General features: G+C 43.3%; 1 protein-coding gene across 4 annotated transcripts; it reads right to left on the minus strand.

Annotated features, from left to right (window-relative positions):
* Window positions 1-541: 541 nt before the first annotated feature.
* Window positions 542-114242, minus strand: AKT1 (AKT serine/threonine kinase 1). 4 transcript variants are annotated; one of them, XM_066608152.1, is made up of 15 exons: window positions 113683-114242; window positions 110078-110186; window positions 92365-92488; window positions 40785-40913; window positions 35750-35861; window positions 31592-31739; window positions 29546-29677; window positions 28641-28706; window positions 25598-25666; window positions 22351-22476; window positions 20463-20591; window positions 9165-9379; window positions 8628-8715; window positions 6249-6351; window positions 542-1063 (listed from the first exon to the last, which is right to left on the minus strand). In XM_066608152.1, exons 3-15 carry the CDS (start codon window positions 92408-92410, stop codon window positions 984-986), a joined length of 1443 nt encoding a protein of 480 aa, XP_066464249.1. In that variant the 5' UTR covers window positions 92411-92488; window positions 110078-110186; window positions 113683-114242; the 3' UTR covers window positions 542-983. The 4 variants fall into 4 exon arrangements, with proteins under 4 accessions (XP_066464249.1, XP_066464250.1, XP_066464248.1 ...); XM_066608153.1 differs by lacking the exon at window positions 110078-110186 and having other exon boundaries at window positions 114004-114242; XM_066608151.1 differs by lacking the exon at window positions 110078-110186 and having other exon boundaries at window positions 113683-114241.
* Between the last annotated feature and the right edge of the window lie 29937 nt (window positions 114243-144179).

Genomic DNA, 144179 nt, shown 5'->3' on the forward strand with positions numbered 1-144179 from the left:
TACATCTCTATTTAATCACGGTGTCAGTGGTTCAGGTTTTTATACGAAAAGGAACTATAGTTTTTGTTTTTCGCCTTTGCTTGGAAATACTGGCTAGAGTGTGTGTGCCATTCACAATTACATCTGCTAGATCTAAAAGCAGTTTTGCAAGCAAACCCCTTTTTTTGTTTTTTTTTACTCAAGCATGCTACAATAATAAAAACTATAGAAGTTACATTTTTCACATATTCAACTTTACTAAAACCAATTAATCCGATATGTATTGTCATTCTACAGCAAGATAAGAACTCTTGTTTGATGATTGACCTCACTGAGGCTATAATGCTGGTCCGGTTATTGGTCTCTTATTTAAACTGACCCTTCACGCTTTTAATTAAAAAAAAAAAATAAAAAAAAAAAAATGAATCAAAACACGTTCACTTTTTGTATTATTGCACTATTCGCTATACCTTCTATGACTTACTAACTACATCCAAATCGCCCACGCTTTTTCAATACTTAAGACCTATGAAATAAATAAAACATTGTTGATGGTACAGTGTGACCAGGGAAGTGAGAAGAGTAACTTTATTTTTTTTTTTTTTCTTATTTATGATATGCTCATTCTTCCTTTGTTCCTTTTTGAGCGCATTCTCAAAACGTCGGCTGTGTGGCATTGTCCAACATAATGTATATGAATGTATGTATATAAAAATAATACATACATAGAAAAAATAATGGATGGATTGGATTCTGTTTTTTTTTTTTTGTTGTTTTTGTGTTTTTTTTCTTTGCAAATGTGAAATGAGAACTGGTTTTTACATACAGACTTTTTTTTTTCCCCAGACATTCGTCAAACTTCTTTTGTGGTCATACAAACATAGTTTGTAATTCATAGGCTATATAAAGTCCTGTACAAAGTCTGATGAACATAGTGCCCAAAAATGAAGTCTGTGTGTTTGTAATGAAGGAAAACAAAAAAAAAAAAAAGTAAAAGTGAGACATTAAGCGTTTCCACTTGCAGAATACGAAAATTGGGGAAAGTGCGGCCTTCTTTCATTGTCGACAAATTCCAGATTTTCATCTACGGAAGACATAAGAAGCGGTGTTTAATGCACATACTAGCATCTCTATAAGACATAGCTGGCGATTACGGATTTTTACATTATAGTAACCAAAAATAGGCAGTGGGCAACTCGCTAATAGTAAAATGCTGTAAAGAAAGAATGACCAAATAAACTATTAACAAAATACAAAAGTGAATGAAGAAAAGAATTCTAAAATCAAATCAATATTTGGTGTGACCGCCCTTTGCCTTTAATTCGGCTAGGTACATTTGCACAACTTCAGATTTTGGAATATTATAGTCAGGTGTATGTTTCAACCTACGGTTTACACGCCGAGCCGATATACAGTGTCCTAATCTGCCTGGGTGGAAGAGCCACGAGCAGGAACTGAGCTCCCGCCCCCTCTCTGCCTCCTCTCCACTCCCTCTCCGTCCCTCTGCGCTATTTGCAATGAAAGGAGGCGGGGCTAAGTTTTGAGGATTAGCCCCATCCCACCTCTCCTCCTTGCAAATAGTGCAAAGGGGCGGAGAGGGGGTGGGAGCTCAGAGCACTGCTCCTGGCTCTTCCAGCCTCCCACCCTGCAGAGAGAGACGACATATATCGGCTGGGCGTGAAAACCCAGCCGATATACGTTTGTCTGAATCCAGCCTAAAAATGATGAACATTTTCACTTATTTTGTTAAATTGGTTAATCAGTCATTAACTGAAACAGAAACAGCTGTGTAGGAGGCTTAAAACTGGGTGAGGAACAGCTAAACTCTACTAAATTGGTGAGGTTTTGAAAGACAGTTCCATGTCATACACCAGAGCAAGACTGAGCACAGCAACAAGATACAAGGTAGGTATACTGCATCAGCAAGGTCTCTCCCAGGCAAAAATTTCAAAGCAGACTGGGGATTCAAGGTTGGGTGTTCAAGTTTTTGCAGAAGTACAAATCAGAAGATATCCAGCAGCACCATAAGCTGAGAACTGGTGGATCCCAGGTACTTCCACCTACTGTTTGTAGAAGTCTAGCCAGAATAGTCTTCAAGGAAGAATTTTAGCTAAAAAGCCATACTTTTGACGTAAAAACAAGGCTAAATGACTCAACTATGCATAAAAATATAGGAGCTGGGGTGCAGGAAGAATGGCAGCAGGTGCTGTGGATTGACAAGTCAAAATATGAAATCTTTAGCTGTAACAGAAGGCAATTTGTTCACAGAAGGGCTGGAGAGCAATACAATAATGAGTGTCTGAAGGTAAGCATGGTGGGGGTTCCTTCAAAGTTTTGGGCTGCATTTCAGCAAATGGAATTGGGGATTTGGTCAGGATTAATGGTGTCCTCAATGCTGAGAAGTACAGGAAGATACTTATCCACACTATACAATACCATCAGGGAGGCATCCAATTGGCTCCAGATTTATTCTGTAGCAGGGCAACAACCACAAACAAAGCCAATGTCATTAACAACTATCTACAGTGTAAAGAACAAGGAGTCCTGGAAGTGATGATATGGCCCCACAGAGCCCTGATCTCAGCATCATTCAGTCTGTCTGGGATTACATGACAAGATAGACGGATTTCAACAAGCCTACATCCACAGAAGTTCTGCGATTAGTTCTTCAAGATCTTTGGAACAACCTCAAAAACTGTGTGCAAGTGTGCCTTCACCTAGAAGAAATTTTTTTTTTGAAGAGTGGTCACACCAGATATTTTTCATTTCTCTTGTCTTTCACTTTGCATGTTGTTGACATGGTTAACATTTCTATCTTGGAAAGCTTTCTTACTTTGCAGCATTTTTTCCACGCCTGCCTAAAACTTTTGCACAGTACTATACTGAGATCCATATATCAGGACTTCTAAAAAAAAAGTTTTCAATTACTGAAAGTTGAAAGGGAGAAACGGGAGTAAAAAGCATTAGCGAAACAGCAGCAGCACAATGTTTCAGTAGCAAATTAAAATTAGCTTCGCTTAACATAAAAATTTAGATTTGTCCTCATTCTCCACACTAGAATTGTCAGCCTTCAAGATGTTGTAGGGTTACAGGAGGGAAAAGCGCTAAACACATGTTCTGACAGGCGGCATTCTGTTCTTCAGGGTGGGTGGCATCCATAGTCTCTACATCTAACAAGTTTATCCTGTGAAACATAATGCCACTTCTTGAAGTCTCGCATCTGGCATTTGGGTCTTAATAACTTTTGATCAAGGGCTGAATTTCCTGAATGACTTGAGTATGTCAGAAGGAGAGAGACATGGGTGTGAGTTGGCAACATTTTCAAATATAGGGCACTTGCGACCTACTCAGACAGCGCTACAAAAGATGGAACCAACTGCTGCAGGACCCCTGCCGTCGCCCACTTCTAGCCTTATACAGGCACTTGGTTCTGTATGGTAATGGAGCATACATGAAAGTCTGAGTGCCCTTCAATCACATAAGTAAGCCATGACATTTCCACTTGTCCCATGCACATGGGCTAATGGGATTGTCACCCTCCGTAAACCATGTAATGGAAATTTAGCCAACTGTGGACCTAATCAGCATAGTTTGAAGCAGTGAAAAAAAAAAAAAGTTTCTAGTGGTCAGTCTCTAAGGCCAACCAGTTTTATAGCTTTCATTCACTTTAATAGAGCCTCTCGGATGAGCATTTTAGCGTGTACTAAACCGAACACCACGCGTTTTATTTACCAGCGTTGTAGCGCGTTTTGCTCTCACCGCAGCTACAATTGAAGGGGTGAAGTTTGCTACAAGCCTGCATCAAAATCCACACCAAATATTGCAGATTTTGACAACAGGGTTTGGTGTAGATTACAATGTACCCTGAAGCACATTTCACATTTCCTATAAAACTTGTAGTCATGACTTTTTTACCATAGACTGCTATGTTTGAAACCATCTCTAAAGGGGTTTGTACAGGGGTACGAAAAGGGATATGCCAATTTTCCAGAAACAGTACCACCATTGTCCATAGGCTGTGTCTACAATTACCGGTTGCACCCCGTGGACAGACATGGTGCTGTTTCAGCAAACACAACTGGCTCCTTACTCTAGGTCACAGTTTATAGAATTTTTTTAAAAGGGGTTGAGGAAGCGCAAAAAAATGGAAGTCTTCCTTTGTACCCCATCAAAGATCTCCATCACTTCCAGAGTCTCCCACAACCTCTGTGACTCTTCTCCAAAAGCCACCATGATTATATGCTTTTTGTATATAGGGACATAAGATACGTGGCATTTTCTGGAAGACAACAGCCAAGTAATATGACCGAGGCCAGCAGATTGTAAATGAGGTATATGGAGGTACAGCAGAGGCTCATTGACCCGTGTTGCAGGCCCATTACAGCTGTGTACACAATAATACAGATGTGGGCATGACCCCTAATGATAATTATATGTCCAAAATGTGTCAAGTCGGGGCAAGATGAAGTCTTCTTCTGCTTCTTAGCACTATATATTTTACGTATATGAGCAATCTGCATGAAACCTCTTTGAAAAGTAACACTGTGGGCCAGCGTGACTTTAGTCTATGGAAATAGAAGTCTAATTCCACTCATCAATAGAGGGAAAAAAATATTTAAAAAGTTGCCTTGAATCACAAAATTTGCATGCGGCTTCTCTAGTAAAATGGGAGTGGCACAGCAAATGTTGCCTTGTTACAATCTTGTGCTGGTTAAAGGGAAACTCCATAAATACATATACGGTCCTCCAGTTAAGTTATGGGTTTCTGCAATTTTTGTTCTGCAGGTGAACAACCAGTAACATTTCAGTTTCTCTCTTGAAATAGTTAAGTTTTTCTTCAGTTGTCCAGCTTATGTAGTAAGTACTCAAGGCCTGCTGGTGGCACTGCTGTAATACTTGTTGAGGGTATGAAGAGGTTTCATGAAAGGCAGGTCATTTAGGCCGCCTGCACACGGGCTGATTTGCATTGTGGAATCCGGAGCGGGTGTCTGCCTCCGGATTCCGCAGCAAATACCAGCCATAGCATGCAATATAAAGGTGCTTTTTCCTGCCCACGAATGGAAATCAATTAGGATTTTCCACTCGCGGGGGAAAAAAATAAAAATCGCAGCATGTTCTATTTGAAGGCAGATTCCACACGGACAATGAAAGCCGTGACCCTTCTGCAATCATCATGGCGGAAAGGTCACGGGATCCGCGTCACCGCCTAGCGACGGCACGGTGTAATCTGTACTGCCCATGTGCGCCGGCCGACACATCCACAGCACAGATTATGAAGTCTGCGGACAGGTACACGGGGGTCATAGGCCGGGCACAGGGTTAAATTTCACTGCAGGATCCCACATGCGGAATCCGACCCGGCCGAGTGCAGGCAGCCTAAATGACTCTTAAAGGGGTTTTCCACTTCTGACAAATGAAAAAAAAAGAAGATGTGCAGCAGATTTCACCCCTTTAATCTGAATTCAATTGAAGAGGAGGTGAAATCTGTTGTAGATCCGCAGCATAATCTGTGCCAAATCAGCTACATGTGAATACACCCTTATAAACCAACCAGAAGAAGGGTTTGTCAGACCAACATAACCCCATCATAAATGTACCCAGTCTAGCACTGTGGGGTCTGGCATTCATACTGATGGGCAAACAGCTGACTTGAGAGGAATTTGTGGCCAACCATACATTTCACCTGCAGACTACAGTGTTACAAAACAGCACATGAAGAATAACAGACCATGTATTATATAACTGGGCCACATCCACTCAACTGATAGATGGGGAGTTCCAAGCAAAGGACCACCATCTGATGTTCCCTAATCTGGCATATGGAAGAGTTTTCCCAAGAAAACCCCTTACAACCAAACATCTACTTCAAAGGAATTTTCTGGGATTATAATATTGATAGCCTAGCCTTAACATAGGCCATCTATATCAGATCGCTCGGTGTTAGACTCTTGGCACTGCTTATTCTATGAATAATTGTATAAGCCAAGTAGGCCTACAACACTTAAAAGGGATTAAAATATTGAAGGGGCTGTGACCATCAAACAGCAGATTGTCGGGGTGTCCCAAGAGCCCAACCTCCACTGAATAATGTCAATGGTCCACCCACAGTATAGGCCATAAGTATTAGAATTCTGGAAAACCCCTTTAAGCATTATGGGCCCATTTGCCTTATAAATAATTTACAGATGCAGACTTAAGCTGTAATATAGAAGTATATACTGCATAATATGCTATAGATAATGCAACCTTAGGTAAATAAAGACACATACCTTGGTCAGGGGGGGTTATAGTGATCATCTGCGCTGTAAATTCTTCATCAAAATACCTTGTGTCTGTTTCAGACGTTACTTGTGGCTTAAAAGGTGGAACAAGCTGAAAACAAAAAACAGCAAGTGTGAATGAGCACTAATGGCGGACTTTAAATCCAGAGCTCTGTGGACACATGTGAGGACATCATAGAGCCCCCTCATACCCTACAGTTTTGACCCATGGTCTATCAAGTGAGCCAAGACTGATGATGACCTAGAACAGTTGACAAGCAATATCTAAAGACAATGGTCACATCAAACTTACTACTCACCACAATGGAGTCCTAGGTAATCGGCAAGGTTAAAGAATAATAATTATCTAGCCCATTTTTTTTTTTATCATAACATGTTCTTTGTGTAATTTTTAGATAAAAAAAATATATATATATATAAAAAAACATACATGTGGATCATTGCCTGTGCGAGATAATGTTGTGCCCAACTACATTCATGGCAATCATACAAAAGGCAGGGATGTCTCACTAATAGTGTTGCTCATCGTGATCGGCTCGATTTTCGCAAAATTGAATCAGATTTTTTGTCGGAAAGTGCAGGGGGGAAAAAAAGTCAAATTTCCCATAATGCCTGCTGCTCATCATGTAGCCAAAGCACCTAGCTGATATCACCAGATATGTCCTCCATATGGGCAATTAGTTTTAGCTTAAAGGGGTTTTCCAACTACTTTAAATTGTTCCACAGCCACTCTGTACTTCCTGGTTACTGCTGATCAGGACATGTGACTACTGCAGCCAAAATTTATATTTTTTCCATCAGTAGTTAAGTTGTCAGGATAGGGCATCAACAGTTGATCGACAGGGGCCGGCACTTGGGATCCCCACCGATCAACTGATCATTCAGTCGGTTGTCAGCGCAGCAGGCAGGACGTCATTATAGGTAGTCAGGGGAGGAAGTGTAATACTCAGTTTCAGTCCTATTGAAATCAATGGAGCACTGCCTCCTATTACACTTATATCTCATTGCAGTCAGGGTCAGACATCCGGTCCCGACAACGAGGAGCCGGAAGTCCAATAGGAGTCAGTGCTCCCTTTGATTTCAATGGTAGCGATACCAGCTCTAACACTTCCAGCGCTATCTACGGTTGGCCCATGGCACTGACAGAGGACTGAATGATGGGCCCCCATCAATCAACTATTGATGATCTGTCCTGTGAATAGGTCAACAATAATTAAAGTCCGATAATAACCCTTTAAGGGATTTTCCACTTTGGACAAACCCTAGTTGTTAGAAGGGTCCTTTGCAACAGGAGGACGTTCTATGATTGGCTTATTAACAATTTCCCCCAGGGATGCGCTGTAATGGGTTGGGAAACCTGCTAGTAAAAACCCTTTTACATGGCACCAATTATCTGGTCCGAAAGTTCGTTCAACTGAATGAGAAATTAAGCACTATACCGTGCCAATTCAGACTAACGGCAGCCTGTGTGATGTGGAACAGGACTGGTCCTCCGTAGCAAGACGATCCATGTAACTGCTCATACAGAAAGGAAATAGTGAACAGGAGACCCCTCCACACCTTCCCTTAAAGGGATTTCACTAATAGGGTGTATGAGAATCCATTTACTAATCCCCTTGAGCAAGTATTTAGTGTAGAAGTCATACTTTTAGGGTTATTTAAATTTGTAAATAGGACCATAAAACCAGTTAATTCGCCTCCAGATCTGACCTGCGGTCCACCATTCATACGTCAAGGTTTCAATATTGTAGCAAATTATTCAAAAACTAAAATAACAACGTAAAATCCTTTTAATTTCAGAGGCCGTTTATTCAGTGCTGAACCACAAACCTGATGTGAACAGCTCAGTTCTTTAGAAAGCAGTTATTTATAGAAGCGACAGCTTGCCACGCACTCCAGCGTGTGCCCCCCCCCCCCGCGCTCGCCGTCCTCCGTGCTGACTGGCAGGACTATGGTTTGCATTGTATCAGAAATTTGGGACATTCTGCACCATCTTGGTTTCTGGAATCCAGTGTGCACAAGCTGCACGTCTCCACAGACTGTGCCAGGACGCTCCGCCCCCTTGCCAAGCATGTGTGTGCCAGCACAGCTGCCATTAGCAGCAACAGCTGTGCTATTCTTCACTCTGGAGTGGGGGAGCTGTTTACAATAAAAGGGGGGGGGGGGTATTACAGTGCAGATGAGGTATGAACTATTCTGCTCAGAAGGATATTTTCAATACATCATTTTTTATGTATTTTGTTGTTTTTACATTTTCCTGTAAATCAGGTTAGCTGTTTTAGGCACAAAGAATGAGAATACATGGCATTTCTGGACTCTATCAAAGACAGGGATAAAGTGTAGAGTGTAAAAAACTGAAATACTTACTTTTTTCTCATATACATCTTGCCATACAATTCCAGAAAAAAATTTGTGTTGCATGATTTCTTTAGCATCGTCTGGTCCGCCTCCCAACCTGTACACATGAGAAGGGGCAGACCGTAAAGACGGAGGAAACTGAGCTCTTAAAAGAGAATTCATATGAAACATTTATGGCATATTCACAAGAGGATGTAAATGCTTGATTCAACCTTTGGGACCCTTACTAATGAGGAGAATAGGGGTCCCGTGAGGCTTGTTCGCCAATTCAATATGCCATGTCTATGGAGACATCCAAATGTCAAAGCAAACCGTGTCACAGGACCCCCATTCTCCTGATCAGGGAACAGATAAAGGGAGTAGATCTTTTTAGAATTATGGATAACCGCGGGTGTATCCTGCGACAGCCGTGGGCATGAGCCCTTGGAATTCTGAATTTACCATTTAGGCTAGATTTTTTTTAGGGGGGCAGAAAAAGCACATTGTGGTCTAATAGAGACATCAAAGCATATAAGAACCAGAAAACAGAGGGGTCCACTTTCTTACCTTTGTTTTGGGTCTTTCTTCAGTAACCCTGAGAGCAGCGACTTTGCTTCAGGTAATAAAGTGCGAGGGAATCTAATTTCCTCCATAAGGATGAGTTCAAAGAGTTTCTCGTGGTCCTGGTTATAAAAGGGGAGTCGGCCGCACATCATTTCGTACATGACTACTCCCAAACCCCACCAGTCTACTGCTCTGCCATAGTCATTATCTTCTAGTACCTATAAAAAGAATATATCCTATGTTAATACATTACCCATGTGCTACATTCTCCTGTAGGGAGACTTGGGCCATTATTAAATCACAATTCTAAGATAGACAGATGTAAAGATTTCATGATCAGCTCAATCATCTTATATTTGTACACTGTATTAGTTTTGATACTTCTCCCTCTATTGTCTTATAGAACAAACGTTTTTGCATAAAGTACAAGTGAAGCAGTTGCTATGAGTAGCCATCTTGAAAAAGAAAACGATCTGATTGATTGTTATGAAGAATACATTTCCATTATCAACTCAAGTTATTCCCACTGCTCCAAACAGCTCATTTTCCATTGGGTCAACAGACAAGAAAATGATTGTTCTGAATTCTAAAACCAGTTTGGTCAGTATCTTCATGCACTGGTGTAACTATATGCAGGGGATGCAGTTGCACCCGGGCCCAGGAGCCTTAGGGGGCCCATAAGGCCTCTCTTCTCCATATAGAGAGCCCAGTACTATGAATAAAGCATTATAGTTGGGGGCCCTGTTACAGGTTTTGCATTGGGGCCCAGGAGCTTCAAGTTCCATATCTGCATTAAGGGGTTAAGAGAAGTTGGGGGGGGGGGGGGGCGCAAGATAAACTTTTACACCTGGGCCCATGAGCCTTTAGCTACATCCCGGTCTTCATGTCTAGATCTCAAGAAATCTCTATTAATATAAACTAACCCTTTCATTTTAGATGCTCTCAGGGTACGTTTACATGCACCAACAGTCGCCCAAGTATTCACTCAAAAGACAGATTACGGGCAGCCTTTGTCCCATGTAAAGACGAGACCCAACAGGGAAAGTAAATGAGACTTGCTCACCTGTCAGAGTCGCATGGTTTTCATCTCACTAAAAAAACAAGCGACTGCCAACCCATATAAAACAGGCAGTCGTTCATCTATGAATGACTGCCTGTTTACTCTGAATGGAGGGGTGTGGTGGCTGAAAGATCTCCTTCGCACCCTGACCCATTTAGTGAGCGATCATTGCTGCTGTGTAAAAGCACAGGAGTGATAATCGTTGGGATGGTCGTCAGGCACTTGAATGCCCAACAGCTGTCCCATGTCCAAGTACCCTTAGAAATAGAAGCTACATCTGCACCCATTAACCCCCTCCCCTTTCCCACTACCATACTAATTATGCAACTATACAAAAACTTCATAGATCCAGCTCTCCATCAGGCAATGTATAGGTTTCTGGCCAGCTACTATAGTTGCAGGTAGATTTCCTTTTCCATTCTATGTGCTGATCTTAATTCTTCTGGTCACAAACTCTAAAACGAAAACTTTTGAATATAGTTACTATATACAGATTCCCACCCCACCAGATTCCCACCAGGGGTCAATCACCACCTGACCTGTAGTCAATTGTTACATTGGGAGCGGAGCACTGATGACGTTATTACACCAGACTAAACAAAGGACCTATAGTGAGGTTGTAGGGTGGAGGGCTGGCCATAAATAAAGGAGTCCACTTTCTACTAATAGGAGTAGAATTAGGATGTAGGTCATTTACACAGGGCTGTCTCACCAAGACTATCTGGAGATCCCAAAGGTGGTCCCCTTGACGGTCCTGGCACACTTGAGCCATCCATGTATTATATTTCCACTGCGGCAAAAATGCCTGGCTCCCCATGGATTGGCCTAGCAGAGCCAACTATTTGTTGGTAGGCTCATAGAATAATAGAGAGAGGGATATTGTGGCAATGTCCTGTTCAAGAAATGATTGCCAAGTATTACTGAAACTTCAGGAATGAAATGCTGACTAATGTAAAAAAAAGGATTTTCTTGGCAAGCCAAATCCTTTGTTTTAGGGGATACACAATTTAACAATTGGATCAATTTTTCACTGTATGCCAATATCATCCGTGTTCATCGCTACACCACCAGTCCGTAATAACCCCACAATTCTATATGACCGATAAAGCTGTCACAACGAAGTTTTGACCAATGTTTTTGTAACCTAGTGTGCAGAAGGCAACGTTTTATACGAATTGTATCAATTACTGTCGGTACATGCAATACATCATCGTCTTAAAGACCTCACCCATCTCTAAGGATATACGATTAAAAACACGGCTTTTTTTAAAATCATCACAGCGAAATCTCTCTGGTTCATGTGAACATTTTCTATATTGTATTTGGCCCTTTGCATCTCCCCACATGTTCATAGTGCTTGTGTGCCAGTCTCTACTGATAAGAGCTTAAGGAAAGAAGGGAAAAAAAAAAAAGAAGGATTATGGCCCATTAATTGTATTACAAGATTGTTAATGGCTTCTAAATTCACATTACTGTAGTAAACACCGCTAATGATCACCCGTTCTGTGGAGATTGCACTTCCCGCTCACTAATACATCTCTTCAATGGATCCCTTGATGGAGTTAAACAGCGAAGAAGAAAAAAAAAATCTGGCTAAATTAAGAAAAATGATGAATGGGAAGAAAATAGCAAAATCTTATTTAATATACAGGATCCCTTTAATGCTGGTTTTGTCTAGAGGGCACATTGAACTTTACACTGAGGTGGGGGTTAGGAGTACGGTAGTGATCTGAGGTCCCGCAGTAAGGATGCAAAAGCCAAAAGCTGGCAGGTATTAGGTTACTCCACTAAGGTCTATTTACAGCAGCTATTACCGTATGATTCACAGCAAACGACAGCTGGCGCTGCAGCTGCCCCATATATGTACAAGGCTAGCACAGCTGCCGGTCTGCCAGGAGCCAGCCTCATCCTTTACCAGAAAACTCAGGAGTTCATGATCTCTCCCGGAGACCGTGTCGGTTATAGTAGCAGTTCTTTGGGCCCAAACAGGTAAAAATTACAATGCAGCGGACTGATTGAAATAGAAGAAAGTCCTTGAATTTGCTACAGACCCGCAGCAGATTTCACCTCTTTAATTGAAGTCTGTTGCAGTCCTGCACCAGTGGTGCAAATTTTCTGTAACTTTTTTTCCAGTGCAGAAAATCCAGTGCTAATTTGCCACATGTGAAACAACCCCAGGCTTACATTGGGTGCTTAGAAATAGATTTCCTTATGTTCCTGGGAAAGTTGGGTAGCAGCCAATAGGACCACCATTAGACGTTCCACGGGGGTTGTCATCCAATGTCAAACTTGCCTTGTCAGACATTGATGCATCCCCCACTCCAAAACTAGGCAGATTCGCCATTCAGGAGTCTTGGAAAGTCAACCTGTAAGACCAGTGGGGCCCATAGTGTGCAACTCCCTATTCTCAATATAAAAGCAAGCGGTTAAATAGAATTTCTTGTTTTTAGGATGCGTTCACACGTAGCCAATTTGCTGCAGACTTTGGTGCGGATCTGAAGCAGATTTCACACTAATCGAAGGGGTGAAATCTGGGGTAGATCTGCAACATCATCATCCACGGCAAATCAACTACATGTGAATGCACCCTCATAGCGGCTTCACATGAGCTTATTGCGCAAAAGCGCTCACTGCAGCATGTCTGCGCATAGTACTGTACTTTTTGCGCATACTGGACCAGTTCACACGTGTGCGCGTCACACCGTTTCCGTGGTAAAAAAGGCTAATTAGCCTAATAAGGTCCAAATGTGTTCTTTACACTGCCTTTTGTGCAGTGTTTCACACTTCTTCTTTCGTATTTGCGCACCTCTCTCAGATTTCTATGGGGCCTTTGATGCGCAAAACGCAGGAAAATAGAGCAAGTCCTACTTTTTTCCGTGCATGCAAAATGTGCTCATGAGAGTGAACCCATGAAATCAATGGGTTATATTCAGTTTACTGTGCGTATATTTTACATATGCAAATATGCCCGTGTGAAGAAGCCCTTAGGGTGAAATTTTAGAGTGCTTCCTATTAGGGCCTCAGCATATAGATTCCAGTTGACCCAGGCAGCAAGCTATAGAAGCAGGACATGCTGCCAATCAAGGGCGCTTGTATGTTATGCAAGAACAACATAGCTTGAAAATAATCGAAACCCACAAAGCAAACTTCCTTGTTTGCACCAGGAGCCGTACAGAAAAGACAAGTATGGAGATCCAGGTGCAGCTCTAGAGAAGCTCCGGTGGCTTCAGATGATGGGCGGCCAACAGGAGCATGCCAAGTTGTCACGATACATAGAAAGGATGACCCATACTGGGAAAGATGATGTTGGGGGCTTTTCCCCTCGATCACATCTGTGTCAGTAAGGGGGATTTTTATTTTGAACCTCAATGTTCATGGAAAACCAAAACTTCTCCGAATTTTTGGCACGGTTCTAAGGTGGTCACTTCTGATCTGGTTTGCAAAGACTGTTGCGCCTAGAAAAGTTTCCTTTTTTTGTGCTACTAGCCATAAGCAAAAATAGATTTTCTCAGAACCAGAGATACAAACCCATTTTTCACACGAAATATACATCGATACCCACATGGAGGTATAACTACGGAGTTTGTTTTCCACACTGTGAATGCTTTTGCCTTCTGTTATCAACCATTTCCATCAACCAACACCATTCCATTGTATCCTTTAAAACAGTAACACAATGAACCAGACTCAACAGATGTGTGACCACAGGTTCAGTCGGCTATACACAAACGCTAGATGGGACAGGTCAAGTGGAAGCACAATATACTCTGCAGTTGGGTATTCCCACACATATACAGATGGTTACTTCAGTTCAGAGACCAAAAAGTCACCTCACATATGCCCACTTTAATCTACTGAAAGCAGGCAAATTTAATATCTGGGTTTAGCAAATTTAGCCTAGTATTAGTTGTTAATTTAAGTTATACATGTGTGATTGGTGAAGGTCTGGCCATTAGCACCTCCACTGATGGTACGACTGAGGTGCTTGGTGTCCTCAGCCCATTGTGGATGCAGTCAGTCACTCTCCATACAGGTCTATTGGAAATATGTTGAAAAAGCCAAGTAAGCATGCTGACTCAAAGTGGAAGAATAGGGATACCACACATATACAATGGATCTAAGAATGGATCAGTGCCATCAAGTATATTAAATACTTATTCTGCATAGGTTATCTGTTGGAATAACCTCCAAGATTTAAAGGGGTACTCCCATTTTACTCATTGCTCGATAAGTGCGGATCCTATATCAGAAAGCCATCATGTAACTCATTGTCCAACGCAAAGCCATTAAATAACTTCATGACTTTCTCTGCCCTCTGTGCCAGTATGGACACTTGTCCATTCTCAAAGTACAATTTTCTCTCTCTTACTGCTACATTCATTAGATTTTTGTAAAAAATTTAAAGGGAACCTGTCAGAAGAAATTTTGTAATGTAATACAAGAGCAGCGCTGCAATATGCACATTGCCTTGCTCTACATAGTCTTACTCAAGTATGCCTTTATTACCAGAGCAAGCAATTTGTGTTTAAGGTTCTGCCATGCGGTAGGCAAATGGTACAGCATGGTCCGGTGGGAGGTCCGGACAGTCACTCCAGACGGCTCGTCACCTAATTCTGCCCTCTCGCCCTCCCAACAAGTAGCACAGCGTAGTCTTGAACATGCACTGTGTGTTCGTCAGCCGCAGAAGAACTATAGCATCTCTGCACAGCTTCGTGCATGCACCAGCTGATGAATGCTCCTCTTCTATGCATGTGCCAGCTGATGAATGCTTCTCTTCTACGCGTGTGCCAGCTGACGAATTCTCCTCTTCTATGCATGCGCCAGCTGACGAACGCACAGCATATGTGTGAGACTTCACTGCAGCATGCGTTCAAGAGGCTGAGAGGGGCAGAATTAGGAGAGAAGAAGTCTGTAAGCAGAGATGGTCCAAGCTGCCCACCGGACTCGCTCTACATCATTGGCATACCGTGCGAGAGAACTTTAGAAACAAAATTACTCAGGTAGTCCTTTTGCTTGCTCTGGTAATAAAGCATATGTAGAACAGAGCAATGTCCAAATTGCAGAGCTGCACTTGGATTATATTCCAAAATTCTGCTGAGAGGTTTCCTTTAAGTGTAGAACCTTTTTAATTTAACCCTTCCAATCCAAAGAGAACTTTCAGCTCAATACTAATATTGTAGCTGACTACTATCAGCTATTTACATATGACGTACGCCATAAATAACCACACACAATGCACAGAGGCCCCGGGATGTGACTTTTGCCCTCTACCATTATTCTAATAAAACCGTAATCAAAAAAGAAGAAATATCACACATTTCATTCTTTCCCACACAGGAGAAGCAAGTGTGCACGTTTTATGACCTTCTGGTGGAGAGAAGGAGAGACAAAGAAGGTCACTTATGTTGTGTACGCTAGTCTGTTCCATTAGTGGCATCACATAGTCTTCGTTTTTTGATATCACCCTAGTCTATGTAGGTTATTCCAGGAAGCTATATGCCACCAATTCACACATAACAGCAATTTTTCAAATACTCTATAAGGGCAAGAACTACACCTTTACACATCCTGCTCTGCCTTGTTCATAAAGAGAATGCCAGAAATTCCAAAAATGTGAAAGAAGCTGGTGGATAGGCATGACTCTCCAAATAAGGCATTAGGATGATGGGATGGAATATTAAACTTCTTTTACTAACTAGATTAAAAACCAGCATAAGATACACATTTCGGGGTGAACCCCTTCATCAGTCAAGCTTGGTAGAACATCACTCTTGGGACTGGATAAATATGGATTCCAAAACTTCTGGTGATAGCAGTGGCAGTAGAATCCGAGGCTGGGGACACCAGGAGAAGTGGTCCAGTCCCAAGAGTGATGTTCTATCCAGCGTGGCTGATGAAGAGGATCACCCCGAAACACGTATATTATGCTGATTTTCAATCCAATAAAAAAATTGGATGTTACGTCCTACAGTCCCAACACCTTTTTTGGAGAGTCGCACCTATCCTCCAGTTTCTTTCCTTTTGTTCCTCACATATGCCCACCACTTGGTGGGTTCTTCTGGTTTGTAGCACCTCCACTAACTAATTTTCGCAACCCTCTCTGGGGCTTTTTGGCTTTGAGATATCCACCTGGGACCCAAACCTCTAGGACCATTGACTGTCACTTTAGTAGGCAGTATAAACTGAAGAGAAAACAGATGGGGAAGAATTTAAAGGGGTTGTCCAACTACCAGGCAACATTGTTGCAATAGCCAAAACGGTCTTAAAATAGAAAGTTAGTACTTTTCCATCTTCCTCTGCGGGAAGCCAGCGATATTGCCTTACCGTTCTTCCAGTGATTGCTGTGGAAGACTACTCCAGTGAAAGTCAACTGACCACCGCATCCAAGCAGAGGCTGCAGCATCGCCATATGTTCTCCTGGCATCAGCCCTCACATCCTGGGTGTGACAATGCCAGGAATCCAGAATGGTGACGCTGCAGCCTAAAAATAGGCTGCAGTAGTAAGGAGAGTTCTGCCGATTTTAGATCTTCCACAACAATCACAGTGAGAACAGCGGGGCAGCATCGCTAGATTCCTGCGGCAGAGGACGACAAGTATGGCTTATTGTTATTTTAAGACAATTGGAGTTACCCAATGTTGTCCGATAACCAGATAATCCCTTTAACTTTGCATAACAGAGACCTATATACCATTCAGTGACTATGGAAAGGTAAGTTACCAGTGTAGAGCCAGATATAGTATCCGCACAGCTCTGTGTATATACAATATTAAGACTCTTGCACAGATTAATAGAAGTGGACACCAACCTAAGGTGCTGCAGCAGAACTCTAGTTCCCAGCATTCTCCAAGCTGTAGCTTTTAAGTAGCTGGAGAGCCACAGGATAGTGACCAGTGTATAAGGTACTTCTATGTACTATTATGTCCTTTACCATTCTAGACATTCAAATGCTCTAGTGTCCGTGCCAGTACCATTAATTAAGAACTGGTGAACCATTCATTCCCCAACTCCTTTAAAGCCCTCGGTGAACCCCATTACATATACTGACCCTGTGCCAATTGTGACAACCCGCCTCTATCAACAGCAGACAGTTTAATGCACCAGAGTCTTATGCTAAACACGGCTGACCATCAATCCACAAGGAGCAGCTCCTGACAGCTGTACCACGGAATTTACAAGAGACAGCACAACAGCTGTACCCACTATAATCACGGATACATCAAAGAGGACAGAACCCGAGCACTTCTGCTCATGCAACAGATTCCAGGCACGACCAACACAATGAAAAAAAATAGCCAAAAACCAGGCAACAACTGCACAAACATGAGAGCTGGATCCACAATGCAAAAAGCATGTAAAAAATGTCATATCCATCTGCAGCAAAGCATTGGCATAACAACCTGCTCATATCTTGGACCTATATAACAGCTACAGGTTTTCACACCTCCAAAACCACTGCATAAATGGTTAATTTTTCCAGTAAGACACACCCAAGTTTTTGGAGGTCTTTTTTTCAGTTACTGCATAATACTTTGCTTAGAGAACATTCACACTGTTATTGTACATGCATGACTCCACTCAGGGGTGCTGATGAAAATAGCGCCGTGACGGAATCACCGAACGGAAACAAACGGGGCCATTCACAGCTATTGTGAAACGGACACGTATTTGATGTCTGTTGTATTTGGAGTATAGAATAATGTAGTGGACTACCTTTTTAGTGTCCGTTTCCCAATAGAAGTGAATGGTTCTTTTTGTTTCCGTTCGGGGATTCCGTCAGAGCGCTGTTTTTATCAGCTGTCAGGGAACGCCCGAGCGGAGGAGTCATTAGCTGTGTAAGCGCTCTCTTACTGGCATGTCCAAATTAACAGCGGTCACACCTAAAATGCCACACTTGGTAAGTACAATGAGACTTTGAAGGAGGAGTCACATAATAACCCTGTTCATATGACCTCTTAGGGTATACAGATGTCCGAGAATAAGGGGACTGCCTTGTATAAGCCAGAGAGGAAAGAGTAGACCCAGCCAGTCTTTGAATTATATGGTTGACCATTCCTTTGAGTAGTTGGCATGCAAATACTTCTTGCAGTGGCCACTTGGCAAGATGCAGCTTTGCTTGGCAATAAATCTGATCGCCATGGGTTAGAGAAGCCGATCCAGTGACAACTATTTTTTTTTTTTCATTTACATTTTTCATCTCCAACTTCCAAAATACACTATTTTTTTTGTTTTTCAGTTGACAATCATACGAGGGCATGCTTTTTGAGCAACTAAATGGTACCATTTGGGGAAAAAAAACAATTGCAATTTTTTGTGTGGTTTGTTTTTATAGCATTCATGCTAAAAGCACATGTTCACTTTATTCTATGGATCAGTATGATTATGGCAATACCAAATGTATACCGTTTCAGGTTTTACAACTTCCATTTTTTTTCTAAATAACTGTTGCTATTTACCAAGACTCATAACATTTTATTTTTTGTAGATGGATCTGTATGGGAGTTTTTTTCAGGCCAAGCAGTAACTTTTACTTGTACTATTTTGGGGAACACATGACTTTTTGATCTCTTTTTATTCAATTTTTTGAGGAGTTGAGGTGAACAAGAAACCCAGCAATTCTGACCCTTTTTTTTTAACCCTGTTCACCATGTAGGACAAGTAATAAAATATTTTAACCCCTTAATGACACGGCCTATTTTGAGCTAAAGGACGCAACGATTTTTGGCGGATTTTCTTTTCCATTTTTCAAAAGCCATAACTTTTTTTTATTTTTTCGTCGATGCGACCGTATAAGGGCTTGTTTTTTGCGTGGCAAACTTTTTTTTTTTTTTTTTTTTAATCAGTGCGACTTTTGGGTACATAGACTATAATGTAAAACTTTTTTTTATTTTTTTATGATAGCAGGGAGAGAAAACGCATCAATTCTGCCATAGATTTTTAATTGTTTTTACAGTGTTAATCAAGCAGCATAAATGACACAATCCATTTTTTCTGCGGGTCGGTATGGTTACAACGATACCAAAATTCTTACATTTTTTTTTTTAGGTTTTTCCCCTTTTCTGCAATAAAAACCCTTTTTTTGGCAATCTTTTTTTTTCTAAATCGCTGTATTCAAAGTGGGGTACATATGGCTTTTTGATAACTTTTATTGCGTTTTTAGTAAGGCAAAATGCTAAAAATTTGCATTTTGCCTTAGTTTTTTTAGCGTTTTTTTAAACTTTTTTCTGCGCACAGTCAAGAGCATGTGCAACTTATTGTACACGTCGTTATAGACGTGACAATACCACATATGTGGAGTTTTAATTTTTTTTACCTTTTTTATGCTAATAGGAGAAAAAGCATGAAAAAAAGTTTTATTTTACATTTTTTTTTACATTTTTCTTTTTTATTATCTTACACACAATTTGTGCCCCTTTGGGCCACTTGTACAGCGATCACAGGCTATGGCAATACAGGACAGCAGTGTCTTGCGTCCTGTTGCCATGGCAACAGGCCGGGCTCTCTGCAATTATATCGCGAGAGCCCGGCAACTTCACAGAGGGAGCACGCTCTCTCCGTGAACCCCTCCCATGCCGCGATCTACATAGATCGCGGCAGGGAAGGGGTTAACTGCGGAGGGAGCGGCTATGACAGACAGCTGGCTCCTGTTGCAGGATAGCGCAAGATCATAAGTGATCTCGCGCTATCCCCAGGACGTAAGTTTACGCCCTGTTGCAGGAAGTACCCCGCTGCCAGGATGTAAACTTACGCCCTGGAGTGGGAAGGGGTTAAATATGAAATTTTAGAAACGTGGCAATACAAATACGGAAAAAAAGTAAATAAAAAGTTTATTAACATTCTTAGAAGTAAAAAAAAATTAAAAATTTTTCATAACTCCCACTAGCAGACTTCAGCATTGGATAATTTGACGTCAGCCCATTCAATGCCGCTGTCAGTCTTGACCACAACATCTAAGTAAAACTTCCACGACCAGGCCTGGTGGCAAATGCGGCTCTTGTGGGTCAGTGTCCGCTGTTTCAATAGTCAGCACCAGCCAAGTATGAAGCAAGTTTGGTTTCATACACCCCCTCCCCTTTTCCCACAACCGCATGGGGGATACATGTAGGTCATGCAGTTGTTACGGAGTAAAGACAGTCTTTGTAGGACAACCTTTTTCTGAAAGCACTATTGGCAGAGGTGGTAATAGAAGAATAATTAATAGTTAGTATTCTGTTTGAATGTGATAAGTTAACGATGACATACTTCAGGAGCGAGGTATTCTGGGGTACCACAGAACGTCTTCATCGTGGCTCCATCCTTAATACCTTCTTTGCACAGGCCAAAATCTGTGATTTTTATGTGTCCATCTTTGTCCAGCATAAGATTTTCCAACTGGAAAAAAAAAATGATAGATAAAATTAAATCGAAATCCTGAGGTTAACTTTCCGTCCTGCACATAATCTAGTAATGACATAAATACTACTAATACTGCAGGCAGATGTTCTGTTCCCCTCACATCTGTCTAGTGCGTCACCTCAAATAACCCAGGCACCGAGTGCAGAGGTTTCCAACACAAACACCACTTCTCGTCTCATTGTCTGGTCGCAGAGAGCAGAGGGGTGCATGCATAGCATCCGGCAGGTAAGTGGAGCCGCTCCACCAGGATTTTCATTACAGATAAATTTTTACCTTATTCTGTTTTGTAAACACTCGGAAAGCACCAATACAAAATATTGGCTTGTAACCCTCCGAAGGAAGCCAACACAGCAACAACGGAAAGGTCAGACTTTAGGATCCAACTTTCCTAGAATCTTCGGTTGACATGCCAGTCTCTAAACAGCATTCACAGAATTCACTTTTTCCCTTCCTCATTTTACAAGAGCAGTAAAACCAGCTCTACACATATAATCTATTGTTCCCTGTTGGCAGCTGTTTAGGGCTGAAGGGAAGCTGACCAAGTGCACTTCTATAGGATCAACAGGAAATCCGGAAAATACCTGCCACTAAAGGTCACAACTTTGTAAGAGTTTCTGGAAGTTCTTGGAACTGGAGATAAATTGTACATGTTGTCAATAAAGATCAGTAGCTTGTCTTCTAAGCAGTGCCTTTACATGATAGTTGCCCAAGCAATGGCTCAAACGAGTGATTATGGGTGACGGTCGGCCCGTGTCCACACAAGCCTCAACAAGTCACTGAAACAAAATGACTGCTGAGTGCTTCTCGCTTAGTGTAAACAGGAGTCGCTCGATCTTTGAGCGACTGCCTGTTTGCAGTGAACACAGACGAGTGGCCAGAAGAAAACTCCAGGCCGCTCCACCTCCATTCTCTGACAGACTATCACACAGGAGCCACAGTGAATAGGAAAGCTGTCAGATGTTTATGTACCCAACAGGCAGCCCCGTATAAAAGGTACCTTTACACCCTTAGTGTCTCATTTAAGGTTTTGTGTGCCTTAAAAATTTACATTACTTAACCCCCTCGTGACAGCTCACTATAAGATTTACATCGCTGCTGCCTGGGCTCTGTGCAGAAGTAACATAAATTTATGTTTGGCACCCCGCTGGCAATCACAGCCTTTCCGAGCAGGTAGAACATGAAAAACAGGACGTTACGAACAGTCTGTTTGCATGTAGACATCAGGACCCGATGACATCATCAGTGACAACACAGAGTTGGCTGGGAAAGTTTGTGTACTATAGACTTTCTTGGCCTGTCAGCACTGTAACAGCATCTCCCCCACTCCTCTCCAGTCTCTTGTCAATGTGAGATCAAAGGAGAGTATAGTATATAAAAAATACACATTAAGCCCTTGGGTTAAAGGAGTTTTAATAACTCTTCAATATCAGACCAGTTAAGCTGCTGGAAGTCAGACCAGCACCAATCAGTTGACTTAGGTGGTTGCAGCGAGCACTGTATACCCAATCATAATATACCAGACAGTGCCATACATTTGATAGTGGCTATGCTTGGTATTGCAACTCAACCCTATTTTCTTTACAATGGAACAGAGCTGCAATACTAGGCAAAACCAGTTAAATTGTGTGGCACTATTTCTGCAATGGTTTTTCTAATCCTAAGCTCCTCCTTTAAATGTAATCAACAAAGACAACTCCTTTAAAAATCATTCTTGATGTCTACATGACTGAAATACCTTTAAATCTCTGTAAACTACATTTTTCTCAGAGTGAAGGTAATCTAATGCGGAGACGATCTCTGCTCCATAAAACCGCGCTCTGTCTTCAGAAAATATACGTTCTCTCGATAGATGGAAGAATAGCTGAAGATATAAGAAACATACAATTAGAGTTAGGGCTGTCAGGGGGAACTGAGAATTCTGGTAACTACTTCTACACCCACTTTGTTATTAGAATGCTCCTACTACCAACATGGGCAAATTTAGGGTCCTTTTACATGAACGATTATCCTTGAATTGTGTGATGGGGAAAATTAGCTTCGACCTCATTGGTGTTTTTTTGGTTCCTCTGGATCAACATTGGGGGGGGAGGGGGGCTAGTAATAGGCTGCACTGGATGGAGATATGTCTTACATACTATGATACTATGTATAATCATTCAGTGTAAATACAGGCAACGATTGAGTGATTAACAATAACTCGCTCACTTATCATTAGTCATTCGTTTTAAGCAGGCATAAAAATCAGCATTTGTTGTTTGCCAGTCATTGTGTGTAAAAGGCAACCGTTCAGTCATTCAAAAACCTCTCCAAGGCATTTCTAGTCTTCCCTGACAGATCAAAGAAGGACTGAACAAACTGAACAAAAAAAAAAAACTATGGAGAAATGTAGATGATCATCTGTACATGTGAATGGATGTAACTGGAACGCGTGAATGAATTGTTTACGATTAAGTTGCTCCATGTAAAAAAGACCCTTAATATGGTCTCCTATTGAGTCATGTGAGCACACCCGTCCCCTATTCTAGTACAGCTGATTTAAATGGCTACTGTCCTTTGGTCAAAAAGGTTCCTCAATGGGAAGCTGATCACAAGATATCCCACTGCTTAAGACCATGATAATTAGGTGTAATCTGTGGCAACCAAGCAGTAAAGGCCCATTTACATGGAGCGATGATCGTTTAAAGATCGCTCAAACGACAGTTTGACTGACAGCTTTGAGCGATCATTTAGCATAAATTTTTAAGTAGCTACTCAGCTACTTAGTAGCAATTAAGTCTGCAAAGGAAGCCCTAGCTAAATGCAGTTAACAGCCTGAGGGCTCTTATCTGCATTCAGCTCCTTTGTTCTCTGACGTGAAACAATGGTATCAGCGCTACCCAGGGAGAACTGCTGATAAGGCTGATTTTTAGGTTGGACTGAATTCAACGATCAGCTAGCAGTGCACGAAAAGTGCACGATGGGCACGCATTTAGACGCAACGATTATCGCTCAAATGATCGCTTTTTAGTGATTTTTGAGTGATCATTGCTCCGTGTAAATGGGCTTTAAGTGTTCAAGTCTCAAGTCTTTTGCAGAGCCACCTAAGCAGATGTTGAAGGGAACCTGTCACCTACCAAACAGAACCATAAACTAACAGCCAATATATATATTTTTTTATTTTATTTTTTTTTTAAAATAAATACTCACCCAGTGAAGTCTACAGATGACACAAAAATCTGACTCTTCAAACTGCTGTAAACACGCTCTTCCATAGACTTCTATGGGAGTGTATGTGCATGGCAATGTGAAGAGTCAGCTTTTCGTGCTGTGTGTAGACTTCAGTGGGAGACAGTGCAGGATTGATGGAGTATAGAGAAACAAAAAAAAAAAAAAGCAAAAAAGCATCACCCGGCTCCCCAAAACCTCACCAAACCTCACCATAAGTTAGTTTATAGTGCTGTTGGGAGGTGACAGGTTCCCTTTAAGTATTACACAGTATCCAATGATATCAATGGGTTGTCCATACAATGCCTGGACGTACTGTGTCCATCGCAGCCACTCTCTGCTCTTCCCAACATAAGGGGTTTCTACACAATTCTCATTATCTTCGAATTTCCTAATTTGGTATTTAAAAATACTAAACCAGAAAAATCCTTTAAACTTCCTGGAAGCCATGCTCTGCTTCTAATGGAAGCTGACCAACCTGAACTGGGGCCCAGTTCTATATAGAGTCCTTAAAGGGGTTTGGTCATTAGAAAAAAAAAAATTCAATACTTACCTATTCCTTTCCCCGTCAATCTTTTTACCGCATCTTCTCACTGCCGATCTTCTCCTGGCTCCTGCATTCCCCCGGGTCACGTCATCACCAGCCAGCCGATGATTCTTCTTCCTGTGACTCAGCGTACATTGCCGGCATTCTCTTTCCTACAGGGCAATGTACCCAGTCACTAGAGACGTAGCAGTCACAGCCTAGCAGGTAGTGCCAAGCTATGGCCAAGATTACGCATGCGCGCTGGCTCTCTGCAATAGCATATGCACAATTGCAGCGAGACAGTGCGCATGTCTCAGCAATAGCTGGGCATTCCCTGCCAGGCACTGAATGTTACGTCACCAGTGATGTAACCCACACTGACCTGCAGGAAGAAGAATGCAGAGAAAGGATGCTCCATAATAATAAGAGGAGGATTCGGCCAGCTGGAGATGAGGTGACCCGGGAGACTGGAGAAGATCAGCGAGGAAAAGATGCAGTAAGAAGACCGCCTGGGGAGGAATAGGCCTCCTGCACACGGGCGTATTTGCATTGCAGAGTCCACAGCGGGCGCCCACCTCCAGACTCCGCACCAAATACTGCATATAGCATTCAATGGCAAAACGCCATTTCATCTCCATGAGCAGAAATCAATTGTGATTTTTTGCTCACGGAGAAGAAATTGCAGCATGCTGTGATTTTGTGTGGGTTGCACACGGCCGGCTTCCATTGAAGTCAATGGAAGCAGTTGGTCCCTCCCAGCACCAGCGGCTACTGCGCATGCATGACGGAGTGCCAGTGGGCACATCCCCAGCGCTCACAGAAGACACCGGACAGGTAAACAGGGGGTCACCGGGTATTACGCTACGGGAATCCCCCATGCGGCGTCCGACCTGCCCGTATGCAGGAGGCCATAGGTAGGTATGGATTTTTTTTCTAATGTCAAAACCCTTTTAATTGCAGGATCTGCCCCTATAGTACCTATAAGTTGCCAGTCTCATAAGTGTAAAGTCACCAATTTAAATGCCCACTCCTGACTGGCTGGGCTGTGTGTAGAAAACCCACATTCACTGCAGTTGCATGTATACTGCATTTATGTGCACCACAATTTAGTCTTACAGCAGCTATGCAACAAAAATCTAGCATCTTACTGAAGTTTTTTTTTTTTACATTGCATCAGTTTCCATGAAGCCGCATTGCACTCAGCCTATACATTCTTAAAAGCTACTTCCCAAATGAAGACCCCAGTATTTACCTCTCCTCCGTTTGCATATTCCATAACAAAACATAAGCGATCGTGAGTCTGAAAGGAATATTTTAATGCCTGAAAAAAGAAAAACACCACATTATGTAAATTTATGGGTTATCTAAGAGGAATTATATTTAGAATCATGTATTGCGACTTCATGCATCTTTGATGTATTTAGTCTTGTTTTTACTATTCTTTTTTGTTCATTGCAATTTCAAAACAGGAAAATCTAATGTGACAAATCCCACTACGGTTACATGTGTCTTCATGTCCCATGAGAGACGGTCAACACTACAGTGGCCATTTCTCTGTCAATTTTGCAGGACCCTGCTCCGTTTTGATTGGTTCTTTAACTCAGCTATATGACAACCACCAAACTCTGCAACTGCTGAAAGTTCCATTGCTCAGAGGATCACCACAACCAAGAAGACAATTTACACTGGAAGAGGTACTAGCTATAGGGCTTCTCATCCCAGACGTATGACCACTACCAGAGATTTAAATGCATCTCTTCCCCAAGCCACTCATATGACTTTAAATTCTTGCTTTCAAATCAAATGCAGTATCCGCACATGCCACAGGTTTGTGGGGGATTTATTCTTATGGTCTGCCAACAGTCACTTAAATTAGGGTTTCTCAATGTTCTTAAGTGACTCCAACCCCCTTACCCCACATCCCACCCCAAAAAAATGACATCAAAAGTGTCCCCAGAGCTATGATAATGCACTGTGTGCTGCACCTGGTTTAGGCACAATATAAGGGCAGTGCGACTACCCTTTCATCCTTTAGGCATGACATCTATGTATAAACACAATCAAATGAGTTAGATTTGACTTGAGTTAAAGTTGCATTAAGACAACTTTCTGTGCCGCAGTTTGTTTACCCTTTCAATAGCTTTACAATGAATTTTGTTGTGTTATCACAATAGATTTCCAATGGTTTGATAACTTTGTGACAAGTTGTCTTATATTTGTCAGGGTCAACTTGGCGGTACAACAGGTTGAGAACCTAGAATCTAGACACCCGATCTTAATACATACAGCGGCATGTTACATGTGGCCAATGTAATACCCCCTTGCAAAAATGCAAGATTTCAAGAGAAAGGATTACTGGAAAAAGTATCATCAGCAGGAAGGGCGCGGTTTACAGTAGATGCTTATAGTGAAAGTGTCAAGCTGAACCTATGTTATCTTTGGTGAGCATGTTGTAGAGCAGAAGGATGTCTGGAGCAGATCGATATATGGTTTTCTGTTACATGTTTCTACACCACTTGTTATCTACTCTGAAGCATATTTTGAAGCTCCTGGACCTCAATGCAAAGTCTGTAAAACGTCCCCCCATCTACAAAGTGCCATTTAGAATACTGAAGTCATCTTACCATTATTTTGGCCTCACCCAGAACCAGGGCAGAGATGGAGCCGCCACCCACCAGGGCACAGATGGAGCCGCCACCCACCAGGGCACAGATGGAGCCGCCACCCACCAGGGCACAGATGGAGCCGCCACCCACCAGGGCACAGATGGAGCCGCCACCCACCAGGGCACAGATGGAGCCGCCACCCACCAGGGCACAGATGGAGCCATGCCTCTGTATTTATTGGTTTAGATTCTTAACTCAGGACTTATGAGAATGGGGAATGGTCCTACTCAATGAATAGACAGGCTTCCCTGTTTGTTTGTGAGTAGATATTCCATTCATTGAGCAGGATTGCTGCCTGGACTCATAAGACCAAAGTAAGTAGTGATCTGAATCCATAAGAGTAAGGCCTGTTTCACATGGGTGACGCAATATCACAGCGAGAAAAATCAGTGATATTGCATTGGTGGTCCATGTGATATCGCTGCATTTTCTCGCGGCAATATTGCGATTGTGCTACAAAGTTGTGCACTGGAGGGGGGCTTGAAACATAGGCCCTACCCCAAAAATAAAAAGGAGGTTCCATAGGGAAACCTAGGATATAAAAAAAAAAATGCAGAAAGATAGGACATGCCGCAATTTTGTTTCTCGCAACATTGCATGAGTGAAAACATTGCAAATGTGAAGGAAACCATTGAAAATCATCAAACTACTAACAACCACTTGTCACACACACAAATTAGACGGACATGTGTGTACTAGAGCTGTGTGGCACATTGCGCCACCAGAAACACTGGCACTATAATTTCCTAATAATTAGCAGTTGGTTTCATAATTCTGCATTTTCACTCTCTCACATCGCACAAAAATCATGTGATTTTATGGCCAGTGTGAAGGCCCCCTCAGACTAAATGGTCTCCCCCAAACCTATGTCGATGTGCTCAGCTTCTCCTGCTATACAACAGGCTTCCCACAGATGGGTCAGTATGGCTAGCAGCTTGATATTGAATACCCATAATTATTCATCATTTTATGTGCAGCTTTTACTTTATTTGATCTCTTTGTATGGAGGTCCTTTATACAGGAAATTATGTTGTGTGTTGAGCATATTGTGCCTCCTGGGAAGTAAAGCATCTACTTACCATTTATCTGCAGTGTGAGTGGCTCCTTTGGATCAAGCAAAACTGCAACAGGACCTTAAAAGGGGTAGTCCCGAGATAAAAAAAACTTATTTGGAAAAACAGGTTTCCCATGTGAAAAAATAAAGATCTTATACTCTCAAGACCTCCAATGGCATCTCTAGGTCTCCCCTGCATCATCGTTTACAGGCTGCAGCAGCCTGTGATGTCCCGTAAACAGGCTGCTGCAGCTTGTAAGCACCACATTATGGGGAAAACCTGAAGCAGGGTTCTTTACAGAGAGCAAGGAGAGGAGAGTATAGATGCTTTATATTTTTTTCCACAGGGAGTATAAACTAATTTGCAAAAACTGAATCTCTGACAACCCCTTTAACAAAGATCGAATCGAGTGCCTATTTCAGTTTTGCTTCATCTAGGGCAGCAGCGTCCTTATAGTGTATAATGCCTTCTATGAATTGCAAGGCAAATATAGCAGTGGTCCCAATGACCGGTATCGGTGACTCGTGTAGTTTATGTCATGTACATAGCTCAGGCAACACAATTACATACTTACCGTTAGGAAAGGATGCCTAGAGTTCTGTAAGACGCGGTTTTCAGTCAGTGTATGCGCTACTTCATCCTGAGTTAGAAAACAAACTTTCAGTAAATTTGTAAGACCACAAAGGGGGCCTCCTTTTAGCTCTTGCGATGAGTCAAGATCCCAGTGGTCAATTACCCATTTGATCACACATTTATGACATATCCCCGGTCTATTAGAAATAGATTGTCTGGTTTAGACAACCACTTTTCATATGCCCTTTTAAACCATTCTGAGTCAACAGAGGAGGGTCCCAGGATTAGAAAAACAAAGGACATGCATGGCGCCGTTTCAGAAAGAAAGCAACCATGCTTTTCTAATTCTGGACAACCCCTTCAAGAAAATTACCACAATCTTCACTTGTAAGTGCCCACTGTATCAAACTGAGGTTGGTTGTACCTATAAGGATACATTGAGCCATAGCTATCACATATTTAACCCTTTGCAATCCAATTTTGGATTCAGGGTTTCCTAGGGGGCTTTCTCCTTCTGTCATTATACAATGGCGCCGTCTGCTGGCTAGAGCCAGTACTGCGGTATGGGACATGCTGGAGAGGCCCCCGACAACAGAGCGGCCAGAAATATACAGTAAGAATACCAAGATGGACGTCTTCCGACATTGGAGCTGTCAACCTACAATCAGAATGTCTGAAGACGTCAGATAGTGGATTGGAAAGGGTTAAAATCCCAATTGAGCAGTAGCTTAAAAAGGTTAAAGAGGTTTCCCTTCCCTCCCCGACTCCCCCTGCAACTTACAATTGCTTCACAACCACTCTGTCCTTCCAGGTTGCTGTTGACCAGGACATGTGACTGCTGCAGCCAATCACTGGCTATAGAAGGTCAGTTGTTAGAAAACCCCCTTTAAAATCTACTAAACCCACCTTTGCAACAATTACTTCTTTTTTTAAAATTTTCATGGCGTAATATCTTCCTGTTGCTTTTTCTTTGACTAAAATGACTTTTCCAAAGGTACCTTTCCCGAGTAGCTTCAGATATTCAAATTCATTCATTGTCTGTAGATATAAAAAACAAAATACGACGAGTTCCCTTGGGTTCATATTTTTGTACTAAGCTGCAAACAAAATTTATTCGCCACGGAGGATTAACCAGTTCAAATAGTATAAAAATAAGTATTTCATACAAAGTATCCCCCGTCCCCCCACCATTTTAAAAGAGGTCCACAGAATATTAAAATAAGGCTAGAATAATAAGTAACGAGACGTGCTCACATTTTGTAATCAACTCTAAACCTTTCAGGTCTTAGACAAAAGAAGAAGTAGTTTGATTCAGCTTCCTTCATCCATGAGGTAGCTTTCGAACCCTACTCTCCAAATCACTACAACTGGCCATACACTTTAGATAGCAGTCAGCCGAATGGTTGTTCGGCCAACAGATCTCCTCTCCAGTGTTCTGGATACATAGAAGGAAAGCAAGTTGCTGCCAGACACGTCTGGCAGTGGCCTCTCTTGACTGAGGACAAAAGGATCGCGCATATTGAAATCCAACAGCTTGATCCTTTATTTCAGTGAAGCAAAGAAATAGGATACAAGGCTGGCACCCCCTACCAAGATCTCGAAACAGATCTGGCCCACGTTATTGAAACAAGTTGAGTCACTGAAACCCATTAGTATTGGACATTCAGCAGACCTCATTCAAGTCAAATCATTCATCAGATTAACAAGAGTTCCATTGGACAACCTTTCCCCAACAATAACCTTCTCAGACGTTTGAACGTTGCGTCATCAGGTACTATCAGTGAGAAAAGCCATTTAACCCTTTCCAATGCAATTTGTATCCTGGTTTTCCTAGGGGGCTTACTCTTTTTCTGCTGTTATACAACAGCGCTATATGCTGGCTAAAGCCAGTACTGCATGAGGTGACACGTTGGATAGGCTCCAACAGCAGAGAGGCCGGCAATATACAGTAAGAGAACCCCGACGGACATCTTCCAATATCGGAGCTGTACAGCCTTAAATCATAATGTCTTTAGACGTCAGACAGTGGATTGGAAAGGGTTAAAGGGGTATTCTGGAGACTGGGCACCAAGTTATAACATTTTATTGCAAAATTACGTTATTGCCTTGTGAAGCATATAACTTTCACTTTGATGTCGTCTGAATATGCCTTTAACTGATTCCATCTCCTTTATGGATCTGTTAAAGGGATTGTCTGGGATTAGAAAAAAAAAAAGCCTGCTTTTTTTTGTCAAAGAAACAGTGGCATTCTTATTCATAGGTGGGGTCTGGTATTGCAGCTATGCTCCATTCAGTAATACCAGTCACAGCATATTGACAAGAGTAGCACAGTTTCCAAAAGAAGAAAAAAAAAAAAAAACGACTTGTGAAAAGGACACTAATGTGACTGTACCTAGGCACCAAAATGAAGGCTGTGTCATTATATACAGTACCTGCTATCCAATTAAACAAGCCCAGACCTAGTTGGTGCCGACGGTATTGGCATCAACACACCTTGTAGAGTTGCTGCTTAGTATAAAGGAAAGCATGCAGCTCACTAGAGTAAGGGCGAGCACCCACTGGCGTTTTTTTACCTGCGTTTTGCGTTTTGCGTTTTTCCTGCACAGGCATAGAGATAACATGTGTTCCTGTCCACTGGCGTTTTTTTTGCGTTGCGTTTGCGTTTTTAACATAGGAACTGTCAGTTGCATATGTGTCCTTATTTTTCTCCATGGAAATTAATGGCAAAGCCGCGAAAACGCCGCGAAAAACGCCGCGGAAAACGCGCGGAAAAACCGCGGGACACGCGTCGAAAACGCTGCGTTTTTTTCCCGCGGGAAACGCAAACGCCAGTGGGTGCTCGCCCTAAAGCATGCATATACTGGTTAGAGAGTCTATTATATAGATGAGCGTGCGTGTAACCGAACTGTACATGTAGCACCATGTGAACACATAAGGATTGGGTTAACTTACTACTTTGTGTTTTGGTTTTGAAAGAGAGACTTCCATTTCCTCTGCACCGGAATTATCACTCGGAGAGCCAGACCTAAAATCCATCATCTCTTCCTCCTGTTTCTTAAGGCTGTCGGCTACTGCTTGGATGGCTTTTATCCATTCTTCTCTGAAAAAAGAACACCACATTTAAAAAAATATATATTAAAATAAAACCAAGGACCAAAATATTGAGCTGTTGAGATGGCAAGTCAACCACAATTTTTGTTCTAATCTGTAGGCAATGCTCAGAAATCAGAAAAGTGCCTATAGTCACCGACTCCAGACCCCTGCTCTCCACATTGGCTCTTCCAACATCCTGGAGCTGGTGATGTTCACCAAATGAATTGCAGCAGCAGTCAGTCTGTACATTGACCAACACCTCTAGGATGTAATCCGAACCAACAGGTGTAACAGGAGATGCAGCTCTGGGGTGGCAGAGATCCGGAGTCGGTGAGATAGGCTCAATTCCCAGCATCGCCTGCAGGTTAGAAACGGAAAAAAAAAAAAGTTTAACTCTAACAACCCTTTAACTTCATAAATATATCTTTATACGTATCTAAGCTCCAAATGCCCTTGTTTCCTTCATACAGCTATAGGTAATAATGCAGGGCTGCCTGCATCTGCCATTAGGGGAAGCTTATTGAAAACGGATTTATACATCTCCTGGTGTACCTAAAGGAAACCAGTCATGAGATTCATGCTGCACAAACCACAGGGGCAGCATGAAATTCCAAAATGTAATCTTGCTACAAATGGCTTTATTTTACTATTAAACACTGGCTTTTCCAATAAAGCAAGATTTCAAAAAGGAGCCAGGAACAGGAAGACGGGTCATCTGGGCAGCTCCTCACATGTTTCTTCCTCCTAGCCTAGCTAGACTGACAGTTCTCCTACTTGTGTATAGGGAAAGGCCTGTCAATCTAGCTGAGCCTGGTGGGAAGAAGCCAACTTGGCTGTTGATGAGCGGTCAACATGTGAAGCATCAGTGCAGCTGAAAAATCTTAATTTGCAGTGGCAGATCTGGATTTACTACATCAATGTATGCTCCGTGTAAAACCATCTGCAAAACATTCCTTTTGCTATTTTTATGATGCCCATCTTCGATATCCAGAAAAAAGTTTTATTTTTACATCAACAGCTGGACATGCTGCTTCAACTTATTTTAGTTCTGCAATTCCAAATGTTGACTTCCCAAAGCAATTTCACAGCACTGGCATAGTCATACAATGATTGTGGACTGTATGCAGTATCACCATGTAGCATTGTGGGCAGTCCAACATCTGCCATCATATAGGGTATAGTGTAGAGTTATAGCTGAACTGGTGATATATGTATGTAGGTCATGCCTGCAAGGGCCACTGCAGTGAAGATTTTTTTTTTTTTACACATATTAAGTAACTACTGCCCAAGTATATATCAGTTAGTATTACCTTGTTTAGTTATTACCTTCCATCTGAATATTCATGGATTCCTTCTCTTCAGTTGGGTCATGCAATATTATTGTGACCCCCTCGGATTTACTTGGCTTTGTGCCGTCTCAAGGAGTCACTATTCCTGCATGATAAAACTGCATGGAGTGTACTACACGGGAGATTCTGTATTCCCCTCTTGGAAGAGCCTGTTACTGCTATTTAGAAGCTCCTCTCACAGTTATAATAAAGAACAGCTCAGCATCCTGAATGTATACCTATGTTTTTTAGCTTTTTTTTAAAAATCGGATAGAGAGTGTAATTACATTTACACTGTCCTCTCAGCAGACAGAGATGGTACTTTAGCTGGTCATTTGATGCTGATGCATCATGGGATTGCAGCACAGAACAGTGAAAGAAAGCAAGGAGAAATAAAAAAAATCAATATAGTGTCTGATAATTAACAGACAGGAGGTTGCACTGCATGGAAGCGAGTTTGCATGGAAAACATCAGACTGTGTGATAGACAATTACGTGAGGGGTGCAGTGAAGAAAAATGTGTTTTCACTGGAGTGGAACTTTAACAGAACAACTACATGAAAAATTCATAGTGTTCCTTCACCACAAAGCACAGACCACATCCTGTAGCACCCTAGTCGGTTAAAGTAGCCTGTAGAGCAGTGGTTTACAACTTGTGGCTCTCCTACTCCTGTGACAGAACTCCTCCCATCGTGGCCTGGACACCACTAATTCTTAATGGCGGTATGATGAGCGTTGTAGTATAACAGGTTGGAGACTGTTGTAGCTCTACATGCCAATTTACAACAGTAAGCAACAATAGATTAAACAATAGCATAACCCAGTGGCCCAACCATGTATTTGGATGGTTCAAAGGGGTTGTCCATGGCTAGAAAGAATGTTTTTTTGCAGAAATAGTATCATGTCTCTCCAAAGGCTGTATCTCTCTGATATATTCAACCTTAGTCACTTGAATATGAGGGGATAAGCTACCATATTGAAATAAGAAACCCGTAGGTTATAGATACATATGAGAAGATGTTTTTGGTGAAGTCTGATTTTGGACCACCACTGATTTGCAGAATGACGGGTCCCTTTACAGCTCTTTAAAGAGCCATTTAATCCTAGAAAGCAGTGGCGGTCCTTGCTCAGGAACTTTATTAATGTGATCTATCATGCATCTATGTTATAAAAAAATGCTATTTATTTGCATTGAAACCATATATACATGGATATATGACAGAATGACCCTTGCAAGTCCATTCACAGGGTAGATCTGATAGTCAGCGAAACTGACTAGTCTATTACTCCCATATTCCTAACTTTTGCCCAATTAGGCAGAATTGGACTTCTGAAAACTAAAAGGTTTTTATTTATAAAATGTAAATGGACACCAACTTTTTACACAACTTACGCTCATCTAACAGTCTACATGTACATCATCAATTTTGTAATATACTTGCAATAGAAAATATTGTGTTTTACTGCTGAAAATAATTTTTCTTCCAGCACCCTTACAATCCACTGCTTGTGATTAGGCATTTGGCTTCTCTATTAACAGGGACATGCAATCAAGGGACAAGCATTTATATGCTGTGTTGCAGACAATTAGAGTAGGAAGTGTGGGAGAAGAATTCCCAGCCAGTACAGTACTGGCAGAATGGCTGGCTTACAATACGACCTAGCTGTAACAGATTGCAAACAGCAAGGCAGTAGAAAAATTGCACTGACAGAGCTCAAGTAGCGGCCAATAAAGACCGGGGCTACTTTTTAAAGTTTCTGAAAACTCAGATATGCTTTAAAATAAAAATTATGCAATTGAAATATTTATATTAAATTTATAAAAATCTGACCCAAAAGAAAAAAAAAGTAAATCTTGGACTCATAATTGTCTTGATAAAGTGAAAAACAGAAATATCTGGATATTAATGTGACTTTTAACTTGAAAATGTTGATTATTCTGGAGCATTCTAACTACTGCTTCATGAGTATAAACTAAGCAGAATAATGCTGGCTAAGGGGAGCAAGGCCTCAGAGCCAAGTCATCATCACACTACCAAACAGGTCTTCAAAAGAACCATTACGAGTATGAGGTCTGTTTTATTGAAGCCTTCCTTCACCACCCGCACCTGTGATGTTTGCATCATGCAGAGAGGTAAGAGCTCATCTGCTGTTGGAAGATTACACCGCACTGGACGTCTTGGGTTAAAAAGGGCCACTAAACGTTAATCTGCAGTCTATAGAAGTAAGGCCGTTATCATCTACTTCTACTGGTTGTATGTAAAACTTCGATTTTCTAGGAGACGTGAGAAACCCAAAGCTTCTCCTCCATAGGAACTTTGCAGCAGAAGCTTCGGGTAGAATAAAGTTGTCTTGGCATTAATCTAACTCGCTCATGGTGCTACGTTTACGCAAGTCTGGCTACTTTTCCCAACCAGGATGTGGCAGCCAGTCGGATAGTTTAGAGGGCCCTTGTCCTAGAGATAGTTGTGAGTCCTAGAGGTGGGACATACCTCTATCAGATATTTATGACATATCCTCTGGATATGCTGTAAATGTCTGCCCAGTATTGCATCATATTAAGTATATCCTAATTTACAGAAGTCAGAATAGCAACAGATTCCCTTTAAGGAGTGGCATAAGCAGCACTAAATATCTAAGTCCATCTTGTGCTATACGACAAAGGGGGGAAAAAGAAAAAAAAAGTTACCTCTCCTCAGGAGAATCGACGTGAAATGTCCTCTCTATAACTGTGGTCCACTGGAGGCATCGGATGATGAATGTGTTTGGTTTTGGTCGTTCTGTCTTCATCAGTTGACATTCTATCACAGGAGAGAAGAGGGAAAGTAAAAGAAAAAAAATGGTTCCTGAGCTTCTTCAAACAATCATTTGTCTTGATTAGACCTGGCAAACACACAGGAGTAATCTGCCGCGAATTTCCACCCTAGAAAGACAAGCCATTTACGGTTTACTGTGCAGGGATAAGACATCCGAAAAATAAGACTTAGAAAAAATAAAAAATACTACTCATTAATACTAAATTAAATGTGTAAATCGCTTATTCAATGGCTGCGGTCTAACACATCAAGGCATCAAGGCAATTTTTAGGGGGACAAAAATACCCACATCAATAAGGAAGAGAATACTTTCTTAAAAGCAACTGGCCAACTCAGGGCTGTGGTTGGGGGGGGGGGGGGAGCAGGAGGGACGTTGGCCCTGGGCACACAGGAGGCGGTGAGCAGACTTTACAGGTAAGGATGGTGGTACAACAACCAAAAGTGCAGCCAAGTCATATGAGAGCTCATATAGGACAGGATGCAGGGACATGACTTACAGAATGAGTTGCTACTAAGTTGTTTGCCCTTCAGTGGAAGTGAATGGGCAGGCAACTGTACCTCACAGACAGATCCTCCAATAACATTGAGCCAACTTGGTGTGCCTCGGCATATGGAGCAGTATTATATCTCCCCCACCAACTAGCTAACAGGACTGAGGTGAGTCCTGTGGGGAGCCAGGTCACGCTGTACACCGAGAATACTAGGGTTCATTTATAGTTGATGATGCCGACTGCAACGACGTCAAGAAGAGAGCAAGGCGTGAGTATGTGTATTCAACCTGTGCCCATAAAATATAAAAATATAATGTGTATGCATGTTGGGGAATGAGGGTTAATTAAAAAAAAATAAATCTAAAATCAAGCACCTTCGAGTTGTCATTTTGCTGCAAGACTCGGCATGCAGTTGCAGCTGAGGCATATATGCAAATGATTAGAGTTATGGCTCATAATTCCCAGTCATTGTTACAAGACATTGACTTGCAGTAATGCTGCCTTCTAATAGGTGGTGCTGTAGAGTCACTGTTCCATCTTTCCATTTCCGTGTAAAAGGGCATGGTCTAAAATTATGCAAAAATTGTGAAAAATTTACCTAAAATTTTGGCATACGGTAACTATCGGCGTGATCAATCAGGTAATGGGTGGTATAAATTTAGACTAGACAGTCTTAAAAGTCAACATTGCTTTCCTGTACAGTAGAAAAAGGTACACCAGCAGGACATATGGGGGCACATTTATGTAACTGTCTAAAAGAAACATTGCCTTTGTTGCCTGTAGCAACCAACTTATTTTTCAAAAGCACAGTACAAAATGAAAGCTGTTCTGTGATTGGTTGCAATGGGCAACAACAAAGTTAATTAGTTTGTTTTTTTCTGTTTGTTTGTTTTTATAGACAATTTTCTAAACATACTCCTTGGTTTGGAGAGATGTTGTGCAACTGTCTGCCCAGCATGCACCAAGCAACCACTCAGTAGAACAGAATCCATGGACGATACTTGTCGAGTGCTGGATAGCAGTGTTTTTCAACTGTCCCGCCTTATGTGTGGTTATGGCTCTTCACATCCAATGTTAGATCAATTGCTGTTTGGTGGGAAGAACATGGCAAAAAGCGAAGCTTCAGACTGGAGGAAGGGGGGAATCTTTGCCCTGGATGCCGGAAAACCAAGCTACACCTCTGGCCAACCTGACAGAATTTTATTTATTTATTAATAAGAAGAGTAGGGATCTGTGCCATTATCATTCAAAGCTAAAACTAGTGGGTACAACTGCAGCCTCTAAATGAATGCCCAAGATGTCGATCTAGTGGTCAATGGAAGGTAGCTTAACACCCAAAACAAATATATTTTGCAGTTTACCAAAATTACATTAATTAAAGTGAATATCAGCTCAAAACATGCTGCCCAAACCGGCACAGTTTATATTATTTTGTGGGGAAAGATTCAGTATAACTTGTTTATTCACTTATATCTCTGCACATTCTGAGCTGAAGAGTCCAGTGGGCGGAGCTGAGGTTTAAATGACTAAACTACAAGTTCTACTGAATCTTTCCCCATAAAACTATACATCATCCTGCTCAGCTCCTCCTGCTCTATAACATGATGGCGGTAGTTAAGGCAGCATATTTGAGCTGACATTCTTTTTAAAGGATATGTGCATTTTGCAAGCAATTTCTTAAATTGCTTCCAAGTACTGAAAATAAGCAGCTCCTATGCAGACCTATGTGTCTCCATGGTTACAGAATACAAACAAGCCATGTGGCGCTGTTTCTGGGAAAACACCAGACCCTTTGTTTCTAGTCCTGGACAACCCCTTTAATAACACAGAATACAGTATTTCAGAATATTTCAAATGAGGAGGTTAAAAAGTCACAGCAACAGGAAGAGAACATTTCTCGTCTTGCCTAAACAGCTAAATTGTTTATTAGCAAGCACTAAACTGGGTAATTAATCAGCTCAGGAGTCTACAGGGGGTACCTTTCTTTGTCACACAATGCATACGGTTATCATATTAAATAATTTTATCGTCCCTTATGATCATCCTTTTGCTAAACTGAGAGCTTTATGGTGTGCGAACACTAAAAACAAACCAAGTTTAATTAACTTGCAGGGAAAGCATCATTAATTACAAATCAAGTTAATTAAAACAAACCAGGGTAGCGGATTATAGAGAAATAAATAACTTTTTATTTAGCCCAATATATGGTATTGAAGAAATTAGTAAAGATTTATTTTCCATAGATTTGAGTATGGCTCTACTCATCCTATAGCGGAATGTGGCTTACGTAAAAGAACTAAAGCCAAAGTAGCATTCATGTATCATGGTTAGGTTACAATTTTTTGCTGAAATTTTCACAAAATTATTGCAAAACCACAGGAAGAAATGCTACTTCTGAAAATATCATAAATGTAGCCACTGAGATACAACATTTAAGATTAAGCAATTGCATCATCAAGATCTTTAACCCCTTCACGCCACAGGACGTACATGTACGTCTTATGTACACAGGGTTAATATGGCGCAGGATCAGAAGCCAAGCCCGCTCCATGCATAGCCAGTGTTAACAGTCTGACAACTGACACCCAACAAGAACAGCCATGCTCAGAGGTTATGACAATCGTGGCTTAAATGTCATTGTAAATTTTGACAGCGGCATTGAAATGGCCTGATTTGAGGTCCTGAAAGGCTCCCCAGCGGTGAGATCATGGAGTGCTTTCCAGGTGTTATGGCAGCCAGGGAGCCTTTTGAAGGCCCCCATGGCTGCCATGTATTTCTGACTCTTATGATGTGCAGCATAACTTGAATAGATTGCATGCAGAAATACCATACACTGCAATACTGAAGTTTTGCAGTACATGGTATAAGTGAATAAATAATCGCATGTTCAAGTCTTGTTAGGTGTAAAAAAAACTGTTTAAAAATGTATTAAAATATTAAAAAGTTTAAAAACACTTGTTTTGCTTTTTGTTTTTTTCCCCTGTATTTCTAATTAAAAAAAAGAAAAAGGTCCAATCTAACGAAATAATATATATATCCTGCACTGTAAACATAAGTAAAAAAAAAATTTTAAGTCGCAATGCCAGAATTTCACTTTTTTCGCCAACCTGCCTACAAGAAAAAATTTCATAAGTTATCAAAAAGTCATATGCGCGTCAAAATGGTAGTAACATACATCACTGCTCGTCCTGCAAAATGCAAACCCTCACACTGCTATAATTGAGAGAAAAGTAAAAAAGTTACGGTGATCAGAAGATGGCAGCAGAATATAAATTTAAGACTTTTTTCTTCAAGTAGTACAGCAAAAGCAAAAACACCAAATACATCTTGTGCTTTTTTTAATCGTTGTAATTGTACTGACCCTCAGAATAAGGCTGCATTCACACGGCAGTATATACGCAGCCATTTACCTGCGTAAATACACCGGCCATCTGATAGAATGCATTGAATCCAATGCATTTATTCACATGGCCCAGCTTATATACGCAGGTAAATGGCTGCGTATATACTGCCGTGTGAAAGAGCCCCAATGTTGCCATTTTTGCTGCAGTGTGTACACCCTAAAAATATGACTACCCGCGCCCCCCCAACCCACTACCCCAAAAAAAGCTATGGTTCTCGCCTTCAAGTTGGGGGCCAAATCACTCCAGATGTGTGCCAACAAAAAAGTTTGAAGTCCATGCGAGCAAATACTGACTTCTGTGCGTTCTGAAGACCATTGTTGTGGATGAGGCTGTTCCACAAATTATTACTCCACTAAGTGATGATTTTATTATCATTTGAAGGCGGCATCATGGGCACTGCCTTACACAAAGGTGTGAATCACACAGTAGTGATGTGTCCTTTAAGATAGGCTTGCCAATGTTTTGTAGTTGATAAAAACAAAAAAAAACTAATAATTTGGTTATCAATAGCAGTCAAAATACATCAATACATGGAATAAATTAAAACAGAATTTCCTAGACTGTTCATGCTGTGGACAAAAAAAAAAAAAAAAGAGAGAGAGAGGGTATATACGGGATGCATTATGTCAGACTTTCAAGAGTGCTAAGAAGTGTTCTACCCATAAACAAAAGTAGGAAGCTTAGCTGTGGATATGGAGAAGAAAGAATGGGAGGAAAGCCAGAGGAAGGAGGTGATATCTACACCAAAAACCTTAACCCACTCCACAACTCATAGTCCAACATAGATGTATTACACCTTTAGGCGTTCAGACTTATAGATGTAGCAGAGCCAATGTAATGGTTTAAGACTGCATAGCTTGTAATTTAGTAGGCTTAACTGCAGCCCTATGAAAGCTATGGGTTATCAATAGTGGTGCCTGAATACAAGCTTAGTTCTGCTTCATCTGTATGTCCATTTTTATATCTCTTTATCAAACAAAAGCTTTGAATGAAATAAACCCATACATACTTACTGGCTACAGAGAAATTGTTCAGAGGAGTTTCTAACTGGTCGACATCTTGAGGACGTTCCTTATAACCAATAAAAGTACCATCAGTCTTGAGGAGAAAGTAACGGGGCCGCCAGGTCTTTATGTACTCACCTAAAAACATGAAGAAAAATGGTGATCATTTCAACATTCTACAAATACTGTATACTAGACTGGGAAAACTATAGACCTCAATGGTTGGTTAATACCTGGCCTACAACTGGTTGTCTAAAGAGTCTTCTTATGGTGGGTCAACAGTTGGGCCTGCTGTGTAGCTGCCCTCCCTGGGTAATAACACAATATGAAGCTTTGGCTTGCTAGACACATGCTCTCCAAAGGACATCAATGACATTGTTGACTGGAATGATTCCAGTCTAATTGCAATAGTCCATTCATATCTGGAAAATACTTTGGAGGCACCAACCAATGCTACAACTATGCGTATAGTCTAACAGTACCTATCCTGTAATCTCCAACCCATGGCTCTTTAGCAATTGCAAAGCGAAAACTCCCAACATGCCCAAACAAGAAATACTGGGAGCGATAGTTTTCCCAATTGCCCAATATCAGGGATTCGAGACCAAATCTAAATATCTGAAAGCTTCACAAATTATTAGTGAAGGCTCAAAAGGCCTTGTGTTTTGCAACTCTGGAAGGGAATACTCTGTTTATACTGCAGCTAGTTATTCTCAGAGGCTAAACTTTAAAGCAAATTCAAGGCAATGAATTCTTGCTGAAAGATGTGATTGAATGAGGTGCAGTACTTGTCTGGTGAGCCCTCAGGAGAACAATACATTGGTTTGATTTTACTAACAAATGTCTTTAGTGCATCTGGATGAAAGCTTCTTCGGTGGATGCAAGAGCCAGAACCATGTGGATTGAATATTCTAGAAGGTTCTAGGAAATGTTATGTTTGGAGTAGGCTAGTTAAGACAAGTGAAAAGGAGCAGAGGGGACACAAGTTCGTAAACGTTCTGAATTATTTTCCAACCGATATCTTAAGAGGTCCATTGGTCCAGATCCACACTTATTCCCAACTACAAAACTGCAACACAATACGTAAGGCAAAAAGCTACTGAAGTTACTAAAAGCAAATCTATTTAAATATGAGAGCCATTACTTTGGCCAGTTAATGATGCTCCGAGAAAACAGTTCATTGGGAATATGCACAGGGATTCTGCTGATGGGACAACTCCTTTATGGTTTATCCTATCTATATGTCATAAGTGTGTGATGTGAACACCTGTTTAACCAGAATAGTGAGAATCCAGCCAATAGGGCATTTATCAATTCCAAGAATGGGGATAAGCTGTTCCTATCATAATAGGAATAACCCTCTATTATGATCTATGAAATAGAACAAAACAGCTGTGTAATGGAGCTTGGATGTTCCTATACACCCACACACCATTCACTACAATGGTACCCCATGTCTTACCTCAACAACCCAGCCTTTGCAAGTCAACAATCAATGCTTAGAGAGTCTTGTTCCCCTTAAATATAATGTGAAAGACAGAGAAATGTGCCAAGAGCCGTTATCACTTCTTTGTCCTTCAAAGCTGACAACTAATTTATTAGAAATATAAAGAAAAAATTAATTGAAAATGCCATAAACATATACTAACTGAATGATGAGAAGCCCATTGGGTGACTCAGGCTTTTCAGAAATTAACTTAGTGAAAAAAGGAAAAATACTTTCCTTGTGTGTAACCAAGATCAGGAAATGGCTAATAGTCATGAGATGCCATTAAAAATCAATGCCATGGCATTTTGAAAGAATGATATTCTTGTTTCTTACCCTTTGCTTGTACTAATGAACTTTTCCAACTCAGAGTTGGAATTTAGTTCATAATATTTATCAGTTATTTACATCATCAATCAAGCTGCCGCAGGAATAGGTTTTGGTTCATGACAGCTCATTAAAAAGCCAATTCTTCTAAACACATCTAAAAAAAACCCCACACTCATAAAAGTGACATCCTCTTTAAAAAAAAAAAGGCAAAAATTGCATAAATAGTAATTCCTAAATAATATATCCAAATCAGTATTCTCCAAACACATTGTAAATACAAGTTGAAAGAAAACCCTTAAAGGAGATGTCCCGAGGCAGCAAGTGGGGTTATACACTTCTGTATGGCCATAATAATGCACTTTGTAATATACATTGTGCATTAATTATGAGCCATACAGAAGTTATAAAAAGTTTTTTACTTACCTGCTCCGTTGCTAGCGTCCTGGTCTCCATGGTGCCGACTAATTTTTGGCCTCCGATGGCCAAATTAGCCGCGCTTGCGCAGTCCGGGTCTTCTGCTGTTCTCTATGGGGCTCCGTGTAGCTCCGCCCCGTCACGTGCCGATTCCAGCCAATCAGGAGGCTGGAATCGGCAGTGGACCGCACAGAAGAGCTGCGGTCCACGAAGATAGAGGATCCCGGCGGCCATCTTCAGCGGTAAGTATTGAAGTCACCGGACCGCCGGGATTCAGGTAAGCGCTGTGCGGGTGGTTTTTTTAACCCCTGCATCGGGGTTGTCTCGCGCCGAACGGGGGGGGGGTTTAAAAAAAAAAAAACCCGTTTCGGCGCGGGACATCTCCTTTAAAGGGCAGAAAATGCTATAAGTAGCTTCTGCATCATATTGATAATCGACTCATGAAGGATAAAGAAGTGAAATTTACCCCCACATACCTGTTGGGCTTTTAGAGTACCGCTACCACCATAGCTAAAGTCTACATAAGGGTACCTTCACAGTCTTACAGTATTTATTCTTTTAAAGAAAGAAAAGCCAGAAAAATCACTTAATTATGTCTTTTGTGGTATTTTAGTGAGTTTGTTTGGTTTTTTTGTAACCCCATAGAGAAGCCTATGTAAGAACAACAGAAAAAAACAAAACACAGTTCAGTTTTAGTGCATTGCACAATAACTTTCTACTACCCTACAGCCAATATAGAGAGGTGTAAAAAAAACAAAAACACCACAACAGCTCAAAGATGCAAAAAGTGCATAATTATTGAAAAAAAACAATGTCAATAGTGGTGAAAGGAGTTGTCTTAATAAAGATCTACCCACTCCCCACCCCCAAGCAAATAGCTATTTTTTCTTGGGAAAGCTTTGGTCAACTACTACAGGCAGATGAACTTAGAGACTCTCCATTCTGGACCAGAAGAGTCCCAATCAGAGGACTTCCCTCCATGACATCTATATTATTATCGCACAGGACGAATGGACAGGTTGTCTTTATGAGACAACCCTTTTAAGTTAAAGGGGTTGTCCCGCGCCGAAACGGGTTTTTTTTTTTTTCAATAGCCCCCCCCGTTCGGCGCGAGACAAACCCGATGCAGGGGTTTAAAAAAAAACAAAAACGGATAGTACTTACCCGAATCCCCGCGCTCCGGTGACTTCTTACTTACCTTGCGAAGATGGCCGCCGGGATCTTCACCCTCGGTGGACCGCAGGTCTTCTGTGCGGTCCATTGCCGATTCCAGCCTCCTGATTGGCTGGAATCGGCACACGTGTGACGGGGCGGAGCTACGAGGAGCAGCTCTCTGGCACGAGCGGCCCCATTCAGAAGAGAGAAGACCGGACTGCACAAGCGCGTCTAATCCGGCGATTAGACGCTGAAATTAGACGGCACCATGGAGACGGGGACGCTAGCAACGGAACAGGTAAGTGAATAACTTCTGTATGGCTCATAATTAATGCACAATGTACATTACAAAGTGCATTAATATGGCCATACAGAAGTGTATAACCCCACTTTGTTTCGCGGAACAACCCCTTTAAGAAATTGCCATTTAGATTATTCCCAAATTTAGTCTTCAAAGAGAACTTGCATAAAATGTCATTATTGGGACCTATCAGATTGTAGCAAAGGTGATCGGAGATCGCTAAATTGGCAAGAATTGCATGAGTTCAAGTATTAGGCTGTAATGGACTCAATTTCAGCTGCCTATTAACATGTTGTTCAGGCCAACCAGAGCCACAGATAAGTAGCCCGAAAACCAGCAAAGTACGATGAAAAAAACTCTTGAGTAAACAGGGCCCTTGTAGCCCCATATTTATAATTTCCAGTGCAAACTAGAGCAGATAATCTGGCAAGTGGTCATCTTTGAAGAGGTCATCTGGCCTGTAGCAGGTCCTTCTGAATTTGCAAGAAATCTTATAGCCCAAATATGCAATTTTGTATCCAACGCAAAATGGCACATCATGGGGCATTTTGCTATGGGAAGCAGACTGCATGGCTGGTGATTTAGCGCACACAAAGATGACAGTAGGGTGGCACAATAAAGGAAGTCAAACTGCTTCACATAGAGATAAATAATACACTGTATGTTTTGCAACATCTGATCCTTAAATGCATAGCAAATGTACGATTCGGAGCAGATGTCCAATGTATTATTTCTGCCATTGTCATTTTTCACTGTGACATATGGAGAACTTTTTTCATTTACATTTTGCAATGCAAGTACTTTATACAACTAAAAGCAATTTACTAATCTGTGGAACAGATTTAATAAGCAGGCAAGAATAGTCCATCAGAAGGTTTTCAAAGGAAGAAAAATTAAAATCATTAAAGACACGTCATAGATTCAAAGTAACTTTACAGTACAACTTTATAGATGTATTCATACGTACAGTTTAAAAAAAGTGGAACTTTAACTTAAATTCTACCATTTTAAGTTACATTTTAAACTAAAAACAACTATATAAGATCTCAAATAAATTGTGATAAAAATAATAATAATAATATATATATCTTTAAAAAAAAAAAAGCAGAATAAAAATGGATCTCGTAGTGGCACTTGAGTTTTTTTCCTTCATTTAATCGCTTGTCTCTTTAAGGGTCCCATTCATAAGGAAAAAAAAAAAATCTAAAAAGGCTTAGGCCAGAGAGGCCTTCACAATACACACGACACAGATTACAAAGATGAAAACGTCTCGGAACAATCAAGTCTTTGTTGCATTTGATCCTTTTTTTCTTCAGCTATCTTTGAGTATCCTTCCTGCCGGAGTATCAAATATATACTTTGTTTTAGCTTCTCTTCCATGCTACATTTTTTTTTTATAGATCTACAGATAGTAATAGGTCAAAATGAAAACTAAGTTGACATAAAGTGAAAATAAAAGCAAATGAATGAATAAATCTGAACTAAAAAAAATGCTTAAAAAAAAACAAAAAAAAAACAGCTGCACTAAAATTTGAAATTTTTAAAACATTTTTGAATTTTAAAATATGGCATTTGTAATGTATATAGCCCCCCCCCCCATTAGTTTATTCTAGATACAGGTCCAACATGTACACGAAACCCAAACGCATCTAAAATCTCTCATTAAAGAGGTGTAGATCTTTTTTCTTAACAAAAGAGTACAAGGGCATTTAAACTTTGGACAATGCGTGCAGCAATATTTGCTGTATACAAAACAAACCCTTTAGGACTGGGTGTCACGTGCATGGGCAGAACGAATGTATCTTTGTTTTTTCATGGTATGAGTCTTGAGAGAGACACTGCTGCTCTCTTGGCATATGAAAAGTTAATCCTACTGAGAATTTAACAAGAATGCATTTTTCCCCCCAACAATGCCTTCCTGAATTGGAGCTGTCTGGCCCTGATAGAGTACCTAACATAAGAAACAGCTGCCACTCCCTGGGAAGCTCACTGAGTAAGTGGAGTATAACGAGCAACGAGCACCCGCGAAACAAAAGAATATCCATCTTTATTTACCAACTGCTACTTGCTTGTTGCTGTACTAAGTCATTTAAGAAAATCAGCACACTCTTCATATTCGAACAGTTGGAACAAAACAAAAATAAAGCAGGAGATTAGTCTGCTCACTCAATGCTATTAATATCTTTTTTTTTTTAAGTTGGACTTTTTTATTGCAATTCCAACTTTTTTAGCACATTTTTTTTTTCAATCTCTAGATCCAAAAACCACTGAAAAGTTAAGCCATGAAAGGCAACACTTTTTGGTTTCAATCAACTTCTGTTTTGTCCAAAAAAAAAAAAAAGAAGCAGGCCCACTATTTTTCTCCCAAAATAGGTCCATGGGTTTCATTGAAATAGATGCAGAATAGGTAGGATTCCGAAAAAAAAAAAAAAAAAAGTTAAAAATTACATTTTGCATTAGAACATGCGCCCTGATAGAAGAGGTTGTCTTACATAATTTGCTTAGTATTGAAGAAAGTTTTTTTTAAAGTAGACTAAAAGTTTTTGAAAATTGTGCATTGCTTATAAGCGATAAAAGCATTCATGGTTAAAAAGGATGAATGAGCAAAGACGTAAAAGATGCCCGTATTTCTTGATTCACTAAAGTAGTTTTTCCTGCGGTCCTTAGAGACAGAAAAAAAAATGGAAATCCAGTTGCCAGTCGCATTAGGCTTTACACAGCTTGGGAAAAAAAATTATGCAAATGCCATTCCCAATATGCACACCAAGAGACAAGGACCTCTGCCTTGTTTGTCTATTCACAGTGGTGCAGAAGGGGGCCAGTTCTTTGTTAATTTTTTTTTCTTCTGGACACTCTCTGGATGTGTTCTCAGCCTTTGCCTCCAGCATACAGCTGCGGACGCTCTGGCTGTGCCCTGAATCTCAATGAGACGGCTTAGACTGCAGTCAAGGGTGCTTCCCAATGGGGAGGTCAAGCCTGAGTCAGCAGACTGTCTGCACCAGACTGGCGCTTTACAGCTTATCCCGGCTCTCTGCCTTTCACAGACCATATAAGGCAGTCCACTGTCACAACAAGCTAATTCAGTGGTAGGCAAATCCGCTCCCTTGCTTTATTCTCACTCATTTTCCATGCAGCCGGATAGTGGTACATTACGTCTCAGGCCCCTGCAGCAGCATGCATGACAATGATTGACACTGCTGGCAACAGGTTAAGAAGAAATGCTTCTGCCTGAAGTACTGCCCTGTCTATTCTGCACTTGCACCGTTTCTCACGCTTAGACAAAGCTACAATATCCGGCACCTGCTTAATTATCATATTCTGAACAGGTTGCCCCTGCTCCCCCTTTCTTAATGAGGCTGATGTTCAATGTACAGAGTCCAATTTGTCAAGAAATGGAGAACACAAAAAAAAATGGGGAGGAGGGGGGTGGGGAGAAAGTAAAATTTACCAAAAATACAAAAAAAATTCTTTGAAAAGCAAAAAAGGAAGATTTGCAAAAAACCCCAAAAACAAACAAAAAAAAACAACTTGTCCTTTCGTAACAGCGCTTATTTTTTTTCTTAACCACATATCGACATGTTGCAAATATCATCCCAGAAGTTCCTCCCATAGGCTTACTGTACATTTCTCAACGAGCGATTTTAAATCTAAATCTAGTTGACCAATTTTTTGTAGTGAAATCAATTAGTAGATTGCAAGTAATTAAAAAAATAAAATTAGAAAGGCTGAATTGAGAGGTAAGCTACGATGAAGGCGATTAGAAAAAATTAAAACAAACACTTATGAGCGTGGCTTTACACAAGCCCACTATTGGCCCCCAAAAAGTTACTCTAACAAGTGTTTTTGAGTGACCGTTATCCCGTGTAAATATATGGGACCCCGAAAAATGGCTCATTAGTTGCTAATCACTTTGTTTCAGCCCACTGAAAATGAAGTGACTAACGAATGGCTCTCTCTCAATATAAACAGGCAGGCGCTCATTGTGGAATGACTGCCTTTTCCCAGTGAATGGCAGAAAGATCTCAGGCATGCTCTGTCTCGATTCGCTGAAAGGCCATCACTCCTATGTGAACGCACTGGAGAGATAGTCGTAACGTGTAAAGCCACCCTTAGTGCAACTTAGATCACAGTTTATAATAGAGCAAGTAAAATAATTATATATAAGTAAAAACATTGCTATAATCTACTACATAAGCATCATTACCCCAAACATTACTGCCCTGCAAAACATTCCAGTTGAATAGAACCATAATTAGTCACCCATAAACTATTGGGCCTTAGAGCACCTACTTATAGTCAGAGTCCTACAAAATTAGGTCCTCCCTACAGCATTACATCTAGGAGAGAATGGCTCAATAAAGTGGCACCATACAGCAACGTGGAGTACTTATGGCTCTGTAGTTTGGAAGTGTAGGGACAATGTGTGCCTTTATACAACCTCCTGCACATGATTCTGCAGGAGTAGGTGTTCATACAATGACAAGAGATGTAAGTAGGGTCACAGTTAGATACTGATCTTGGCCTCCAAGGCTTGGTGGACCAAGCCTTGAGGGCATCTGGTGGACCAAGCCATGAGGGCATCTGGTGGACCAAGCCATGAGGGCATCTGGTGGACCAAGCCATGAGGGCATCTGGTGGACCAAGCCATGAGGGCATCTGGTGGACCAAGCCATGAGGGCATCTGGTGGACCAAGCCATGAGGGCATCTGGTGGACCAAGCCATGAGGGCATCTGGTGGACCAAGCCATGAGGGCAAGTCTGTGTATAATCTAAGAAACTATTCACAACATCAAAAAAATAATTTCTATGCAGTTCCTTTGTATGTATACCAAGGCACCATCATGATGAAACTGTGGGAGACCTTTCACAAACTATTACCACAAAAGCTGATATTTCTCCAGAAGAAGGGGCAGCACAATGGTTCAGGGGTCAGTACTGTTTGGTAGTGCTGGGTGTAACCAAGCCAAAATTTGCATGGGTGCTCTTTGGATACTCTGATTTCTCACCAAGTGTGTTAACGTGAAATTTAAATTATGGGTCCTATGAGAATAGAAATTGATGCAAGTGACGACAATCTCTATACAGTGCAGTGGAAAATGTTAATCCAAAAAAAAGATACAGATTACCCTTAAATTGACACCAAAGAACTCCAGCCAAACCATGAAAAAGGTCACAACTGAAAGTATATCTATCTGATAGACATCACATTTTAGTCACGGTTCCCCTTTCAAGGCTTTGTGAATAAATTATCTGTTATCACCATCAATTACAAATAGATACCAAGAAACAGGAATGGAACCTACTTATCACAAAAGAGATTGAAAAAGCTAATTATTTATAGATACAACAGACCCAGCAAGTAGCACAGTGGTGATCTAGGGCAGCATGTCTTAACTTCAGTCCTCAAGACTGACCAGCAGGTCCCAATAGGGGTGTCAAATTCATGGACTGCGGGCCAAATAGAATTTTTTCTTCTACCTGTAAATTGTCCACGACTCAAGAAGTAGTTGTACCGAGAAGAAATAATATATGGTGTAGTCTGACACATGTGCCATAGAGAGAACATCTGTAGTAATTCCTGATGCATTGTTAAAAAACACAGGTGTAAAGGTGGTTGTATTAGGGATTTTGCTTTCCTGCTTCATTTGGGCAGCAGAAAAGGAGGATGTTAATGGCTAAATGGTTGCGTCTAGAGACAGAACCAAACAGCACCAGACGAACATCATTGACTAAATCCCCCCCCCCCCCCCTGCCCCCCAGCCCCCCAACTTTCACACACTTGCATGGCTATGGGGAACACGATGGTTTGCACTACCCTGTGTTTAGTTGTGATGCCGATATCCCTACTTTTCCAGATTTTGTCCATGTTTAGGATTGTGCTTTACCCCAATGCTATCCTACGTTTTAATCTCTGGCATAGATTCCGTTAAAAATATTCAGCAATTATTCACCTTTGAAGCACCTATGAATCACTAGAAAGGGCGGCCCCAGTCTCTTTTCACTTGACAATAGATATGCTAGTTGCATGGAGCAAAGGTCAAGAATGTGCACTGCCTCTATACAACCGTCATCAACAGTATCAGCAAGGGTCTGCCACCTGGGACCCCCGTTGATGATGTGTAACTGGGCCTTGCTGTTGATGCACTGAGCTGATCTGTGCAGGAAACAGACAGCTCAGTTCCCACTGCAATGGCCAGGCTTGATATTGCAAGCAAAGTTCCTATTCCCTTCAAGGCCTGTAATACCAAGCTTGGCCACTAAATTAGAAATAGAGGTATTTGTTTATTGCAGAAAAGATCTGTGTAGGAGCACAAAGACCCAGTTTACAGCTGATTGGCAGGGGTCCCAAGTGGTGGACCCTTGCTGATCCATCGATGACCTATCCAAAGTGTAGGCCCTCAGTAGTGTCCATCTGCACAACCCCTTTTAACTGCTGCCAAATGGAAATGGATCAAACAGGTTGAATATACAATTCCATGATCATCACAGCAATAAGGAGTTTTGGTACAACATATCTATTGAAACTATCTGTACAGACAGACTTATGGAGGGACTGGAAATTTAAAGGGGTTGCCTAGTCTATTTTAAACCAATTTTCCCAAAAAAATAGGCTCCTACATTATAAAATACAGAAATTCTATATAGGCTATACACTGATTCTAAGAGGAGGGTCCTGCAGCATTTTCTGAGATGTAGTTGTAAGGGGTGCAGAGACAGCATTTGCACCAGGTCATGATGCCTAAGGCGGCCTAAACAGATAATCTACCATGTAAAAGAGCCCAGTATTATAAATGACACGGTAAGTAGGGGGCACAGTACAGATTTTGCATTGGGACCCAAGAACCTCAAGTTACGTCTTTGATACAATGCCTGGAAGATGGCTTCAGGACAACCAGCTGAAAAAGGATTGGTGTTAATAGGTTTATGCATAGGTCTCCAAATTAATACACTTTACTGCAATAAATGCCACCTTTGGTCGGGGTTAAATTTAGTTTACTCATATTTTAAGTGTCTATGGCATTAGTACTGAACACAATGCAAAAAGGAGAGAAGTGTTTTACTTTAGCGTACCGCAGCGTCCGACTGCTGCCGGGTCTTCCATCAAAGCAGTGACAGTGAGAAAGTCTGCATCTTAATGAAATGCAGACAGCATGAGAAATACAAAATCAGAAGACCACTAACAAAAGGGTTGTCCCCGAAACATTCATTTTTTATGGTTCTCCCCTCATTAGGTTAAATAGATTCAGACCTTTTTTTGACTCGGTTCAGGTCCTTTGTTCGTGGTCGACAGACTAGCTTTGCACCACTAGTTAAGATTTGGGGGGGAAAAGGAAAAAGGGATCGGGGGTACTAAAGCCACACTCAGATTTAATCATGTATTAGATAAATAATTCTACATCCAATATATGGAGTAAGCCAGCAGTAAGTGAAGCCGGCACTTTATACTGCTGGGAGGTCCTGCAATGCAGCTGTGACAAACAGGCTGGAGTCAGCACTCCTCATACATAAAAAGTGCAGAGGATGCGGAGAGGAACTGTTGAGTCTCTAGCACATCAATAAACTGCAGCACTTTGTGTGCTACTGAGATACTGATAAACAGGGTGGGAAGATTTCAGCTGCAGTGCTAACTCCCAAAGAGCATTGTTTTTCATCACCCATAAAGCCATAACAAGTCCTGCTGCCCAAACATAAAATTAACACTATAATAACTATGTGCCATTATTATTATTTTTAACATTTTCATATATTTTATTGCACTTTGCAACTTTTCCTGCAGTTTTTTTCAAGTGTATGTGGTTGAACCATAAGAGAGGGCCAAACTGTTTCCAGCTATTGCCATCCTAACAGGCATCTTTCTCTGTCGAAATCAAAGTCTCAAATATGGGGACTTAAGAGGGGCTGTGCCAGTTTACACAACATTCTCAGGAAGCTTGTTCATCCTTTGCCTGGTGTCACTAAACATGTATGGACACTATGAACATCAGTCAATTTGGACTAATGTATCTAGACGCTAAATGATCATTATCAATTGCTCTTTCAATATTGCACATTGTATAGAAGGAGGATGGCTGAATATGTCCAGCTACAGACCCTAGTGATAAGCAACGGTCTCCTCAAAGTCAGCTTCAAATAGTGATAAATGCTGGACCTTTGGGTCCCATTATAGTGTTAGTACTTGGGCCTACTATAAGGATCCATCATACTTTGGCCAGCCAGTCTGGCTATTTAACACTACAAATGTCAGAATTCCTTCGCCAGCTCCATTTGGCCTCCTTGCTCATGGACGTCTACAAGTTAGCATCTAAGCCTGATAGCCCAATGACATCAAAGGCGCTTTAGCTACAAATTCACTGTGAGGCATCAGCAGACCCATACCACTAGGAAGTGACTTATTTGAGATGCTAACAAGTGGCATGTGACATGCATACCCTTCTAATAGTACCATTTTTTGCAAACTATCTGCAAATGGGATCTGCAGTCCGGCAGGGTAAAGGCACCATGCGGCAATTTGTGTCAGGGATCGAGGGTTAGGGTGAGAGCTAAGTGTTACAGTTAACCTAATATTATAAAAGTAAGGCTAACTGTTACACTTTTCCCTCACCCTAACCTTCCATCCCTGTCAGAAATCAGGGCACACTGCTCTCTGCCTTCAGAGCTGTGCTGGGTGTGCAGCCAATCAGGAGCTAGGGGTGTGAGAGGGGCGTTCCTCCTGTCAAACCCCTAGCTTCCGGTGGTGTCAAGGTACACCAGTACCCACCACAGAAGTTTACAAAAATGGTCAAGTATCTTTAAAGGGGTTTTCATGGAATTCAGAAAAAAAAACTGAATGGAGGAAATGGCATAAAATCAAAGAACCTATAAATCCCCTGATGGGTCTCCTGATGCTCTGGTAGCCTCAGCTGATCCTTGATGATCTTGGTGCAACCAATTACTGGCCTCAATTGCCTCAGACCTATACTGCTGAGCCAGTAAATAGTTGAAGTGGTCATGTGGTATCATGTGTGTCGGACAAGTCATTGATGCAGCAAGGGGAAGAAAAAAAAAAAAAAGTCGGAGAACAGTGGAGAAGCAACAGAATTATCAGGTGAGTAACTTGTTATTTTTGTGCCAATTTCTCCACAACCACTCAATTTTATTGAGATCTTTGAAAAACCCTTTCAAATTGAGAAATTCGTAATATAAACTTTTTTGAGATGTGCATGTCCTAGTCTGTTGACCTATGAGGCACCAGAGAAGGATCCTTCATGAACTTTATGTAGATCAGGTGGAGACAGTTTGTCCCTTTGACCATTTGGAGTCAGAAGAATTTGGGGAATGCAGACACATGTTAGTAAGTGGACACAACCAATATCCCTGCATCTTAATGGCCATACATCTGATCCAAAAGAGCACAGATGCAGCCATGAGGTCAGTCAGTTTTGATCTCTTCACGCTGGTTGGCTGCCTTGCAGATTTTTTTCTTTAATTAAATGATATTTCCGGCAATACAAGCTGATAGTATAAAGTAGCGAAGTATAATAGGACCAGGATATGACCCATGGGAACTTTTTATCCAAGGACGCCAATAAGAAATACAACAATTTAGGTCTCATGTACGTGACATATCAAGCATCAGAGTTGTACAGATCCCTATTACAGAAGCAGAAACGCACTACTATGGGGCTATATAGAAATGCATTACATCACAAATGCACCACACAGTGCTAGAGACGTGCCTATAGATTCATAACATAGGTGCAGTCAAGTCATTTTTGCAGTTTTGTGGCATGGCTTGTTAAAGTTATCCTCTAGTTACCTAAACAGGTATGACTTCAGCAATTACATATAAAGCCTTTACGTTGCATTTCTTAAGCAGCATGTGTGCTGCAGTGCAGAGCATTTCAGGGCACACACCTCAGCCTTATGCAAGATCAGCGTAACAGGTTGACCACAGCACTGCATGTGGTAGGGACAAGCACCAACCCCCCATTCCATGATAGTATCCAGCCGACTACAGAGGATAAACTGGCATCTTCCTGACCGCAAAACAGGTGGCGTCACATGACCCCAATATTGCAAAACTTTCTTCTGGCTTCAGTTCATATATCTTGACACCACAAGAAAATATCACACGTTTTCCATCATGTCACCATCTATCGGCACACTCTTAGAAAGCCCATTTGTTTGTCTCCCGTCAACAGCTGGGGCACACATATGAAGTGGTCAAATAAGAAAAGCCAAGCCACACAATTCCAAGGTCAACACGGATACTAAACAATAGTCCAAGTGCAAACACAATGCAAGCAAGACATGTCAACAATCTATTCTGCTTTCCATTGCCCTGGCTATAACAAAATGCTTTGACACATTTCAAATCTGCAAAAGGAACGCACTGTGCCACCAGGGTGTAATCTACCGCTACAGAAACAAAATATCTAGAAAGGTTATATTTGAAGAACAATAAATGATTATATGATACATACGCAAATCCATCCCGTGCGTACAGACACATAGCCCTACTGACTACTTTATATTGTACAATTGCTTAAATATAAATTCTTCAACACGGTCTAATTTGGGCAGGACTCAACAGATCATGGGAGCCAATGCACTCTTAAGATTAGCCACTGATGTGTGGGCCACTGAAATGGGCTTCTATAGGAGGTCTATCAACAATTTACAGCAGAAGTGACCCCAAAACAGAGAAGAGCTAACGTGGTCTTTACAAAGTCTCCACATATGCCTAAAGATTCTTCAACAAGCTACTGACTGCCAACTGCAAGAAGTCCATGGTCTAACAATACCAGCTAAGTGCGTTTACACATCGCCGATTTGCTGCAAATTTTGCTGCAGATCTGCAACAGATTTCACCCTTCAATTTAAATTGAAAGTGTGAAATCTGGTACAGATCTGCACCAAAATCCACCGCAAATAAACTATATGTGAACGCACGTTTAGGCCGCTTTCACACGGCTGAGAAAATATAGCGTGAGATTTGTGCATTGTGAGACGCACAAATCTCGCACGACTGTGAACCCTATTATTTTCAATGAGGTCATACATATGAGTGGCATGTCTTATCTTTGGGAGTGCCCTCACATCACATCGTGCATTGTTTTTAATGGGGTGAGCAGCGGCATTGTACTGCGCATTAGGTGTACGCGGTGTGATGTGATGCAAGGTTTTCCCATTGAAAACAATGGGAGAAATTCCGCGATTCTCCGCCGCAGCTGACAGCCACAGCGGAGGATGACTGCTTCACCGATGTGATGCGAGACGTTTTTGTTACAAAATGCCGTGCATCCACAGCTAAATCGCATGTTGGTGATTTTCACTACCCGATATCACACTTATCCGTGTGAAATTGGCCTTAGGGTACTTTTACATGGGCCAACTATTGGCCAAAAAAAAGGCTTAAATGAGCAATTTTAAGCGATGGTTGTCTCATGCAAATGTGGAATGCAACACGTTACCAAGTGAGAAATCATTCAGATGCTGGTCACTTTGTTTCTGCTCACGGATTTAAAAAAAAAAAAAAAAAAAAAACACACTAGAGAGCGACTTGCTCAGTGTAAACAGCTAGTTGCTCATCTTTGAACGACTGCCTGTTCAGTTGGAATGGAGGTGGGTGGCTGGAAGAGCTCATTCACTTACTGAACGATTATTGCTCCTTTATGGAAGCACAGCAGCAAATCAGTATGTAAAAGTACCCGTAGGAGTTGTCAGTTTATTTGAAAAGTAATTTTCTAAACCAATTAGATAATTCAGCTAATAGACCCTATTCTGGAACCTTAACCATTAGCTAGAATACAGAACAGGTACAAAATGTCTTTCACTCTGGAGAAAACAGCTTATCCTGCATTACATGGAGAGCTCATCAATTTCAATGGGATGTGTGTAAGGCTTTATTTTTCCTGTGGGGGAGCTACAGGAGAATTGAACACTGTGCCAGATACTCCCTTAGATTACAGATAGTTACTCGGGGTCTCAACAGCAGACACCCAGTTATCAGCAAGTGACCCAAAAAAAAAAATTGGTCATAGTATACAGCCACTTTCTAAGTTTGTTCACATTCCGGAATCCGATGTGGGATACTCCCTGTGGATTCCACCTCTTAAAACTGAGGCAAAAATCTGTAGCTAGATCGCCGCAGATCCACATATAAAATTAGCCCCGTCAATGGGCAAAAATATACATGCAGAGTTTCCTTGTAAAGTGACAGGTCACTTTGCATGGAAACGCGTTGAAAATTCCATATGTGGATCTTACCCAATGACCACAATGACCGGCAAAATCCACATACAAATCCATGGCAAAATACGTGGCAGAAACATGCATCTTAGCTGCCGATTTCTGCTGTGGTATTAGAGGCGGAATCCACTATGTGAACATATCCTAAGACTTTGATGGCATTTCTCTAGGATAGGTCAATGTCCAATCCATGGCTGCTGTGTGCTCAATCACTAGAACAAAGCAGTAGTGGCACTAAGAAAGTTCTGTGACCCTTTGGCTACCTTCAACTTTGAAGGACCTGAAGACCAGGTCATGTTCATAAGACAACCAACAATCTGCGTCCATACGGAGCGTGAACTTGAATTTCTGAAGGTTGCAATTTCAACAACAACGGCAGAACACTTCATGACCCACATGGCGTAAAGCAGGGTGTTCCTAAGTATGTGGAATATATAATTCAGTAATGCTGAGAACTTTCTAAACTTGCATATTACATCAGTATTACACAATGACTACATCTAGCAACATCCAAAATATCTGCCTCATTTCACTACTGGAGGAGTTACAAATTTCCATTTATTTATAGTCTACTCCATGTCCAATGCCCGTATTCAAATTGAGTTTCTTCCCGTTGTTCAGTCATGGTTTTCCATGGACAATAAAGTGTCTGGGTGCTAGCAATAGAATGGTTATGTATGCATGGGAAAGTCAGAGTGAGCTCATCCCCACTGGATAAATCCAGAGCACTGAAACAAGTTCACAGGGGTTAAACAATGCTTAGTGTCTCACAAGAAAAATGCACAATAGGGGGAAAAAAAAAAACGGGCAGAAAAAAATTTAGTTTATTTTTGACTGTTAGCATATAAAAATGTAAATACGTAAAGAGAAAAATATTGATTATGATTTTTTCCCCCTAAATGAATAAGAAAAGGCAATTAAATGGTAGTTTGTTAGAAATAGTTTGGGTTTTTTAGTAGTTAATTAGCAGAGCCTAAAAATATACAAAATTTCAAAAACTCAACATTTAATAAAAATTTTTTTTAAAAATTTGGGAATTAAAACATTTTGTATAAAAATGTATTATTTGGAATTGAAAAATATGTATTTTTTGCCTAAAAACTCAGAATTTGAGTGCATGGTTTTAGTAGCTGGACGATCATTCAAGGACAAGCGATGCACAACGGGTATTATTTTTCCACCCATTAAGTTAGAAGAGAAGCCTTTGAATCAAGGGTCTGCGCTCCCTTTAAGAGCCCCCAAAAGTCTTTTATTCCCAAAGCTGGATAAAAGCATCAGTGTTAAACTAGTGGCATGGAGCCAAGATCTTTGCCAAACTTCCCAGTTGCAAAACAAGCTGTTTCTGCACACCAAAGTAACCACACAGCAGGCCTGCGGAGACCGAAGACAGCTGACAGAGATGGCTGTTTCTGTCCCTCTATTGTACTCTCATCCATCCAAATACCAACATCTGCTCCACTACAATTTACTTTTTACACAACATTTAGCAAAACTGTACCTCTCAAAGCGACATCATTAAGAAACCATAAACAAATAAATCGCAAAAAAGTCCCGCGCGACAATTGCAAAACTGAAAAGTAGTTTGTCTTGCATATGTTGAGCCTTAGTTGAGACGAATGTGACACTTACTACAACAACACATTGCAAAGTACTTCTCCTTTAACAGCGGCAAAGCTGGGACACCATCGAACGTGCTACTCAAATACCCAGCCATAACCGTAAAAATGACGATTGTGATGACATTGACGTTTACTTGGGAGAGAAAGCAGATGTTTTACATGTGCTGTGTATGTGTTATGGGCATCTATATCTAGACGATTGAAAATGATAATACGCTATGAAAAACGGAAAATCTGAGGAGGGTTTGAAAACGTTGGCTGGATTTTGTGCGTTGTAATGGATATCTATTTAGTGTTATCGCAGCATGGTTGGGGCATTTAAAGGGAACCTGTCATAGGAAAGGAAGCGGAGACAGCTGCATGTCATAAAACGGTAATTCACATAGCTTTGCATAGCATCATTTCTAAACAATGAGAAGACAAAATTTAGGGAAAAAAGTTTAAAAAATTGTGTCAATTAAAAATTAGGAAAAATGTTGATCCAGTCTTTCTGCACACAAAAGAATTCTCAAAAACTTTCCGTTTTTATTTTTGATTCATTTGTGCAGAACCCAACTAACCTATGCAGGTTCCTCACTGGTCTAGTACCCAGAGTCTGAAAAGAAGGAACCTCTACAGATCCTACAGGGAGTGTCAGTCAGCAAGGTCTAGATGAGAGAATGGGAGACTGAACACAAATTGAAAGTCTCAGACTCGTGCAAGATTTGTGCGCTGCAAGACACGCAAATATAAACCCCATTCATTTGAATGGAACTATCTATATACATGAACGATGTTTTCCTGCATTGCAACACAGAAAAAAGAAGAAAAAAAATACTGCATATCCTCTCTTTTCGCGTTCTTCGGAATGCATCATCCATTGTTTTTGATGGGCGATGTTTTCATTTATCCTAAGAATAGGTCATCAATAGTAAATGCCTGGAATACTGCTTTAATTATGCATTCATTTTTTGAACCAATTTTCCTTTAAACTATCCACAATGTATTTGGAGATGACCTTAATATATTCCATTTACAAACAACTAACAAAAAGTTGACAAGATGTAGAATTGTAATGTGAAAAACTGGGAAACGATGCATGATTGACATAACGTCTACATATCAGTCAGACTAATACTAGTTATTGCTGTGTACATTATTACTTCTAGGTCATTCTACTCCACTTTTGTAACATTACAGCATCTTAAGACTTCCCTTAGTGAATAAAACTGATACCCTCAGTGCTTTGAAAGATCTTTCAGTCATAGAAACCTCCCCAGAAGACCACCTCTTTATCCATACCAGATAGCACAATACAGATTTTCCACCATATATTGAAAGATACTGGCAAAGCCTGGGATCAGCTCCCAGCAAACCCAGGCAGATGACTCTGCCTACTCCACTTGGTGACCAGAGATGGCTCACGGGGGTCTATGCTGCTGGGTCAGTCATAGCAGTTGGGCCCCCATTTTAACTCCCTCACCTTCTAGGTGATCTCTTTAAGAAGAAATGATACCCTTCCTGACCCACATCTATAGGCCTTTCACTAGCTAAGCCAGAATCCTACTCCACACTGATTAGGGGCAAACACCCCGAAACAGCTGTCTGGCTTGGCTTTCGATTCCCAGTCATTGTTATAAGGCTTGTATAAAGAGTCTAAGATTGACTTGTAGGAATGCTGCCTTCCAATAGGTGGTGCTGCAGAGGTATTGTTCCATCTTCCTTATTAAGAAAAAAAAATGCACACACTCTCCTCTCCTGTGTCACTCCTCAGCAGCTGCAATGGATGCAATGAACCCTAATCTCTTCTGTGTTATGTGGTCATGTGACAAACATAATTGCTGTAGTCCATTCCTGGCCTCAGCAATCATGTGTTTGTCACATGACTGCAGAACGCTGAACAGAAGTGAGCAGGGGACAGCGCGCCCATTACAGCTGTCAGGGACTGATACAGGAGAGGCAATATGAAGTTTTTTTATTACTACATACATGGGGACATTTGGGCATTATTATTAAAAGGTGCACGATTACTGAAAAGGGAGCATTATTTCTGAAACAGGGGCACTACTTCCAAAAAAGAGCAAACAGACATTTCATCTGAACGTGGAAAAACCAGGACATTTCTGAAAAAGGGCACGATTACTGAACAGGGACAAAATGGGTAGAGCTACTGAGAAGAGGCAAAAGAGTGTTATTACTGAGTGAGGACATAAGGCATTACTAAGTAGGGGTACTTTTGCTGTATGAGGATCACTATAAGCAGCACTTACTGTATGGGTCCTATAGGGAACACAAAAATGGGGAAAATACCACTCTGTGGGGTACCAAAGATGGTATGATCACCATTTTGGGTAATATAAGGGGGGGGGGGGGGGGGATGTTGTGTAAATGTGCAGATTACATAGGGAAGGTGACAAAAAAGCAAGGAGTCTAAAGAGGAATGTGTATTAAATTCCAGAAAGACAAGTTGGGGCCGGGAGAAGTCATCATGGTGGTCTGGGCCGGATAAAGAAAAAAGGAACTGGACTCCTCCAGTCAGAGCAGACGTCACCTGTGATCACTGGATATAACACTGTAATCACATATATGGTCTATAAACCTGTGTAAAGCTGGCATCTACCCTTATATCGTCACTACGTGAAGCTGCATATTTAATGCACATGTGCGTTACATACTGCAAAGGGGCTCACTGAGACTGTCATCCAAGGGCCCACGTAAACCTAGAGCTAGCCCTAATATCATCTTTGAGAAAACCCAACCCCCTGGAAGGCCACTTTTAATGCAATTTTGGGTGTTCGCCTCAAAGTGCTAAAGCAAAACATTAGAGGAAACAAATTTCTAGATTCATTTTGGTGTGGATCGCAGCAGAGTTTACCCTTTAAATTGGATTAAAATCTGCAACAAAATCAGCGATGTGCGAGCACACCCTCATTTTTGTTTTCCATAAACATATACATCTTTTAAGAAGTGCTTTTTAGGGTGGCTTTTTAATCAACACTTTAATGTACGTAGTTTTCTGCTGATTTGTCATACGTTATAGAGAAGCCTATGCAAAAACGACAGGGAAGAGAAGAAAAAAAAAACAACAAAAAAACCCCCACAATATTGAAGTGAATGAACATTGAAGTGAGCGGAGCTGCAATACCAGACACAACCCATGGACAAGCATGGTGCTGCATTTGGAAGAAGGCAGCCATTTTTTCTAACCCTGGTTAATCCCTTTAATATTAAAACTTTAAGGGCGAGTCCTAGTGGCCGCACCAACGCATCATAAAAAGATGTGTATAGAATTATAAAGAAATATGGCTGCTTTCTTACAGAAAACAGTGCCACCCCTGTCCATAGGTTGTATATGGTATTGCAGAGCAGCTCCACTGAAGTGAATTTGGCTTGTATTGCAGCTCACCCCCAATCTGTGGCACTGATTTTGGAAGTAAGCAGTCATGTTCTTCTATTACTGTACAACTCCTTTAAACTACCCATTAAGGTGGGCAACATAGAAATCAGTCACATCAACCAGCCTCAATGTGGGAGGAAAACCTCCTTATTTTGTAGGATCCTTGCCAAGAATGATTTCCTACAGAGACGTGGACTAGAGAACATTGGCTGCAGTAACTCGATCACCAAAAGGAAGTTCTGTTGATTTAACAGCAGTTCCAGATTCAATCAAACCATCAGTATCACAGTAATGATTCTGAGCATGGACACAATGCAGCAGCCTGCAACAGTTCACTCTGTGCCTGCCAAAATGGGTTTGTTCTGTACAAAATACTCATTACCTCCAGAGCGATCACATTTCATTAAAGAGCAACTACAGTCAGTGTTAAATATTCATGTACAGGAAATGCATGGACTACGGAGGCTTGATCCTCACAGCAAAAATCATCCTGGAGGATGGTCTTAGTTGTAGAGTTTTTAGAAGAAATAATGCTTTTTGTGTTGTTTTTACCAGTTTTATTTTCCTTCAAAAACACTGCAGGTTTTATTTTGGTATTTTCCTCAACTATTAGGTCCATGATGTTTGTTTTTTTTTTTTTTCTTCAAAAACATGGCATGATTTAGTTATGGCTTTTTTTTACTGAAGAAGTTGCTCTATAGGCTTCTCTATAGGAGATTAAACTGATGTGTCAAAGGGTTAAAAAAAAAACCACAAAACCATAAAATTATGCCAAGAACACAACAAAAAAGGATGTGAATTCATAAAAAAAAAAAATATATATATATATATATATATATATACACATACACATACACACATATACACACACACACGGCATAATTATGTATGTATGTATGTATGTATGTATGTATGTATGTATGTATGTATGTACCTCAATATTTGACCATGGCGAGCAATCAATCACTAACTACAGCACTATTGCCACTATAGACAACAGATCCTCTCTATGTGTCCACTACAGTTATGTGGTTCCTGGTGACATGCATTCACAATACATTGCTGAGCAGAGTGTCAGAGGATCCTAGCCGAATTTAACATGCAAGTATACAAAAAAAAAAAAATTAAGGGAGCAACTATAAAAAAAAGAGAAAAAAAACCCTCACCATGCTTCTTCTATTGAGGTCCCAAACTTCCTACTACCCAATTTCTGTTCCACATATTTTGAATTCAGAATGAGGTGGAAACTTGTTCTCTCCTGCAGTGCTGCTCTCCAGAATTAATGCCAGGCCATAAAATTATTTATTCCTGCCAATCCAAAAGAATTTCTATATGTGCCCACAACTAGATTACTAAGAGATCTGGACCACTGTATTGCAAGTTAATGCACTGCATTCATACGAGTTACTGACCCCTACCAACCCAATGTGGATGTCTCATCATTTGTATAGGTAATCAATAATTTAGGGTCAGGAAAACCCCTTTAATTGAAGTATATTTTGTTGTGGCAATTATTCAAGAAGTGTCTTAAATTTACAGCCTAGTAGGCCTAAGTAAACTTGACCCAAAGAGTATTACTTTACATTTGCAGGTTAGATTAGGTTGTAATTGGTGCAGGTAATTTATGAAGATCTAGTTGTAGAAGTTCTCACAATTTTAACCCATCTACTGGCTGATGCTCAGAATAACTGGTCCATAAAATGTGGTCTTAGGGGGCATCTAATGTCTCAAAGAAAGAAAACCCAGGCTCTGCACTGTAACCACTCAGCAAAGAAAATAAAAAGAAAACTACAAACAAAAAAAGAAAACAGACCAAAAAAAAGTGCAGAAACGGAAGCCTGTGGTGGGAGGCACATGAATGTGTAAAATGCACAGGTGGGTGGTCTCTGCAGTGGGTGACTGAAGCAACTGGTACTATGCTGCTCAACAAGCTACAATCTGGATATCCCATTTCAAAAGCCCCTTATCACAGTTATGTTCCAATAAACACCGTTTTACACTATTTTGGTGAGGTTTGGTCATCAGGGCAGTAAGGAAACCCTGAGATTATTCTCTCCATTGAGCAAATTATGCCCCTTCAGAATTGTCAACTACAGCTTCGTAGTCAATCACAGGATAAAGACGCTACTCAGGAGGTAAAAGCTAAAAAGCTGCATGAAAAAAGGGGCAAGCGCAACTTGAAATGGTACATGGAAGTTTTGAGGAAGAGGGTCCAATCTCCAGGCTGTCGACTACCCAGGAGGTGCAGAACGCTAGCTACTTCCTGCTTCATCAAAAACTATTTAATAAGGTAATAGAAGTGCACGCCTTGTCTGGTTAGGTTCACACGGGAGTCATGCTTTTACTTAAGAACAGCTGTACAGATGCTAACAAATGGCAATGGACTCGATTGCCATGAAAGAAGACTAGAAGCCCTGACAGAGGGGAAATAAGCCTTAATACTTGAAGTGAACGTTCTGAGTCCACCTTCAGTACCCATGATAGATATAAAAGAAAAAAAAAAAGCAAAGAATGTCAAACTATTTCTCACACTGTAAAAGGACTCATTTAAAGGGGGTGTCCAGTCGTAAACTAATGATGGATTATGCTTAAGATAGGGCGTCAATAGTAGATCGGTGGGCCCTAGCTGATTAGTTGTTCACTGTGCCCTAGCACTTATGCAGAAAGCCAATTTCTGCAGTAAGCAGACAGCTCTGTTCCCACTGCAGTGGCCACACCTGGTATTGCTGGTCATCCACTTCAATGGGAATTTTGCCTATAATACCAAACCTCATCAATGGCCATTGCAGTGGGAACAAAGCTATCTGCTTCCTGCAAAAATCAGCTCTGTGCACCGGTCCAACGAACAGCTTATCAGTGGGTATCCTGGGCGACACATCCTTGCTGATCTACTATTGACGGCCTATTGTAAGGCTGGGCCATCAATAGTTTACAATCACTTTATGTCTAGCATGTCTAAAGAGATGGGCAAAATCACTCATAGCTATTCAATTCCAGGGAGAGTTGAAAGGGAGGAAGCAAATTCCTTTGAGTGACTAGGATCATGGCAGCCATCGTGGCAGACAATGGTAGCTGTCAGGCATCCTGTTCCACATTTTTACTAGAAAATATTTTAAAAAGCACAGGAAAGTTTCTGTATAGGACCAACTGACTAATATAGAAAGACCTCTTTAAGAATACAGCCTCATGAGCAGCTAATCTCTGCTGGTCCTCCTTCATAAACTTCCAAAGTTGAGCCATCATTAAGTAGCCATGTATGGCCATACAATTTATCTGCAGCGCCATCTGTAGGAGAAGTGTAGAGTCACATGGCAGCCATTCAAATTCAAGTATGACAACCATAGGTCCAGTCTGACAAAGTCAAGTGTTTGCAGAGACCCCCACTCTCTCAAGCGAGGGACTCCTATGATGTTCCAGCGTCCTAACAGGCATTATGGACCATGGTTGCCATGAAGAGTATTCTTTAAAGAGATTATAGATTTTATACAAAGACCTGACCACATTTTTAAAAAACGGTTCCACGCCTGTGCACAGGTCATGTGTGGTATTGCAGCTTGGCCTCAGTAACTAAAGGAAGCAAGCTCAAATATGGGACACAAACTACAGACAGGTGTGGCACTGCAACAAAGAAGCCATGTTTTTGTAATCCTGTTAAAAAAGTCTAAAAAAATACAAGCCAGACATATAATCCTGTACCGGGGCTAGACATCCCAGGGACAAGGTAGTCAGGGCTTTTTTTTAGTTTTTTTTTTTAAACGTAGTACTTTTTGAGATGCCTCCTACAAGGGTCATTACAGACCACTATAGTGAGACTGGTTCCTGGAATGACTCAGTGGACTCAGTCCTTAGTAATTTGGTCATTGTGGTATTACAGAATTCCTTCAAGCAGAATGTATCGAGTTGACATACAAGATGACACAGTGTTTCATTCACAAAATACAAAGCTACGTACAGAACAGATAATGCATGTTGCAAGATCTGCAGAGGGAAAGGAAGTCCGTGACAAACATTTCTGAGAAGTGGCCCGGGGAACGTTCTTGGTTTTTATACATGCACTGCCCAGAATTTACAGAGATGAACTATTGTGTGGCTGATATGAATGGCAACAATCTTAGGGGTTTGGAAAGATCGACATCCGTGCAGCAAGCCCCGTCTGCAAAGCGAGCTCACCAGCCATCGCCCGGGGCACGTAACCTGCACCTCAGAGACACAAACAAGTGACGCCAAGCCTGGGTATGGCAAGCATATAGTGGAGCTGGGGCAGAAATACGAAGACAATTAGGCTGGGTCCACACGATTGTATCGTAAAACACAGCGCAAAAGTCGCAGTGTTTTACTTATGTAGAAAATTGTGTATGGTCACGTTTTTACTTGCGTATGCCTGCACATGTACAGCGTATTTTATATACGCAGTCCTGCACTGGCTTCTTTTTTTCCCCTTCTTATGTCTGCTAGTAACATTCGTAAAAAAAACGCTGTACATGCGCAATGTCATTGTACATGCACTGCCTTCCAAAACAGACCCATAGAAAACGATATGGCTGTACGCAGATAATACGCAGTAAAAAATAGAACACGTTGCATTTTTTTTTCACGCGTAATATATGCAAGAAATATACACAAGTGTGAGTGGAACAATGAAAAATCAACGTACTTTCATTGACGCTAGTCACTGCAATACAAGTGAGGTGGTTTGAGCCGGACGCAAGTCCCATTTAGATGGGATGATAGTTGGGTACGAGTGCTGGCGTCACCGCTAGGGTAGTCAGTGCTCATGCAGTGTTTAAACAGGCTGAGATCACCACTGGACCACGGGCTTCTCGCTCAGCGCTTCAACTTCTATGTGAAGCCCTGAGTGGAGAGTGTTTACATGAAACGACAAGCCAGCGATCTTTTAATGCTGACTGAAAGTCAGCGATAACGAACAGTGAACGAATGTGTGCATTTTGACCAAAATGGATAGCACTTTATAAGACTCCTAAATGCCGCAGAGGGCGCAATTTTCTCCTATATCTGTATTTGATGTCCCAGTTTTCAGGCCCTAGGTTTGCCCACTCAGTACACTTAAGATTGTAACTATGGTGTCAGTTTTGAAACATTCCAAATACAAGGACCTGGTGCTTATTTTCTCCTACATACCATATGAGTCAATTTCCTACCCATAGTTTGCCAAGAATGCCATTCCTGTGGAAAAGGGAGTTCTACAAAAGGCACTTGCCAACCAGCTGCAGAGGGGACAAAGCCAACCAAGGCTAGGCCTCCTCTCTCCAAAGGCCCGTATAACAGTCACATGATCTGCCTCTATGGTATGTACACCCTTACAAGTTCTTGCATACAGCAGATTCTCCTCTTTATATCAGGATACTAACCACGGCTCACTAAATGATTACTGCATTAATTGAGAAGGAAACTTTTGTAAAAACCCACAAAGAGAACCTGTTATGTGGAAAATGCTGCCTGATCAGCAAGCAGCATGTTATAGAGCAGTTGACGCTGAGGCCATTAGATCTATTACCCGAGGCCCTAAAAGTAGTTTGACCTTTGGCTTATAAAGAGGCTCTCAGAGGCTACTTGTTTGGGAGTGGACCTCTTTTTCCACTTGTGTAGAGCTCATTGACCACTAGACACGCTTCTACAACGCAATCAAAGAGATTTTGTCCTTTTAACAGAGAGTTTGATGGGGTGATGTACAGTCATATTGACTAAAGGCATAAACAGAAGGTGACAGGACCCAGTATGTCCTCGACAGACCACCAGTAGAGCGGATCGTCCAACAAACACAGGCAGCTCCAACCGTTTTGTTGTCCACCATCCAGAAACAGGTGGCACCACTTTTACAGGCCCTTGTGTCCGAACCATTTCCAGGTGCTGGGCTGAAGGACATTTGGTCTAAGGTTGCTCATTACATATACTGCCTTTGACACCCACCCACTGTTACCTACATTTACAGTGGTGTCATGACCTACGAAACTGGACTGCTATGGAGTGGAACCGGGTTGTCTTCAGACATAAAGACAGGCTAAATTAAACCTGGATTCATCGCTGGGGAGCACCTCAAACCTGCCTTTGTTGTGGAGTGGCACACTGCCCCCACTAGTGGTGTGATGATCTGGGGGACCATCACATACAACAGTCGGTCACCCCTAGTAGTGGTACAAGGGACAATGACAGCTCAGCGATATGTTTAGGACATCCTGCAGCCACATGTGTTCCTCTCATGGAAGCTTCTAAGGGGCATTTTCCAGCAGGATAATACCATAAGGAACCTGTATGCCTCCATGCCCGCCTATATCACATCTTGCATCCAAGCTAGAGGCGGTAAAACAGGGTACTAGAGCCTCCATGCCCACCCGTATCACATCTTACATCCAAGCTAGAGGCGGTACAACAGGGTACTAGAGCCTCAATGCCTGCCATATCACATCTTGTATCCAAGCTAGAGTCGGTACAACAGGGTTCTAGAGCCTTCATGCCCTCCTGTATCACATCTTGTATCCAAGCTAGAGGCGGTACAACAGGGTACTAGAGCCTCCATGCCCGCCTAGATCACATCTTGCATCCAAGCTAGAGGCGGTACAACAGGGTACTAGAGCCTCTATGCCTACCCATATCACATCTTGTATCCAAGCTAGAGGCGGTACAACAGGGTACTAGAGCCTCCATGCCTACCCATATCACATCTTGTATCCAAGCTAGATGCGGTACAACAGGGTACTAGAGCCTCCATGCCTACCCATATCACATCTTGTATCCAGGCTAGAGGTGTTACAACAGGGTACTAGAGCCTCCCTTTATGTGTTCAGTTTCAGTAATAAATTCTCCTTTTGCTCTGATATTGTAATCACTTACTTATATCAACGTTACAATCGCACATAAAACAAAAAAAAAAAAGTCAAGCACCTACAAGTTGTCGGAATTGAATGAAACTTTCTATTTTTTGACAAGGAGTATGTTGTGTTGTAAAAGATTCAGTAAAACCTGTAATGTATTCATATAATGTTCTGCTCACTTGGAGCTTAGGAGTCCAATGGGAGGTCTTATTAGTGATTGACAGGCATCCCTGTATAAGGAGTGCCTACAGAGATTGCTGTCAATCACCGATAGGTCTAAGCGCAGTGTGCAGGAATTTACATGAATAAATCACAGGTTTTACTGAATTTTTTCAGCAATCCATACTTAGACAAACCTGTTCTATAACAAAGCCGGCCCATCAAACTGTGTATGCTTAACGTGACACGCGGTCTTTATTTCTTGCCTCTGAGGTTAAACCCATGTTTTGTTTTGCCTAAGGCTATAGGCACATGGCGATAACAGAGTTGCACCCGAGACACTTGTGCACAACTCGCATCGGACAGCACACAGACACCCGCCCATACGCTGCCTGAAATGCATAGACAATGCACTCTTACTGGCATTGCATATTCTATTTCTTATCCATGACACAGACTCGTGCCCACAACATGTTCACTGATGCATGATCCAATACATAAATTAAGATTTGTATGCATTATGGCCATAATGCTTTGTGTAGATACTCTGTTATGAGCCCAGCGGTTTCTTTATGTACCCTGTACTATCCCACTCAATTCTTAAAGGTCCACTCCAGTGAATATTCCCCCCCCCCCTCCCCATTATACATGTCAGCTAGTATTACCTTGGTTAGTTATTCCTTTCTATTTCAAACTTCCTGGAGTCTTTCTCCTTAGATAGGTTGTATGATTTCATTCTGACTACCCTAAATTTGCTTGGTTTTCTGTTTTCCCAAGTAGTCAGTTTTTCAGTCAACATATTACATGGACTGTACCACACATGCCCTTCATGGGGAAACAAACACCTATCACAGCTACTGATTAGAGGCTCCTGTCTAACAGCTATAAGGAAGGAGATCGCCGTTCATCCTCCTGACTGTATAAATTATGGTCTGTAGTTTAATTTAGGTGAATATAAAATACAGAAGGTTATGGCAGTGTCCTCCCAGCAGGCAGAAATGGTATTGGCTGTAGTTGGTCATGTAATGCTGTGCTGATGCATCATCGCCGTGTTAGAGCACAGAGAAAGTTAGCAGGGAGAAATCACAGCATCAAGATGGAGGCTGCACTACATAAAGGGACTACAATATACATAGACATTTAGAGTGACAGACAGAGACGGAAAAAGGTGTTTTTGCTGAGCAGCCCATTAAATGCCTGTTTATGCACTTGCATGGAAACCAAGCCAACAGCAAAGTGACAACACTTTACTACTCTTTTCTGTCAGATGGGTGGCCAAAACAGTCAGACCCCAGTAGATCGGACCATTGCTGACATATCCTAGTGCAATGCTACCAATGTCTGGTGTGTTAAAGGGCTACAAGGCGCACAAGTTATTCCATTTCTGCTCACTTAAACAGATTAAGTAGAGAAAAAAGGAATATAGAAAGTCAAGTCAACAACTACTTTAAAGTAACTTTACATTTACGTATACCAACAGCAAAAAAATGAAGAAAAAGAAAAAAAAAAGAAGCCATATATGGCAACCATACTGAACAAACCAGCCAACAACAACCTGTTTTTCTTTGTAAATGTGTTTTGCACGGCTTAATAATTTCTGGAAGCGTCCTGGTCTCAGGGTTTCCTTCACATGTGAGGCTATAAACAGTTCAACAAAAACAGGAAATTGTGTTATACATAGTTTGAGGCGAGGAGCTTGAGAGTAACACTGTACTGAGCAATAGGTGGCTACAGTGTCACCAACTGCTGGTGAACTTTTACTATACCCCTCCATGAACTGAACTTAAAAAGGCGACTCAAGATGCCCCAAATCAAAATACATTACACAAAAGAATAAAAAACAACACACTATGCACATAACAACCCCACAACATTTAAAAACTAAGTGTTGTCACATTTGATACAAATGTCATTTCTTGGTCAGATTAGCAATAGGTCACTGCATATGGTCAAATTTAGACTAGCGTCACAGTCCCTTTTACCCAAAAAAAAAACAACAACAAAAAAAAAACCACAGCATTATTGGCGCTTTTGCCACAAAAGTCATTTTTGACTACAAAAAAAGCAGCATACAGATTTTTACTGTAAAGCAACAGGGAAACAAACAGTGTACAAATAAAACATTTTTTTCTCTCCACCACTTTTGCTGGGTTTTTTTTGTTTTGTTTGGGTGGGGTGTAGGTCAGAGCATGCACTGGACTCTATTATTTGACATTTTCCTATAGGCTTCTCTTTAAGGGCGCCTACCCACTTGCATTGCCGATTTTCGCGCGTGAAAAACGCGGCGTTTTCGCGCGTTTTTCGCAGCCCATTGACAATCATGGGTGCATTAAGAGAAAGATAAGGAGACATATGCAACTGACTGTTCCTATGTGAAAAAACCCCACGAAACGTAAAAAAAAACCCAGATGGACAAGAACACATTCTATACTAATTGCTCTTGAGAAAAAAAACGTAAAACATCGCAGGAAAAAAAAAAAGTGGGCAGAATTAAAAAAATAAAGTAAGAACACACCAGAAACCATGTGCAAACATCAAAAATAAAATAGAAAATAACCACACAGCATGCTACAAAACGACTGCCTGGAGGAACCATTTAAGGCGCGGGGGGGGGGGGGGGGGGGGGGTACTAATGAGATTAATGACATATGCTATATAGTGATTGATGGGAGTTAAACCATGGGGAATCTGACCCATCCCAAAGGTGCCCATTTTAGGAAACAAAGCCAGGGCCGCTTAAACCATGGGGCAAACTATGCATCTATACCAGATTCTCCTGGCAGCACCATCACTTTCAGCTGTATCCTTGTCTTTGGGACGTGGGTACAGTTGAAAGATTCTACGGAGGTTATAAAATAAACCAAGATATACTTGTCTCTTGCGTGTGCCCGCCGGTTTAGCCATCTCCACTCACTTGCTGATCAATCGGTCACAGGTCCATCTAACTGTGTGACTGCTATGGCCAATTTCCAGTCTTGGTACTGCTAGGGGCCAGTGAGCAGAGACCGGGGTAAGCTGCACAGGGGAATGCAGCCTGCTGTGATAGAGGAAGTTGTTTTATAACTTCTTTTTGAGGAATAAAAAAAAAAAATAAAAAATGTAGAGGGGCAGAGTCACTCCTCACGTGCATGCACTGGGCCCACTAGGGTAATCAAGTGGCCCCAAATGAAGTGGCTGTGCATGGACCGTCACTCTGCATTAAAAAGGAGCTGTCCTCCCATAAGGACATCCTCTTTTTAAAAAGAAATGGGAACGGCTATCGGGGTATGTTTTTCTCTCCCCCGACAATCCGCAATGCATAGTCAGACGAGTATAGGTGCTTTCACTTGCATTGATTTTAATGGGAGCAAAGCAACCTTTTAGACTTCCTGCTCCAACCCAGATAACATCTGGCCCCACTGCACTTACAGCAGGCGGGGCAATCAACATATCGTCAGGGATCCCAAGCAGCAGATCCCCAGCAATCAACTATTGATGATCTACCCTAAGGATAGGTTATCAATAGTATTTGCTCGTAAAACCGCTTTACTCAAGTACATTCCACTCCAATATGTAGAACAATTAACATGCTTGTGATTCTCATTTTACTTCCCTAACCCACTCTGCTAGCTGAATAGAATTTTCTAGCAGATGAAGGTCATGGGTGTTGTGTGACACGTTACAGGATACGAGGTGGACCATGGCGTTACAAAAAATATAGATTTTTATTTAAGAAACTATTCAGGCCTGAATAAGCTGTTATAGTATTGTAAATAACTCCTAACTAGCCAAGTCTAACAATAGTCGTGCAGTATGCGTATAAGAACATCTATGTCTCACACCTCGATTAGGGAATTATATAGTTAACCACTCTTTGCAGAACAGATAAAGTGAATTTTACCAAAGTCTATGAAAACAGCAAATTAGAGCGTACCGCTTACAGTTCATTGATAATAGAACATGCTTCGCAACGGGCAGAATCTTCAGGACATTTCAACAAAGGAGCTTTCATTCAAAATGTCCTGTTGTCCCAGGCTAGATCCGGTTATCAATCATAGTCCCAACACACAGCCTGATACATGAGGCCAAGGAAATCATGTTTATTTGTTCTGTTTCCCTAACAGCAGGCTTGCTAAGTCTATATAAATCTACTTTACGTGCACACGCTGTTCTGCCTTTTATGAGGCCATCCTCACTTACGGTCCATGGGCAGGAGTATTTCTGATTACAATCCAACTGTTCTGTAACAAACGCACACAGGAGCTTTTCAGATCCCCCTTTTCTCCCTAGCTCAGTTATCTCTGCAGACAATTACCCTCCAGCAGTAACGTCTCTCTCTTCCCATAGTCTGTACCCTACAGATAATTGCACCTGATGCTCACAATCTCCATTTCCACTGTTCCCTTCTGCAGGTTATCACACCAAAATCTCAGCTTACATGTGCAGCAGGGTTACCTCCTCTTTACTGGATGCACTTTGTGCTATCTGTACCCTCTGCTGTTGCAGAGCCCCTCTCTCTCACTGGATGCACTTCACTCAGAGGCATAACTTGAAGCTTCTGGGCCCCGATGCAAAACCTGTAACAGGGACCCAACTATAATGCTTTATTCATAATACTAGGCTCCCTATATGGAGAGGAGAGGCCTTATGGGCCCCCTGAGGCTCCTGGGCCCGGGTGCAACCATATCCCCTGCACCCTCTATAGTTACGCCCTTGACTTCACCTACTCTGGAGCCCCAGCTCCTTCTGTCTGTGGCACAGCAATTAAATTCCTCTATCAGCCAGAACGTACCCTAAACATGCCTGGTTTAAAATTGTCACAAAATTGTCACAAGTCCCTTACTTGAACACGGGGGAAAGCTTCTGTATTCCTTGCGATCACCATCAAATACATATATGTGTGGTTGCAGAAATTGATTAACAGTCCAGCAAATAGGCATTTAAATGTGGAGAGCTATGCATTGTCCAATCATTGTTGGGACAGAGGTTTTTTTTTGGGGCAGGATTACAAAAACACTGCTACTTTTTTTCCCCCAAAACAGCACTATACCCCGTCTATGCTCCGTGTCTGGTATTGCCGTTTTGCTTCATTGACTTTACATGTAGTCAGTCATGAAAAATTTGCCCATAAAATGCCACCGACCTGTCATGCAGGATGGCAACAGGTTCCCAATGATGTCCCTCTACTTTTAGTCAGGTTCATTATTATGCCAAAAACTAGCAAGTCGTAGTATAGCCAGTCTGAGAAATCACGCTGGCCAGTGGCCCACCCCATTCACATCCAATAATACAGTGTTGGTGGCGGTTTGGGGTCCTAAATTCTGCTGAGAGTATGTGTGCTGCAATACCACACACAACCAGTGGACAGATGTGGTGCTGATTTTGAAAGAAAGCAGCCATGTTTTTCTAATCCAGTAGAACCTCATCAAGGCTTTTGGTGCAGCCAATCATTGCAACATGGATTCCATAGTAGTGCACAGAACATGTTGCCACAGCCCTAACATATCTGGCCATGAGTTTGCAAAGTCCTTCGTTTTCTATAGTCAGACTCCTGTACCGAGGCACAAAGTAATAGGAAAACCAGCCTGTAGTATTTCCTAACACTACGCAGATGGACAAAAAAATAAATAAAATAGCATGCACAAAACATGCGTGCACAATGGCAACCTGTGGCTCTCCAGCTGTTGCAATACTACAAGTCCCAGCATGTTCTGTCAAACAGAGCCCCCACAACAGCTGGCGAGCCCCAGGTTGTCTACTGCTGCTCTGTATTCACAAACCTGCTGTCAACATCGTTTTCAAGGTATTAAGGGGGGGGGGGGGGATGCAAAAGGAGAAAATATTGACACAAAAATGTGCCAGAGGATAAAAAAAAAAAAAAAAACTAAAATCCTCGTTGACTTGCAGAGCTGCTCCCTTCCTAATATATCAGAAAACAGTTTTTTTAAATTTATTTATTTATTTTATTCTAATACATTCCTTTTTGAGGTATTTGGCTTTCCTGCAGCTGGAAAAAGCTGGACAACAAGCAACATGGCTTCCATTACAGCTGTCACCCTACAGCAGCCTCTGACTGAAAGGGAGCCTAGTTATGCAGAAATACTAACTACTAAGCAGTTTGGCATTAAGAAGTCTGAAAGTCTGCCAGGGTGGAGGGCTAGGACGGCACAGCTTTCTTAGAAACTTTGGGCCTGTACAGCAATGCAGAGAGGCTACACAGCTTCCATGTGCTACTGTAAAGTCTTCTTTGGGTGCCATACAGGCTCGTAACTATAGGGGATGCGGTTGCACCCGGGCCCAGGAGCCTTAGGCGATCCATAAGGCCTCTCTTCTCCATATAGGGAGCCCAGTACTCTGAATAAAGCATTATAGTTGGGTCCCGGTTACAGATTTTGCATTGGGGCCCAGAAACTTCAAGTTGCGCTACTGACGCCATGTATAGAGCTACATTCCCAGTTATGCTGCAGGTGGAGACTACTGCCATACATATGGCATCCAATGGAACATAAGACTTTTTTTTATTGTCTGAAACAAACACCATCCACCATGACTTGCCATGTGATAGCATCAGCAGGGCTGGCTGCATAGCTCTGTAGCTGCACCCCTACCAACTAGCCCAGGATTCTTTTTCCCCATTCACTTTCCTTTGCTTGGACAGGCTCTTCAGAACTCATTCAGTGCATCTGAAACCAGAACAAAGTGGGTGGCCCCTAGTCCTCACTCTAAATGGGTGAAGTTGGTCTGTCAAATCAAGTCTAAGCAAAGGAAGGAGAGTTAAAAAAATAAATAAATAAAACTCCTACATTACACACGATTACTAAAGAAAAAAAAAATTAATTACAAAAACTACAAAAGAGGGGTGAACAATCCGCACGTCACTGAAAATAGGAAGGTTCAAAGTTTTCTGGCATACCAATAAGTTTGATTTTCTGCCACACAGCAGCGCTGATTTTTGTTGTGTTTACAGGTTATAGGAAAATGGCGACCCCACAGGAGAAATCGTTTTGTGTGCTTCAGTTCTCCAAGTATGAATCCATTATTTAAGTACGATGTGAATTCCAGCTTCAGTTCCAAAAACAGCCACCTCATCACAAGCACATTTATGAGTGGCACAGAAAGTCTTTGGAAGTTTGTTGTATATGCAAACAGAAAAGTACTGGTCTGTCGTCCGGCCGTGCAGGTCTGATGAAAATGTGCAAGGTTTGGGGCACAAAATGGAACTTCAATCAGGAGGCTGGAATCGGCACACGTGACGGGGCGGAGCTACGCGATGACGCATAGAAGGGGGCGGAGCCAGAACGCCGCTGCTGCCGGACCGAGCCGAAGGGAAAAGACCCTTCTGCGCAAGCGCGTCTAATCGGGAGATTAGACGCTGGAATTAGACGTAGCCATGGAGACGGGGACGCCAGCGCAGGGAAGGTAAGTGAATAACTTCTGTATGGCTCATATTTAATGCACGATGTATATTACAAAGTGCATTAATATGGCCATACAGAAGTGCATAACCCCACTTGCTTTCGCGAGACAACCCCTTTAATATACGTACACACACCAGTCAGGCAAGACATTAAAAAAAAAAAAAAAAAACAAAACACACTATCTGTCCAATATTGTGTAGATTCCGCCTTTACTGCCAAGGTAGCGCCAACTCTGAGTGAGTCACCCCACAAAACGTCCTAAAGGTGCCCTGTGGTATTGGGCACTATGACATTAGCAGCAGATATAAGTCCCGAGGCGGTACCTGCATGGATATGATTGAGAATCTGTGGGATGTGCTGGAAAACTAAATCAGATTGAGATCTGGGGAATTTTGAAGTCCAAGTCATCACCTTGAGCTCTGAAGTTCTTCAAACTATTCCTGAAAATTTTTTGCAGTGTGGCAGACGGGGTGTACTTGGTCTGTACAACATTAAGGTAGCTAGTAGGTGTCATAATAAGAATCCCAGGACCCAAGGTTTCCCAATAAAACATTGCCCAGAGAACCACCTTGCCTCCATCAGCTTGCCTTCTTGCCATAGTGCATCTTGGTCCCATCTCTTCCCACGTGACTCACATGCACCCAGCCATCCAAGAAAATGTGATTCATTAGACTTTGCAACCTTCAAATTGTTCCATGGTCCACTTCTCATGCTCACCTTATTGTAGGTGCTTTCAGTGGTAGAACGTGGTTAATATGGTCACTGACGGATCTGAAGCTTTCTATATACCTCTATGAGGCAGTCTTCAGCTACCGGAAGCAGACGAAAGAGGAGTGAACATAGCCGAGGGGAACAGCGCTCGGGTGAGTGCTGCAGCCCCTCATTCTAGCAATCAGCAGAGGTCCTAGTAGCAGGCCCCAATTATCAATACTTTTGACATGTCACAAATTTTCTGAAAGTGCAACTACTCCAAGTTAATATCCACTTCAGCTAACATCGATTTCAATACAAGTGAAGCCAACTAGGGCACTTCTGCTTCCATCCTCTGTGATGCAACTCTGGCCTACTGCACTGACAGCAGGCCAGGTGATCATCTCATCACCAGGCATCCCGAGCAGCGGATCCCTGGCAATTAACTATTAAAGGAGATGTCCCGCGCCGAAACGGGTTTTTTTTTTTTTAAACCCCCCCCCCCGTTCGGCGCGAGACAACCCCGATGCAGGGGTTAAAAAAACCACCCGCACAGCGCTTACCTGAATCCCGGCGGTCCGGTGACTTCAATACTTACCGCTGAAGATGGCCGCCGGGATCCTCCGTCTTCGTGGACCGCAGCTCTTCTGTGCGGTCCACTGCCGATTCCAGCCTCCTGATTGGCTGGAATCGGCACGTGACGGGGCGGAGCTACACGGAGCCGCTCTCTGGCACGAGCGGCTCCATAGAAGACTGCTGAAGACCCGGACTGCGCAAGCGCGGCTAATTTGGCCATCGGAGGCCAAAAATTAGTCGGCTCCATGGGAACGAGGACGCTAGCAACGGAGCAGGTAAGTATAAAACTTTTTATAACTTCTGTATGGCTCATAATTAATGCACAATGTACATTACAAAGTGCATTATTATGGCCATACAGAAGTGTATAGACCCACTTGCTGCCTCGGGACAACCCCTTTAAGGACTTCTCCTCAGGATAGGTCAGCAATAGTTTTAGCCTGGAAAAGAACTTTATAATAGAGGAAAACCTCTTGTTCTGTGCAGAGTGCGCAAACAAGCTCTAGTGGCAATCTTACACTGATGGAAAGTACCTAGTAGTTAACTGCCTCCCCCCCGAAACACAAACCGTAATGCTATAAATGTGAAAGGCCATCAAACCAAAAATACAAGACACTAGAGCTGATATTAAACGTAGAATGTGTTTACACGGCTGGTGTGTCACAGCAGAGGTTTAGGAAAGGGTTTTTTTTCTACAATTTCCAAAAATATATAATACAATAATGAAATTGCCTGGTAAAAGCAAGAAAGAGTCCTTTAACCCTTTCCAAAGCAATTTGTATCCTGGTTTTCCTAGGGGGCTTACTCTTTTTCTGCCATTATACAACAGCCTATCTGCAGGCTAAGCTAGGACTGCATGAGATGACATGTTGGATAGGCTCCAACAGCAGAGCGGCTGGCAATATACAGTAAGAGAACCCCGACAGACGTCTTCCTACATTGGAGCTGTACAGCCTTAAATCATAACGTCTTCAGATGTCAGACAGTGAATTGGAAAGGGTTAATACTGCATCTGATAACACTAAGGTTAAGTTTATATGTAGCGAAAATGCTGAGGATTTCCCGCAGCTGAATACTGCGCTGCAAATTCCGTAGCATTTCCATGAAAGACAGTCAAAATCTGCACCACTGGTGCACAATTTGGTCCTGTAAAAAAAAAAAAAACAAGTCAAACGGAATGGATTCAAAGTAGGAATCCATTGTTTAAGTGCAGTGTGAATTCCAGCTTTTTTTAGGTCATTGATTTCAATGGGAAAAAAAACCAAAACACTCATTTAAATTCAATTTGACTTCAGTTTTTCTGTCCTAAAAATGTACGTTTTTACTGGACACTATGGTATGATATAGCATAGTCTACAACACTATTACATGCCTATTTTTTACTGTATACGAATTTACATGCAAAGATGATCTTACAAAAGATTGCAAGTTTTTGCGATTGTTTTGCATAAAGTACTAATGGGCATCAATACCAATTAGTACTTTATCAGCTTCATTTGCATGTAAATGAGCCTCCAGACCTGCTTGCAGAACTCAGCAATTCATTTCATTGTTCAGCCATGGGCTGCTAACACAATACATTGTCATCTCTTGCTCCCATGGAGAACACAGCCTGTGGTCTGAACAATTGTTTTTAAGCTCACCTAAAAATCATCTTTCAGATGAAACGTGCACGATTGTAGCATCTACATGCAACGATTATCGCTCATATGCCATCGATTTAATGAATTTTGAGCGATAATCGTTGCGTACCAGCCAGACTGATTAGAGATTTCCATGGGGAAAAAAAAAACCAAGTACAATAGACTCCAATTTACATAAACACATATTGGGTTTGATCTGATGAACTAATACCGAAAGCAATAACTTTTCAGACTCCTCCTCACTTGTCAATTTTGACAAAAATGAGGATTTATGTACATAAGAATAATAATCTAACAGAAAATACTGTAATTTAACCTCTTTTCCGAATTAGGATTGTGAAATTTGTGACAGCACTGTCTGCTAAGGAAGTGTGTGTATGGCCGGCTGTACACGGGCGGGTTGGATCCCGCAGAAGAATCCGACACTGTGCTTGTCCAGTGACCCCACATACCTGTCTTCTTTTCCGTACTGCGGATGGTCCGGCCGGCAAGCTGTCGGACATGCGAAATACAGATTTTCCCCTGCCGTCACTAGGAGATGGCGTGGAATACACAACCTGTCCGCAATGTTAATTGTGGACGAGCCGGGGGTCGGACAGCTTCCATTGACCTTAATGAAAGCTGTCCATACGGACACCGCACTAAAATAAGAGCATGCTGCGATTTTCTTTCCTCCATGAGCAGAAAATCGCAATTGATTTCTGCTTTGGTGGGGGAAAAAAAAAAAACACTTTTCCACAGCATGCCATGGACGGTATTTGCTACGGATACCGGAGGCGAACACCAGCTCCAGATTCTGCAATGCAAATATTCCTGTGTGCAGCCGGGCCAAATGGGGTCTGTACGAGCATTATGCGCACTTGAAGCATACCTGCACTTTCAGATGGCTCTTCAGAGTACGCCGCCATGTGTGTACATGAGGAATTTCACTATTGTCAGCCATTGGATGACTTGTATATGGCATTTTTCATCAGTTCTCCCCTCTACAGGCTCCTTCTCCGTTTTTATAAAAATGTCACTTTAGACAAGTTAAGTGATTTGCGCTTTTGCCATTGATCATATGTGCTTATATAATAGCCTTGGAGGTCTCAGACCGCAGTGACCAATATTTTTATTATTTATGGGACAGTGGCCTTTATGGCCTTTATCGGTAATGCGCCTCGCTTTTCTTGCGGTGATGGGTATATTTGCAGTAGATGTGGAAACAGGCAAGAGATTGCTACATATTTTTCCCATCATACAGATCAGTTTGCAGATGCATCCATTATATTGTGAAGCCGTATTCCATAGCGATCTCTGAATATGTGCCCTGTGGCTTGGCATTGGGAGAATATGATGATGTCAACAGTATTTGGCCTTTATCACCTTAGCCCCATTTGGTCCTGTTGGGCTATTTTTTTTCTATGTTTTTCTTAGTGGATCACTCTAGCCTGGTCGCTCTCCCATAGGTCACCAGCGCACCACTTGTTGTCCAAGCTCCGACATACACTCAGTCACACTGCCACTGACTTGGAGGCGCCAAAAACACAGGGTAAAGGCTCTTGCACATTTGCGATATCACTGTGTTTTTAACGCGAATGTCAATGGGACTTTCTAATGTTAAAAACGCATGGCACAAAAATCGCAAAGCACATGAAAAACGCAAGTGTGCAAGGCCCTTAATATGAATGTATCTTAGGCCTGGTTCACATGGGGGACGCAATATTGCTGCGAGAAAAATCACAGCAATATCGCATCGGTGATCTGTGCGATATCGCTGCTATTCTCGCTGCAATATCACACGATTTCGTGTCACTATAAGTTAGTGCGACTTTGTAGCACCATGTGCGAGGAATGTCGGTGGGTGGGGGGGTGGTTGGAAGGTCTTGAAATAAATGGCTGTGATTGGTTCATTGAGCGCAGGCTCTGATTAGCCAATCAGAGGCAGCACTTTCTGGATGCGGGCATTTTCAAATCCCTGACCAGGAAGAGATGCCTGAAGACAAGTTGCGGGGACCTGAGAGAAGACGTGGTGAAGCTGACAGTGCTTTTTAGGTGAGGCATGTGGGGGTTTTGGGCTTTTTTATGCAGCTGGGGTTTATTTTATAGCTTTTGCAGTAGGATTTCCTAATGTAAAAGTTGCAGCGCACAGCACAAAAAACGCATTTTTGTGCGATACAACACATAAGGCGGCTCCATTGGGAAACGGGCTACAAAACATTGCAAGTCACGGGCATCTCTCGCAACCTGTGATCTTTTTTGTCGTGCAATGTCGCATGCTAGACAAAACATCGCTAATGTGAAGTAACCCATAGGAAAGCACGGGCTTCACATACATGTGATTTGTAGCGATGTCGCATCGCGAGAAAAATCACACAATTTGGTCACCCGTGTGAAACCGGCCGTAACCCCATGCTACGGTGCATTCCTTCTAGCGCCATGACATTCACTGACAAGTCAACATGTAATGCCCCAATTAGGAGAGTAACAGGAACACCGTTGCCATCAACCATTACAGGGATGGCGCCACCAGTGCAACCGCTCACCAGCTCCTACTGCAACTTGCCATTGCAGCTGGATTCAGAGTACATCATTTTATAAATACAATATTAAAACCATCTCCACACTGTAAATCACTGTAAGGGCGCCTTCACACGAGCGCTATCCGATTGCGAGAAGAACAGAACTCCGAGGTGAAAAGAACCCATTAATTTCAACGGATTAACCCCTTGAGTGGCACGCCCGGAAAATTTCCGGGGACGAGCTCCACTGCTCATAGCAACATAGCCCGGAAGATTTCCGGGCTATGTATCACTATGGGAGCTGCAGAGCACAGTGCCACAAGCTGTGACAGTGTGCTCTGCCTGCACACACCCACACAGAGCAGTGCAAGGGCTTTGAAAAACCAGCAGAAGATATTGCCGACATGTCGGCAATGTCCTGCTTTGTTTACAAGTTGCCATAGAGACCATCGGCTTGTCAGAAGCAAGCCGATGGTCTCTGTGGCAGGGAGAGCTGGTTGTTAGCTGTCAGAGGACAGCTAGGTACCTGCTCTTACAGCAGAGATCAGAGAAAACCTCCGATCTCTGCTGTGTTAACCCTTTACATGCTGCAGTCTATGTGACTGCAGCATGTAAAGGGTTGTCACTGCAGCATGTAAAGGGCTGTCACCATCGGACCCCCGGAATGTGATCAGGGGTCCTGATGGGTCCCTGTGGAAGTCCCCTAAAGGGACAAAAAAAAAAAAAATTTAAAAAAAATTTAAAAAAAAAAAGTAAAAAAATTATTAAAAAAAATAAAAACACTTGTCTCCCTTTACTTTGTAAAAAAATCAAAAATACAATCACACATGTGGTATCCGTGTGCGTCGTAATGACCCAGAGAAGGAAGTTAATACATTATTTAACCCCTTAATGACATGGCCCCTTTTTTTCTTTTTTCCCCATTCTTTTTTTCCTCCCCCCCTGTTTAAAAAATCACAACTTGTCCCGCAAAAAACAAGCCCTCATATGGCCATGTCAATGGAAAAATGAAAAAGTTATGGCTCTTGAGACGCAACTGCAAAACTAGTTGAAATTCAATGATTAGACCATTTTAAAAAACCTGCCCTGGTGGGCACGACAGGGTGGTAGGAAACCTGCCACTCAAGGGGTTAATTCACATGAGCAATTTCTCTCTCAGAGTGTGAGAATTAAAAAAATAAATAAATAAATTGTGTGCCATGTGATTTGCTTGCAAGGGTGTTTTTTTATACTAGTTTAACTATTGGATGCCCATTTTTTTCACGTGGGTGATAAACACATTGCAATTGCAGAAAAATAGAGTGAGATGACTGACAGGTTTTCACATACTACATCGCACTCACCCAACACATCTCGATGCTTAGGATATACAGCAAGAGAAACACATCCAAGGGGGCAAACATTGCAGTTGATAATCACCTCACCTTACATCCATGTACGTTACTGTAGACAGGAGACACACTTCTACTGTAAAATTCTTTTATTGCGTCAATTAGACCCACAACGCATTTCGCACTCAAAAAGTACCAAAAGAAACACTAAAAAGGGGCTAAATCACCATTTATTTTCCTAAGAATTAAAACCAAATAGAGAAACATTCAATGTTCTAGTCTTTTTTTTTTCCTGATTGTAGAATTTTTTATTCTGTTGACTATACACAACTATGAGGGGGCGAGGGAATCTTTCCTCAGCTACACTTAAACAACATCTAGAATATTTAGGGCTAGTTGCACTAATCCTGCTGTTGACCCCGGTATAGTTACACCAAGTTCAAAGAAGAAAAAAAAAGCTGCACCACCACTTTAATCTAAGATTTGCAAGACCAAGTTCACTTATTCTGCGATCAAAAAGTGGAACCATAGAAGAAATGCATTTTGCAGGGCAATTGGTGACTGCAGTCAGGTGATCTTCCCAGCATTCATAATCATAGTAAAAACATGGCCACTACCAGCAGCAAACGTGGGTGTAATGATCCCACCCAGGTAAAGCCAACAAGCCTAGTCCGCCATCTGGGATTTCGGCTGCTAAACTACCCAAAACTAAGACAAAGTCTTATATTAATTTTTTACAACAAAACATGCATTAGGGCTTATTTTCAGGGGAGCTCTTATTTTTCTGTTGATCCTTAAAGATATGCTTTACAGCAACCTCATGGACTAGTCACACAATGGACAAGAGTTGACCCATTGACTTGTATGGGAGACTGCTCTATGCATGCTCTGTGGTCAGTGTAAAAAATGCAGGATTTTAGTATTTTTTTAAGACTATAGATTGTGAAAAAGAAGGAAAAAAAAATAAACAAAAATGCTGTCATCTATATTACAGGTCGCTTCCTGAGGACACATTCGCTTTAAGAATATCAGATCTGTCACTCACTTTGTTGAAGGATTGCAATGAAAAGGTGTTGAATATAAACAAGAAATCTATAAATTATGAAAGGCGCCATATTTCGATGCCTAATTTTACATATGAACATAAATCAGAGATTAGCCTGTGCACATAAATGCCCAAACCTTTTGCACCGGGTCCAGATGCTTCACACTACAGAACTGCACAAGAACAGTTAAATTCCGGATGCAGAAGTTAATTCTAGGTGCGTTACTCCGCTTACAAATTGGGTTTCATAAAAAGTTAATAAGAAAATGTGACATTGGCTGCTTCCCTGAGGGGGAATTGCAAATATTTTGAAACAAAGAGGGTCGTACTCGTCGTGCGCCTCTACCCACTCAGCAAATCCCACTTCAGTGACACGCAGGGGCCGAGCTGTGAGTCATCAATGTACTGAATGAGGCAGAACAACAAAAGAACGGATGACTCAAGTGTGTCTCATACTATGGAGTATTACATTGGAATATAAAAAAAGGGCGATCACATACTGTAAAGAGAAAAGAAAGTAATTTAGAGGCTTCTGTTCATATGCAACAAGTGATACACAAGCTATACTCAGCTGTAATGTCCCATAAACTAAGCAAGATGCAGAACAAAGAGAGAGATCATTAGGGACATAACGACAAATGCACGGCTGGCCCTGTCACAAGGTCTCAGGTGTAGTGGGACCTAAAAGCATGCCCCCCTCAAAAAAAAAAAAAAAAATTTAACTTGCTTGTGGATCAGCATTTGTTTGCATTCGGCCAAGCACTGTCCAATGTAAAAAGGACCTATATTGCCCAACCTACAGAAAGGCAGCTACACTGATACAACTAGCTTATTAACTAGGTAATGTCATCTAGACAACTATTTGGCAGTAGTATTTCAGCACTGTATGGTGGTAGTAATAAGACGGCGTATAACATGCCCAATTACATTCTGCAGGATTGTATTATTTAGGCACTATAAGGTGGCATCAAAGTGTACTGCACAGAGCCGCACTGGAAGTAAGACCAGCCTTGGTAAACTGGGATTTTCAATCTGAAACCATTTCTCCCGAGTGTTCTTTTGCAGGCTGATGAATTGCCCATAACTAGCGCCGAATGACTATGTAGTCACTCAGCACTCATTACTTTCATATAGCAAAGATTACGTGAAGGGGAGGTTTGTATGAATGACTGCCCATCCGCTCCTCTTCCACATTTTGTTCGGCAGCACGTTCCCTACTAACATGAGGGTATTTGCTGCTGACAAAGGATCATTTTAATGCTTTCACGAAAGATGCAATGAACAACAAATAAGCATTTTATCATGTGATTTCTGGGCATGTTTAAAGGTGCCCAAACACCATCAATGCTTGGCCAAGTGTTCATGTGCCTTCAATGGGCAGAAGGAGGCAACCTGCTGCCAAGCAACAGTGTGCTTACACTCAACATGCTCAAACCTTTTTTCCTCTTCTGTCCTGGGGAAGTTGAGAGACCAGTCTTGCAGACATGGAAAAAAGTTGACTGATCTCACTGAGGCGTATGGGGATAGTTACACTGGATAACGATCAGGAACGAATGAATGTACAATTCTTGCTCTTAACTCAACCATAAATATGTTCAGCTATGAGGAGACACCTCTGGTACCTCCTGTAGGGATAAAGGTTTGAGCATGTTGAAAGTCTTCAGAAGTCTGTGATCATGGGAGAGTCAAGTCAGGAAGATTCTATGCATATAGATAGCCAATTGATCCTGTCAAAATCAATAGGTTCCGACGACTTAAAAAGGAGTGGTTCGGGACTTTGGACTTTTTTCCATTGATGATCTATCCTTAGGACAGGTCATCAATAGATGATCGGCAGGGGTCTGCTACTCAGGATCCCCATTGATCAGCCGATTCCGGGCACTGCTGTCAAGGTGGTGAGGGCTGGCAGCAGTTAGTGCTGACAACACTGAATTTAATAGAAACTTTGCCTGCAATACCAACCTGGGCTGCTGCCCTAAGTCCGCTTTCTGCGTTATCCGTGCTGACAGTGACATCAGGAATCAGCAGGGATCTTAAACGACTGATCCCGACAATCATCTTTTGATGACCTAAGCTAAAGACAGGTCATCAATTAAAAGAAAAAAAAGAAAAAAAAACACTCAAAGTTCCAGACAATTCCTTTAAGTCTACAACCAGCTTTAGTCTGGGAGAGAAAGATCACTGGTGATCTCACTGTCCCCTCAAGATTACAGACACAGTATAAGGAACCTACTAATTTCCTGGATTTTCCTGAGCTAGACTGCAGGAGAGTTTGAAACATTACCCCAGCCGAGACAAATCTGCAACACTAATCATCCATAATAAGCCAAAATCCAGAGTCCTGAAAGTATTGGTTATAGAGGCAGTGCTTTATCCCACATCTCCAGCTCTGAAAACCTCCAGAATCATTTACATACATTTGAATGTTATTAGCTCCTCGTTCAGTAAGCTGCACTTTAGTAAATCTGTAGACTTTAGGTTTAGGACTCCTTTAAGTTCCTCAAAATACTTTTAATTAGCGGATTGGGTTCAGAGCCAGGAGCTTGCCCTGACTTAGGAAACTGAAACATTTCCCAGCCTTTGATGAGGTCATGGCATTTCCCAGGATAGGGAGCATGCTCCTACCTGTGCATCAAATCTCACCATTTGTAATCAAGGAAAATATTTACAAATCCCCAGACATTACCAACACACAAAACAAAAGCCAGGACTTCAAGTTTAGAGTATTTTGCCCACCTCAAAAACAAACATTTGGGGTCCAGTAGCCAAGTTATAGTACTCTCTTGGCTTTTGAGATTTAGCCAATGCTATAGGACTATAGGAAGAATTTATAAAGGCACTTTCACCATAATCATGATGTAAAGTCATCATTTTTTCAACAAGTGGTACTTGCAGAAAGATTTGGCACTCTTTGGCCTTTTTTCACTGTACTCACCATTTTCTAAGAAGGATGCAGAACATGGCAGAAAGAGAAAGGCAATCACGGCCCAAAAAAATTTATGATAAACTTGCATAAGTTATAGTGAGAATCTACACAAGCTATGAACCTTCACTCTCTAGCGCACAGGTGGCCAAAAAGCAACAAGTTTATTAAGAGGTATGTACATCTTAAGGCAGGGTCATTGAGCTAAGACCGGCATATAAAAACGCCAGTCATAAGTAAATCAGCTCCAAAGTATGTAAATTGGGTAGAGAGGTTAAAAGTTGTCCCTCCCATCCTGAAACCCTTCTTTGAAGAAGGGATCTGCCTGAGAGAAGCCAAATAAATATTGTTATTATTAGAGCCAATGATCATCAACTTAAGAAAAAAGATCTAACACATCTTGCCTGTCCTGATTATGGCTCGGAAGAATAGTCATTCATAAGATGATGATTTTGCCAAAAGATCATAAATGTAAATAAATATAAACAATAAAAAAATATAACATCTCCCCATCCCCATCCTTGAAAATGCCCTACTCAAAGAAGTACCTGCTGTCCCTTCAGCGTCAGATAATAGAATTTATTTGGAATGGAAAAAGACCTAGGGTGGCGGCCCTCTATCTTGTATGTCCTGAGAGAGAGGGGAGAAATCGATGGAAAAAGGAGCGACATAAGTTTACCACTGACCCACTTCCCCATTCTTTGTCTTAGACCCACAGGGAAAGTAAGATTAGCCCCTTCGATAGCTTAAAACAGGGAACTATCTAACAAGGATGGTGGGATCCCAACTTTCCATGCAGCTCCAGATGCTATTCCCTATAAAATCAGCCCTTTGATAAAAGGTACAGGTGTAGCTATTGTTAACCCAACTACAATGAGCTACAATGCTGTAAATACAGTTAAAAAGGTATATTCTGGGCATTTAAATAATCCCTTACCATATTGATTACTTTCCCTCAGAATAAGTCATCAATAGTTGATCAGCAGGGACTAGCCCTCAGACCCCAAGCAATCAACTGATCAACTGCAGCAGGCCAGATCTTGACAGCTCTGTCTACATTGGGGTTTGAGCCAGAAGTGCAATAGGAGCTATAGCTCCCATTGATTTTCATCAGCGAAAAGCCTTTTATTACACATTGAACTCTGACCCTGGGGCCAGAGCTAAAAGTATAGTGGAACAGTCTTCTCCAAAACCAGTTCCATCCCCAAGGCAGTGATTTTGGGGGCCAAGATCAGCTGATTGCCAGGAGTCCTGACCAACGGATTCCTGGTAGTCAACTATTGATGACCTATCCTTAGGATAAAAGCCCATTTAGACACAACGATTATCGCTCAAAAGCCATCTTTTCAGCGATAATTGTTGTGTGTAAATATGCACCTATCATGCACTATTCGTTCATTGCTGACTTTAAGCTTAAAGTCAGCCATAAGCCTCATCAGCGCCACACACCGAGTTCTCAGCAGGATACTGCTGATAGTATTCTTTCAGCTGGTATCCCTCTCGGAGTTCTCAGGAGGACACTGCTGACAGCTCCACGAACAAAGCAGCTGTTTGCAGATAACAGCGCTCTTGCTGTCATCTGCATACAGCAAGAGCCTTTATTTACACGCTAATAAACTCTTAAGTAGCCAATTAGTTACTTAAAAGTTTATGCAAAGTGATCGCTCGAAACGGTCACTCAAACTTCTGTTGTAGCGAATTTTGAGGGATCATCTTTCAGTGTAAATAGGCCTTAAAGGGGTTGTCCTGCGCCGAAACGTTTTTGGTTTTTTTTCAATAGCCCCCCCCCGTTCGGCGCGAGACAAACCCGATGCAGGGATAAAAAAAAAAACAAAAAACGGGTAGTACTTACCCGAATCCCCGCGCTCTGGTGACTTCTTACTTACCGTGCGAAGATGGCCACCGGGATCTTCACCCTCGGTGGACCGCAGGTCTTCTGTGCGGTCCATTGCCGATTCCAGCCTCCTGATTGCCTGGAATCGGCACACGTGACGGGGCGGAGCTATGAGGAGCCGCTCTCTGGCACGAGCGGCCCCATTCAGAAGGGAGAAGACCGGACTGCGCAAGCGCGTCTAATCGGGCGATTAGACGCTGAAGATTAGACGGCACCATGGAGACGGGGACGCCAGCAACGGAACAGGTAAGTGAATAACTTCTGTATGGCTCATAATTAATGCACAATGTACATTACAAAGTGCATTAATATGGCCATACAGAAGTGTATAACCCCACTTTGTTTCGCGGGACAACCCCTTTAAGTCATCAATACTGCAAGAGGTTAAATGCCCCAAATACCTCTTTAAGCTGTAATGCATTACATATCAAGTCAACATTTTTACATCTGTACTTTACTTTTACGTATACAACACACACACAGCGCTTTTCTAACACAAATTTGTAACTGACAGATGAGATCAATAGAGGCTTCTCATCACAGGAATGTCTGCCCTCACATAACACCATTGTTGCTCATTGTCAGCTATACAACTTCCCACACAGAATTCTTATGGCATCTCCTTCACAAAGTGAGAAAATCATCAAGATTTAGGAGATACATGTGAACACTATTGTTCGCACCCAGTCACAGATACTTTTGTCTGTATCAAAGCATTTTACCACCTCCGGTGGATTTTCAATAATTGTTCAAATTATTCTGTGTAGTCAGCAACACCAGACAGAATCCAGATCAGTACTCAAATCAAATCACTCTGAGGATCGGAGTGGCTAGAGTGGTGCAAACTGAAATAGCTGATCACTGTCTTGGGTTGAACTTTGCTAAAAGTTCAGCTTGGCGTAAACCCAAACTTGGGCAGTTCGTCTTGTGCGAACCCATTAAAATGTCTTATTATACGAAGAAATCTACACAAACACAAGTAGAACATACAAACTCCATGCAGATGTTGTCCTTTTTCAGACTTGAACCTAGGAATACAGTATTAACAATACTAATCACTGAGCCACTCTGGGTGGCTCAGTAGTTAGCACTGTTAAATGAGTGGAGGTGGTTAGCATTCATAGATGGGTGGAGGTGAAAAATATGAAGTTTTATGGTTCTAAGACAGTGCTAAACACTAGTTTTAGGGGTGCTGGTAAATTACATTTCAAACTAATTTGGACCAAACTGTACTTTAGTGAACTTTTGGAAGATTCGCCCAATTTCAGCATAAACAGTAATCCTGGCTTAAAAGTAAGCAAAATCAAAGTCACCGATTATAGACAACTTATTCAAATTTGAGTCACTAGGGCAATCAGTGGACAAATTCCTGGCACCCCTTAGATCACTTGCGTCTGCCAGAATGTGAGTCATATGGGACTTCTCTCTATGACGTCCATACACTAGGTCATATAGACACTGCTGATCCTTATGAGATAATACATGCTCCCATGGGTGCAACATCCTTGCTGGCTAGTGACTAACAGAAGAATGCCAATGGTTCCATCATTATACACTTTATATTTTCTTACAGGTGCTTACCATTTCTTCAAAATAGGCCAAATGCGAGAAAACCCCTTTAAAATCTCCTGGCATTGCTAGGAAAGGAGTACTGGCACTGTTATTGCCAGGACGTCTCACATATCAATAGATCTCACTACAGACGTTGACAGGTCTCCATAAACTTTAAAGGGGTTGTTCAGCTCGCATCCTCCAGACGACTAGCCTTCATTTCTTGTTCAGTGAGAAGTGGGTTGTACATCTAATGCATGGACTAGCTGTGCCTTCCATACCAGAACATAGATCTTGAGCTAATAGAGGGTGGGCTCCAAGACCCCTTTCCCGTTACCTTCATACTTGTAATTGGTCATATGGAGAAGTTCCTGTATCTAAACTAGACAACCCCAGTAATGGCAGTTAAATTTTACATGTCTTCATTCTAGTCATTGGAGAGACTAGAATAGCTGATGACGTCCTGACACACAGCCAACTATTCGTATCCAGCACCAACTAAAAATGGGGAAAGATTTCTTGAAACGCATTTATGCATCTACGTCTTAATACAGCAGTTTTCAAGCCAATAGGGAATAAGCCTATTTATGCACAGGAGAAGAGGAGAACTAACCATTGGTCTTGTCATACACATGTCAATTCTATAACTGTAGTGACCCAGGACTGGCACTACTGCTTAATATTAACATCTCAGGGCAACTGTGGCACCTTATGTATTTTATTATATTGTATGTGATCATTTGTCTGCATCTTCTCTTCATTATCTCGGCCTGGCCTTTGCAACAGGGAAATCCCCTGCTATCGGTCAGACCCTCTGTGTTACCTGAGGCCTGATTGGTTGAGGAGGGGTTGATCTGGAAGATGCTAGAAGCTTCTGGGAGGAGAGGTAATATAAGACCCTGCAGTTCTGGTTTAGTACAGTTCACAGCAGAGGATAGAGAGATAGAGAGTGGAGACCAGCTGGAGTGGACCCCAAAGCTTGGATAAGGTCCGAGCAGTATTGTGAGGGGATACAGGTTTGTGATAGCACAGGAGAGAAGCTGGGGCCACTTATAGTAAAGTTCCATTTACATGTAACAATTAATTGCTCAAAATTCATTTTAATGACCAAAAATGAGCGATAATCGTTACATGTAAACGTGAGCATCGTGCATTTTTCCTTTGAACAATGATTTTAAGGTGAACCCTAAAATCCATCCTTCAGCTACTGAAAGGTAAAGTAAACATATTTATCTCTCGGTAGACCTCAGGTTGTTATCTCCACGGCTGCTGGCAGATAACATTGTAAGAACAATGCAGCTGTGTGCACAGCTGGGTGTGTGATTAATCACATACTGGGCTCTGCAAACAGCTCCTGGAGGCCATTTTACATGCAATTGAAGATGATAAAGTGTTAATGGCCATTAACACTTTACGCAAATAGATCGCAAAATCTTTCAGTCGTTTCAAAGATTCTTTGCGTGTAAATGGGCCTTAAATTACTCCGATTAGGCTGTTGGCAGAGATATACCAGAAACTTTTCATGGGCCTGTGCATAGACACACACACTGGAGATACTGTGGATTTTAGAAGTACTGCGATTGCTGTGATGAAGATTGACTGTAACTGGTTACCAAATATGCATTAAGGTTCTACTTTCTGTTTTCCCAAGTTCCCTGCCTCCACCTCGTTTATCCTCCACTAAACACCTCAATCACCATCATCAACTAGTTCATCTTTTCCTTGTAGCATCGCGGATGGGAATCACAGTATATAGCCACCGTGAACCTAAGTGGATATCCCAACTTCCGCTAGCTACATAACTACCTCAATCTTTTATGACAGAGTAAATCCAAAAGTTGCATGAAGGCCACATTAGCACTTGCATGTCAAAATCTGGTCATCAAATCTACATTGGATTGGTGTGTTCCCTCTTTGCCGATACTAGGGGCACCTAATTATTATGGGTGAGCCACCTAGTTCTACTTTTATCTGCACAACAGTTTTGCTAAAAGTTTTTCGGTACATTTTGTAGGTCTCATCACAAGTTAATATGCTAAGGACATCTTAAGTTGCAACTTATTTCGAACCTTCAAATTAACAACGAGAAACAAAACAAACTCACACTGAACTCTCGAAGTTAACCAAATGCTCTTACCTCGTTTGTGAAGCCAACCTTCTTTTACAATCGCTACTTCATTCATAATGCCGGCAATATAACTCAGTTGACAGCTCTCACCAAGATTTTGATTGAAAACTATAGCAGCACGGGTAAGTTAGCACTAAAAAGAGAAAGAAAAAAAAGTCCGTTAAAAAACAAAAACAGAACATCGTTGGTGTCATAAGAGCAGCACATAGCCCAAAAAAGGAACGCCTTGCTCTTTTGACACTATAGAAATCAAGCATTAGATGTTACATACAACACCTACGTTGGAGTCCCCTAAGGCTATGATAACATCAAGCATTTTTCTTTAGAAAGGCAGACCTCAGGTTACGTCACTTTCTCCTTGAAAGGCATTTCTTACATGAAGCCCTGTAAGGTGTGAGTTGAAGATAATTTGCCAATGTGACTGCCTGAAGTACTCTTCAACCATTTCCAAACAAAGGAAACTTGTTCTATTGATTAAAATATATCAAATGGTAAATTGATTGATTATCTAGAGTCATTATTACTAAAAACATGGCTTAGAAGGAAAAAAAAAACTAACCATTCTATAACCCACTCACAAAGGTGTAAGGATTTAAGTATATCAGAGTCCTCTTCTTGACAGGCCATGTACCTGTATGATCAGTACTTTACAGTCACTTAGAGCAAGCAAACATTTGTTTACATTAAGGATGAAAACATGTCCTAAGGCCGCCTGCACACGAGCGTTCCGGATTCCGCTAGCGGATTTTCACGCGCGTATGGTACCTAAATGTGCTTGCGGATAGGTGCGGATGCGTGAAAAATCATGCGCGGATATACGCGGATGTGTTGCGGAAAAAAACGCGCAGAAAAACCAGCAGACACCCCTTATTGTAAACCCAACCCCTAGAGAACTGCCCATTCCTTGGAAAACAGCTTAAAAACCAACACCCAGACTCCATTTTGTCCCTCTTGCTTGTGCGAGCACCGTTAAATTATTGATGTCTTTGTGGGCATGGTTGATCCATGTAACTTTTTTCGGGCGCTTCTCCAGCGTGACTTTATTTCAGTCACTGCAAAAAAATTCACAAGAGGAATTCATTACTACAGATTTTGCATTCTTAGATCCTGCATTGGCAAGAAATACTACCTATCTCCCTCTACAAATTTGCCTGTGAAGCTCTGCTGTGTGTTGGGACGCCTCCTACCATGCCTACTTCCTGTAGTCATAGCAACCAGTGACTCCATCTGCAGCTGCACTGCGGATGTACTGCGTGAAAAAAACGCACCCATTCACTTGTATTGGAGGCTTCACGCGCAGAATCCGACCCAAATTAGAACAGGTCGCAGATTTTTTCACGCGCGTGAAAAAACGCGATACAAATCCGTCCGTCTGGGGACAACTGCGGATCCCCATAGGAGTATATTGGCTGCGGTCTGGGGCAGATAATGTGCCTTAAATAACGCGCTGGAAATTCCGTTCGTGTGCAGGCACCCTAAGAGAGATATTAACAAGTGCAAAAAAGTATATCAGGAAGAGTCATTACTATTGATCATACTGAACAAGCTTTATTTATGCAAGATAAAAAAGCCATGAGGTCTCGGTTTCTGTCTAGAAACAAAAGGCACACATCTTGACTGCGACGGTAACCAGACGGCATCCTCTACAGTTAGAGGAAAGAAGGTTTCATCCCCAACACAAAAGGGGGTTCTTTACTGTAAGAGCTGAGAGAATGTGGAAATCCATAGAGGAGCTTAAAGGAGATGTCCCGCGCCGAAACGGTTTTTTTTTTTTTTTTAAACCCCCCCCCCCGTTCGGCGCGAGACAACCCCGATGCAGGGGTTAAAAAAACCACCCGCACAGCGCTTACCTGAATCCCGGCGGTCCGGCGTCTTCATACTCACCTGCTGAAGATGGCCGCCGGGATCCTCTGTCTTCATGGACCGCAGGGCTTCTGTGCGGTCCATTGCCGATTCCAGCCTCCTGATTGGCTGGAATCGGCACGTGACGGGGCGGAGCTACACGGAGCCCCATAGAGAAGAGGAGAAGACCCGGACTGCGCAAGCGCGGCTAATTTGGCCATCGGAGGGCGAAAATTAGTCGGCACCATGGAGACGAGGACGCCAGCAACGGAGCAGGTAAGTATAAAACTTTTTATAACTTCTGTATGGCTCATAATTAATGCACAATGTACATTACAAAGTGCATTATTATGGCCATACAGAAGTGTATAGACCCACTTGCTGCCTCGGGACATCTCCTTTAAGAGAGGACTAGATTGTATTATGTCTCCACCACAAGTGTGGGTGGAGACGTGGTGATGGGCTGTATCTGCCCAGTGTACACCCACACGTTTCTGATTGGGTGGCTGCTGCAAGGTCCTAGCAGCGTCGGGACAGAGTTTTGCTTGGTATGGAGGGATAGGGTTAATTTAAATGTTAGGACTGGAAGCATTAACAGCTAATAGTCTAAGGCTAACACTAAACTAAACCTAACCCTCTATCCCAGGTAAAACTCTGTCCCCACGCTGCTAGCACCTTGCCGCCCACCTCACCTCATCTCCCCTGCAGCCTCTAAACCCCCACCACCACCGCGGCTCTCTGTCCTGCCATGCAGACAACAGCCCCCCTTTTAGCAGCGCTGGAGGAGCAGCTTCGGCCACACAGAGTCACAGCACAGCAGGTGAGTGGCAGGACCCAAGAGGGCAAAGGCGCCAGCGTCACAGATGGGAGCCCAGAGAGGCCGAACATTACTGGAGCCGTGAAGGGAGAGAGGAGAATCTGACGCCACCTACACCGGCGGCCTTACTCGCTGCAGCTGCCGGAGACAACTTCCAGCAGAAGGCAGAGCGGCGGAGGGGTGTCTGCAGGCAATCAGCGACGGAGGAGTGAGTTCACCCAATCACATACTGGGACGTCCCCTGGCTGTCGAGAAGCCTGACACTTAACACCCACCACTTCGGCGTCGACAAGATCCAACAGTACCCTAGATTTTTTTCTAGCGCTCTATGATATTACAGCAGGGTTGTTGGTCCGGGTCTTGGAGTCAGGTAGGAACTTCCAAATGTTGATCCAGGGATTACTCTGTCTGCCATTATGGAGTTGGGAAGGAATTTTTCCCCCCCAAGGAGGCCAATTGGCTTCTGCCTCATTGGGATTGTTTTGCCTTCCTCTGAATAAACAAGGTGTGTGTGTGTGTGTGTGGGGGGGGGGGGGTAAGGGCAGGCTGAACTAGATGGACATAGTATGTTAGGCTGAAGGGAGACAATGTTGTCTCAGAGACCAGATTACTTCATATAACTGTGTTCTGGTGGTGGGGTGCAATCTTCTATTATACACCTTGACTGGATTCAGTCTCTGTACCCCAAATGTGAAGAACTTGAAGACGTGTGTAAGACGGTTTCTTAGACATCCCACTCAGTGCTTGAGTGAAATGTTCAGTAAGTGTTCTTAGAGGAGTTGTCCAGTTGTGAACTACTGATGGCTAATTCACAGGATATATGTCCTTAGTAGTAGATCAATAGGAGGTTTCCACTCAGGGCCCCCACTGATCAGCTGTTTGCTGGTTTAGTGCACTCATGCATTAAGCAGACTTCTGCAGGAAGTAGACAGCTCTGTTCTCACTGCAGTGGCCAGGTTTGGCATTACAGGTAAAGTTCCTATTCACCTCAATGCTACACCAGCCTGACAAACAGTTGATCAATGGGGATCCCAGGCAGTGGACATCTGTTAATCTACTATTGATGGTTTATCCTACAGCTAGGCCATGAAAAGTTTACAACCCCTTTAAACTGCTTACCGATGTACCTCACAATTGAGGTACAAAAACAGAATCAGGAAAGGCAGTGGATTAGAAAAATTAGCTTCTGGGAATGGTTTCGTTAACAACCACCATAATATCCTTTGTGGAATAATGTAAAAATACAATTGCTAGGAGCAAGAGGGTCTGAAGACTTATCCAAGACCCCCCTAGAGGAGCAGTGTTGCTAGAAAGTAGTATCCTTTAATGAATATACCATAGTACTTAAAACACACACACACACACACACACACACACACACACACACACACACACACACACACACACACACACACACACACACACACACACACACACACACACACACACACACACACACCTTTCCTGGACTGCTAGTTGGACTTCTGTTGCATATTTGAGTGGTATATGGAAAACTGTTGACCCTACGTTCAATGGGTCTAGTGTAAAAAGATGCATGGCCCCAACCAAATTGTGACCCATCATTTTACCAGCCAAGTTCTTAATTCATCAATATCTATGTCACTTATAGATATTGCTATTGTAACTTGGTCCTGTTTTAGCTGGCCAGATTTGTTTCCATAGGGTACATGGCATGAACGGGGCAAGTTTGAGAACTGCAGCTTTGAAGGCAAATACACATGTCATCTGCTCCAATAGTAAAACGATAGACCTCCAACATTTTTTTTTTAACTTTGAAGTGAGATTTATATCCTACCCGCTATGGCTGCACACCACTTCTATTGTCCCACAATCAACTGGTAAATGTTTACACGACTACTGAATACCAAACTTGCGTACAGTAAATAAAGCCTCAATGACGTTTCTTTCAGATTAAACAAATCCCATTTAAAATTATTTTCCCTCCCATAAACATCATTATATTTTTACTACTCGCTAGAACACTCAAGAGCTTCCTCAGTAAACAGTAGCAAATCATACAGCCTTTGTCTGCCTCAATAGCCCGGGTGCATGGTATGTGCTCATCTTGCAGCTGGTGACCGTCATTGAGCGCTGCTGCCTAATCTGTTGTCCACAATCTCTTAACCATGTTAATCTGTGCTCATTAAAGCTTAATAAAATAATATAATGCATAAATGGGGGGGGGGGGGGGGGGCATACAGAATACGTTTGGTCCTAAGGAATATGAACAACCTGGATTATACCTGCCCGGGGTATAGACAAGACTTACAACTGCTTGTTTCCCACCACACTACTGCAAGATCAAGGAGAACGTGTAGGTTACAGGTATTAGCTATCAATGGCTTTTTAAAAGGCCTCCTGGACACAACCAGGGTCATAACTTGAAGCTCCTGGGCCCCAATGCAAGACCTGTAACAGGGGCCCAAAATATAATGTTTTATTCATGATACTGGGCTCCCTATATGGAGATGAGAGGCCTTATGGGCCCCCTAAGGCTCCTGGGCCCGGGTGCAACCGCATCCCATATAGTTACAGCAGTGGACAACAGTTTCCTGGCTCCATACAAGTTCAGAGCACACCATGAGCCCAATGTATGCTGTTAATTTTAAACAATTGTTAGGGCTCCTGTCCAGGGCCGTGAGTAACGCAGCGAACGTTTTCCATAGCGTTGCGATGGAAAGCACAGCCCGCTGACCACGAGCGGAGAATCATAGCGGTACTCAGCTTGCGGGACTCAAATTGCGGCATGCTGCAATTTGCGACGACTCTCCACGATGAGCCTGTCAGATAGGCTCATCGCAGAGAACTGACAGTTGTCCCCCCCCCCCCCCCTGCTCCCCAGCTAGCGATATTCCGCCTTGCCCGTGGACAGGGGGCCCAAGATGCCAAATTCATATGGAAATGGAGAGTGAAAAATGGTGCCATGTTAAATTCTATAAAAGCTCATACTGGCCCACTGGGGAGCCAATGAATTCCATGGTGGGCACAGGCCAATGCTTGCATTGTCACTTGTCATTCTAGAAACCCAAGTGCGTCTGACACAGGGGCCCCGCAGGAGAAGTGAGGAAAGCACAGTTGTGGTATCTCTGAGACCTCAGACATAGGGGCAAATTATTCAAATTATTCTTAGCATAAAAGTTGCAAAATTTGGTGCAAGACCTGCTTGCACCAAATTTAGAATTTTTGACATCTACGGCGCTATATGCACCTTCCCCAACAATAGGCGGTGCTTGTCAGGAGGGGGTGTAGCCACCACAAAGTGACATTCATGTACAGTTTTCGCCAGAAACTGTATGGGTGCACGGAGGAGCAGAGATAATCTTTATTTGTATAGCGCCAACTTATTCCGCAGCGCTTTCAAGCATGGGATAAATGCAATAATACAATGATTAGAATGTGAGATACAATCAGTTTGAAAAAAATGGGGTGGGGATGATACAGGAGGTACAAGGGAGGGGGGAGCGCGAGGCACGGGGAACACAGGCAGTAGGGGATTTTATGTGGAAATCGGTTATTAGAAAGCAAACAGGGGGGGCTGTAAGGAGGTGCAGGGGTAGAGGTCGTTTGTGATAGGCAGGGTGGAAAGTGTGGGGAGCCATAGGGAGGGGCAGGGGACTAGGTCAGGGGATTTTGTATGCTTCCCTAAAGAGGTGCGTTTTTAAAGGCACGTCTGAAATTTCGTGCATCGGGAATTGTCTGGATGCCTTGGGGTAGAGCGTTCCAGAGGTTTGGTGCTGCTCTGGTGAAGTCCTGGAGACAAGCATGTGAGGTTCGTATTAGAGGGGTGTTTAGTCTAAGTGTGTTAGTGGATCGGAGTGTGCGGGCTGGGTGGTGTACGGACAGGAGGGAAGCGATGTAAGGTGGCGCAGCGCCATGCAGAGATTTGTAGGTGAGGTTGAGGAGTTTAAATTTAGTTCTGCAGTGACTGGCATAGTGCAGAGGAGTCTGAGTAACGGCTGGATAGAAAAATGAGCCTAGCTGCTGCATTTAGTATGGATTGGAGTGGAGCGAGTCTGGCATGGGGGAGGCCGATGAGTAGCGAGTTGCAGTAGTCAAGTCGGGAGTGGATGAGATGCACCCAATATATGGAGAGGTGATGCTTTATATTTATTAGGCACATCATGTGTTGAAATGCTGGTCTTAGTAAATCTCCCCCTAGTATTTTCCTTTCCTGCAACCAAATTTAATTAACAGGCCTACCAGAGATTAAGCAGGCGGGCTGCAAAGAAATCTGTCCCCTATTCCCTATGAAAAGAGAGGTATACTTGCAAAGAACACAGGCCGATTCATGGACTTGTTCACATCTACATCACAGGGGTATTAGTGTATCTTGACGCCACCAGGAAGCTAGAGGTTTGACAGGGAGAACGCCCCTGTCACACCCCCAGCTCCCGATAGGGCCAAAAGATGAAGGTCATTGCAGCACAGTGTGCATTGATGACTGGCTGCCCTGCTGCCTTAGGCTGACTATGACTTCAATGTTACCGGTCTGAGCTGCCAGTATTCACATGTAATACTGTAGTTCCAAGATGGGAAGTAATCGGCAGCCTAAGGCAGCAGGGCAGCCAGTCATCAATGCAGATGCTGCAGCAATCATTGTGAGCGGAGCGGCCGTCCCTGGCTCCCAGGCGGCCGACGCCTCAGAGCTGAGTAGCGGTAGCTGGCGCAGCCCCTTCTGCTCCCTGATGGCCGCTCACCGGCATGTTGCCACCGCCCGCTTATCTGTTCCGCCAGCAGCACGGGTGGGCGGCCGGAGGTTGACTGCTGACCCAGCAGCCACCGCAGGCTCACTGTTCCGTGAGGGCTGATCCACCCCCTCAACGCTGAAAAAATAGCCGCTGTCCACAAATCTGCTGCACCGCTGGCCACATAGCTGGCTGCCCGCCCCTTTACTGCTTTGTCCCACCAGTCACCGCAGCCTCTGTGTTCCTTGCCGGCTGCTCCCCGCTCACCGATGCAAAACTTGACGCTGGCCACGCATGAGCTACTCCAACGCCGGGGCGGCTGGCCGGCCGCCACCTCCTCCTCTCTGCAACGTCCCGTCTACCATCCTGGATTTATGGTTAGTGGGCTTGCAGGACCTACAGCCCAAGCACATAAGCAGCCAATCACTGACAGGGGGCGTCACCCCCTGTCAATCTTGACTCCACCATGACTTCCTGGTGGCGTCAAGATACATTAATACCCATCACAGGTTCAAAACATAAGATGAAGTAGTGCTTCATGTGGCGCTATTTCATATTGTAAATGCCAGACGGACCCCATTATAGTCAATGGAGTAGGTTTGGCACTATTTATTTATGTCATAAGACTGATCCGTTCAGATACGGTGTTCCGTTTTCCTGCTCCCATGAAGCCCGAGGCTAACTTCACACAGGCGAGTGCAAAATATCGCGATCGCTGCCAATATGCGATTTTGCCACGGGAGTGAGGGGGTTTTGTTACAAACTTACCTTGCAGCACTTTGGAATGCCTTCCATTGTTTTCAATAGGAGATCTCGCATCACACATATATAAATACTAATATGGCGGATTTGGGGTATGGCTCGCACATGGAAAAATTGTTGTGTTTCTTGTTGTTTAAGGTGGGCCCCAAAATCAATTTACCTGGTGGGCATTAGACACCCCAGTCAGACCCTGACCACATGCCATATTACAGAAATACTCTCTTCGGTGGTTTCACATGGGCATAGAATTGCGCGATGCGAAAGCCAGTAAAAAAGCAAATTTATGAAACCAATGATTTTTAATGGTTTCCTTCCCATCTGCGATGTTTTCACTGATGCGATGTTGAAAGAAAAAGAAAAAAGAAAAATCACGGAATTTTGTCTTTTTGCGGTTTTTATCTCCCATGTTTACCTATGGAGCCTCCTTTTTATTGCATCGCAACGTACAATACATTAGAAAGTCCTATTGACCTTTGCGATTAAAAAAAAACAAAAAAAAAAACGCTTGACTTTATCACGCAATTTCATCATGGGCAACCAGCGATGTGATATAAAATTCTTAGGGGAAAAAAAAAAAAAAAAAAAAAACACACCCCGCTGCCACTCAAAAGGAACAAAGATACGATTTTGCCGCAATTTTCTCGTGGCAAGATCACAATCCCCTATGTGGAACTAACCTCAGGTCACTCTCACAGTAGCATTTTTTCACGTATCACGCAAGTGGGTTTTCGTTCCACAATACACTGTAACTAACTTACTGGCAAGGGTGCCTCACATCCACAGTGCATGCAGAAAAATATGCGACATGCTTTATCGTGGTGTGTATACACCTGTAAAGGTTATGTGTATACACCAGTCAAATTTTTTTTAAAAATAAATTTAAAAAAAGTATGACACATCTAAGAAAGACTACACAGAATGAACAATGGGGGTAAAGGCACTATAGTGTGTGCTGTGCCCTTTTGTTTTCCATTGGCATTTACCAGATCTCCTTCAAGTCATGTATAGCCTCTATTTTCCATGTACCTTATACATAGTTTTCCTAGAATAGTCAATGGCGCACAGTGCTCTGCCTTTATTGTAGAAATCATTAGGGTCTGGGTGTATTGTTTCTTCTTGTGGAGAGTGCCAAGTTGGCATAGAGAGATTTCTAGGCCATGCAAAGCGCCCTGGGAAAAAAAATATACAATTCAGCTCTCCTTCCAGGAAGAAGAGACAGTTTTCCCTTCTTCCAACAAAAACTATCAAGTTTCTAAAACAAGGCAGAGCTTTTCTGAAGTGACAATCAGCTTTTAAGAGTATCCTACATAACATATGGATCTGTGCCCACACTTGCCCACTGCTGCCCTCATATTAAGATGTGATGACAAAGCACACTGATGGCATTTCCCCCATGCAACAGTCTGTTCTCAAAGATACAGGCGAGCACACACAGCTACATTTTACTTAGAATACATTTCTGTAATAGTGATTGGACTATCCTCAATGGAAGACAAAAGAAAAAAAAAAAGAAAAAAACAACAAAAGCACGCACGCACACACGGCTTAAACACTGAAGCTGTGACCCACAAAATAAACTAGCATATACCTAATATGAGCCGATTGGTGATGGTCCCAATTCTGAATTCAGTGGAGAAAGCTGCTGCGATTTCACAAAAACGTGTCACTGGACTGCCATTTCCAGATAAATGCAGATAGGAAACAGTCCACAATCTATGTTACTCATTTGTATATTGTGTATACTGTATACATATTTTTTTTATACACAAACAAAACAAGCCTATCTAGAGAAACATCCCTAACAGCTTAGGGCTTGTGTAGTGGCCCAGCACATCATCCTGATCCCCTCCATAAATGTCATTCATGTTTGTCTTATGAAAATGCACTGTGCAAGTCTGTCTTGTCATTTTCAGTATGTGTGTTGCACAGCTGCGGTGCTTGAGAGGTTAACTTTTATAAAATCATAGTCTGTATGTAAATGTATCAGTCTTGTCATGTGGTAGGAGAGAAGGTAAAAAAAGGAGTGCTTGAGAGCGGGGCAGGGTCTTCATCTTCAACCTGTGTTCCATCTACCGGAGTTCCACGTAACAGAGCCACATGGAAGCACCTTCAGCTTCCCTGTGGTGAAAAGGGAAGAGGAGCGATTTCCCGTAGTGTCCGAATTCTGGATGTGAGTGGAGTGAGTCCCCATTAGTGAGAGAGCATTTGTAAGTAATTCTTTAAGATAAGGCCAGTGCAGAGGTACTAATTAGTTCTTCGATTGTCTAAATTTTCATACGTGGCCGTCCAGAGCCAGGATCACCGCGTAGAGGGACATCCTTTAACCGTCACACCCATGCGTCTCAAAAGTCGGGTGGAAGTAATGCAAGAAAATGGTCTTTATTACATTGGAAAGTCATTTGCCTGCACTGTAAAATCTGATTGAACTGCCTTGTATAATCTGTTCAAGTTTGCAAGTAAAGTATATCCTGGGCCCTAACTGTTCCTAGGAACCCGAGGGACTCAGAAGCTGCCTCTGTCTGTATTTATTCTCCGCCGAGGGTCATTCAGGTGTATAGGAACGGTGGTGTCACCCATGACAACTATAACCCCTGTTATCCTGTTTATTGGCATTCCCTATCCTAGGGGTGTCTTCCATGACAACTATAACCCCCGTTATCCTGTTTATTGGCATTCCCTATCCTAGGGGTGTCTTTAGTGGCCTGCAGTCATACTCTGGCCTTTACTGCGTGTATCCCTCCAGGAAAGGAATGTAGCAAGTGCTGCCGTGACAAGCCATCACTTTACTTCCCAGCTCCCCACTTATGTCAGGTGTCCGGGGTCTGTCTATGGGACGCTGCACTTGTTCACATTAATGTCTTTATTTCAGCTTTGCCTATAGTTTATTTTTTTTATTCTTTAGTCATTTTCCGTATAAACTGCAGTTCAACAATAACAATGCAAAGGTGATACACAAATAGCATAATGTACCAGCACATCTGACAAAATAGAAAACAGATCATGGCATAATATACTGTCGGAGAGGAAAATGTTTCTATGTTGTAGTACACAAACAATAAACTAATATTCTAATTAGCTGAAAACCAATGCTCCCTTCAAAATATAAAAAATAGTGGTAAGTAAATTGAGAGTAAAGGAGAAAAGAGGGGTTCCACGCTGCGGGGGGAAAAGAAGGGGGCAGGAAAGGTTAGTGGTGGCGGGGAGACCAAACAGACAAGACCCCAGGCTGATGAGGAAGAGGAGGCAAAGAAAAGAAAAAAAAAAATGTAAGTAAGGGGGAGGGGCAGGTGCCTGTCCCTACATATCATTTAAGCGGTAACCAATGTTGGGAAACCTACTTAGCGCTATATCCAGCGAGATTCTTATATTCATCTGAACCTTGGAACTCTACCCAATGATGCCACGTTTTAGTAAACTTTTCCCGAGTGTCTTTGAGAGATACCGTTAGGTCCTCCATTTCCTTGATTTCGCGAGGTATAATCCATAAATTTGGTGGCAATACACCACACCTCCGACCAGAAACCTGTCAATACTGGGCAATCCCAGAAAATGTGCAGTAGGGTCCCCTGGCCAGCACCACACCTCCAACAAAGAGGGGAGACAGCGGTATACATTTTATGTAACCGGGAGGGCACCCTGTACTGCTGAGAAGGACCTGAATAGATTTTATTATTCATTTGCCTTTCTAACCTTTCTCGCACACTCAATTACAAATTGATCTGCTACATGGACATCAAAAATAGAACCAAACAGACGTCTTCCTATTCACTTCTGTCACCCATTGACTATAAAAAGGTGTAAAGAAAAAAAATGGATGAGTTTGATTCCAGGTTTTTAAACGGAAACCATAGCACAGATGTACATACAGATGTTTCAGGGTTTTTGCCCTTCATCAGTGTACAGTAGGAGTCTGGCTTTGCTAGTGAGAGGCCTGGAACGGGAGACAGAAAACCCTGAAACAGCTGTATGTACATGGAGTCTGGCTTTGCTTGTAATTCCCGGTCATTGTAACGAGGCTTGTATAAAAAGTCTGACTTTGGCTTGAAGGAATGCTGCCTTTCAATAGGTGGCACTGTGGAGGATTTATTCCATCTCCCTTATTTGCATATTACCCAGAGGAGCATGCATGGCCATGTGAGTGTCCTCACTTAGTTTATAATATTTTTGCTCTCCCTAAGGAGAAAAGATAGTGTTTCTGAAACAGAAATCAAAAACGCCAATATCACCGAGCCGTTGGTTGAGCTCTGGTAATGAATGAGGGCTAAACGTTTCTCTATATCAAGTTACTGTATGCTTCTTGGAAGATGTAATTTCTTAGAATGCAAGTCATCAGACGAAGTTTTCAGCCGGCAAGGAATGCTCAGAGATTTCAGCTCTGAAGCATGTAGTACAGACCGTAAAGAACAAGGAGTACAAGATGGTAATTGATTAGGTTGGTTAATAGATTCTATTTTTTTTAATGTAAATTATATCTATATGCTGGCCATTCAAACGGAATAAATGACTGATCCAGCAATAGATACTGGCCGAGTATGAGCACTAGTCATTCTTTGTAACTCCCTGCTATGACTAATAGTGGAGGCCCTGAGCACCCCTTCCAGCTTTTAAGAAGTCAACAACCCCCGTGCCTTTGCTTCCTGTTTTTACTGTATTTTGTGTGGAATTAAAAATTTCACATTTTGGGGCTGAGAGCCACACAATGTTTATAGTGGGACTCATGAGACCCAAAACTTCACATCATAAGGTTACCATAAGCCATAGGGCAGTCCTGCCCCTATATAACAGCATAAGGATATAGTTAGTGATAAGTGAACTTTTGAAAAATTCAACTAGTTTAAACGTTTGCAAAAAGTTTGTTTTGAATTAGTTCAAGTAGGACAGGAAGTTCACCCAAACCCCTAAAACATGGGTATAGTGTGGTTTAACAGCCATACGAGTAGAACATTCAGATTTACACAAGGCTTTTTGTGAAGGCAGCAGAAATGCAGTCCTAAGCTCTTGCTCACGACCTGAAGGTTGCAGGTTCAATTCCCACTTGGTAAAGGAGAGGTTGACCCAGCCTTCCTTCCGAGGTCGGTAAAAGGAGTACCCAGCTTGCTGGAGGGTAAACGATGACTGGGGAAGGTAATGGCAAACCACCTCGCAAAAACAGGCTGCCAAGAAAACATCACAACCCTAGGAGTCAGTCGGTGCTTGAACTTGGGGACTTTACCTTACCCTTATGGCCCTTAATGTTATATACCAGTGTTCAGGACTAGTGTTGTGAAAGCCAAACCAGTAGAACCCAATTCTTGTTATAACTTTGCTAAAAGCTTGATTTAGGTTCTTGTCCAACCAAACTTTTAAAAAAGTTCACCTGAAACATGGATCTACCGATTTGGTTCATTTAAGACTTCTATACCACTTACAGGAACCTAAAGTGAACACTTACATTTCTAGCATTACATCTTAAGGTCGGTCTCAGACGGGTGTATGTTTACCGTGCATTACATAAGCTCTGTACGCCAGTTTGAAAAGCGGTAACTTGCAGGCAATTCCATTGCCTTACACAGTTTTGATCACATTAGCGTGTCAGAAACGCTTAATACGCGAGCACAAAAAAGAACACAGCATTGACTATTTTATCACGTGTATATGTGAGATATAGAGAACAATGGGCTCTAGGTACGTATATACGCTAGCCCATGTGCAATTACATTACGTAGGGGCGGCATATATACGTGCCATCGTGAGAAGTGTAAACAAAAAAAAAAAAAAGTGAACTATGCATGACAGCATGCTCTAATACACTGTCAGGCACAGTACAATTTCGCCGCCATACGCAGCCGGCTCCACAGCTGTAAAAATGCTGCATTTTACACTTACGGCCGTGTGAGCCCAGCCTAATACCCACCTACAGTATAATCTTCACATACAGTTATTTGCGCCACAATACTGTAGCTACTACAGGGGTTGTCATCTATGTCACAAAGCCCTGAAAAGGCCAGTCTGTATAAACAGAGCGATATGAGAGGAAGGGGCGTTACGGCATAACTGGACAGACTTATTCAGGAGACTTGAGAAACGGGGCTATTACTCCTATAGGGGATAGAACAGAAGACCAATTGGTTTCTGCCAAGCTGTCTAAAGAGGAGAAATGCTTAAGAAATAGGAATAGATCTGGTTTTAACAACCCCTATCCAACTTGAAGCCATAAGGCCTCAATCATTGAGAGGTCAGGCTAGGTCCTCCAGAAGGAGAGCCGCTATATGGCTAATGGGGTCCCGGGAGGGACTTTACTACATCCATATCCTCTAATAAGGAATATGAAAAAGGGGGTTGTCTAAACCATATTCAATTAAAAAGGGGTATTCCAGGACATTTTTAACTTTTGCTATTGATGGCTGACAGGTGATCAATAGATAGGTAGCAATTAGAGCAGCAGACACCTCGCTGGTTATCAGCCAATTCCTGATGCTGCAGTTGCTATGGTCAGTGGAGGAAGCAGAGACTGCTGACCATAGTGCAGTGGCACAAGTTGGTATTGCAGGTGAAGTTCTGTTTGAATTTATGCCTAAACTGAGCAATGAGTGAACAAGTTATCATTCAGTCACTGGCAGAGTTTACACTGAATGTCTGTTCAGTTTACTGCTGGTTTGCTTGGAACTGAACGATAATTGTTCCATGTAAAAGCGCCCTGGAACTTGTGGTTGAGCGAAAAAAAAAGTAAATTTGCATTACATATGTGTGAAACCAGTCCATTTTGTACCAGATCTGTGACGGAGGCTCCAGCGCGGATGAGAACTCGGCCTTATCTGTATAGTTATATAGTAATATATGAGTGGAGGATGCATTACTACATAGCTTGGCAATGTGCTATCCTGCAAAATGGGCGATGACTCCCAGCATGTATATAGAGGGGAGGTGTAGTTTCAAGAAAGCTGGTGAGCTACAGCATGTAGTCTGTCCTAGAACAGAGTTTCTGTACTCGAGTCCTCACGTGCCCCAAAAGGTTCCAATTTGAGGATCTCTCCAAGAGTTCATGTAGCTGAGAATAATTCCATCCCCTGTGCGATACTGGGGCAATCCTGAAAATATGACCTGTTGGGGGGACTTGAGGTCTGGGATTGTAAGTATATAAAGTGCAATCAGAAGGCATCTTGTTTATGGGAGTCTAAACCTGCATGTACTGTGCTGCAAAGTTTTATTTACCATTGGGAACTTATTTCTTTTTTAATCACCACAATCAAGCTGGTTATTTATGTTTCTAATTTCAACAAGTAAATATTTTACAAGTTAGTCATCACTCACTTGACTACTTTCGGTTTTTTGCCTTAGGGGAAAAAAAGAAAAAAAAGAAAAAAAAAGGAAAAACCAAACACAAACCTATAACCAGAAACAAAAAGAATTGGAGGGTACTTCAGTAATACAATAGGCTAATGCCAGATAGCAACCTAAAAAATTGCACATGACTTGTATGAGAACAGCCACCAGCATTCCCCATTACTTTATACAGGAAGAATAAAGTTTATGTGAGGATTTAAACAAAAATTAATGTAAGAATTGTAAAGAGACCCTCCTGTTTCAGGATAAAATTCTGTCCTAGGAGGGTATATTACTTGCTGCTCTTCCAATCTGCCACAACTGGGCCCTATTCTGCAGCAATTTTCTAACTAACACACTGATCTGATTGAGCAGTGCTGATCACATGATCAGGTCTGGCCATTCAGAGCAGGTATAGTGCATTACTAGTCTGACACTAGCAATGCACTCTGCGGATTGGGTAGTGTGAAAACCTCAGCCATTCTGCAGGGCTAAAAATGGGACTGGAACCTGTATCGGGAGAACGAAGAGAAGAGGAACTGCAGGAAATGTAGGTCCTTCCTCTCTGGTCCTGGGACAGAATTTTGACAGATCATTTTACATGACCGTAGCATTCCTTAAAACAGTTATAAAAAATTATTTTATATATTATATATTTTTTAATGGCTATGTTAGTAATGCATCTCTAGACAACAGTAACTGCTTTACAGCACTTACAAGGTATACTTTGGTCACAGATTTCATGTTGCTTTCTTCCTGCCATTTAACCACAACTCACGTGCATCCAAATGTCAGCATGTAACCGCACAAGACTCAGTAGCTACTGCATCTGAGCCTTAGGCCGCCTGCAGACAGCTGGATTGGATCTCGCAGCGGGATGCAGACCTGTGCCCCTCCACCCAACGTCTCCTCTGCTCTGTAATGCACCGGCTGCCGCCCAGCCAGCGCTTGCTCGGAGCGGAGCCGGCGTGTCACCAGCGAGATTTCTGTGCGGGTCTCGGTGAGACCCGCACAGAAATATCATGCCGCAATTTGTTTTCTGTGCGTGTTTTCATGCAGACAAATCGTGGCTGTGTGCATAGGATTGTAAGTGAGCACGGGCAGAAATTCTGCGGGAAATCCCACCATGGAATTTCCGCCCGTGTGCAGGAGGCCTTAGGCTGCCTACACACGGCCAGATTTGCACTGTGGAATCTGGAGTGGGCTTCCTCTTCTAGATTCCGCAGCAAGTACCACCCATAGCATGCTATGGAAAAGCGTTTTTTCCTGCCTATGAGCAGAAATCAGTTGCGATTTTCCGCTCATGGGGAAATAAAATAAAATCGCAGCATTCTCTATTTTGAGGCAGATTCCGCATAGGCGGCTTCCATTGAAGTCAATGGAAGCAGTCTGACCCGCGGCCCTTCCGCAAACAGCATGCGGAAAGGCCGTGGGATCCGCGTCATCACCTAGCATAGTCTGTACTGCGCATGTACACCGGCCGGGACATGCGCAGTACAGATAAAGAAGACTGCGGACAGGTATGCAGGGTCACCGGCTGGGCACAGGGTTGGTTTCCGCTGCAGAATCCGACCCGTCGGATAAGGTGGCCTTATGTTAGGTGTGAAAGCTTTATGCCAGTCAAAGCTAAAGGTGTACATTTCAAATGCATTTACAGGGCTTTGTTTACCTAACAGACCTCAAACGAGCAGCCTTATATCGGAGCAGTACGTGTTGGCACACTGTACCCTTTTCTGAACAACTTGCTGTTGATTGTTCTACTGTAAAGGTTGCAGATGACACAACTATAACTTAAGTGATAAGGCTATGTTCAGGGGCGGATACAGAGTGCTGAGGGAGAATGTGCAATGAGTGTGCCTCTGCCTCCACCACCACCTGAATTTTTTTTTCCATTTTTTTATTTATTTATTTTTTTTTAAGACCACCACACGCGCACAACTAGGCCTTTAGTGCGACATTAGGGTTACATGCTTAGGAATAATAGGAAAGAACACATGATACCCCAAGACAAAACAGTAAAGAAATTTCACATATATTCCCAAGGTCATCACATATCACTGAACAAAACCCACTATACAAAAGATCAACATTACCAATAACACCACTATATAAAAGGGCCAAATAATACTGCCTGACCACGATCACACAACACCACCATACTGTTGCAGGGGAAAAAAAATATATATACAAAAGACCAATATTACCCTAGTACAGTGACCACATATACCATATGGTAGATACCAGCTCTACTGGGACACTCTGCAGACTGTATAAATGATTACAGTGCAGTTACCTCCAGTGATCAAAGGTGACTTCCTGTCTGATTGGAGTCGTTGAACTTCCCTTTTCTTCTCCATCCGGCCCAGACAACCATGATGACTCTTTCCAGTCACAACTTGTCTCTGCAGAATGACACACAGACATCTTTGGCTCCTCATTTTTAGAGCATACTCCCTTCTTTTTCACACATTCTCCCCATCTGCAGTGCCCCAGATAGTAATAATGTCACCCATGATGCCTCACAAAGTACTAGTATCTTCCTTTTTGTGCACCATGTAGAGTCCACATAGCAAGTGCTGCTCACGGTGAACCCCACAGTGGAAAAAAAAAAAAGTCCATACTCTAATAATGCTTCCTTTATGCCCCCACTCAGTAATACCCACTGTTGTCCCATTCAGTAATAATGCCCCAGTGTTAATTACCCTTTTCATACCCATTCACTAATGCTGCTCCCTTTTGCTTCCAGTCATTAATAATGACTATTATCTTTTAATATATTCTCAATTCACATAAATATGCCCTGTTGTGCCCCCTTTCATTTAAATATTGCGTATTTTGCCCCCTTTTGCATATAGGTCCCTTTTTCTTTTTTTTTTTAAAACAACAACAACATACTCACCTCCCCAGTGGCTGTAGTCAACACCGCTGCCCCTGATCACTGTAGATATTTCCGACCTCAGTAATACGGAGACCGGTGACTGACTGCAGCGGAAGTGAGTGGGGATAGCGGCGCTGACTACAGCAGCATGTGAGTAACAGGAGAGTATTGGTTTTTATTTTATTAAAGAAATTTTTAAAAAGTTAATAAAATAAATTACAGAGGTCCAACTGCTGTGTGTGATCCAGCAGCTCAGGCCCCCTTCCCTATTGGGCCCCTGTGCGACTGAACCGCTTGTACAGGCGGAATATGTCCACCTCCGAGGTTCCATCACAGATCTGGCATGAAATATGACATACCAGACATAAAAGCTCTGTATGAAAAAGTTTTCACCTGGTAATATGCTGGATGTTCAGATGGAATCCCAACAGACTCCATTGTAGTCAACGGATTCCATTTAATTCCGTCACAGAGCGGATTCAGCCAGGGGATTCCCCTTTCCTGTCCCCTAAAGGATCAGGAAAACACAGACGTGAACATAGCCTAAATTGCACTAACTGTTAGATTGAGTTGTAGCGTAGTTTAATTTTAAGGTACCATTAACTAATAGTGCTGACAAATCAATGGGGCAACGGTCACACATGTGCGACTAGTGGGCTATTCGCTGCAACGCTGTGGAAATGGGTACAAGTGATCCTGCACTGAGAAATGGGGGGGGGATACAAGTCGCCTATTTTCAGGATTAGTGAGGATCCCAGTCGTACTCCAACCCATCTATCAGTTTTCACCATGCAGATGACTAAAAAAGTTTTACACTATGGAATATCCCTTTAATCACAAGTGTCAGATTTACTTTTTTGCCACATTTTTAGACATTTGGTAAAGTATCAAAAAACAATACATCTAAAAAAGCCCCAAATAAGTGCAGCATAAGTTGCTGTTCTCCAACTTGTGTCTATCCAGCGGTTTTAAAGTGAGCCTCTGGGCCTGGAGAAACAAAGATGGCCACACTGCTTCTGACCACCTGAGGCACATTGTGCATTGGTATACAGTCTGAAACAGAGCACCTGCTTTAATTGACCTTTTCTGCCCATGGGAGCAGTGCTGGCCAGTCAGATCATAGGCATGCATTGTGGATATACTGTCTTGGGGTGCTATTACATGAGCGCTAGCGTTTTCCCAACAATTGCCAGATGGCACCTGTGAATACTTGACTGCTAGCGGGTAGTACCTGTCTGATAGCACCCTAAGAACTTGTTCACACTGATGTATGCGTACAACGCTGCGAGTCTCCGGCAGCGTCGTACGCATTACAGCCCACATGCTCTGCCGGCAGATAGCCAGCAGAAACTGCATATGGACTGCGATTGGCATCACGGACATGTGCAGTGCGATTTTTATTTTATTTTTCCCAAATTCCCCACTCTGTCTAAAGCGGGAAATGCATATCAAAATGCTGCCCATACACAATGCATGCCTATGGACAGCATTCCATTCAAGGGCTGCGTATGATACATAGTAGAAATATATTGCAGCATGCTCTATTTCACTGTGTATTGATACGCAGTGCCCACACGCAGGTGTGCATGGAAGAGTGAAAGTCCATTGACTTTCGTTACCTCCGTTCACCATGTTTTACGCATGCGTAATACACGGCGACAATACACTACTGTGAATGAGCCCTTAAACTACTAATGCATATTATGCACTGTGTGCATCAGGTAGTCAGAGAAGCAGTTCAGCCATCTTTGTTGGTCCAGTACTGCATGGTCGCTTTAAGACCACGACTCCCAGACAGACCATCAGGTCATGCTGAGAATTACAGTTTCACAGCAGCTGGAAAGCCCCAGGTAGGGGGGACACTGCTCTAATCTTCATATTTCTGTATCACGTAAATGCAAAAAAAAAGTTTTAAAAAAATCTGCAGCATTACCATACATTATAGTACAAGTTGTGTTATGACAGGTCTACCATTTCACCATGACACGTGTCAGACTGACACTTTATAGCTATTAATGTCCCATAATGTCAACTACAATGCTTAACAAATGCCCATTAGAACACCTACAGACAGACCAAGCCACTATGCACAAGCATGTATATTCAGTGACTGCAGGTAACATCAGGGTTAAACCTAGGCCTGGTTACTATGGTACAGCGCCAACCTCCAACCACACTGGCCACCAAATATACATATATTTTTCAGGTAAACATTTGCTCCCTTTCTCTTTCTATTCGCCTGCATTCCTAGAAGGCTGGGTACCAGGAGCAATGATTCTGCTCCACATAGCAAGCTGGTTGCAGAGGCCAGAGTGGGATGTGTCATGGTAAACCAGCACAGCCATACATATTACAGTATGTACGCAGGAAGTGGGCATAATTGGGAGGGGTGCATTCAACTGATAGCATTAAACTGGCTGCAAAAAAGATTTAGAACGTGGAGAATATAAATTACCGACTGATAGAACAATGGATACATTGTAGACAATGCATCATAACAGGACAAGATGTATATTTACACAGAACAGTCATATTTATACACAATGTAGCAGGATTGAGACACATGATACTATGTATTTATTTGCAATGGATAACTGGTAGATGGGAAAATACTACAAGACTGCTGATTCCCTGCAGAACAGCATCAGCCACAGCCCTGCCCTGCAAATAAGCACTGTTTCAGCAAAACCCTAGGAGTAAATATAACCTGCATCACTCTATACAGATACACATGGAGCACAATCACTTACAATGTATCCATCCTCAGCAGTCTAGGTGACAGGGAGGGGGCTAACATACAATGTGACTGTATTAAACATCCTATATAGCAGGCCTAGAACTATGCTGCAGCATAACAGCAATCTATACCCTACAGGGGGGTGGGGCACTAGATAGATGGGGGGCATTTACAGAAGATGGACCTTACAGGGTCTTGCAGCAAGGCCCAGCATTGGTGTTGATGCTACCACAGGGTGTGTGCATGCATCATAAAGACATACAAGGGAGGGCAGTTGACTTACATGGATGCAAGAGGTATATAGGAGCTGTGCCTGCAGGAGAAGGAGAGCCACAGGGCCTAGTGGTGGATTGCAGCCAGCTGAAGCCTCACCATCACCGAGGGGAGCATGAGAGGGAAGGGAGAGGAAAGAAGGAAGGAGGGGGGAGGAGAGGAGAGAGCAGACAGAGAGAGGGGGAGAGGGTGGGAGGAGGAGGAAAAGGGGAAGGATAGGACTGCTGCTGCTGCTGGTTGTAGTGCTGCTGCTGTTGTTGCTGCTGCTGCAGATTCAGCCCATTGATTGCATGAAGGGATGGGAGGGGGATCTGCTGCCTTTTGCTGTCACCTTGCTGGTGCAGGATCAGCTGTGCAGTCTTTTAGTCCTGGATCATCCTTGATGCAGAGGATCAGCTGGCCCCCTGGTTGCCTGGTGCTTGTCTCTCTTCCTCCCTGGTTGCACAGTCTTTAACAATGTCTCTTACTCCCTTTGCACAGAGTGATCCTCCTCCTGCCTTCTCTTCCTTTCTCCAGCCTCTCTGTGTCTATGTGTCTCCCTCTCTGCCTCTTACACCCTCTGCCTCTAGATGACCACTGGGTCCTACCGCCTGCAGCTAGCTCTCTCTGCTAGGAAATCCATCACAGCACTACAAGGGAGGAGTCTGGTTTGTATGTGTGTATGCTCAGCAGACAGGTGAGCTTTAAAGGGGTTGTCCCGCGCCGAAACGGGTTTTTTTTTTTTTCAACCCCCCCCCCGTTCGGCGCGAGACAACCCCGATGCAGGGAGGTAAAGAAAGCTCACCGGAGCGCTTACCTGAATCCCCGCGCTCCGGTGACTTCTCTACTCACCGCTGAAGATGGCCTCTTCCTCCGTGGACCGCAGCTCTTCTGTGCGGTCCACTGCCGATTCCAGCCTCCTGATTGGCTGGAATCGGCACGTGACGGGGCGGAGCTACACGGAGCTACACGGAGCCCCATAGAAGACTGCAGAAGACCCGGACTGCGCAAGCGCGGCTAATTTGGCCATCGGAGGGCGAAAATTAGTCGGCACCATGGAGACGAGGACGCCAGCAACGGAACAGGTAAGTATAAAACTTTTTATAACTTCTGCATGGCTCATAATTAATGCACAATGTACATTACAAAGTGCATTATTATGGCCATGCAGAAGTGTACAGACCCACTTGCTGCCTCGGGACAACCCCTTTAACATCTAAACTGCTGGTGGAGAACACACTGGCATACACTTTCACTACTTTACAATTCTTTCTCAGTAGGTTTATGCAATATGCATGGATTTCTATAGTTAGAAATAGTGGGATAGTGAAACATTTACATTACACTGAAAGGGGAAGAAAAAATTATAGGTATATTTATATGTGAAGATGCCTCCACACAGAGCTAATAATATAATGCAGCTGTCACCTAACTGAAAATCATATAGTGATAACAAGAGATCTAGCTAAAGAGGGGCTGGTGGAGCAAGTGCCCCTGGTGCCAGGGGGCTGCCAATAAGCCACTCTGCAGGATGTTTAGATACAGGGCTGAGACAGCCAATTACATCTTTGCCCTGGCTGTAGGAAAGCCTAACTAGAATGGTCAGAAACTGTAACCGACCATTCTAGGGTGTGTTTACATGGGCAATATTACTCTAAGAGCCTTAGACCTATCTCATACTTGTAAGCTTGCAATTTTAATGTGCTAGTGATGTGTTTTTGCAAGAAAAATGCATTGGGGGATTGGTGGTTTTCACATGTGTGAAAATTGCATGTTGTTCCAATAGCAAAAATAGAAAATTTTGCCTAAATGGTGCGGATTTGGCAATGGTGATACTTACCAAAGAGCTATGGAATTCAAGCCTTATAGCTCAAGGATTAAATTCCGCAGAGCGATTCCACAGCATCGATAGACATTCTGCCAGATCAGAATCCGCAGCATTTTTCCAAAATGTTGCAGATTTGTCGTAAAAAAAATTTAGCACTATGTGAGGGGCATTTTCTAAATCCCCTTCACAAGACTTATACTGTAGAGCTCTGGGATTTCCAATGTGATTCCTAAGTAGAAATTCTGCAGCGGATCCTGCCCGTGTGAGGGCAGCAAGATCACAAACTGTAATGCATGACCTTACAGTCTCCACCTGACTGTAAGGCATGCAGTAACCCTGCAGTGTGTCAAGCTTGATAAAGACCCTGCATGGGTCAAAACATTGCAATTTTAACTTTTGGCATAGAGGAATAAAAGTATTTAAACTTTTGCACCTTACATACGCTGCCACAAACGTTCTTTTTCTAAGTACTTTGGGTCCTTTCACAGAGGACTGAAGTGTTCTACAATATGCAGCAGAATTTGTCACTGGAAATCTGCCCCTAAGGCCTTATTCGCCCCTAAGGCCCCTAAGGACTGATATTTTTGCATGAGTTGTGTGATGCACACAAAACTTGCATGAATACGAAATCCATTTTTTGAATAGATTCATTCACACAAGAAAAAAAAAAGCGCATTTGCTTTGTGTATTTGCGTGCTGGGCATTGCATTTTTGTGCGTGTGTGTGCGTATTTTATGTATTTTTTGGACATGCATGCCCACAGATGTGTGCAGAAAAAAAAAAAAAAAAAAAGACATGCTTGATTTCAATGGGCAATTAAGTTTAGAATGTGCTAGGCCTCCAATACCATCTCTACGCTGATGACACCCACCTATACACCTCTTCCCCTGACATCTCAGCATCATTCCTCCAAAATCACACGGCCTGTTTGTCTGCTGTCTCTAACACCATGTCCTCCCTCTTTCTCAAACTTAACCTTTCGAAAACAGACCTCCTTGTAAGGATGAGTGAGTATACTCGCTAAGGCACTACTCGTCCGAGTAATGTGCCTTAGACGAGTATCTCCCTGTCCGTCCATAAAGATTCGGGGGCCGCCGCGGAGCGGGGAGCTGCGGGGGAGAGCGGGGAGGAACGGATGGGAGATCTCTCTCTCCCCCTCTCCCGCCCGCTCTCCCCTGCGACTCACCTGTCAGCCGCAGCGGTCCCCGAATCTTTATGGACGGACAGGGAGATACTCGTCTAAGGCACATTACTCAGACGAGTAGTGCCTTAGCGAGTATACTCGCTCATCCTTACCTCCTTGTCTTCCCGCCTTCACCCAGCTGATCTTCCCCCAACATCTCTATTCCAGTGCCTGGCACCATCATAACCCCCAGCCAGCATGCCCACTGCCTTAGGGGGGGGGGGGGTTACACTGGACTCTGACCTCTCATTTACTCTCCACATCCAATCTCTGGCCTGAAGATGCCACCTGCACCTCAGGAATATTGCTAAAATCCGTCCGCTCCTCACCACAGACACGCTAAAGACACTCGTTGTCGCCCTCATCCACTCCCAACTCGACTACTGCAACTTCCTATGCATTGGCCTCCCCTGCACCAGACTCTCCCCTCTCCAATCCATACTAAATGCAGCAGCTAGGCTTATTTTTCTATCCAGCCATTTCTCAGACGCCTCTGCACTATGCCAGTCACTGTGCTGGCTGCCCATCCACTGCAGAACTAAATTTAAACTCCTCATCCTCACCCAAAAAGCTCTCCATGGCGCTGTGCCACCACACCTTGTTTCGCTCCTGTCCATACACCACCCAGCCCGCACACTCCGATCCACTAACACACTCACATTAAACACCCCTTTAATACGTACCTCACATGCTCGCCTCCAGGACTTCACCAGAGCAGCATCCATCCTCTGGAACACTCTACCCAAAAACATCCAGATAATGCTTGATGCACAAAACTACCAACACACCTTAAAAATGCACCTCTTCAGGGAGGCATACCAAATCTCCTGACCTAGTCACCCCGCCCCTCCCTATGGCTCCCCACACCATCCACTCTACCTATCGCGTACGAGCTCTACCCCTGCACCTCCTTACTGCCGCCACCCCATTTGCTTCCTAAGAACTGTTTTCCACATGTAATTCCCGTACTGCCTGTGTTCCCCCATGCCCCATCCCCCACCCTTGTACCTTCTGTACCACCCCTAACCCGTTTGTTTCAACTGATTGTATATCACATGTAATTGTTGGATTGTCTATTCTCCCATGCTTGAAAGAGCGCTGCAGAAGAAGTTGGCGCTATACAAAGATTGTTATTTTTTGCGCTAATTTAATGTGCACACAAAATACGCTCATGTTAATAAACTCATTGAAATCGATGGACTCTATTCACTGCATATTACACTTGCAAATGTATGTGTAAATAAGCCCTTAAGGCAGTTTTAATATAGCCATGAAAATCGCGCAAGATTTGTGCATTGCGAGATGCACAAATCTTGTTTTGAATGGGGTCATAAACATGGCATTTTTTTTCCTGCATTACATCACAGTGCAATGAAATGCCGGAAACAAATCACACCAAGTCCTATCTTTGGGTGTGCCCTCGCATCGTCCATTGTTTTGAATGGGGACAGTTGTAGCATCGTACCATGTGCTAGGTGCGCGCAATTGCGAGGTTTCCCCATTGAAAACAATAGGAGGACCTCTGCAATCTTCAACTGTGGCGGAGGATCGCTACTTCCCAGAAGTGACGCAAGGCGGTTTTGATATAAAAACAGCGGTGTCTGTGATTCACATGTGAAGTTAGCCTTAGGGTAGGTTTTCATGTAGCCGAAAAGCTTGCAGAATTATCACAATGAACATTCCACACCATAACCATGATGAAAAACCTGTCACAATCCGCGCCATATGTGCCGGTAGTGGTGTGGTTTCGCAGCAGATTTCACCCGTTTAACTGAAAGGATAAAATCTGCTGTGGATCCGCAGCAAAAAGGCAGCACCAAAGGTCAGCTGGCAGATGCTTGACAAAGCCCCTTCAATCTGGAAAATCGTTGAAGTCTCAGTTTATGAGCCACCAGCAATATTACAGAAGGGTCATATTTATAGTTTTTAGCAGTTATTTGTGTTCTGCCACTGGTCTAAACCAACTGCATTGTTTTTCCACTCCATCACCCATTGACCTCAGGGATAATAAAGTTATTGATGGTTCCTGTAAATACGCTGATCATGAGTCACATACAAGTTAATAGAGATGTGTCATCCTATGAACAAGAGGCACTGTAGAACAAGCAGCTTTAGAAGAAGGAATGATCATGGGGGGGGGGGGGACTGAGAAATAATGAAAATTTAAATTTTTCTATATTACTCTGTTTTTTGTAAATAAAGAACTTTGTAAATTTGACCGAAAATTTGTTGCAGCTGCCACCTATGGGTTCTTTCACACGTGCAGCAATTTTACAAGCTTTTTTTTCATCAAAAACCACTGTGACCAATCCCAAGAACAGTAGTGAGATAGGGGCCCCAATGTGTCTTTGTATACTGTAAGGTTTTTAATACTAATTTGTGACCCCAGAACCTGTAATCAGTCTATTAAAAAGTGTAACATGGGGATGTATATACAAGATACACACCATAGCCTCAGAAATAAATTGCGCTTAAAATGCGATTAGGGGGTTTGGTCCCAATGCCCTGTCTGAATGGCCGAAAACATTATCCAGACAGGATAGTCATAAAGTGCCAATATAGCAGTAAGCCCCTTCGGCCCCTTCTTTCTTTTGCTTGGCTTATGAATAAAAGAAAGATAATCTAAGAAAAAGTGTATCAATCCACACAGGGTAAAGGAGCTGGGATTTAAATGGACTGCTATGGGCAATGCTGACAGTTTCTTAGGCTCCTGTTACACGGAGACATTTATCGTTCATGCGAGAGAACACGCAAATAACAGTTCGCTCGTTCAACCAATTCATACGGACAGATAAATCGTCACTGGTGCACTGAATGTGAACGATCGCTCATTTACATGTCATTGCATGTAAAAGGTGAACAATGTCTTCGATGCCTGCATAAAAATCGACAAACAAGACAAATCGTTGGCCGCGTTTACATTGAATTACTATCCTTCGAATTTGCGTGATCCAACAATTTTTTGAGCGACAGTCGTTCCGTGTAAAAAGATCTATCTACACGGCCTTAAACTTGCACAGCATTGCAGTAACATAAGATGCTTTCCCTTTAAGCAGTGTTTTGTGTTTTTCAAAGTTGTGTAATACTGTTGTATTTATTAGAAACAATGTCAGCCACTTCCTGCAGATACAGACTTTCCATCAACAATGTTGCAGCTACTTTACACACAGATCAGCCCTGGTAATCTGCTCAGCATTAGGGCTCATTCACATGGGGATAAATATGCAGCCAATGAAACTAATTGATTTCCAAGGGGTGATTCGCGTGTGCATATTTTTCACATGATTTTCAGTTGAGTTACAAAAGACACATGTCCCAGTTTTGTGCGCATTACACACTGAAATAGGCACGGAAGTGAATGCGACCGCATGAAATACGCATGTTACATACATATTCATCCATGAATTGAATGGGCCTTCTTGAGTTTTGGTTGAACATATAAATACGCCGCGGGTTTACGCATCCAAAAAAAATAAATAAATGTAGAAGTCCTGAAAAATGCAGGGAATTGCCCATTTTCGGTCAGGGAATACGCTGCATATTCATGAACCACCATACACTTACACCTGTATGAAGGAGGCCTCAGGTCAGTTTTCCATTCACTGTACCTGGGAAATGCGAACGACTAAACGATCGCTGCGTACATGCAACGATGTGTAAATGAGCAAACAATGACATGGCAACATGGTGTGTAAAGCAAAAAAAAAACAAAAACAAACATGTCCATCCAGTTCTGAAAACAACCAGATGGGAATTGCGAATTCCGCAAGGGTTTCATCCAGGGATCAAGGAAACACATTGGATTACACAGTTCCGTTCACATTACAGGGTCGGAATTACGTAATCCACTCATGGAAAATAGGACTCAGCATGTTCTGTTTTACCGTGGATATCCACGACAAGGAGCCCATTGATCATTATGGTTACGGATATAAAATGAAATTGTGTATGGGCTGCGGGTATCCGCGTCATTGCTAAGTGACATTATGGGAAATAAACAAACAAAAAAAAGTGTGACTGCCTACAGGGACACAGCTGGGCTCACACCTAGGATCCACTGTGGGAGGCGTGAAGTGGATTCCACATACGGGCAGCATTATTCAGACCCATTTGCAGCTGTATACTGTCCTCTCTTATTACTTTACACAGTTTTGTATCATCTGCAGGTAGGTATTTTACTGTACAATCCTATCAGGTCATTAATATATTAAAATCTATTATTGCAACCGTATATCATTAGTATTTCATTAAGTATTTGATTTGTACTTGCGTCTTTATTTGCCATCATTGGTTTTATTTTCTTTGAAAATCGCCAATAGAAAATACAAATGATCACAAATGTGGCGGTAAAAAAATAAAAAATTTAAAAAAAAAAAAAAGTAAAAAAGGATTTTAAAAGAAAGTCAAAATTCTGCGTTTTTAAGACACATAAATCTATTTATCCATTTACATGGTCATAATTTTCCATTAGCTCTGTAGTACACTCTGCAAACAATGGACCAAATATAGGCTAAAAATACAATTGTTGGAAAATGGATCATAATTAGAGATGAGCGAACGTACTCGTCTGAGCTTGATACTCGTTCGAGTATTAGCGTGTTCGAGATGCTCGTTACTCGAGACGAGTACCACGCGATGTTCGAGTTACTTTCACTTTCATCTCTGAGACGTTAGCGCGCTTTTCTGGCCAATAGAAAGACAGGGAAAGCATTACAACTTCCCCCTGCGACGTTCAAGCCCTATACCACCCCCCCCTGCAGTGAGTGGCTGGCGAGATCAGGTGTCACCCGAGTATATAAATCGGCCCCTCCCGCGGCTCGCCACAGATGCATTCTGACAGAGATCAGGGACAGTGCTGCTGGTGCCGGAATTGCTATAGGGAGAGGGTTAGGAGTTATTTTAGGCTTCAAGAACCCCAACGGTCCTTCTTAGGGCCACATCTAACCGTGTGGAGGCTGCTTTTTGCAGTGTTGCACTTTTTTTTTTTTTGTATATCAGCCGTGCAGAGCATTGCGTCCTGCAGTAATTTTACATTGTCCAGGGCCAGTAGTGGTGAGGCAGGGACAGAAGACATATTTAGTGTATATAGGCAGTGGGCCTTTCCAAAAACATTTGGGAAAAAAAAAATCTATTTGGGCTGCCTGTGACCGTCCTCAGTGTACTGGGTCTCTGCTGGGGGTAGTTGTCCTAATTCATACGCAGCCAGCTAAGTGTTACAGCAGGCTTGCGCAAAATTCTTTCCTGCCTCTGTGTTGCCTCTTACATCACCGCTGTATTCCTGTCCACAAGTGCACTGGGTCTCTGCTGGGGGTAGTTGTCCTAATTCATATGCAGCCAGCTAAGTGTTACAGCAGGCTTGCGCAAAATTCTTTCCTGCCTCTGCTGTGCGTTCCGTAAGCGAAGTCAGCCTCCAACCACAGGCCAATAAGCGGCACATGTAATTACAGCGTTCTGTTTCTGCACTACTGGTAATACAGCATGCTGAGGGGTAGGGGTAGGCCTAGAGGACGTGGGCGAGGATGCGGAGGCCCAAGTCAGGGTGTGGGCACAGGCCGAGCCAGTGCGGTGGCCAGGGGTAGAGGCAGGGCCAGACCAAATAATCCACCAACTGTTTCCCAAAGCGCCCCCTCGTGCCATGCCACCCTGCAGAGGCCAAGGTGCTCTAAGGTGTGGCAATTTGTCACAGAGACGCCTGACGACCGACGAACAGTGGTGTGCAACCTTTGTCGCGCCAAGATCAGCTGGGGAGCCACCACCACCAGCATGCGCAGGCATATGATGGCCAAGCACCCCACAAGGTGGGACGAAGGCCGTTCACCGCCTCCGGTTTGCACCACTGCCTCTCCCCCTGTGCCCCAACCTGCCACTGAGATCCAACCCCCCTCTGAGGACACAGGCACGAGTGCCTACCGGCCTGCACCCACACCCTCACCTCCGCTGTCCTCGGCCCCGTCCAGCAATGTCTCAGCGCAGCGTCCAGACGTCGCTAGCGCAACTGTTTGGGCGCAAGCGCAAGTACGCCGCCACGCACCCGCACGCTCAAGCGTTAAACGTGCACATAGCCAAATTGATCAGCCTGGAAATGCTGCCGTATAGGCTTGTGGAAACGAAGGCTTTCAAAAGCATGATGGCGGTGGCGGCCCTGCGCTACTCGGTTCCCAGTCGCCACTACTTTTCCCGATATGCCGTCCCAGCCCTGCACGACCACGTCTCCCGCAACATTGTACGCGCCCTCACCAACGCGGTTACTGCCAAGGTCCACTTAACATCGGACACGTGGACAAGCACAGGCGGGCAGGGCCACTATATCTCCCTGACGGCACATTGGGTGAATTTAGTGGAGGCTGGGACAGAGTCAGAGCCTGGGACCGCTCACGTCCTACCCACCCCCAGAATTGCGGGCCCCAGCTCGGTTCTGGTATCTGCGGCGGTGTATGCTTCCTCCACTAAACCACCCTCCTCCTCCTCCAACGCAACCTCTGTCTCGCAATCAAGATGTGTCAGCAGCAGCACGTCGCCAGCAGTCGGTGTCGCGCAGCGTGGCAGCACAGAGGTGGGCAAGCGTCAGCAGGCCGTTCTGAAACTACTCAGCTTAGGAGAGAAGAGGCACATGGCCCACGAACTGCTGTAGGGACTGACAGAGCAGACCGACCGCTGGCTTGCGCCGCTGAGCCTCCAACCGGGCATGGTCGTGTGTGACAACGGCCGTAACCTGGTGGCGGCTCTGCAGCTCGGCAGCCTCACGCACATGCCATGCCTGGCCCATGTCTTTAATTTGGTGGTTCAGCGCTTTCTGAAAAGCTACCCACACTTGTCATACCTGCTCGGAAAGGTGCACCGGGTCAGCGCACATTTCCGCAAGTCCAAGACGGACGCTGCCACCCTGCGGACCCTGCAACATCAGTTTAATCTGCCAGTGCACCGACTGCTGTGCGACGTGCCCACACGGTGGAACTCTACACTCCACATGTTGGCCAGACTCTATGAGCAGCATACAGATATAGTGGAATACCAACTCCAACATGGGCGGCGTAGTGGGAGTCAGCCTACTCAATTCTTTACAGAAGAGTGGGCCTGGTTGGCAGCCATCTGCCAGGTCCTTGGAAACTTTGAGGAGTCTACCCAGATGGTGAGCGGGGATGCTGCAAGCATTAGCGTCACCATTCCTCTGCTATGCCTCTTGAGAAGTTCCCTGCAAAGCATAAAGGCAGATGCCTTGCGCTTGGAAACGGAGGTGGGGGAAGACAGTATGTCGCTGGATAGTCAGAGCACCCTCATGTCTATATCTCAGCGCGTTGAGGAGGAGGGGGAGGAGTATGAGGAGGAGGGGGAAGAGACAGCTTGGCCCACTGCTGAGGGTACCCATGCTGCTTGCCTGTCATCCTTTCAGCGTGTATGGCCAGAGGAGGAGGAGGATCCTGAAAGTGATCTTCCTAGTGAGGACAGCCATGTGTTGCGTACAGGTACCGTGGTACACATGGCTGACTTCATGTTAGGATGCCTTTCTCGAGACCCTCGCGTTACACGCATTCTGGCCACTATGGATTACTGGGTGTACACACTGCTTGACCCACGGTATAAGGAGAACCTTTCCACTCTCATACCCGAAGAGGAAAGGGGTTCGAGAGTGATGCTATACCACAGGACCCTGGCGGACAAACTGATGGTAACATTCCCATCCGACAGCGCTAGTGGCAGAAGGTGCAGTTCCGAGGGCCAGGTAGCAGGGGAGGCGCAGAGATCAGGCAGCATGTACAGCGCAGGCAGGGGAACATTCTCCAAGGGCTTTGCCAGCTTTATGGCTCCCCAGCAAGACTGTGTCACCGCTCCCCAGTCAAGGCTGAGTTGGCGGGAGCACTGTAAAAGGATGGTGAGGGAGTACGTAGCTGATCGCACGACCGTCCTCGGTGACGCCTCTGCCCCCTACAACTACTGGGTGTCGAAGCTGGACACGTGGCCTGAACTTGCGCTCTATGCCCTGGAGGTGCTTGCTTGTCCTGCGGCTAGCGTCTTGTCAGAGAGGGTGTTTAGTGCGGCTGGGGGAATCATCACGGATAAGCGTACCCGCCTGTCAACCGACAGGCTTACACTCATCAAGATGAGCAAAGCCTGGATTTCCCCAGACTTCTCTTCTCCACCAGCGGACAGCAGCGATACCTAAGCAATACGTAGGCTGCACCCGCGGAAGGAAGCATCGTTCTCTATAACCATAAAAAAGGGGACCTTTTTGCTTCATCAATCTGTGTATTCTATTCATCCTCCTCCTCCTGCTCCTCCTCCTGAAACCTCACGTAATCACGCCGAACGGGCAATTTTTCTTAGGCCCACAAGGCTCAGTCATATAATTTTTGTAAACAATTTTTATACGTTTCAATGCTCATTAAAGCGTTGAAACTTTCACCTGAACCAATTTTTATTTTAACTGGGCTGCCTCCAGGCCTAGTTACCAATTAAGCCACATTAACCAAAGCGATTAATGGGTTTCACCTGCCCTCTTGGTTGGGCATGGGCAATTTTTCTGAGGTACATTAGTACTGTTGGTACACCAATTTTTTGGGGCCCTCGCCTACAGTGTAATCCAATTAATTTTTTGCCCACCTGCATTACAGCTGACGTTACATCAGCTGTGATGGGCAATGCAATGGGATATATTTATGTACCGCCGGTGGCTTCCTGGCACCCACCCATGCTGTGGGTCCACAGGGAGTTGTAACTGCATGTGTCCACTTCTAAAGAACCCCAGTCTGACTGGGGCATGCAGTGTGGGCCGAAGCCCACCTGCATTTAATCGGACGTTACCTCAGCTGTGATGGGCACTGCAATGGGATACATTTATGTACAGCCGCTGGGTTCCAGGGAGCCACCCATGCTGTGGGTGCACACGGAATTCCCATTGCGGAGTTGTACCTGCCTGTGACTATTTATAAAAAAACGCGGTCTGACTGGGGCATGCAGACACCTTGACAGAATTAATAGGGTGTGGCACATAGGTTCCCCATTGCTATGCCCACGTGTGCAGCTCCTGATGGCGGTGGCACAGGATTATATTTCTCATTGCTTCTGTACAGCATTGTGGGCTATCGCCCCGCCCCTTTTAAAGAGGGTCGCTGCCTAGCCATGCCAACCCTCTGCAGTGTGTGCCTGCGGTTCCTCCTCATGGCAGACGCACTTATAAATAGACATGAGGGTGGTGTGGCATGAGGGCAGCTGAAGGCTGCGCAGGGACACTTTGGTGTGCGCTGTGGACACTGGGTCGTCCGGGGGGGGTGGGCAGCATGTAACCCAGGAGAAGTGGCAGCGGAGTGTCATGCAGGCAGTGATTGTGCTTTGTTGGAGGTAGTGTGGTGCTTAGCTAAGGTATGCATTGCTAATGAGGGCTTTTCAGAAGTAAAAGTTGTTGGGGGGGGGGGCACTCTTGCCGCTATTGTGGCTTAATAGTGGGACCTGTGAACTTGAGATGCAGCCCAACATGTAGCCCCTCGCCTGCCCTATCCGTTGCTGTGTCGTTCCCATCACTTTCTTGAATTGCCCAGATTTTCACAAATGAAAACCTTAGCGAGCATCGGCGATATACAGAAATGCTCGTGTCGCCCATTGACTTCAATGGGGTTTGTTACTCGAAACGAACCCTCGAGCATCGCGATAATTTCGTCCCGAGTAACGAGCACCCGAGCATTTTGGTGCTCGCTCATCTCTAATCATAATATGAAGGGGCGTGGACACTCGCGGCCCAAAAGGTTTATCATAAACTTACGCAGAGATTGGCAGAAACTATAGTGGAAGCCTATGCCAGATATCAATTTGTGGCACACAGGCAGGGATGCACTAAATCTATTAAGCGTTTCTTTCTCCAATGCACTTTATATTAGGACTAGCGTATAAAATGCCAGTCTTTATAAATGTGCCCCAAAGCTCAGTGACCAGAGTGAAAACTGCAGGATATCAGGATTACTTTTAAATATAGTTAGTTTCTTAGAAAAAAATAAAAATAAAAAAGTTTGCATAAAAACTGGATTTAAACAAGTCATTTTCTGAGGAACATTCCTTTTAATGGGGTTTCTGGGAAATTCAAATTTCTCATTTTTATGTTGCTTTATGATAATTGAATTAGCCTTCTACAACTTTTCATTTGCTATCATTTGCCTTGTATGTTGGGCCAGGTATTTGTGACAACTGCAGTGCCAGCCTTATTTTAATAAAAGTTACATATTAACTTTATAACCAGTCACCGTCTTTGTATCTTAGTGTTTATTACAATTTGGGATATTTTAGCAAGAAAATTTTTGTTGTATGCAACTTTAGGCCATTGACACATTCTGCATGTATGTCTGAGGCATTTGATAAGCTTTTTGACTGTTTGTATGCCTTATCTATGTGCAAGCATAATACTTAGCAGCCACTCCCGCAGTGTGTGGTAGGTGTGCGAGTGCTCGGTCATCAGCATTTTACACTTGTGCAATGCTTCCCGACAGCAATTTGTCTGCATTCTGTTGGGAAGTGGTCTGTGTACCTGTCCTTGTATATCAGCAAGCATGGCCGCGATTTTGGAGACCAAAGCTTTTAGCTATGGGGCAGCTTCACACAGGTGTATGTGTTTTTGCGCACACAGGGCATGTTTATTTGCAAATCGCCAGACAAATACACCCCAATTTAAATGGCTTTTTAGCCTAATGAGTTGCAAATGTGTTCTTTTTTTCATGGAATTGCGCAGTGTATTACGAATGAATTGCACCGCTTGCCCCTACTTCTAAGCCTCTAGCCTCCAGTATAGGGCCTGTGTTTACTTGATGACCCACTAGCCCCTGCACCAGCCATCATGTACAAGAATCTTCTTCATACTCATACACTTCTGAGCACTCAGAGCATAATCCTACTCCTCTACCTCCTGTTCTCACAGTATAGTGTGCAGTATACAGCTAGGAGTGAGATTATGCTCAGACCATGCAGACAGCATTAGAAATATGAAGGCGATTATAGTGGCTGGAGCGGAAGTTAATGGTTCAATGGATAGTACGAGGGCTCGGCTGCCCTGCCTCTGTTGGCAGCACACCACCTTTAACCATAAAACCATTGGCAAGACTTGAAACATTATCAGTGTAGAAATGTGATAACTTATGTAGGCTAAGAAAAAAAAACCCAACAGATTATGTTAAACTCACTTTATAGAACTTTTCTTAAAAGGGTTGTGTGGTTACAAGTAAAGAAAAAAAATGTAATGGCTGGGCATAATTTAAACAGAAAGAAAGCATACTCCCCTGTCTTTGGCCCCCCGAGGCACAGCCGACGTCGCTCCTGCTGCCCAGTTCCCAACTAAGGACAGCAGCTGCAATTCAGGTGACCACTGTGGCCTATCAGAGGCTGTAGAGTCATCTTCCAAATTCTGCAGTAGTCACCCAACCCCCAGTAGTGGTCCACGACTGGGCACGGGGACTCAGCAGCGGGAGATGGTCAATTTCCAGGTAAAGTGAAGCATGGCACAGTTCCCATTAAATCAATGGGCTGTCTGTGTAACACAAGCACATGTCAAGTGTTCGAGAAATGTTCTTTGTAGCCACTCACCAGTCTGCCTATTAAAGGTTTTTCTAAGCAGGAAAATAAAAAAAAATAAAAAAGTTAGTGTATGTTCACCTATAGTAGAAACTGCAGATTTTGATGCAGATCCACAGCAGATTTCACGCTTTCAATTGAAGGGGTTAAGTCTGCTGCAGATCCACATCAAAATCCATACCAATGGTACGGAGTTTGACAAGGTTTTTATGCAGATTTTCCACACCATTTCATTACATGTGAATGTACTCTTAAAGGGGTATTCCCATATCAGACTTTTACAGGATATGCCAAAAGTCTGGTAGATTCAGGTCCCACTCCATGGCCAGGTGTATACAGTGGTTGGGAATGGTCAGGAAAAATGGAAACCGCTAAACAAGCTCTCCTACACGGTTTCTGGAACGCTCATGGTCATTAAGTACAGTAAGTTATGCTGTTTCCACGGCTCCCGATTTATGGAGAGAACATAGCTCACTGTATTACGTCACTTCCATAACTTCCACTCGGCTGTTTCTGTAGTTCCACCCACCTTGGCCACCACATTGTCATCTCTGCCATGATAAGGGGGTGTTATCATCTCAGCTGAAGTCAAAGGGGGAATCAGGAGAACACAAGAATTGGAAGAGAAGCTGGACAACGGGACTTCTCTTCTGAATACTGTATAACCCTTTAACCCCTTCATGACATGGCCTATTTTGGGCTTAAGGACGCAACAATTTTTGGCGGATTTTCTTCCCAGCTTATCAAAAGTCATAACTTTTTTATTTTTCCATCGACGCGGCCGTATGAGGGCCGTTTTTAGTGAGGCGTTTTTTTTTAAGCATTTTTTTCCGTGCACAGTCAAAAGCATGTGCAACTTATTGTACATGTCGTTACAGACGCGACAATACGAAATATGTGGGGTGTTATTTTTTTTTTACCTTTTTTTATGCTAATCTGAGAAAAAGCATAAAAAATGTTTTTTTTACTCTTTTTTAAAAAATTTTTTCAATCTATGTTTTTTTTACACTGTTTGTGTCCCTCTGAGGGACTTTAACCACTGCCCTGATGATCGGTGTCATAAAGCATGGCAGAGCTACTGCTCTGCCATGCCTTATCGCTTGTACAGCGATCCTAGGCATAGGCAATACAGGACGCCAGTGTCTGGCACCCTGTTGCCATGGTGACAGGCCGGGCTCTCGCGATGACATCGCGAGTTCCGGCCGGAGACACAGAGGGAGCCGCGCTCCCTCTGTGAAGTCTCTCTCTGCCGCGATTTACTTAGATCGCGGCAGGGAAGGGGTTAACAGCGGGGGGCGCATCTCCGATGCCCCCCCCCCCCCAGCTGTTGCAGCGGGACGCCGGCTGTGACTGACAGCCGGCTCCCGCGCTATCTCCAGGACACAAGTTTACGTCCTGTTGCGGGAAGTACCAGGCTCCCAGGACGTAAACTTACGCCCTGCAGCGGGAAGGTGTTAATATTTACTACATTATCCTACCAAAAGTAATTGGACACCTGAGCAAGAAAAGGAGTGAATTTCTTACCGAAAATTCCTTTTCCGAGTCATCCTGACGGCATACCTGGAGGTTGCACCTTGACCTTGTAGGGACAGGAAGCAAGAGACTTCAAAAGGCTCCTCCTGCCTCCCATTCACCAGTGTCTTCTAAATTACTTACATGGACATGTCGCGGTTAACCAAGGAAGATATTTTATTTGCTCCGAAACAAAAACATGGTTAATTCCATTTAAACATAAACAAGAAGGGTAGCTTACCCGAGTTTAAACAAAGGATATTGTGCACAAATTTTCCACATTTAAAAGAATGTCCGACATAAGAGCCTCTGGGCTACAGATTCATGCCCTCATAATCGTTGACATATACATGTGAGTTTTGGGAGGGAATTACGTGCCGTCAGGATGACTCGGAAAAAAGGAATTTTCGGTAAGAAATTCACTCCTTTTCCCCGGCGTCATCCTGACGGCATACCTGGACTATACCAGATTATTTTCTTAGGGAGGGACCACTGCCTGCAAGACCTTTCTCCCGAACGAGAGGTCGGAGGAGAGGTCCGTATTTAACCTGTAATGTTTAGCAAACGTGTGTAGGTTGAACCATGTGGCTGCTTTGCATATTTGGCCCGGCGTCGCCATAGCCCTCTCTGCCCAGGAGCAGGATACTGCCCTGGTTGAATGGGCCTTGAGTCCTTCCGGCATAGGTCTGTCGCAGGAAGAGTAGGCCTGCTGGATAGTGGTTTTTATCCAGCGGCTAATGGACCTCCTAGAAGCCGCTCTTCCTCTGCCCGGCCCCTGAAATTGAACAAAAAGACAGTCAGCCTTCCTAAAGGATGATGTCTGCTCTAAGTAGCATAGTATGGCCCTCCTTACATCCAGGCTATGGTAATCTCTTTCCCTATCATTTTTGGGATTCTGACAGAAAGATGGGAGGACAATTTCCTGCTGTCTGTGGAATTTCGAGGCTACCTTTGGAAGAAAGAAGGGGTCTGTTTTTAGTATGACCTTATCGTCCTGGACTAGTAGGTAAGGTGTTTTACAAGATAGGGCCTGGAGCTCACTTACGCGCCTTGTTGTTGTGATTGCTACCAGAAATACAGTTTTTAAGGTAAGGTACCTAATTGGTATCTGATCGATGAGCTCGAAGGGTTTTTGCAGAGATTTTGGAGAACTAGGTTTAGGTCCCATGGGGGGGGGGGGGGGGGGGGGGGAAACCATACTACGGCAAACTGGCCTCATTCTCTCTGCCGCCTTCATGAACCTGGGGATCAGTCTATGATCTGCTAAGGGTTGGTCGAGAGCTCTGATATCTGTACTTTTAGGGTCCCGGGTCTTAGGTTTTTATCTAGACCCTCCTGGAGGAAGTCCAAAATCTCCACCACCGAGGTGTCAAGATTGGAGACTTCTAGCCCCCTCCAGGAGGAGAACTTTTTCCAAATTTTGTTATAAATAGCTGAAGTAACAGGTTTGTGAGACTGGCGTAGAGTCGCGATAACTCTGGAGGACAGACCTTGTCTTAGTAGCGCCTGTTCCTCAATATCCACACTGCAAGTTTCAGTCTCTCTAAATTGGGGCACAACACTGGGCCCTGCGATTGGCTCCGCGATGGCGAGTCTTAGGAGTACTGGAAACCATGCCCTTTTTTCCCCAATATGGGGCGATTAGGATCAGTGTGATATGGCTTTGCTGGATCTTCTGTAAAACTCTCGGGATCAGGGGTAGGGGGGGGGGGGGGGGAGGCATACGCCAGACTGAAGTCCCAACTCTGAGAAAGGGCGTCTAACCACTCGGATCTAGGGAAAAGTAGACGGGGCATTTTGAATTTTTGCTGTTCGCGAACAGGTCCACCTGTGGACTGCCCCAGGCGTCTGTAATAAGATGAAATTCCTCTTGATTCCGGGACCATTCCTCGGGGTCTAGGCGTCTTCGACTAAGAAAGTCGGCTGTCAAGTTCTGGGACCCTTTGAGGTGGACTGCCACCAGGGACTGTACCTTGGTCTCGGCCCATTGGAAGATCCAGGCTGTTAATTTCAGCAGGTGGAAATTCCTGGTGCCTCCCTGGTGGCAAATAAGTGAAACGGCGGTCATATTATCAGAGAAGATCTTAACATGTTTCGTCTTTAGGATATCCTGAGCCCTGTGAAGCGTCTCCCAGATGGCCCTAAGTTCTCTGAAATTTGAGGTCTGGCTACGCAACGCCGGACCTCATTGGCCCTGGAGCAGGCGCTGCCCCACTTGCGCTCCCCAGCCAGACTGGCTTGCGTCGGTGACTACAGAGATGAAGGGCTCTGCCACCCATGGGGACTCTGCTTCTAGATTGTCTGTTGACCGCCACCAGCGGAGGGACCGTGTGACGGATGACGACATGGGCATCCTGATGTCCAGGGAGGTTGTTGCCCCGTCCCAGTTGCCCAGTATGGCTCTCTGGAGCGTTCTTGAGTGTGCCTGGGCCCAAGGAATAATGCTGATACAAGAGGTCATGAGGCGCAGGAGCCTCATTGCGTCCCGAATTGTTATTGGTTTCTTCTGGCCGCATTTCTGTGCTGCCAGTCAAAGGCTTTCCTGTCTGGGTGGCGGCAAGGATAAGGTCTGTGACACCGAGTCTATCCGCACCCCCAGGAAGGTTTTGCGTGTCTCGGGGGAAAGACTAGATTTAGGGAAGTTAACTATCCACCCCAGTCTCTGAAATAGGGAGACGACTCAGCTGGTATCCTCTTTGAGGATCTTCGGCGAGGATGCTATTACCAGGAAATCGTCCAGGTAGGGAATGACGTTTATGCCTGCTACATGAAGATGCGCCACCATCTCTGCCATTATTTTGGAGAATATTCTGGGTGCCGTTGAAATGCCGAAAAGGTAGGCACTGGAATTGAAAATGGCCTACACTGCTCCCTATCCTGATGGCAAACCGCAGGTACTTGTGATGTTCCGGCAGGATTGGGACGTGGTAGTACGCGTCCTTTAGATCGACGGTACTCATAAAGTCCCCTCTTTCAATTAGAGTTACTGCTGACCTGACGGTCTCCATTTTAAACCTTTTATAGGTAATGAATTTGCTCAGGCCCTTCAGATTAAGGATCATCCGGAAGCTGCCGTTTGGTTTTTTGATCAGGAATAGGGGTGAGTAGAATCCCAAGCCCTGCTCTACCACGGGGACCCGAACTACCGCCCCCATTTGTAGCAGATTGGCAATTTCATTTTTAAAGATATCCTGCAGAGCAGGGGATTGCGTAGGGGGTGACTCTGAAGTTATTAGGGGGCCGGGTGAAGAATTCTATTCTGTACCCCTGGGCTATGAGCTGCAGGACCCACGGGTTATCTGTAATCTCCTGCCATTCCTAGGAACATTTTTGTAGTCTACCCCCCACCCGGTACTCCTCTATGGGGGTAGGGGTTGTTTCTGTCTTACCCCTGCCTCCTTTGGGGTAGGACCAGAGCCACGTCTTTCCTTTGCCCTGGTAGGGCCTGAAGGATGGCTGTCGTCTGTGGGGGAAGTCCGGTCCTCGCCTGGTCGGGAAAACTGTGGGTCTTGTTGGTAGCCTTCTTAAGGATCTCCTCCAAGTCCGCACCAAAGATGTGTTGGCCATAAAAAGGAATGTTACACAGCCTTCCTTTGGATGCCGTATCTGCCTTCCACGTTTTCAACCAGACTGCCCTCCTGGCCATGTTGGACAATGCGGCGCTCCTGGCCACCAGCCTCATAGATTCGGCAGATGCGTCTGCCAGAAAGCCTGTTGCCGATCTCAGTAGGGGCATGCATTCTTGTAAGGAGTCTCCAGGGGCCTTCTGTTTGATCTGGTCGTCCAGTTCACCTAGCCAGAGGAACATTGACCTTGCCACAGAAGTCGCTGCAATATTGGACTCCAGCGTATAGGCCGTTGTTTGCCAGGCCCGTTTCATCAAGGCGTCTACCCTGTTATCCATCGGGTCTTTAGGATGAGAGGAGTCTTCAGATGGGAGGGCTGTCTTTTTGGCCATTCTGGCCACCTGTGCGTCCACCTTGGGAACATCCTCGTAGATTCTCACATCTTCCTCCGCGAAACGGAGCCTCTCCTTATACTCGCAGGGTAGGTAGAGTTTTTTTGTCCGCGCAAGCCCATTCATCCGCGATCACCTTTTTCAGGGTGTCATTTACCAGAAAGAGGATGCGGTTCCTCGGTCTGAGCTCTCCGAACATGTCGTCCTGCTCGGACCTTGGCTCGACCACATCCTCGACCTTCATAGTATCCCTGACTGCTTTAATCAGGTCATCCAGATCCCCTGATGAGAAGTAGTACTTGTTCTCATCCTTAGCGTCAGGGGGACAGTCGAACAATTCACCATCTGAAAGGTCGCCCAGGGATTGCTCAGACTCTGAGCTTGTTAGCGGTATGTGGCTAGACCTCTTGGCGGCCCTTCTTTCCCTCTGAGCTGGGAGGAGACTGGAGATTGATGCCTGGACCTCCTCCCTAACCAGGGATCTTATATCTTCCCTGAATGCAGACTGTTCGTCCGTGAGGATCTTGGAGGTACATTCAGGGCATAGCGTCTTTTTGTACGCCTCGTCCAGCTTTTTAAGACACAGGGCACATTTCCTGTGTCTTCTCTTAGGGTCCTGTTTAGACCGGGTGGATTCCCTGTCCTGCAAAAATACATGCATGCACATAAGGGAAAAAAAACCCATACATTGCTATACCCCTGAGCAATTTACCCCTGCAATCAGTCACTCTCACAGTTTGCAGGGCTTCCACTTCTGATTCCTTGGTAGTCATGATGCAAGATAGCCGTAGACAGAATCAGCTAGTCAGGATGATCCTTCACTGAAGGTGTCCTGTCAGTGGAAGCTTGCCGGGGGGTTCCATTTTAAAATCTCCCGCTATTTCCGGGTCTGCTGTCGGCGTCTGACGTCACCGCGTCACGCCGAGTCATTGGCTCCGCCCCCCCGACGTTGCGCGCGGCCGCGCCGGCATGCCTGGAGGAGAGAGGCTCCCGAGCCTATGGCCTGCCGCTCTCCCCGGCTGAAGCGCTACACGGAAGTCCGTGAAGAGCAGGAGGGGACTCAAGGACCGCTGGTCCGCCGCTCCGATACGCTGCGGTGGGGATCCCCGGGCAGTCAGACCTGTGGCCCGCCATACTCCTGGACCACGCTGACTTTCCAGAAGGGAGGTGAGAGGGGAAGGAGCCCTGTGGACCGTCAACCCTGCTGTCATCCTTGCGGCTCCCTGGAGGGAGCTCCTCTTGCATGTCCCTGTAGGGACAGGAAGCACTGGAGAATGGGAGGCGGGAGGAGCCTTTTGAAGTCTCTTTCTTCCTGTCCCTACAAGGTCAAGGTGCAACCTCCAGGTATGCCATCAGGATGACGCTGGGGAAAAGTAGTATTTATTTTCATATGTAATACTTAGTGGGCCTCCTTTGGTCCTAATGACAGTGGGTACTCTCCGTGGCATTCTTGCTATTAACTTCTGATACACTTCAGATGGTATTTCCTTCCATTCACCCTGCAAACATCTGGTGAGTTCTCTCAAAGAAGATGCATCGGCCTGTCTACAATGGTGCAAGGAGCATAGTCATTGGACAATTGAGCAATGGAAGAATGTTCAATAGAATGAGGAATCACACTACTCCATCTTTAAAGGGGTTGTCCCGCGGCAGCAAGTGGGTCTATACACTTCTGTATGGCCATATTAATGCACTTTGTAATATACATTGTGCATTAATTATGAGCCATACAGAAGTTATAAAAAGTTTTTTACTTACCTGCTCCGTTGCTGGCGTCCTCGTCTCCATGGTGCCGACTAATTTTCGCCCTCCGATGGCCAAATTAGCCGCGCTTGCGCAGTCCGGGTCTTCTGCTTTCTTCTATGGAGCCTTTCGTGCAGGATGCCGGCTCCGTGTAGCTCCGCCCCGTCACGTGCTGATTCCAGCCAATCAGGAGGCTGGAATCGGCAATGGACCGCACAGAAGAGCTGCGGTCCACGGAAGAAGAGGATTCCGGCGGCCATCTTCACAGGTAAGTATAGAAGTCACCGGAGCGCGGGGATTAAGGTAAGCGCTCCGGTAAACTTTCTGTACGTCCCTGCATCGGGGTTGTCTCGCGCCGAACGGGGGGGGGGGGGGGGGGGGTTGAAAAAAAAAAAACCCCGTTTCGGCGCGGGACAACCCCTTTAAATCAGATGGATGTACCTGGGTATGGAGAATGCCTGGGGAATGCCTTTTATCTGAGTGTATTGCGCCAATAGTTAAGTACAGCGGAGGTTCCCTTATGGTCTGTGAATGTTGTACATGGTGTGATGTCAGTTCGTTAGTTGTAGTGGCAAGAACTATTAACAAAGGGCGTGCCTTGACATTCTAGTTAACAGTGTGCTGACAACAATAGGGCTATTTTAGTAAAGGCCCATTTACACCAGCCAATGATCGCTTAAAAAAAAAAAACAAAAGCCGCTAATCGGCGATCGTTTCAGCGATAATTGGTGCGTGTAAATGTGCGCCCATTTCGGGAACTGCTAGCTGATCGATAAATTCAGTCCAACCTAAAAATCGTCAGTCAGCCTTATCAGTAGTTCTCCACGGGGAATGCTGATAGCATTGTTTCCCCGTGGAGAACAAAGAATCTGTGCGCAGATAATAGCCTCCAGCTATTAGCTGCATTCATCAAAGGCTTCATTTGCACACCTAATTGCTATTAAGTAGCTGAATAGCTACTTAATACTTTATGCAAAATCATCACTCAAAGCTGTCACTCAAACGGTCGTTTGAGCGATCCTTGAGTGATCATCAGCCATGTAAACCAGCCATTATACTGTTAGATAATGCAGATTTAGACTAAACCGTCTTAGCACAATGATAAATCTGTTGAATTTTAAATTTGCACCAAAGTTTGCCAAAGAGAAGCAGCACAAAGGCATGTTTAAATTCCCTCCATGTTGTTTATGTGGCTTTTATTTACCGCTAATGTTTTACTCTAAGGGCTAATGTCCACGGACGGATTTCTGCCACATTTCCCGTGGCGCAAATCTGCAGCTATTAGGTTCTAATGAACCTAATAGCTTTCTGACTGTCAGTGCTCACATGCGTGATTCTGACGCGGATTTCCACTGCAGGAAAAAAAAAAAAAAAAAAAAGCGTGGCATGTTCGATTTCGCCACGTATTTCTGCAGCGGGAGGTCCCCACTAACCCTTTGCAATCCAATTTGTATCCTGGTTTTCCTAGGGGGCTTACTCTTTCTGCTGTTATAGAACGGCGCTATCTGCTGGCTAAAGCCAGTACTGCATGAGGTGACACGTTGGATGGCCTCCTACAGCAGAAAGGCTGGCAATATACAGTAAGAGAACCGCGACGGACGCCTTCCAACATCAAAGCTGTACAGCCTTAAATCATAATGTCTTTAGATGACAGACAGTGGATTGGAAGGGGTTAACATAGTATTAATGGAGACTGCGGAAATCCCTGATCACTCATGTTTTTTAAACGCGGTACTTCCACAACGTAAATCCACGGGCGTATCCCGCTCAGTCCATGGGCATGAGCCCTTAGGGTTCTTTTACATGGGCCGATAGATGCCCAAGTGATCTCAGACAACTGTTGCCCTGTGTAAACATGGGAACTGACAGGACAAGTGAGCGAGAATCGTGTAAACAGGCCGTTCATTTATGAACAATTGCCTGTTTACTCTGAGTGGTGGTAAGCACCCGGAAGAGATCCTACAAATAAGGGGGATGGAACAATACCTCTGCAGCGCCACCTATTGGAAGGCAGCAAGTCAACGTTAGACTCTTTATACAAGCCTTGTAACAATGACTGGGAAATGAAAGCCAAGCCAGAATCTATACACAGACAGCTATTTCAGGGTGTTTGCCCCTCATCACTGTTCAGTAGGTTTCTGGTTTGGCTAGTGAGAGGGCTGTGATGTGAGTCAGGACTGCTATCTTTGCTCGTTAAGGAGAGCACCTAGAAGTTGAGTGAGTAAAGAGACTTATAAGGCCATTCGTAGTCCTCTGGGTAATATGCAAATAAGGGAGATGGAACAATACCACTGCAGCACCACCTATTGGAAGGCAGCATTCCTGCAAGTCAATGTTAGACTCTTTATACAAGAGGTCTCTGGCATGCTTCGCCTCCATTCAGTGAGCATTATCGCTCATGTGTAAAAGCTCAGGATTAAATCATTGAGATGGTTTTTGGGCACTTAAAGAGGTTGCCAGACTTTTTTTGTTTTTAAATATAGTTTTGGCCTCCCTGTGCTCAATAGTATGTAAGAGCAAGATATTCAACCTGGAGCCAAGCCATCGGATGTCAACAGTTCTTTTGGCCTCATAACATCCCGTAAGCCTGACATGTGGGCTTCTAATGAAGAAGCCCCTGGCAGGTTTATGGGGTGTCATGGATGATGTCCGTCGGACCTCCTAATGGATGCAGTGAAAATGTAGGTTAACAAGCATGTGACTGCTGCAGCCAGAGTGATTAGAAGACTGGGAGGCACTGGCGTAACTCTAGGGGATGAGGTCGCACCCGGGCCCAGGAGCTTTAGGAGGCCCATAAGGCCTCTCTTCTCCATATAGGGAGCCCAGTACTATAATTAAAGCATTATAGTTTGGGGCCCTGATACAGGTTTTGCATTGGGGCCCAGGAGCTTCAAGTTACGTCTCTGTTGGAAGGTCTGGAGCTTCAGTGGGAAGAAGAGCATTTTTTTTTCTAAATATATGAATCATTCGCTCACTGCCACCAAGGGAGAAAACCCCTTTTAAAGCGCCCGATAGTCATCCCGTATGAAAGTATCCTTATCTCCCCATCCCTGCATCCCGTATGAAAGTATCCTCATCTCCCCATCCCTGCATCCCGTATGAAAGTATCCTCATCTCCCCATCCCTGCATCGTGTGTATAATCTACCTGCAGTCTAGTAGAGAGTGTGAGAGCCAGAGGCATAACTTGAAGCTCCTGGGCCCCAATGCAAAACCTGTAAGAGGGCCCCCAACTATAATGCTTTATTCATAGTACTGGGTTCCCTATATGGAGAAGAGAGGCCTTATGGGCTCCCTAAGCCTCCTGGGCCCAGGTGCAACCGCTTCCCATATAGTTATGCTAGTAGTGAGAGCACCTTGTGCTTGGACAATGGACATAGTATCTGATTGATAAGAACCATAGATTGTACTGCCCCCTCCTAATAGTGCCATAGGTGGTTCTCTCTCTGCCCATCTCTCATTCTGGTCCTCATTGTATTTATCTCATAATACACGAAGACATAAAAAAAAAAAAAAAAAAAACTTCTTAAGAAACTGTGCCACAATTTAAACCAGTACCCAGCCAGTTACTTGTCCATCTAGCTTCACTGCAATCATAAAGGCGGCTCTTTGGAAACTTTGGGATAACAGAATCTCTACTGTTCAAAGCTAGCAGGAATCTGATCCTCTGTTCTCAAAAATACAAAAGGGGCTGCAGCAGTACTCAAGTTCAACACAAAGAGTAGATCCTTTATTTACCTGTAGAAGTGGAACATTTGACCCCACACTCCTGTTTGTATAAAGCTGAAAGTAAGACATTTTTTAAAGTATAAATGCCAAAAGACTAAAGAAAGCAGGATTCCTTCAGAGACAGGACAGTAGTATTAACCCCTGAACTGCTTTGCTTCTCTTCAGCACTGAAATAATTAAAAGCAGTTGTCCGGAGGAAAAAAAAACAAAACAGAACACACACACACACGGCCGTTATCTTTCAGAAATACTGCTACACTAGTCAACAGGCTGTTTCGGGTATTGCAAGTCCTCTTCATAGAAGCAAATAATTGAACTGCAACTGTACACAAGTTTGGAGAAGTTTTTGGAAGGTTTAATACATGTTTTGGATTAGCCTCTTAAAAGGAAGGTAAACTATTTTGTATTGCCCTAATGTGTCGATAATAAAAAATAATGCAAATTTATTAAAAAAAGAGTCTTGTTTACAAGTTCAGTAGGGAAGCTACAGCTTGCCGTGGATTTCCCCTGTAGAGATCAGTGCAGGAGAACTATACAGTAGTTCTACATTCAAATGAACTGTCAAACATACCACTGTATATGGATGGCCAGCTCTGCCAGTGAAACAGACTGATTGGCTAATAAAGAGATGGGGGGGCTACAGCATATTGAAAGGAGTCGTAGTCACCCTTGGAAACAGAATGAACTGGATGCACATTTGTCTTTTTTCAGCCTAGCATACTATGCATGTAATAGAAATAAGTCTAAAAGTGCTCCAAGATCTATGCACATGGGCGATTTTCACGCATGAGTTCTGTCTGAGGCCCAAATGGACAGAAATTGCATGGGAAAAAAAAAAATCATTCATGAGTTAATTCACACATGTTATCTTTCTACTTTCAAACTATTGGTTTGAGTGAAAGTAGAGGGGGGGGAGCAAAAAAACAAAAACAAAAAACCCACAGCAACTGCATGCCATGTGAATGCATAAAATTTTTAAACACATCACTATGAGGGCTGCATTAAAAAAAAAAAAGCGTTGAATACAAATCACATGCAAAATGCGCATGAAAAAAAAAGTAATTTCATAAGAAAAAAAAAATAAATTTTTTAGTAAACTCAAGAAAATCTCATTAAAAATTGCATGGAAAATGTTCATTTTTTCACTGACCAAAGTCACTCTGGCCCATATGAATACAGCCTAAGGGCTTATTCAGACAGGCGTATATTGGCCGGGTTTTCACACCCGGCCGATATACGCTGTCCCTCTCTGCAAGGGGGGAGGCGGGCCGGGAGCTACTGCAATCAGCTCCCACCCAGTCTTTCCCCTCTCTCCGCCCCTTGCCACTGTTTGCAATAAGAGGGGTGGGGCGGGCCTTAGCTATGCCTCTGTCCCGCCCTTCCCATAGCAAACAGTGGCGAGGGGCGGAGAGGGGGCGCAAGATCAGTGCACTACTCCCAGCCCAGCCCGCCTCCCCCCTTGCAGAGAGGGACAGAGTATATTGGCTGGACGTGAAAACCTGGCCGACACACGCCTGTCTAAATAAGCCCTAAGAGCTCCTTCATACAAGCATATTTGCGCACACAATAAGCAGAGAATAAGACCCATCGATTTCTATGGGTTTCTTCACATTTCTGTATTTTGCAGGAGCATTTAAGATCGCACAAGAAGAACGCAGCATGCTCTACTTTTCTGTGCACCAAAGGTCCCCATAGAAGTCAATGTGAAGGTGCGCAGGTGTGTGTGCGCAAGATGCAAAGAGGTGCATAATACGCTGCGTAATGCCGCTTAAAAAAAAGCCACAACTTGAACAAGTTAGCTATTTGAAAGTGGTGCATCTGGTTTTGCATGCACAACATATAGGAGTGCATGTTAAATTTGAGCCCAAGCACAGGTGTGGGGGCCGTATGATATACATACACATGTATTAGAGATTTTTAATGGGGTTCTCTGGTTACAGGACATTTCTGCAATAACTCCAACTGCCTTATAATAACAGAGCAGAACTTACCTGTTCTCTGCTGCAGGGATCCATCAATGTTACCCCGCCGTCCTGTTGATGACTGTTGTGGAAGAGGACGTCAGTGGAAATCCCTTTAAGGTAATACATTCCTAGCAGTAAAATTGAGACCTCACAATATATAACAAAGACCTTCCAACGCTACTCATTCTTCAGCAGAAGAGTGGTCTCACCTGGTAATTGTATGCTCAGTTTGGCGAAGCAGTCCATTGCTAAGCGACTGATCTCTTGCGCATGCCGAGAATTGGCTTATGGCATAGCTGTAAAGTCCCAGTCTCCAATAAAGCTTCTAGAGCTCAGCAATCCCAGGCAGAGACTTACTCGTCCTTGGTACAAGCATGGCTTGCCAATGTTTCCCTATGCACTCAGCGTTCTCAGTCCATAGCATTCCTTCGTTCCACCACCAACCCTGCCACCTAAATGGGGACTATATATCTTCCATTTCATGAGAGCCAGGTCATTTGCAGTGCATCAACTCTGAAACTCTTAAAGGGGACACAGTGCCCATAACAGTATAACTGTATTACACATAAAAAGTATTACTAACCATAAAAACACACATCACGATTATGGTTCAGATCATCTATGAGCGACTGCCTGCTTACTGTGAATGGAGGTCGGAGGGCCGCAATGATCCACAACCCGCTCCATCTTCATTCACAATGATGATCACTCCTGTGTAAAAGCTCAGGACTGTTCATCTCTGGGATGGCTGTCCAGCATACTGACCAGTGCTACAGTAGTAAGAAAAAGTAAGTGAGCCCTTTGGAATTACCTGAATTTCTGCATGGATTACTAATAAAATGTTGTCCAATTGTCTATAATTGTAACTTGGATAACGAAAAGTCTAACTAAACTAATAGGCCTAACACACAATCAGTTGTGCCGTTCATGTCTTTTATTGAGCATGCAGTAAACATGCAGTGCAGAGGAGAAAATTATTAAGTGAACCTCTATGTTAATGAGCCAATTGGCAAAATGTGTTTCAATTAAGAAGAGATTGGAAATGTGGGTTTCTTAGATGCTTTGCCTTATAAATAAAGTTACACAATACCTGGTTACTGACAAATCTCCTCTTCTCAAGACAGATTGGTTAGTGTGAATCATTCCTTAATGCAAACAACTTTCAGAAGACACATGAAGCTGGAAAAGCAATAGCATTGCTAAAGACCTGGGTGTACATCAATCCATGGTTAGACAAAATTATCTACAAATGGAGGATAGGTGTTTGTTATAAGCCACCTAATACAGGATGGGCCACTGAGAAGTTGCCTAGCACCATACTATTATGAAAAAGGTCTAAAAGAAAGACTGTCCTTGTTGACCATAAGAACCAATCACAGCGCAGCTTTTATTTCTTAGGGTCTTTTTACACTAAAGATGATAATCCCTCAGATTCTTGCTGGATCACAGAAAGCTGAGCAATAATTGTACAGTGTAAATGCCGCACTGACTAATAATATTCAGTGTTTGATTTTCATGCGATCTCCGGCCTGCACGGCCTCCATTTACTGAGCGATCCTTACGCCCATGTGAAAACAGGAACCCTTATACTGCGGAGGTAAAATAAAAGCTGCGCCCTCATAAGTGTGTGGTGCTGGGATACTTTTCCCTGGCCCCCTTTACTATATGCATGATATTGAGCTTGGTTGTGCCTATTGTAGGTTAATATAAAGCATGATTATCTTTGGGAACTCCTTATTTGTGTGACCTGAGGTGATGAATTTCCCTTGTATTCATGCTGCCTTTCCTTCATGTTCTGTTTATTTTTTATGTTTTAATCATATATGTAATTTTCAATAAAAAAAATTTTTATGATAATTTCTGCAGTCCTGTCTTGGACATTGACTTTGGAATTGTTATATTGGTTGATGTGTGGGACTGACATTTTTGTTGGGATTAGAGCGGTCTTCATATAGGATTCAAATGTGCGCAGAAGCAGAGCATGCTCCGTTTTTTTTGTCTTTCCAAAGAAAGGAAATAAGGACAAAGCCACTGAAATTAATGGGTTCTATTTTCTGCATATAAAAATAGCATCTGCACAGCAGAACAGCTCAGTGGCTAAATACTGCACCAGAACCAAGCTCCTAACATACAGGTCAAAACTTTCACATTATGGTACAGGCACACCAGTGAGCTAACAGTGGCACTTCAAAATATCAGAGGGGTAGAGATCGCCGGGAGGAGGAGAATTCCTGAAGTACTACAAGATGCTGCTGCATGGAAGAAGATCAAATGCTACTGTCCCAAAAAGAGGGTGAGACTTCTCAGGAGACGGCATGGCCACCCCAGACCAAACACAATTATGTATAAATTATGGCAGAAACTGGCATAAATTATAGTAGAAATGTACGCCAAGTTGGACCTGGCATACATTTCTTTATAGGCATATGGAGGGGCTGAGATGTGCCTCAACCCCTTTAGTGACCAAGACTGTTTGCACCTTAACCCCTTAGGCCTCCTTCCCACGAGCGTGACGGGCTCCGCCGCGTAATATTACGCAGTGAAGCCCGTCACGGCGCCCCCCAGAGCCCCTATACTTACCTGCGGGAGATAGCGTGAAATCGCTTCCCCGCCCACCGCCGCCGCATCACCGCCGCGTCACCGGCCGTGTCACGTGCACGGCCGGCCGTGTCACGTGACGCGGCCGGCCGCGTCATATGGCGTCATATGACGCGCGGCGGTGGGCGGGAAAGCGTTTTTTCACACTATCTCCCGCTGGTTACAGCGGGAGATAGCGTGAACGGACGGCTTCCATTGACTGCAATGGAAGCCGTCAGCGCGTACAGCCCGTCCTCACCCGCAGAAAATAGAGCATGCTGCGGGTGAGGACGGGAGAAATCGCGGTGCGTAATTCCGCGGTGGAATTACGCATCGTGAGCATTGTGCTATTAGGTTCAATAGAACCTAATAGCAGGGTGCAACGCAGCGGATTTTTGCCGCGAATTTACGCGACGTAAATCCGTTCGTGGGAAGGAGGCCTTAGTGACCAAGCCTGTTTGTGCATTAATTACCAGGCCAAATTTTGGA

This window comes from Eleutherodactylus coqui, chromosome 6 (genome assembly GCF_035609145.1).
Source record: "Eleutherodactylus coqui strain aEleCoq1 chromosome 6, aEleCoq1.hap1, whole genome shotgun sequence".
Taxonomy (NCBI): domain Eukaryota; kingdom Metazoa; phylum Chordata; class Amphibia; order Anura; family Eleutherodactylidae; genus Eleutherodactylus; species Eleutherodactylus coqui.

Excerpts from the sequence above, each read along its gene's own strand:
- AKT1 (XM_066608153.1), bottom strand. The coding sequence starts at position 92,410 with ATGAATGAAGTAGCGATTGTAAAAGAAGGTTGGCTTCACAAACGAG. Across the intron at positions 29,678-31,591 it reads CAAAACCAAAACACAAAGTA|ACAATGAATGAATTTGAATA; the intron begins GTAAGTTAACCC and ends TTATATCTACAG. Across the intron at positions 6,352-8,627 it reads AAGATGTATATGAGAAAAAA|CTTGTTCCACCTTTTAAGCC; the intron begins GTAAGTATTTCA and ends TTTTGTTTTCAG.